Raw genomic sequence first — 144,179 nt, 5'->3', positions numbered from 1 at the left:
TCGCTGGGGCGGGAGGGAATTCTCTACTGTATTTGTCTGACGGGGAGGATTGCTTGCCGCGCCGGTCGGCGTGTCAGAGCTCGGGGAAACCTTCCGTGCGCGCAACGCGTGCGCGCGCATGGCCGGCTTCTGACTTTTACGGACTGCACAGCATGAGGGACGCCGTCCCGTCGTTGGCTGACCGATCTCATCTCGTTCTGGACGAGTGGCAAATGGCAGCCCTTCTTGTGCCGGCCAAGATCAAGATGGATCAAAATAAGCCGCAGTGAGGTGAGGATGGGGCATAGCAGTGCTGTTGCTGCTTTTGCTGAGTATCTCAAGTTGTTAATGACCCAGCTGACTTTAAGTAGCACCAAGGAAAGTAGGTAAGGTCCATTTAGAACCGAGACCAGTGGCAGGCCGGCCTGGTCAGTGCACGGGCCACAAGGCGGGCCAGGCTAATAACAAGCAAAATAGGTGTTTTTCACAGCTCAAATGTACGTTTTTTCTTGCACAAATATCTAGAATATTTTTTTTTGTTTGTTACCCTGAAAAGAAGTGGTTCACCGTACTCCATTAGATAGATCACCTACCTACCCCTCAACAAAACGGCATACCACGTTGAACCAACATCCTCCTATCCATACTCCACGCAAGCTAACAAGAGATCACCGCGGTGCTTTCTAGAGATGGCATGAGAGCATGGAGCACGGGATGTCTGGGGCAGCTGGGCCTAGCGGCAAGCGACGAGGTGCAGGGAGGATATGGTACTGCATGAGTGCGTCCCATGAAGGTCAGAGAGGGTGACACGTGGCAGCGAATGCAAGATTTGCTTCCGATACTCCACCGGTAATTCCTGATGCCTCATATGCCCATACATATCAAATTCATGTCCATGATGTGTGCCTCACAACATACAGTGGATGAATGAAATAAGGCTAACTAATTCTAAGACGGAGAAGTGAATAGAATGAGAAACAAGCTATTCCTTCCTTCTTTGCTTTGCTTAGGGAAGGAAGCCTTGCTCCTTATAAAAGGTTTGGATGGTAGGAAGTGACATAAGGCCATCGGTCCTCCGGTAGGTCAGTAGTGAGCTATCTCTTGGTAATGAGTTTAGTCCTTGGGTAGCTCAGTGGATATGGGAGCTTTTATCACTTATTTAGATAAGTGATGAGTTTTCTTGGTTTTTTAAGAGGTAGATATGTATTGCACTTTCAGTTATGTAACAAGATCAACATGATGCACCGAATCAACACATTTCATGGAAATAGTGGCAATGGTTGTCACCACGTCCTCATGGAGAAAATGGGAGCTTGTACTCCCAACCTCGCCTAGTAAGATGCATGCATGGCTGCCTGCATCCATGGTTAGCAACTCACATGGTCATTTGCATGGTTAATCAAACATCAGTAAAAACAACTAAGAAATGAGTTGCTAGGTTCGTCCAAAACCAGTCCAGTGAGTGAACTAGAAAGAGCATGTACTATAGAAAAGTTGGGCCTAACAACGTAGATGACCCCACTTATCATTGCGCAACATTATAAACCTAGGTGTATGGCCTGTTTGGCAAGCTTTAGGACCCTTTTTCAAGAAACCGTCGTGGTGTCTTTCGCAAAGTTTGGTAAGAAATTAAATGAGCTTGTGGTAGACAATGCATACTGTGGAAAAATGTGGAGCACGACTTTGCCTTTGACAAAAGGGTGTTCATCATTGAGTTCATTAGTGGAACCATCCAATGATACAAAAGCCAACTACATAAGTTTATGACAAAGAAAAAATTGATAACATTGGGTTGAAGGACGTCAACAGTATCCTTCCCAAACGTAGTAACAAAATGGCCCAGCGGTCTATAGACCCTTCTAGAAGGCAGACCATAATGCAAAGCTATAGAAAGAAAGATGACACTAGTCGGATCAATCGGAATGTAAGCAATGTTTTTTCAAGAACTCCCACATAAATCAGTTTTTCGTAAGACGATCTTGATTTGGGTGTTAACACATTACAAAACTTTTGTTATAGTTTTTCCTAAGATTTTTTTCATAAAATTTACAAAAATGTTCAAGGATTTTAATATTTTCTCAAATATAAAAATATAGGTATATTTTTGAAAAAATTGAACAATTTGAAAAAAATCTACTCGACTTTTATAAAAATGGTCACCTATTTTTGAAAAATATTCTCATTTTTTGTGTTTATTTCATAAAAATCTCATCAGTTCTAAAGAATGTTCACATATTTTTAAAAATATGTTTGTGTATTTTTAAACATGTTCTCCATTTTAAAAAATATCACGAACTTAGAAAATTGTCTCGAAATTTTACAAAAGTTCGTCTAACTCCAAAAATGTTCAATTTTTTTTTAGAAAATTGACACACAAACACAAGGCGGGATACCCAGAGGAATACCTGTTTTGTTTTGAGAAATCACAGAGGAATACGTACAAGAATCAACAGTAGCCGCCCAGGAAACTAGGTTTTTTTAAACAACCCAGGAAAGTAGGTAAGGGCCGCACACCTCGCCAGAGGAACCGGCCCGGCGGGCCACAAGGCAGGCCGGGCTAAAAACAAGCAAATGTGTGGTTTTCTCAAAGAGGAAAGTATATATAGGCACCTCATTGGTCTCGGTTTGTGGCTGGAACCGGGACTAAAGGCCCCCCTTTGGTCCTGGTTCCAGTCACGAACCGAGACCAATGAGGTGCCTATATATACCCCCTCGCCCGCGAGCAGAGCACTCCACTGCTCTGTTTTTTCTGGCCGGCGAGGGGAGAGCTTTGTGGTGCTCTAGCTCACCTCCTATGCACATGAGGTGTTCGATGAAATGCCCGAGCTACACTACTTAAGCTTTCTCCTCTCCAAGCTCGACCTCCAAGCTCCATTTTCCTCAAGATTTGTCTAGGTTTAGCGGTCCGTCACGTCCCGTCCCCGTCTTCACCGCCGTCGATCGCCCTCGCCGATCTCGTCGCCGGCACCATCGTGGTGAGCCTCTTGTTCTTATCTTCTTTCTAAAAAAAATCTTACTTGTATGATTTAGATAGATACTTGTATAAATTTCTTACTTTTATTATTGTTTGTTATTATATAGTGCAATGATTTTGGTATCCGCCCCCGTAGGCCCTCGTCCTGTCTATGATTCAGATGTGGTATATATATTATATTTTATAACTATTTGGTTCATTTATTGTTTATGACAATTATGACGACCAACGTGACATAGATTTTTTTATCTAGGAGGTATGTGAACCCGAAATTCCAACCGACCCTATTGTCGAGAGGTTAAATTTAGTTGAAGAAGAAAACAATTACTTGAAGGAAAAAATTAAAAAAAATTGAGGAGGAGAAGATGATATTGGAGTTGCATGTTGCGGATGTCGTCGATGATCACAAGATCAAGATGGATGCAATGCGCTTGAAGATTAGAAAGATTAGAAAATATGACATTCACACCGAGGCTTGGTATCATTATGCCGTTGGATCAATTTTACCTTGGTTGCGATTATGATCGCATTTGTTGTTGCATTGAAATGTTTTACATAGTTTCAATGTATGGTTTAATTAGATGCTCTCGAGAGCTATATGTTGTTCAATTAGAACTATGTATGTACTTTGGTTTTAATGTGATGATAAACTTCTATAATTATTCTACAATCAAAAGGCCCTCGACAAATCACTCGTGGCTTGCTACTGTCTGTAATTAAGTCTCTATATATATCTCAGCTCTTTCATTGCATGTATATATAATTATCCTCACTATATTATGCAGATTGAAGATCATCGAATGCAGAAAAGCACAAATCTATGACATTGGGTTCATTAACCCAAATGTCATACATGAATGGATGGTTAAAAAGAATGTCTTAGAAACCGAGGACAACTTGCTCAAATCATTGCTCAAAAATCAAAGCAAATATAAAATACTCTTTCCTTACAACTTCAAGTGAGTGTTACTGTCTTGTGCATATTCGATTTTCCTTATTACTCGAGGTTATAGTAATGTAACTGTTGAGTTATGCATGCGTGCACAGCTTTCACTTTATTCTCCTAGAGATTAAGCTTGAGCTGGGACTAGTAACCGTCTTAGACTCGAGACGAAAAGATCCCCAGGAGTATGCAGACATGACTGAAATGCTCCAGAAGTAAGTTCAATCGATCATTATCACAACATATCGGCAACTTTGTTCATTTCCTAATATCAAGTAATTATTTTCTCTGTCTGGCAGGGTTTGGAAAGAGTTCACCGCAATTTCTCCGGGACTGTCGGCCGAGCTGGAATTTAAACACGCGAAAGTAAGTACTACTACCTAGTTCCGCGCATCTCCCATTGATTTTAGCTAGTTTCATCAATACCATTTAGCATGCTTGCTTATCAGTTTGATTGACCTCTGTTTCTCGTAAAGTGGTTGTGGCAAGAACGCAGGAATGATTTCTGTGGATACTACGTTTGCTAGTTCATCTACAACGCGACGGCCAAGAATAAGCGGGGCTACTCTGAAAAACAGTATGAAGTGCGTAAGCAAAAATATTCCTAATTTTATTTTATTACCGTCCTTTGTGTTGAGTTTCATTCATACACATGTATTGACCCTCTTCTTCGATTGAGATCTGGTAGATACGGGATGAACTCCTACCACAAGATCGCATAAAAGAAATTCAAGAGGAATTGGCGGGATTCTTTCTTGACCACGTCATCAATAAAGCCGGAGAATACCATGTGGAACTTGACTTCAGATATTAGGGATTGTAAGAGATCTTATATTGTATGTATGTAGCTAGTAGCGTCGGATAGATATACGAAAACTTGTTGTTCGACCAATCACTGGGAGAAGGAGGAGGTCGATCACTTCTCTCTGTATATGTTCATGACGATCTTCTGTACTTAATGGTTTCCTTCGTTTGCTTACTAGCTAGCGTGTCACGAGTTCTCTCTATACGTATAGTACGTAGCGTCGACCAAGCACGAAGATAAGAGAGGTCACTTCTCTCTAGCTATTAGCTAGCTAACACAATATATGAAACCCCCAAATTAACCCTCCAAAACCCCCAACCCCCCACCTTTCAAAAACAAACCCAGCTCCTGAGCTGCTGACGCGTGGATGCTCTTTGGTCCCGATTGGTGTTACCAACCGGGACTAAAGGCCCTCCTGCCTGGGCTCGCCGCAGCGGCCACGTGGAGCCCCATCTGTCCCGGTTCGTAAGCGAATCGAAACTAAAGGTATTGGGCTTTAGTCCCGACCCTTTAGTCCCGGTTCCAGAACCAGGACAAATGTGCCTCTGGAACCGGGACAAATGGGCCTTTTACTACTAGTGCTAGTGACCTGCCCTTGACGAGCAGCTGCAAGTGCTCCTTGCAGGTGACGACCGGAGGAGGGGAGGAGGCACCCGCCGAAAGATCTCAGCCGCTGTGTCGAATGCCACCATCTTACCAGTGAGACCGGTCTTCATGTGCTCCAGCAAGTACATGTGTCGTGAGGAGCGGCCGGCATGATCAGGTTTTAGAATCTGGCCTTTATAGATCACTCATGTCACAACTTTGCAAGAGAAATAAAACTACATCAAAGTACACGAATTAAACCAAAGGACTTCACTCGAATCGATCGCATGTTGTCGCCACCCCCAATGAAACTCTGCTTCAACATCTTTATCCTTCATGAAAAGGATCTGAGCATCTGGAAGGCAAAGTTGCCATTCGGCCAGAGAGCTCATCAATGATCTGGAAGTCCATCTCTGGGTTGTTCTGGAACCAGATAAGGGTCGCCGAAAGTGGAGGCGGTGCGGCTGAAAGAAGAAGGTTTTGAACATAAGACGTTAGAATTCAGAAGCATGGGCGTGACGTGACTGGTCTCAAGGTCGGATGCTTACTTTGGAGCATTGGAAGGTTGTCGCTATTGTGGCTGGCGTGGATGAGCATAGCGGCGGGCTCAGCCTCCTGAGGTTCTCTAGCTGCTCGAACACCTCCACGTATAGTTGATGCACGTACGTCCTCTCCGCCCTGGTCAGCTGTTGCGGCGCGCACTGACATCGGCGAACTCGATCTTGACTAGCTGGCAGAACGCAGTGGCGCCATGTTGCCTGGCGTACACGTACACCTTGTCGTACATGGAGGAAGGAGGGCGCAGAGAGGGGAGCCGACACGGCGGTACTGCGCGGGGAGGTTGTGGGGATTTTTGATACGGTTTAGCTACACATCAGTCAGCTACTTTCGAATTTGGGGCCAGTCAATTTTTTAATGAAGGAAGGAGAAGGAAGGGGCTCGCCGTCATCACCCCAGTATCTATCTTAGGGTTTAGGGTGAGGGCGGTGGTGGACAACGGTGGTGTGGGGCTTCGCCGGAGAAAAAACTCCGCGCGAGGGGGGAGTGCTAGAGGGATGGCCGGGGGTGGTGGAAGACCGACGGTGGAGGAGGGGGGTTCCGGGGAGGGCGGGGCAATGACGGCTGACAGCTAGGCCAATGGTGGTTGGCGGCTCAAGGAAGGAAATGCGCCATAGGTTGAAGAAAGACCATGGGCCGTTGATTTTGCATCCAATGGTTGACTTGACTAACCCTATTTTTTTCAACTGACTGATATCTAGCACGCCCTTTTTGATAAGTCCGCAAGTGTGCAAACCACCCTAAATCCTCTGCAAAACCACATGGGGCCATATTTACCCGGTTTTGCAGAGTTTTTTGGGGGTAGGGGGTGGTAATCTGGTTTTAGAGTTTAGGGGACGTTGATCCATGAGGAAGGATTTGAGGGGGAGAGGGGGGGGGGGGAGCTGTACTTTCCTCTTTCTCAGAACCAAAAAAGGGAAATGACTGTCACCAAAAAGGAGCTAAATTTATGAGCTTTTTTCACTCACTGCATCTACCTATCCCTCGTCTCAGCCCACCATAACACCATAGCATATTTCAAGTCGAATCAATCTCCTTCGATCCCAGCTAGCCAAATATAATCACATAAGGGATGCGGTGACAAAAGAGCAAGTTGTTGCTGTGGTGCTTGGGAGGAACGTTGAAGACGGTAGCATGCACCAGGGAATGCATGTTGCAATTCCGGTGATTAGTCGTTACTTCCCAATGACTCGTATGCCTATATGTACCAAATCCATATCCATGGTGTGTAGAGACACAACAAACAACACATGAAATGAGACTACGTGGTTCTAAGATGGAGAAGTGGGTAGAATGAGAAACAAACAATTTCTCCTTTGCTTAGGGAAGCCTTATTCCTTATATAAGGTCTGAAGGGTATGGAGTGACATAAAGCCATCGGTCCTCAAAAAAAAATAGAGCCATCGGTCCTCCGGTAGGCCAGTAGAGAAATATCTGCTGGTAATGGGTTTACTCCTCGGGTACGTCGGTGGATATAGGAGCTTTATCAATTATTTAATAAATGTTGAATTTGCTGGGTTTTTAAGAGGAAGATTTGTATTGCACTTTCAGTTATGTATCAAGATCAACACGACGCACCTTAGGCACCTAACCAACACATTTCATGGCAATATAGCCGAATGATTGTAACTCCATCCTCATGGACAAAATGGGACCTTTTAATATAAGTCTTTCTAGAGATTCTACTATAAACTACATACGAAGCAAAAATAAGTGAACATATACTCTAAAAGATGTCTATATACATCCGAATGTAATCTTTATAGTGAAATCTCTAAAAAGACCTATATTTAAGAACCGAGGGAGTAACATGCATGCATGGCTGCGCTTCCATGGTTAGCTCGCATGGTTGATCTGCACGGCAAATTAAACATCATTAAAAATAACTAAGAAATGAGTTGCTAGCTTTGTCCAAAACCAGTCCATTGAGTGGACTAGGAAGAGTGTACTGTACAAAAGTAGAGCCCAACCGATCAACATTAGACAACTCAACTTATCACATGATTTGAAAAATTGACCTAGGCGTATGGCATGTTTGGCAAGCTTTAGCGCCCTTCTTTCAAGAAACCATTCCGCGGTGTCGTTGGCATATTTTGATAAGAAAATAAGCTTGTGGTAGACAATACATGGCTTTGGAAAATTTGAAGTACAACTTTCTCTTTGATAAAAATGTTAACAAACATATGAAAAATGATAAATGTGTTTACCAAAAATCTTCACCACGTGTTCAAAACATGTTAATATGGCATTTGGAAAATGTTAATCAAGCATTTTAATTTTTTAACGTGCATAAAAAAATATTGACCACGTATTAGAAAATGTTAATCTTGTATTTGGAAATATTAATCAAGCATTTGAATAAGATTAAAAGTGTGTATAGAAAAAATGTTTATCAAGTATTAGAAAAATGTAAGTCTTGTATTTGAAAAATGTTAATGAAGCATTTAAAATGTTTCTAAAAAAATGTTGACCATGTATTAGAAAATTGTTAAATTTGTATTGGAAAATTGTTAAACTTGTATTAGGAAAATGTTGTTGACATATTCAAAAAAATTTAGAATGAAAACCAAAAGAACAAAGAAAGCCAAAAAAGTTAAACCGAAGTAGAAAAAATAAACCAAATGAAAATGAAAATGAAAAATAAAACCAAAGAAATAAATGCAAAAGAATGAAAAAAACAGAGAAGAAAAAAGAAAAGGAACTAAATAAATAAATAAAACCAATGAGACAAGAAAGAAAATGAAAAGAAAGAAAGAAAGAAAGAAAAAACGAAAGAAGAAAGAAAATATAAAACCAAATGAAAACGGAGAAAACCCGTTGAGAAACAAGATAAAAAATACCAGGAAAAAACAATGGAACACCCGGTTAGTTTGGACTTATGTAATCCCACCCTACTAATTGTTGTGAACCACAGGCAAGCTGAGTGGCTAGCCCCGGTTGGCCTCAACAAGGAGACCAGGGCTCGAATCCTTTGCACGCTCCCATGAGAACCTTCTGTTTTTCCTTTATTATAAACTAGCGCGAATCGGCCTGCCCAATTAATGAGAACCTTCGCTCTTGCTTAACACGAGATATAGCTCTCGCGGTGTTAAAGAGCAGATTTCCTATTTGACGTATTCTGCATAAAATTGGCGAAGCGAGCGACACGAAGAGCTCAGTGGGTCGGGCGGTTTTCTCCAAGTTTTAGGAACCGTCTAGAATGTTCCCCAAACTGTTTTTCTTTTTTTCCTATTGTTTTCTGTGGCTGGTTTTCTTTTAGGTTTTTTATTTTTCGGTTTTCCTTTCTGATTCTTTTATTTATTTTGTTTTCTCTTTTATCGTTTCTGTTTCTTTCATCTTTTCTCTTTTATTTCCTTTCTTTGTTTCTTTACTCAGAATTCAAAATTTAAAAAATGTTCAGAATTCAAAGTTGTTCGCAAATTTGAAAGTATGTTCGGGGTTTTTGAAAATAATGTTCGTGTTTTCAAAACAATCTTTAGAAATTTCACAAAATGTTCGAGTTTTCAAAAAATGTTTCCGAATTTTAAAATTATTTGCGTTTTCAGAATGTTCATAAAGTTGAAAAATGTCACATGTTTGAAAAAGGTTCGTATTTCAAAAAAAATGCTCGTAAAATTTCCAAAAATGTTCATGTTTTTCAAGATAATGTTCGCAATTTTAAAAAAATGTTCATTTTGCTAATAAATGTTCTTGCTTTCAAAATAATGTTTGCAATTTTGAAAAATGTTTGAAAATACGAAAAAATATTTGTGTATTTAGAAAAACATTCGGGTTTCGAAAGATTTCATATTTTTTTAAGTGCTCATGCTATCAAAAACCATTTCAACATTTAAAAATGTTCGTTTTAAAATATGCATTAGCTACAGTAGGTTGTTTTACTCAGCTACATCATGTCCGTATGAGCAGATAGTTCTTAAGATTGTGCGCTGCTTATATGTCACCAAAGGTTGTTTGGTCTGTTCGCTATCAGTGCACACACAACGGCGGGAGGTCCAGGGTTTGATTCCGAGCCAGCCCTCCCATTTTCCTTTTTTGTATTTTCGATTCCGCAATACAGTTAACTACGGGGCCTGCCCAGTTCAGACTCCCCTTGTGCGTTTGCTCGACAATTTGCCGCAGAACACGACACATAGGAGGTCCCGTCAAAGAGTAGCCTATTCGCACAGGGGGCAAACAAGCAGACCAATTTTGGCCGGGCTATTTAACGATAAACTGTGCCAGCCCATCTAACTCTAGGAAGATTGGACATTGGACCCGGTTTTGGGAAGGCTCCGGTCCTTTTTTTAATCATTTTTTGAAACATTCTAAAAGGTTATCGATTTGTTTTCCATTTTTATTTTGTTTACAATTTTAAAAAATATTCACGATCAAAAGTATTCATAACTTCAAAAAAATTTCAGGTTTTTAAATTTATTCGCATTTGCAAAAATGTATGCCTTTTCAAAAATTATCCAATTTTCCAATTTTCAGAATTACAAAGTTCACGTTTGTAAAAAAAGTGTGTATAAATTTCGAAAACAATTTGTAATTTGCAAAAAATGTTTTCCTTTTATAACTTTTTTAGTGTTTAAGAAAATGTTTGAAGTTACAAAAACAACTAAATCTGGTGTCACTACAGGGAAGCGTCTATAGCTCGCTTATAACGAGATGCGGTCACAATCGTGTGAAGAGAACTGTAGTGTGCCTACCCAGTTGGATGTTCTCTGCATTCACTAATGTCGCTTGTTATTCTTTTTGTATTAGTTTCTTTTATAACTTCTATTTGTACTCACTTTTTTATATAAAAACTTCATATTTATTTCAAAATTTTAAAAATGAGAATTTGAAAAATGCCAACGTAGTGTAAAGTTTTTGTTAGCATAACTTAAGAAAATGTTCATAGCTTTTAAAAAAAAGTTTTGACATTTAAAAATGTACAGGCTTTTCAAAAACGTGTATGTGGAATTTTTAGAAAAATATTTATACAGTGTAAAAAAGTGTTTGTGTTATTAAATAAATGGTTACACTTGCATAAAAATATATTAAAGATGTATAACAAAAGTTTACGATGCGTATGAAAAAAGGAGACTTCAAAAATATTTATTTGCAAAAAAATCATGTATACAAAAGTAAACCCATATAATTTTTTTAGATGTGTACAAAAAATGTACAATGTGTATGAAAACAATAGACATCAAAACAAATATTAAGAATATTTTAACAATTTATCTGAAAAATTGTTAAAGATGTATAATTTTTTTCCCGTCTGTGTAGCAAAAATGTACAATGTATGCAAAAACAATAGACATGAAAACATTTATTTGACAATTTTTTAATGATGTATTAAAATATATTCCTGGCGTACACTAGAAATGTAGATAGTTCTCCATGGTGAGAGAGCCACAGAGAGAGCCATGGTGTGGAGGCACCTATCGGCTTCCTGTAGGTTAAAAAATAAATAAATAATCACAGTAATATTTCTGCAAATTAATAAAAAGATGTATTATTTTTAAAAAATTAGCCGAGTTCGTATCGTGATGGTGTTTGGAGGTTCACATGTGTATATATATGCATCAACCAGGATCACTTTTCTGTTATCAGATCGTGGGAGGAATCGCAACACGGCAGAAGTGAAGGATCGATGTGTTGCCGTCGCAGCCGCTGCCTTTGTTCTGGACAGAGAGGACGGCTACCTCCGCTGGAAGAATTCAATGCTGCTCCGCCCCCACATCCTCAGCGTTGGCGCACGTGCCGACCGACGCGCGCCGCCGACATGACTGTTGCCATCAACCAGCATCTCCTCGTGTGTGCGTAGCCGGCCAAATCCATTCCAATTTATACGTTCTAGCCAGAGGACAAATCAATCAAGGCGCTAACCTTAGCCTTGTACGTGTATCTCTTCAAAAAGAATCGTTCAAGCGTGGCGTTTGTACTCGGCTTCTCACCAGAAAGCAATCGTCGAGCCGCATATTTGAGCTAGCATTCTACAAGAGCGTCTTGCAGCTTCTCTGGCTCAACTCCTCCGTCTGCGACCTCGCCGACGCTAACGACAAGGACCATCCCTGCCGAGTCCTCTTATGCATGTGATGTAGTTAAAACGAACTCGCCACGTCTCAATCGCGGTCACAAAAGGACTCGTGCCCAGCTTTGAGGTCGCAGGGGACGTAGATTTCGTCTTTCAATCACGTTCTGTTGCGCGATACAATACCAGCAGTAGTAGAGCAGCAAAATTCATCAGATAAGAAAGCGGCGGAGGCTGAGGGACGAGTGCTTAGTGCTGTCGATGTAGCTTTACAGCCAAGCATGCATCCAAATCACCGGTGTTGTGACGTTGACATGGGATTGCTCTAAGCTAATTGCACCAACAGGCCAATACCACTACTCCCTACATTTCTAAATATAAGCCTTCGTAGAGATTTCACTATAGACTACATACGGAGCAAAATGCATGAATCTACACTCTAAAATGATTTATATACATACATATGTGATCCATAGTGATCTTCAAAAAGACTTACATTTACGAACGGAGGGAGTACCAAGCTTCAATCACATGAACGGGTACCCTTATCTTTTTTCATTGTCATATTTATGTAGAATTACCAAGTGCAGTAATACTCTCGAAGTCTTGACCATCGCAGCCATGGGGGCGTCTTGCCAGCTCCACGGCAGCTGCCAACCGCAAAGCGGACGCGGAGGAAGGATCCCTTGAGAGGGCCCGACGGAGGCCGGAACATCGGCTTGAGAGGACCCGACGGAGGCTGGAACATCGGCAACATGCATTACATCGTTGTAAGTCGAATCATTTTTTTGTTTTAACAGAAAACCCCCTGACTTTTTGATTAATCAATTCATAGTTTATCTAAAACAAAATTATACATATCTTTTAAACCGTAACCCTGATTTTAACATATTATATATGAAAGTTGATTAAAAAATGTGTAGGATCTAAATATATTGTTATTTTTAGCTGTTAAATATTTCTAAAATATTATTTGGTGCAAACTTAATCTATAGTGCACGGTTCGTTTTTCTTTCGTACCGGCGGCGATCCGAATTGCAAATAAACACCCGTTAAGCCAGATTAAGAGGAAAGAAAACATTGATAACCACACATGCACACCTCTGAAAAATCTCACGGGAAAACAACATATTTCCCATCTTATTCCGAGCGAGTGTGCTCGCGAGAGAGACACCTTAGGACCGAGGTTGTGTGAGCACCGAGGCCACCGTCGGCAGCACAAATGCGATGCCATGTGAAAATAAAGGAAGTTGACCTATTGCGGTCTTGAGTCATTGTTTTTGGGTTAAGAGCGTGTGTTATTTTCTCTCCCATTGCAACGCACGGGGTTTTTTGCTTGTAACAGAAAAAATGAACTAGACCCCTGGGCTAACATTTTTTTTAGAAAAGGAGGATGACCCCCGGCCTCTGCATTTGGGAAATGCATACGGCCATTTTATTGATTATTTTCGAGGACCTTACAAAGTAGTACAACAATATGCCTGGATCCACCATCTTGGCAACATCTGCCGCTACTCCAATCCGTATGATGAAGGGGTGCAAGCTGGGCCAAATACCCAGACCTCTCACCTAAGCCTAACATCTAAAGCCGGAGGCCCCGACCGAGCCACATACCGGGTCCGGGGCACAAAACGGTGTGACGCACTCACATGTGTCGTCGCCGTCATCTTCCACTAGTCCATCTTCAGAGCAGATTGAGGTGCCAACCTTGGTATGTGCCTCCGCCATCGACGCCACCATGACGCCAAACGACGACCTCCACCTACGCGTGAGTCCATCTCCAAGCAACGGACGCAGATCCATGCTAGGATAGGGCCGCACCACCGCCATCGCCCACCACCCACAAGCGCCACCCAGCTCCAAGGTTCCCAAAGCCGCGCCTTCAAGAAGGGAACGGCGCCGTGAGCGCCGTCGCCGCCCAACAAAGTTAGGGCTTTCGCCCGGGAGACCTAGGGGAAGGGGAAGTGAGGGTGTCAGTCCATGCCGACGCCTCAAAGGAGGGGAACGACGCCCTCAGGCGTCGCCGTCGACGCGGCCGGCCATGGCCGACCAGGGATTTCTCCCGAACTAGATCCCCGACACCAGCAGCGCCTCCTGTACAGAACCGGCGACCCAAGGAAGCGCGGCCCGACAAGGTTGGCCCGCACGCCAAACAGGGAAGGAGGGGAGGCGCCAGATCGCGCGCACCGGCCACCGCAGAAACCACCGCCGGCCGCCAACGACCATCGGACCCCGCTACCCGCGCGGCCGGGACGCCAGATCCACCGCCCGCACGACTGCTAGCCGGCCGTGCCTTGCCAATGAAGCCGCTGCTCCAGATCCGAGGTTTCCCACGCAGAGGCATGGCAACCGAGGCCCCGCCGCCACCATCCTTGGCGCCCCGGGCTTGCCCGGCGGCTGCCTCAGGCGGCGGCGAGGCAGGGAAGAGGAGGAGGGGCGGCTAGGGAGGAGGAGATAACGTCCTGGGCTAACATGGCACAAGTAAATCCTAACAGTCTGCCCCGACATGAACGTCGTCTGGGTCTGCGTGCTCCACGAATCCAGCGACCTCTCGTGCAGGCAGTGCATCCCGTTCAGCTCCCCATACCCGTCATTGTCGACGCCTCCGTTCGGCTGGCGCCTAACCTCCTTGTGCAGTGCGGCTTGGCACTGGGGAGACAGAAGAACCAGATGAGGGCGGAGGACGTCGTGTCTTTCTCGGCCAGCATGAAGCTCACCACGACAACAGGTGCTGCTCTTGCTCACCGTCCTCGGCTGAGCTCCGATGACAGTTGGCCGCTCTGTGGCGACCGAGCTCGGCCCGCCGCTGCCTTGTGCTCACCGCCTAGCTCCGGTACAGGCACCGCGAGGACAAGTTCTGATGAGTAAATAGACAGTTTTTTGATTAAATTAATCCATGAATAAATCATGAGCATGACATGGACAGCATTGATGACACACTGATTACGATCTAGCAGAGCATGTACTATGCACATAGTAGAAACATCTACGCATATTGCTAGTACTGCTACAACAGAAAGAAACACGAGAGGGATAAACGATGTATACCCTCCAATCGGCCACGCGGCACGGTCGGCGTCGGTCGACATGGTGATGACGAAGTAGATGAACAGAAGCGAGCAGTCGCGTAGTCGCTACCCAAAAACCTAATAGCTCGGCTCGGCTCAATCCCGCGGATTGGCGAGCGGAGGAGGAGGAGTGCGCGAGGGCTTCTTTTCTTCTCAAGCTCCAATAGCATGAGGGAGAGAATCCCTTATAAACCACTCCAACTCTCCTTCCATTTCCGGGGTGGGACTAAACTTCCCACCACCTTGTCATGCCACCTACATGGGCCCTTAGAGATTAAATCTGAAATTGTAATATGGGCTCTAGGCCCATCTCATATTTCAACAAGTTTGACCCCAATGCGGCTGCCACTCGATCCATGCCACCCGACAATCTCGCTCCTCAGTACACCACGACAACCTTTGTCACTGACTTCTACACATCATGCGCTTGCTCAACTACCCGCTCGCCGCCGCCACAAGCTCTGAATAGCTCGACCTCAGGATGGAGGTAGGAGTGGTAGACATCGCACGCCATGTGCTTGACAAAACGCCCAAGACGAAAGGACGAAGTGATGGACGAAGACCCGGTCAAAACCGCGCCGCGTCAATTGAAAACCACTTCAAGCTAGCAAAGGGACTAAACTAATCCGGTTTAATAAGTTAAGGGACTGAGTTTTGCTAGTTTTGAAGTTGAGGGACCTTTTCTATACTCTAGACAGAATTCAGGGATGAAAAATATACTTCTCCCTTCAAGAAAAGAAAGTCCACATTTTTGCAGTGCAATTTTTGCAAGTACACATGTTGTAGTACTCTCTCTCCCTTGTAGTTGTACTAAAGCAGCCACAATTAACATAGATAGGAGGGAGTACCATATTTTGTGTCTAGGATCTTTTGCAACTTTTTCGATGCACATATAACTTTATGTGCAAGATTTCTGAGAAGTTTGTGGCCAAAATTATATAGTCCTCAATGTAGTATCTGGTACCATCTCAAATAATAAACAATAAATTTAGCGTATGGTATGCAACCCGCCCGTTCCAACAGGGAGAAAGCAACTGAACATTCGGCATCACGAAATAAAATTAGCACCACACATCCAAGCGTGATCAATGTTCACCAGTTCATGCCCAAAAGCAGCCCTCAAAAAAAAGTTCATGCCCAAAAGCAGCTAGTCAATCAAATCATGCCCGTTTTTGCAGATGCAGGTGACCAAAGATATCTGCTGGCTGTCTTGGTTGCGTCATTCAGAAAAACAAATATCACATTTTTGCAGAGCAACTTTTGTAAGTACACGTGTTGTATCATACGATTATTATATTTGTAAAAAGGGACCCTGATATCTGCCGCACGTCAGGTACGAAGCAACCTCGACAGAAATTTTTGTTCGGTATGAGGGAGCAGTCCTCCCGAATGAAAATGTTCGGAAGAACCGACTGCCACGACCGGACGGATCGCGGGCATGGGCTTGTTGAGTGGCCCCTGCACGCTTTTTCTCATGGGCATATTTAGCAACACTTGTTGGCCCTCAAAAACAAAAAAGAACTACAGGATATTGGCATGATAAACTAGAGAAAAAAGGGAGAGAAATTCCAAATGCCCAATGTTGCATTGAAAAGCCCCAAACCCAAAAAACTCTAAAAAACAACAGGATAACCCAACAAAAACAAAACAAATGATTTGTCGAACATGTATAAAATGAATTTTCCAGGCCACACCGGACCTTCCACATGGCAAAAATCCAGAATTTCCATGTCAACAAATTATGTTTGGAAAATTACATGATGAAAATTACAAGAAAAAAAAGAAGGAACATAAATACAAAAAATTGCCACGCCAGATTGAAATCAAGAAATGCCATAGTATTTCTAGTTAAAATTTCAAATTTTGTATGCGAAGTTTGCCGTGTGTGAAACAAAACACATAAAGTTTCCATGGTGTTCTTAATTAAACTACCATATTTTGTATGCGAAGTTTGCGATGTGTGAAAAAGGCAAAAAGTTGAAAATTAAAGTATGAACAAGAAATTTTCCATGGAGAAATTTTATTATACTACTTTTTGCCATGGCAATAAAACAATTTGCCTTGGTCCATAGGAAAAATTTCCCATGAGCTATGGAATGTAAATTTAAGATGGATGCAAAGTACATTTGTCATGGCAATAAAAAGATGAATTTGCTATGGGAAAAGAATTTGCTATGTAAAAGTAAACTTTCCAAGGTAAAATGGAGTGAAATTTGCCATGGCAAATTGAGTAAAAATTGGCCATGTCACTAAATGTAAAATTGCCATGGCAATTGAGTAATATTTTCCATGGCAATTAAGTAATATTTGCCATGGCAAAAAAATACTAAATAATTGCCATGGAAATTGAAGTAAATTTGCAATGGCAATTAAAGTAAAATTATCATGCTATAGCAGATGGATTTGCCATGAGAAAATTAAAAATAAAATTTGTATGTGAATGTAAATTTGCCGAGAAAAAATGAAGTGAATTTTGCCATGGCAAATTCAGTAAAAGTTTGCCATATCATTAAAAGTAAAATTGCCATGGATATTGAGTAATATTTGCCATGGCAAAAAAGACTAAATAATTGCCATGCAAAAGAAAATACTAAAGGACTACTATGGAAGTTGAAGTAAAATTTCCATGACAATTAATGTAAAATTATCATGCTACAGCAGATGAATTTGCCAAGGGAAAATAGAAAACAAAATTTGTATGTGAAAGTAAATTTCCTGAGGGAAAATGGAGTGAAATTTGCCATGTGAGTAAAAGTAAATTGCCATGGCAATTGAGTAGTATTTTCCATGGCAAAAATACTAAATAATTGCCACGGAAATTGAAGTAAATTTTCCATGACAATTAAAGTAGAGTTATCATGCTACAACAGATGAATTTGCCATGGGAAAATAAAAACTAAAATTTGTACTTGGAAGTAAATTTGCCGAGGGAATATGGAGTGAAATTTGCCATGGCAAATTGAGTAAATGTTTTGCCATTTCATTTAAAGTAAAATTGCCATGGCGACTGATACGAGCTACTCTATCGCTCGTGATGCTGGGGCGGTGTGTGGTGCGCTAATGGCCTGCAAGTGCACAGGGCGATGTAACATTTTCATGATAATTGGTTTATGGATCCCATAGGGAGTGAAAACGAAGGCACTGACAATGTTCTAACCAAGGGGAGTCTCACCATGTCAACTCCCGGTCTGATGGGCTCGGCTGAGGACCCCTTGTCGGTTCTGTCCTAGGCCACGTCAGGCAACCCTTGATGTATACGAGGAAGATCCAGAAGACTTGATGTACATGCCAAGATGTTGCATTCATGGAGTAATCTACCTCCTCGTACGTGGCTGACTAGGATCTTCTGAAGGAAATATGCCCTAGAGGCAATAATAAAGTTGTTATTTATATTTCCTTATGATCATGATAAATGTTTATTATTCATGCTAGAATTTTATTAACCAGAAACTTGATACATGTGTGAATACATAGACAAAACAGAGTGTCCCTAGTATGCCTCTACTTGACTAGCTCGTTAATCAAAGACGGTTAACTTTCCTAACCATAGACATGTGTTGTCATTTGATGAACGGGATCACATCATTAGGAGAATGATGTGATGGACAAGACCCATCTGTTAGCTTAGCATTATGATCGTTTAGTTTTATTGCTATTGCTTTCTTCATGACTTATACATATTCCTCTGACTATGAGATTATGCAACTCTCCAATACCGGAGGAACACCTTGTGTGCTATCAAACGTCACAACGTAACTGGGTGATTATAAAGATACTCTACAGGTGTCTCCGAAGGTGTTTTTTGGGTTGGCATAGATCGAGATTAGGATTTGTCACTCCGAGTATCGGAGAGGTATCTCTGGGCCCTCTCGGTAATGCACATCATAATAAGCCTTGCAAGCAATGTGACGAATGAGTTAGTTACGGGATGATGCATTACGGAACAAGTAAAGAGACTTGCCAGTAACGAGATTGAACTAGGTATGAGGATACCAACGATCGAATCTCGGGCAAGTAACATACCGATGACAAAGGGAATAACGTATGTAGTCATTACGGTTTGGCCGATAAAGATCTTCGTAGAATATGTAGGAACCAATATGAGCATCCAGGTTCCGCTGTTGGTTACTGATCGGAAATGTGTCTTGGTCATGTCTACATAGTTCTCGAACCCGTAGGGTCCGCACGCTTAACGTTCGATGACGATTTGTTTTATGAGTTATGTGTTTTGGTGACCGAAGATTGTTCAGAGTCCCGGATGAGATCACGGACATGAAGAGGAGTCTCGAAGTGGTCGAGAGGTAAAGATTGATATATTGGACGATGGTATTCATACACCGGAATGGTTTCAGAGTGGTTCGGGTATTTTTGGAGTACCGAGGGGTTACCGGAACCCCCCGAGGAAGTAATGGGCCTACATGGGCCATAGGGGAGAGAGGAGGTAGCTCACAAGGCTGGCCGCACCCCCTCCCATGGGGAGTCCGAATTGGACTAGGGGAGGGGGCGCGCCCCCTTTCCTTCTCCTCCTCCCTCTCCTTCCCCCTTTCCCCCTCCGGAAGAAGGAAGGGGGAGGCCGAATTGGACATGGATTCCAAGTCAGTTTCCTCCCCCCATGGTGCGCCCCTTGGCCGGCCTCCTCCCTCTCCTCCTTTGTATACGGGGGCAGGGGGCACCCCAAAGCACATCAATTGTTCTCTTAGCCGTGTGCGGTGCCCCCTCCATAGTTTACTCCTCCGGTCATAGCGTCGTAGTGCTTAGGCGAAGCCCTGCGTGGATCACATCACCATCACCGTCACCACGCCGTCATGCTGACAAAACTCTCCCTCGAACCTCTGCTGGATCAAGAGTTCGAGGGACGTCATCGAGCTGAACGTGTGTTGAACTCGGAGGTGCCGTACGTTCGGTACTTGATCGGTTGGATCACGAAGACGTTCGACTACATCAACCGCGTTAAACTAACGCTTCCGCTTTCGGTCTACGAGGGTACGTGGACACACTCTCCCCCTCTTGTTGTTATGCATCTCCTAGATAGATCTTGCGTGATCGTAGGAAATTTTTCTGAATTTGCATGCTACGTTCCCCAACATCTTGTACCCTAGGACCCCACGGTATCTAATATAAACCTAGGGGATAGGCTTGCTGGAATAATTAGAAATCTCCAGTAGTTTACTTGTACTATGTACTCACTCCAATGTAATAGCGCACAAGCAAAACGTAGGGTCTTATCTCCTTGGAGAGCCCAAACCTGGGTAAAATCTTGTGTACCTGTTACCATCGTTCCAAAACATCTAGCTTAGGATCCCCTACCTAGAGATCTACCGGATTTAGCTCCGACAATGGTCGCCCATGCAGACCTGCTAGGTGATTTTTTCGGTTTGATGGGAGTTCGAACCAACGCTCAGATCAGTTCCGGTGCAATCTTCTCGCATGGGCAGATATTCGTCTTCGGTGGCGTCAGCCTTATCGCCAGCTCGGCCGGGTCGAGTCCTTTGCTCCAACCCGGATTGTAAGATTCGACAACATGGAGTACACCGCGGATCTCTGCGGAGAGATGGTCTTCACGACTATGGTATCTCGCCAAACATGGGAGCAACACGAGGCGCTCACCTCGGGCCCGATGTCAGATCTGGCCCTAGAAGAGCATGAGAACCCTTTGCCAGGGTCGATGTTAGATTAGATCCTGAAAGCACTCTCATTGGACATGATGTTAGATCCGTACTTGGAGGAGTGTGAGAATACTTTGGCAGGATAGATGTCAGATCGGATCTCGAAGCCACTTCCCAAGAATCAGATGTCAGATCAGGTGTGGGAGGAACACATGAACCCCATTCCAGGATCGATGTCAGATCGGATCCCGAAGACACTTCCCCTGGTCCCGGTGTCGGATCGGGCCAAGGAGTAGCGTGAGAAGTTTCTCTTGTTCTCAGTGTTAGATCAGATTCAGGAAATTGCTAAGTTGGAATTCTCGATCTGGGCGTCAGACCAAACCAAGGAACTTCCAATGGTAGTTAATTTTTTAACCCACCCACCACCCATCTCATTGCTAATGTCAAAGATCTCATTGACGTCCTTGAAGGCAGCACAAAAAATGTTGAAGATGAGGATGAGGAGGTCAATGAGTCCACGGACATCCTACCATCAGCTACCACACACTCGGGAAAATGGAAGGCAACCTCAACCTATGACATCTACATGGTGGATATGCCTGACGCCGCTAACAATGGCGGCGATGATGATGACATCCACCATGACGATAATGGCAACCTCACCACAGTCTGTCTTGGATTCATAGAGTGGTTCTTTCTTGACTTATTACACACAAGGTTTGTCTTGCTTGCTACCATTCTAGTTTTGGAACCACGTTGACCTAACGTGCTCATCAATGTGATCATATACACAATGTTTGGATCCATGGTTTGTACATCGTATATGGGGCAACCGGTGATATGAGAAATACTAGTTGTTTGCAATGTCTCTATTGGGACTACCAACCTCACATGTTTATATATGTTATTGGTTTGTCATGCCACTACTGCAGGAATGCCTAGTGTCGGGGAAAACGACACCTATGGGACCACGAGGATCCCTTCTACGGTTGGCGGGCGCGGGGTTGTGGAAAGAGCGGGTCTGGCGAGTTAGTACGAGGAGATTTTACCCAGGTTCGGGCCACAAACGATGCGTAATACCCTCGTCCTACTTTGGTGTATATTTAGTGTTCTTGAGCTCTTGAACTAGCTACGGTGCGTGCGTAGTCCAAAAAGTCTGAATCCCCCCTCAGTATGCCTCGGGCCTCCTTTTATAGCCACAAGGGGTTGCCATAGTGGCACACAGGAGGTGGAAAGTATACACAGTGTACAAGCTTATCGCCCGACATTGCTACCTCTTGAGCACTGCGTTGGTTTTCCCTTGAAGAGGAAAGGGTGATGCAGCAAAGTAGCGTAAGTATTTCCCTCAGTTTTGAGAACCAAGGTATCAATCCAGTAGGAGGCTACGCGCGAGTCCCTCGCACCTACACAAACAAATAAATCCTCGCAACCAACGCGATAAGGGGTTGTCAATCCCTACATGGTCACTTACGAGAGTGAGATCTGATAGATATGATAGGATAATATTTTTGGTATTTTTATGATAAAGATGCAAAGTAAAAAGCAACGGAAATAACTAAGTGTTGGGAGATTAATATGATGAAGATAGACCCGGGGGCCATAGGTTTCACTAGTGGCTTCTCTCGAGAGCATAAGTATTTTACGGTGGGTGAACAAATTACTGTTGAGCAATTGACAGAATTGAGCATAGTTATGAGAATATCTAGGTATGATCATGTATATAGGCATCACGTCCGAGACAAGTAGACCGACTCCTGCCTGCATCTACTACTATTACTCCACACATCGACCGCTATCCAGCATGCATCTAGAGTATTAAGTTCATAAGAACAGAGTAACGCCTTAAGCAAGATGACATGATGTAGAGGGATAAATTCATGCAATATGATAAAAACCCCATCTTGTTATCCTCGATGGCAACAATACAATACATGCCTTGCTACCCCTACTGTCACTGGGAAAGGACACCGCAAGATTGAACCCAAAGCTAAGCACTTCTCCCATTGCAAGAAAGATTAATCTAGTAGGCCAAACCAAACTGATAATTCGAAGAGACTTGCAAAGATAACCAATCATACATAAAAGAATTCAGAAGATTCAAATATTGTTCATAGATAAACTTGATCATAAACCCACAATTCATCGGTCTCAACAAACACACCGCAAAAGAAGATTACATCGAATAGATCTCCACGAGAGAGGGGGAGAACATTGTATTGAGATCCAAAAAGAGAGAGAAAGCCATCTAGCTAATAATTATGGACCCGAAGGTCTGAGGTAAACTACTCACACTTCATTGGAGAGGCTATGGTGTTGATGTAGAAGCCCTCCGTGATCGATGCCCCTTCCGGTGGAGCTCCGGAACAGGCCCCAAGATGGGATCTCACGGGTACGGAAGGTTGCGGCGGTGGAATTAGGGTTTTGGCTGCGTATCTGATCGTTTGGGGGTACGTAGGTATATATAGGAGGAAGGAGTACATCGGTGGAGCAACGTGGGGCCCACGAGGGTGGAGGGCGCGCCTAGGGGGGTAGGTGCGCCCCCCTACCTCGTGGCTTCCTGGAAGCTTCCTTGACGTAGGGTCCAAGTCTCCTGGATCATGTTCGTTCCAAAAATCACGTTCCCGAAGGTTTCATTCCGTTTGGACTCCGTTTGATATTCTTTTTCTGCGAAACTCTGAAATAAGCAAAAAACAACAATTCTGGGCTGGGCCTCCGGTTAATAGGTTAGTCCCAAAAATAATATAAAAGTGAATAATAAAGCCCAATAATGTCCAAAACAGAAGATAATATAGCATGGAGCAATCAAAAATTATAGATACATTGGAGACGTATCAAGCATCCCCAAGTTTAATTCCTGCTCGTCCTCGAGTAGGTAAATGATAAAAACAGAATTTTTGATGTGGAATGCTACTTGGCATAATTTCAATGTAATTCTTCTTAATTGTGGTATGAATATTCATATCCGAAAGATTCAAGATAAAAGTTCATATTGACATAAAAATAATAATACTTCAAGCATAGTAACTAAGCAATTATGTCCTCTCAAAATAACATGGCCAAAGAAAGTTCATCCCTACAAAATCATATAGTTTAGTCATGCTCCATTTTCGTCACACAAGAATGCTCTCATCATGCACAACCCCGATGACAAGCCAATCAATTGTTTCATACTTTAGTAATCTCAAACTTTTTCAACCTTCAGACAATATATGAGCGCGAGCCATGGACATAGCACTATGGGTGGAATAGAATATGATGATGGGGGTTATGTGGAGAAGACAAAAAAGGAGAAAGTCTCACATCAACGAGGCTAATCAATGAGCTATGGAGATGCCCATCGATTGATGTTAATGCAAGGAGTAGGGATTGCCATGCAACGGATGCACTAGAGCTATAAATATATGAAAGCTCAACAAAATAAACAAAGTGGGTGTGCATCCAACTTGCTTGCTCACGAAGACCTAGGGCACTTGAGGAGGCCCATTGTTGGAATATACAAGCCAAGTTCTATAATGAAAAATTCCCACTAGTATATGAAAGTGAAAAAACAAGAGACTCTCTATCATGAAGATTATGGTGCTACTTTGAAGCACAAGTGTGGTAAAGGATAGTAACATTGTCCCTTCTCTCTTTTTCTCTCATTTTTTGGGCCTTCTCTTTTTTTATGCCTTTCTCTTTTTTTATTCCTCACTTGGGATAATGCTCTAGAGAATGATGATCATCACACTTCTATTTATTTACAACTCAATGATTACAACTCGATACTAGAACAAAGTATGACTCTATATGAATGCCTCCGGCGGTGTACCAGGATATGCAATGAACCAAGAGTGACATGTATGAAAGAATTATGAACGGTGGCTTTGCCACAAATACTATGTCAACTACATGATCATGCAAAGCAATATGAAAATGATGAACGTGTCATGATAAACGGAATGGTGAAAATTTGCATGGCAATATATCTCGGAATGGCTATGGAAATGCCATAATAGGTAGGTATGGTGGCTGTTTTGAGGAAGATATAAGGAGGTTTATGTGTGAAAGAGCGTATCATATCACGGGGTTTGGATGCACCGGCGAATTTTGCACCAACTCTCAATGTGAGAAAGGGCAATGCACGGTACCGAAGAGGCTAGCAATGATGGAAAGGTGAGAGTGCGTATAATCCATGGACTCAACATTAGTCATAAAGAACTCACATACTTATTGCAAAAATCTACAAGTCATCAAAAACCAAGCACTACGCACATGCTCCTAGGGGGATAGATTGGTAGGAAAAGACCATCGCTCGTCCCCGACCGCCACTCATAAGGAGGACAATCAAAGAACACCTCATGTTTCAAATTTGTTACATAACGTTTACCATACGTGTATGCTACGGGACTTGCAAACTTCAACACAAGTATTTCTCAAATTCACAACTACTCAACTAGCACAACTTTGATATCACTACCTCCATGTCTCAAAACAATCATCAAGCATCAAACTTCTCTTAGTGTTCAACACACTCATAAGAAAGTTTTTACTATTCTTGAATACCCAGCATATTAGAATTATTTAAGCAAATTACCATGCTATTTAAGACTCTCAAAATAATCTAAGTTAAGCATGAGAGATCAATTGTTTCTATAAAACAAATCCACCACCGTGCTCTAAAAGATATAAGTGAAGTACTAGAGCAAAAACTATATAACTCAAAAGATATAAGTGAAGTGCATAGAGTATTCTAATAATTTCTGAATCATGTGTGTCTCTCTCAAAAGGTGTGTAAAGAAAATATTATCGTGGTAAACTAAAAAGCAAAGACTCAAATCATACAAGACGCTCCAAGCAAAACACATATCATGTGGTGAATACAAATATAGCTCCAAGTAAAGTTACCGATGGAAGTAGACGAAAGAGGGGATGCCTTCCGGGGCATCCCCAAGCTTTGGCTTTTAGGTGTCCTTAGATTATCTTGGGGTGCCATGGGCATCCCCAAGCTTAGGCTGTTGCCACTCCTTGTTCCATAATCCATCAAATCTTTCACCCAAAACTTGAAAACTTCACAACACAAAACTCAGAAGAAAATCTCGTGAGCTCCGTTAGCGAAAGAAAACAAAAGACCACTTCAAGGTACTGTAATGAACTCATTCTTTATTTATATTGGTGTTAAACCTACTGTATTCCAACTTCTCTATGGTTTATAAACTATTTTACTAGCCATAGATTCATCAAAATAAGCAAACAACACACGAAAAACAGAATCTGTCAAAAACAGAACAGTCTGTAGTAATCTGTAACTAACGCAAACTTCTGGAACTCCAAAAACTCAGCCAAAATAGGAAGACCTAGAAAATTTGTTTATTGATCAGCAGCAGTTGGAATCAATATTTTATCACGTTCTGGTGATTTTTAACAATTGTTTTCGTGAACAGAAAGTTTCTGTAATTTTCTGCAAGATCAAATAACTATCATCCAAGAAGATCCTATAGGTTTAACTTGGCACAAACACTAATTAAAACATAAAAACACATATAACCAGAGGCTAGATCAAATATTTATTCCGAAACAGAAGCAAAAAGCAAAAAATAAAAATAAAATTGGGGTGCCTCCAACAAGCGCTATCGTTTAACGCCCCTAGCTTGGCATAAAAGCAAGGATAGATCTAGGTATTGCCATCTTTGGTAGGCAATCCATAAGTGGCTCTCATGATGGACTCATATGGTAATTTTATTTTCTTCCTAGGGAATTGTTCCATGCCATTCTTTAATGGAAATTGGAATATAATATTCCCTTCCTTCATATCAATAATTGCACCAATCGTTCTAAGGAAAGGTCTACCAAGAATAATAGGACATAAAGGATTGCAATCTATATCAAGAACGAGAAAATCTACGGGCACATAGTTCCTATTGGCAACAATAAGAACATCATTAATTCTTCCCATAGGTTTCTTAATAGTGGAATCCGCAAGGTGCAAGTTTAAAGAGCAATCATCAAAATCACGGAAACCTAGCAAATCGCACAAAGTTTTTGGAATCGTGGAAACACTAGCACCCAAATCACACAAAGCATAGCATTCATGATCTTTAATATTAATTTTAATAGTAGTTTCCCACTCATCATAAAGTTTTCTAGGGATAGAAACTTCCAACTCAATCTTTTCTTCATAACATTGCATCAAGGCATCAACGATATGTTTGGTAAAAGCTTTATTTTGACTATAAGCATGAGGAGAATTTAGCACGGATTGCAACAAGGAAATACAATCTATCAAAGAGCAATTATCATAATTAAATTCCTTGAAATCCAAAATAGTGGGTTTATTAATATCTAGGGTTTTGTTCTCTTCAATCCCACTTTTGTCAATTTTAGCATCAAGATCTAAAAACTCCGAATTTTTGGAACGCCTTCTAGGTAAAGGTGGATCATATTCAGTCCCACCATTATCAAGATTCATATTGCAAAACAAAGATTTAATAGGGGACACATCAATAACTTTTAGATCTTCATCTTTATTTTCATAGAAATTTGAAGAACACGCTTTTATAAAGCAATCTTTCTTAGCACGCATCCTAGCGGTTCTTTCTTTGCACTCATCAATGGAACTTCATAGGTTTGAGAGACTCATTGATATCATGGTTAGGAGGAATAGATCTAAGTTTTAAAGAATCAACATCAAGAGAAATTCTATCAACATTCCTAGCCAATTCATCAACTTTAAGCAATTTCTCTTCAAGCAATGCATTGAAATTCTTTTGCGAATTCATAAATTCTTTAACACTAGTCTCAAATTCAGAGGGCATCTTATTAAAATTTCCATAAGAGTTGTTGTAGGGATTACCATAATTATTAGAGGAATTGCTAGGATAAGGCCTAGGATTAAAGTTTCCTCTATACGCGCTGTTACCAAAATTATTCCTACCAACGAAATTCACATCCAAAGATTCATTATTATTCTCAATCAAAGTAGACAAGGGCATATCATTAGGATCAGAAGAAACACTTTTGCTAGCAAATAGTTTCATAAGTTCATCCATCTTTCCACTCAAAACATTAATTTCTTCTATCGCATGCACTTTTTTACTAGTAGATCTTTCAGTGTGCCATTGAGAATAATTAACCATAATGTTATCTAGGAGTTTAGTAGCTTCTCCTAAAGTGATTTCCATAAAAGTGCCTCCCGCGGCCGAATCTAAAAGATTTCTAGAAGCAAAATTCAATCTGGCATAAAAATTTTGTATAATCATCCACAAATTCAAACCATGAGTGGGGCAATTACGTATCATTAATTTAATCCTCTCCCAAGCTTGTGCAACATGTTCATGATTAAGTTGCTTAAAATTCATAATATCGTTTCTAAGAGAGATGATCTTAGCGGGAGGAAAATACTTAGAGATAAAAGCATCTTTGCACTTATTCCAAGAATCAATACTATTTTTAGGCAAAGACGAAAACCAAGCTTTAGCACGATCTCTAAGCAAAAAGGGAAATAACTTCAATTTAACAATATCATTGTCAACATCTTTCTTCTTTTGCATATCACACAAATCAACGAAGCTATTTAGATGAGTAGCGGCATCTTCACTAGGAAGGCCGGCGAATTGATCTTTCATAACAAGATTCAACAAAGCAACATTGATTTCACAAGATTCATATCTAAGAGGAGCAATCGGAGTGCTAAGGAAATCATTATTGTTGGTATTGGTAAAGTCACATAATTTCGTATTATCTTGAGCCATCGTGACAAGCAACCAATCCAACACACGAGCAAACAAGAAGCAAGCGAAAAAGAGGCGAACGAGAAAGAGAGGGCGAATAAAACGGCAAGGGTGAAATGGGGGAGAGGAAAACGAGAGGCAAATGGCAAATAATGTAATGCGGGAGATAAGGGTTTGTGATGGGTACTTGGAATGTTGACTTTTGCGTAGACCCTCCCCGGCAACGGCGCCAGAAATCCTCCTTGCTACCTCTTGAGCACTGCGTTGGTTTTCCCTTGAAGAGGAAAGGGTGATGCAGCAAAGTAGCGTAAGTATTTCCCTCAGTTTTGAGAACCAAGGTATCAATCCAGTAGGAGGCTACGCGCGAGTCCCTCGCACCTACACAAACAAATAAATCCTCGCAACCAACGCAATAAGGGGTTGTCAATCCCTACACGGTCACTTATGAGAGTGAGATCTGATAGATATGATAGGATAATATTTTTGGTATTTTTATGATAAAGATGCAAAGTAAAAAGCAACGGAAATAACTAAGTGTTGGGAGATTAATATGATGAAGATAGACCCGGGGGCCATAGGTTTCACTAGTGGCTTCTCTCGAGAGCATAAGTATTTTACGGTGGGTGAACAAATTACTGTTGAGCAATTGACAGAATTGAGCATAGTTATGAGAATATCTAGGTATGATCATGTATATAGGCATCACGTCCGAGACAAGTAGACCGACTCCTGCCTGCATCTACTACTATTACTCCACACATCGACCGCTATCCAGCATGCATCTAGAGTATTAAGTTCATAAGGACAGAGTAACGCCTTAAGCAAGATGACATGATGTAGAGGGATAAATTCATGCAATATGATAAAAATCCCATCTTGTTATCCTAGATGGCAACAATACAATACGTGCCTTGCTGCCCCTACTGTCATTGGGAAAGGACACCGCAAGATTGAACCCAAAGCTAAGCACTTCTCCCATTGCAAGAAAGATCAATCTAGTAGGCCAAACCAAACTAATAATTCGAAGAGACTTGCAAAGATAACCAATCATACATAAAAGAATTCAGAAGATTCAAATATTGTTCATAGATAAACTTGATCATAAACCCACAATTCATCGGTCTCAACAAACACACCGCAAAAGAAGATTACATCGAATAGATCTCCACAAGAGAGGGGGAGAACATTGTATTGAGATCCAAAAAGAGAGAGAAAGCCATCTAGCTAATAACTATGGACCCGAAGGTCTGAGGTAAACTACTCACACTTCATCGGAGAGGCTATGGTGTTGATGTAGAAGCCCTCCGTGATCGATGCCCCTTCCGGCAGATCTCCGGAACAGGCCCCAAGATGGGATCTCACGGGTACGGAAGGTTGCGGCGGTGGAATTAGGGTTTTGGCTGCGTATCTGATCGTTTGGGGGTACGTAGGTATATATAGGAGGAAGGAGTACGTCGGTGGAGCAACGTGCGGCCCACGAGGGTGGAGGGCGCGCCTGGGGGGTAGGTGCGCCCCCTACCTCGTGGCTTCCTGGAAGCTTCCTTGACGTAGGGTCCAAGTCTCCTGGATCATGTTCGTTCCAAAAATCACGTTCCCGAAGGTTTCATTCCGTTTGGACTCCGTTTGATATTCTTTTTCTGCGAAACTCTGAAATAAGCAAAAAACAGCAATTCTGGGCTGGGCCTCCGGTTAATAGGTTAGTCCCAAAAATAATATAAAAGTGAATAATAAAGCCCAATAATGTCCAAAACAGAAGATAATATAGCATGGAGAAATAAAAAATTATAGATACGTTGGAGACGTATCACACATCACAGGACAAAACGCATTTAATGCGCTACTTAGGTGTACTCTTGCTTTATCGGGGACGACAACGAAGCCCGTCCCGTCCGTCGCCACTTTGCCTTCCTTCGACACACGTCCAGGCCAACGAGGCATGTAGTGCCATGTAGGCTGGCTGGCTGCTGAGCTGGTGCGGTGGCAGTGTCTTCACGAAGATCTGCATGCCACCCCGCAGGTGCTTGACTAGTTGGTCTAGAAGCCACGCACTGCCACGTGGGTACTTGCTTAGTTGGTGGGTCCGCCGTTGAGCTGGGTCGGCGACGGGGCGGCAAAGCCTTGCCGTGGTCTTGCTGATATCCCCGGCAAGGGTCTTGCCGGGGACTTGCGAGTGCCCTCGGCAAAAGTCTTGCCGGGGCTTCATGGATGTCTTCGGCAGGAGCCTTGCCGGGGCCTCGTGGGCGTCCTCTGCAAAGGGGCCTTGCCAGTGTCTTGTCTTCTGGTTCTCATCTAGGCCTCGAAGGCCTTTTGTCTTCACAAAGATCTACATGCCACCAAGCAGGCGCCTCCCGAGCCTTGGTCCCAACGTTGTTGATGGTGTCGAAACTCTTAGGCTCAAGGGTGGTGGCCTTGCTTGTGTTGGGTAAGTTGCCCCGGCAAGGCTCTTGCCGGGGCTACGTAGGCCGCTCCCGCAAGGCTCTTGCCGGGGGGAAGCCCATCTTGTCACTTTGTCCTTTGCGCCCCTGGTTTGAGCGCTGCTCTGGTAGTCTTGTACTTTTGCTTCCTTTCTCTGCCCCGCTAAGCATGGCCACAGGTGCGGCTCTGACTACCCGTGCACAAGTAAAGGGGTACAAAGAGGGCCTCTACTTTTGTACACCGACATGAGCCCCGGGCCTGGGCCACACATAAGCGCGACTCGTTGTTGGGCTAGGCCCAGAACGGTGTGCGGGACGCGTGGCAGAGTTTTTACTGTGGTAATTCTTTCGCCAGTTGCGCTTCCCCACGACCCGCATTGAATGCATGATGTGGTGGTCGTGCACGAACCGGTTGCTGCTCTCTTGCGTCACGTCGTGGTAAATTGTAGAGAGGCGGCCCGCGTCTTCCCCATAAAAAAGGAAAAATTGCACGGGCACTGCTCATTTACCCTCTGCGCCTTTTCCAATCTCGGAACTATCGTTCCCCTCTTCTTCCTCAAGCGAAAAATTGAAGCTCTCGCCTCTGCTCGCCGCCACCGCGCCCCCATTGCTCTCGATCCCTTATCTCTTTCTCAGCGGCCATGGCACCCAAAACCAGCAAGGGCAAGGGAGTGGCCAAGGACGCCGGGGAGAAGGAGGCGCCGGAGAGTGAGTTGACGGTGCTGCGGACACACACCGCCATCTTCGACTCGACGGTCGACGCCGTTATCCTCAGGGACTACTTCAGACCCCTGTGGGGGAGGGAGACGTCGGGGCATCCTGCCACGTGCATCGTTGATACGTCTCCAACGTATCTATAATTTATGAAGTATTAATGCTATTATATTATCCTTCTAGGATGTTTTATATGCATTTATATGCTATTTTATATGATTTTTGGGACTAACCTATTAACATAGAGCTCAGTGCCAGTTTCTGTTTTTTCCTTGTTTTTGAGTATCGCAGAAAAGGAAAACCAAACGGAGATCAATTGACCTAAAACTTGACGGAGCTTATTTTTCGACCAGAAGAAGGCCATGGAGTAAAAGAGTTGGGCCAGAAGAGTCCCGGGCTGCCCACAAGGGTGGGAGGCGCGCCCACCACCCCTGGGGGCGCCCCCCTACCTCGTGGACAGCCCGGAGACCCCCCTGACTTGTTCTCGACGCCAAAACCTCTTATATATACGGAAACCCCCAGAACATAACCTAGATTGGGAGTTCCGCCGCCGCAAGCCTCTGTAGCCACCAAAAACCAATCGGGACCCTGTTCCGGCACCCTGCCGGAGGGGGGATCCCTCACCGGTGGCCATCTTCATCATCCCGGCGCTCTCCATGACGAGGAGGGACTAGTTCACCCTCGGGTTGATGGTATGTACTAGTAGCTATGTGTTTGATCTCTCTCTCTCTCTCTCTCTCTCGTGTTCTTGAGGTGGTACGATCTTGATGTATCGCGAGCTTTGCTATTATAGTTGGATCTTATGATGTTTCTCCCCCTCTCCTCTCTTGTAATGGGTTGAGTTTTCCCTTTGAAGTTATCTTATTGGATTGAGTCTTTAAGGATTTGAGAACACCTGATGTATGTCTTGCATGTGCTTATCTGTGGTGACAATGGGATATCACGTGATCCACTTGATGTATGTTTTGGTGATCAACTTGCGAGTTCCGTGAACTTATGCATAGGGGTTGGCACACGTTTTCGTCTTGACTCTCCGGTAGAAACTTTGGGGCACTCTTTGAAGTTCTTTGTGTTGGTTGAATAGATGAATCTGAGATTGTGTGATTCATATCGTATAATCATACCCATGGATACTTGAGGTGACATTGGAGTATCTAGGTGACATTAGGGTTTTGGTTGATATGTGTCTTAAGGTGTTATTTTAGTACGAACTCTTGAATAGATCGATCCGAAAGAATAACTTTGAGGTGGTTTCGTACCCTACAATAATCTCTTCGTTTGTTCTCCGCTATTAGTGACTTTGGAGTGACTCTTTGTTGCATGTTGAGGGATAGTTATATGATCCAATTATGTTATTATTGTTGAGAGAACTTGCACTAGTGAAAGTATGAACCCTAGGCCTTGTTTCGAAGCATTGCAATACCGTTTGTGCTCACTTTTACCATTAGTTACCTTGCTGTTTTTATATTTTCAGATTACAAAAACCTATATCTACCATCCATATTGCACTTGTATCACCATCTCTTTGCCGAACTAGTGCACCTATACAATTTACCATTGTATTGGGTGTGTTGGGGACACAAGAGACTCTATTTGGTTGCAGGGTTGCTTGAGAGAGACCATCTTCATCCTACGCCTCCCACGGATTGATAAACCTTAGGTCATCCACTTGAGGGAAATTTGCTACTGTCCTACAAACCTCTGCACTTGGAGGCCCAACAACGTCTACAAGAAGAAGGTTGTGTAGTAGACATCAAGCTCTTTTCTGGTGCCGTTGCCGGGGAGGTGAGTGCTTGAAGGTATATCTTTATATCTTGCAATCGAATCTTTTAGTTTCTTGTTTTACCACTAGTTTAGTTTATAAAAGAAAACTACAAAAAAAAAAATTGAGGGTGCCTCATATGCTTCATATTTTTAATGTCTTTCGTGAAAATAAGGATTCCGATAATTGTGCTCAAGTTCTAGAAGAAGAATGCATTAGAATGTTTGGCACTAAATATTTGCATGATGAGCATGATTGCAATGTTGTTAGTATGAATTCCTTGAATATCCATGATGCTAATGATGTGCAAAGCCACAAGCTTGGGGAAGCTATGTTTGATGAAGATGATATTTTTTGTCCCCCAAGTTTTGATGAGCAAATTTATTATGATGAAAGGATGCCTCCTATTTATGATGAGTATATTGATGAAAGCAGATTTGGAGAGGTCATGACTTTATTTAGTGATGAATCTACTATTTCGGAAGACGTTCCAATTGATTATGATAACAAAGTTGCTAATTATGATGATTATTGTGATGACATGTATGCTATTAAGAATAATGATAAACATGAAACTTGTCATCATGATTTTAATTTTCAGTTGGATTATACTTCACATGATAGTTATTTTGTTGAGATTGCTCCCACTACTATTGATGAAAATAAATTTGCTTATGTGGAGAGTAGTAAAATTTCTATGCAAGTAGATCATGAAAATAATACTTTATGTGATGGTTATATTGTTGAATTCATTCATGATGCTACTGAAAATTATTATGAGGGAGGAATATATGCTTGTAGGAATTGCAATAATATCAAGTTTCCTCTCTATGTGCTTAAAATCTTGAAGTTATGCTTGTTTTGCCTTCCTATGCTAGTTGATTTTTGTTCCCATAAGTTGTTTGCTCACAAAATCTCTATGCATAGGAAGTGGGTTAGACTTAAATGTGCTAGTCATATTCTTCATGATGCTCCCGCTATGTTTCAACTCTTATCTTTTATGTGAGCATCATTGAAATCATCATGCCTAGCTAAAAAGGCATTAAAGAAAAGCGCTTGTTGGGAGACAACCCAATGTTTACCCCTACTGTTTTTGTGTGTTCACATGATTAAGCTACTGTAGTAATCACGTTTTATAGCTTCTGTTTCAATAAAGTGCCAAGTAGAACCTTTGGGAAGACTTGCGTGGAAGTTAATGTGATCTAGCTGTAAAAAAACAGAAACTTTGCGCTCACGAGTTTAGCTGTCATTTTTTTTACAGAAGAGTGATTTTAAGTTGATTCTTTTTGCAGAAGATTACTAGACAAATTCCTCAGTTCCACAAATTTATCTCAGAATTTTTGGAGTTCAAGAAGTATACGTTTGATACAGATTACTACAGACTGTTCTGTTTTTGACAGATTCTGTTTTCTATGTGTTGTTTGCTTATTTTGATGAACCTATGAGTAGTATCGGAGGGTATGAACCATAGATAAGTTGGAATACAGTAGATATTACACCAATATGAATTTCAAATGAGTTCACAACAGTACCTAAGTGGTGATTTATTTTTTTATACTAACGAAGCTTACGAGTTTTCTGTTAAGTTTTGTGTTGTGAAGTTTTCAAGTTTTGGGTAAAGATTCGATGGACTATGGAATAAGGAGTGGCAAGAGCCTAAGTGTAAGGGAATATTTATCCCTAAGGTGTTTTGGTGATTGATGACAATGCTTTTGCGGACTAATCGTGTGCCTTGAGTATTTCAGACTTTTCATCACTAGGCACAAGATGGTTTGGTGCCCCTCGAAGACTATTGAAGACGGCATTTTTCTACGTTTCTTTTCGGTGGATTTGAGTCGTAGGAAAGCCGTACTATTAAGAGGGGGTCCGCTTTGGAAAGGTTTGGGTGGAATCATCACGTACACGTTTACTCCTTTTGCACCGCCTTTCCCTTAGCTCTATGGAGCATCCTCCGTTTCTTCATGTATATGCAAAAAGATGGATTCCTAGTGTTGCTGTTCTAGGGCATGCGGTAGTACTGCTCTTCGGAGCGGTAGTACCGCAGGTCCTTCCGGTAGTACCGCAGGTGCTCATGGTAGTACCGCTCCTTAGGAGCCGTAGTACCGTGGCCTCTGGCCAGGCTCAGCTGCTCGTGCGGCTGTAGGGGTGGATGTAATTTTTTACATCCGTGCCCTACGCGGTAGTACCGCCCCATGCGCACGGTAGTATCATGAGTCCTGGCCTGGCACATCAACATGAGCGGAAGTAGGGGCGGATGTAATTTTTTACATCTGCTCCCTGCACGGTAGTACCGTGTGCCAAGTGCGGTAGTACCGTGTCGGATTTTTGCATTGTTTGAAATTCAGCAGAAGTTGCTACGGATGTATTTCTATTTATCCGCGCCCTTCCCAGGCCAGTCCAATCCTGCCTTGCGGTAGTACCGCAAGGGGGAGCGGTAGTACCGCGCCAGCGGCAGCACCGCCCTCAGCTCCTATGGTACAAGCCTGGACCAACTCCTGCCGTGGCAGCGGTAGTACCGCGGTTCGCCGCGGTAGTACCGTGAGCCCTTGCGGTAGTACCGCTTGTTTGGTGCGGTAGTACCGCAGGTCGCGGGCTGGTTAAGTGGATAACGGTTGGATTTGTCTCTCCACTATAAAAGGGGTGTCTTCTTCTCCGAGTTGACCACCTCTTCCATCCCCACGCTCCATTGTTGCTCCAAGCTCCATTTTCGCCCTATCTCTCTCCCTAGCCAATCAAACTTGTTGATTTTCTAGGGATTGGTTGAGAAGGCCCCGATCCACACTTCCACCAAGAGAAATTTGATTCCCCCCACTAATCCCTTGCGGATCTTGTTACTCTTGGGTGTTTGAGCACCCTAGACGGTTGAGGTCACCGCGGAGCCATATTCCATTGTGGTGAAGCTTCGTGGTGTCGTTGGGAGCTTCCAATTAAGTTGTGGAGATTGCCCCAACCTTGTTTGTAAAGGTCCGGTCGCCACCTCCAAGGGCACCAATAGTGGAATCATGGCATCTCGCATTGTGTGAGGGCGTGAGGAGAATACGGTGGCCCTAGTGGCTTCTTGGGGAGCATTGTGCCTCCACACCGCTCCAACGGAGACGTACTTCCCCTCAAAAGGAAGGAACTTCGGTAACACATCCTCATCTTCACCGGCTCCACTCTTGGTTATCTCGTGCCTTTACTTGTGCAAGCTTTTTGTGTTATATTCCTTGCTTGCTTGTGTGCTTGTTGTTGTTGCATCATATATGTTGCTCACCTAGTTGCATATCTAGACAACCTACTTTGATGCAAAGTTTAATTTGGTAAAGAAAAGCTAAAAATTGTCACTTGCCTATTCACCCCCCTCTAGTCAACTATATCGATCCTTTCAATTGGTATCAGAGCCTAGTCTCTTTATTAAGGACTTTGCCATCCGAAGAGTTTGGTTGACACCATAGACGGTGGGGAGGGGCACTCCGGTGTGAATCCGATCTCGTCTACGACCGATGGGGGAACTGCGGTCTCTCGTGAGGAATTCAATGTGGCTTTGGACACATTGAAAACCTCCATGACGACCGAGGTTGAAAGCATGTTTAATAAATTCCTAGAAGGGCTTAAACTATCCACCGCACCGTTGAAAGTGGGTGATCCCACTAACAAGGTGACGGATGCTAACTCCGACAAGGGGGAAGCTACTAGTGAAAAAGCTCCTTCTTCTAGTGGTAAGAATGGCACCGGCATCTTTGCCCATGTGGAACCTCCACTTGTTTATGGTGGACCGATTCCTTCTACTCATTTGAATCATGTCGGTCCTCCCCCTAAGATTGTAAAAAATGAGGACTTTGATTCTTGGGTCTACCGGTTTAAACGTCATTTAAATCATGTGAATACTAATCTTTGGAGAATCATTGAAGAAGGTTTCTATCCGCATGACCGAAGCAACTTCACTCCTAGAGAAGCCGCTGATAATCAATTCAATGAGAATGCTCTCTTCATCATCCAAGATGCAATTCCACCGGAAGATCTTCCTCACCTCCGGCCCTACGCCATGGCCAAAGATGCTTGGCACCAAGTTGTTTCCCTCTACAGGGGAAGCGCAAGCATTCAACGCTCCAACTATGAAGTGGTGCAAGATGAAGCCGATGAGTTTGCAATGAAAGAAGATGAAGAACCTCGTGAGCTTTATCGGAGAGTAACCAAACTCGCGGTCTCACTCCGAGATCATGGGAGCAAGGACACGGAAGACAACTGGATCAAGCGCAAATTTCTCAAGGCAATGTTGCCTTACCACAAGGCCATGTCCTCTGTCATTCGTCAAAGGCTGGACTTCCACACCTTGTCCTCAAGTGAAGTGTTGGATGAGTTTGTGGCTATGAGCATCTTGGACAAGACCGCCGACAATGCGGTGCTACGTTCTCAAAGAGCAAAGAAGCCCAACCTTGCATTAAAGGCCAAGGTTAGTGTGGAAGAAGAGGACGAAGAGGAAGAAGAGGAGAGCAACCCCGAAGATACAAAGTATGCCTATCATGAACACATGGCTCTTGCTTCAAGGCAATTTTGGAGCAAGAAGAACTCAAGGCCCAACTTCAACAAGAACAACTCAAGTGGCGCAAAGGTCAAGCAACGTGTGAGGACTTGCTATAATTGCGGCAATGTGAGCCATTTTGTTGCGGAGTGCCCTTATGAGAAAAGGGAAGACAATGGTGGCAAGCTCATCCGAAAGGACAAGGCCAAGTCTTTCCCTAACAAGAGCAACTTCACCAAGAAGACTCCTCCCAAGGCGTTGGTGGTACAAGAAGAGTACAATGAGGATGATGATGATGATGAAGAAGATGGTGAGTCGGTTGCCATGCCCTCCGTTGCCATTGCAACAACTCCACATGTGTCTCTCTTTGACTCACCCAATGAGAACATCACCGCCAAGTGCCTCATGGCTAAAGCCACCAACAAGGTGTTTGCTTCCGGTGGGGGATAATGGTTGCTTGATAGTGGAGCCACTAATCATATGACCGGAAGCAAGGACTTGGTGGTGGACGTCCACAAGATTCCATCTATGCCCACCAATGTCGAATGGGGTGATGCCTCGTCCTCTAAGGTGTTGGGGCTTGGCAAGGTTGTCATTTCTCATGATCTCACGATCGAGAAGGTCATGCTTGTTGAGTCCCTTGCATACAATTTAGTTTCCGTTCGTCAACTTGCACTCATGGGCTTTGCCACTTTCTTTGATATTGATACCGTGGCCCTCTTGTGGAGCAAGACTCTTAAAGTAGCCTTTGTTGGGCATGTCGAGAACGGTCTCTATGTGATTAACTTTTCGGAGCGACCCACTAAGACCGCGACATGCCTAATGGCTAAAGTTGATGTGGGATGGCTTTGGCATCGCCGTTTAGCCCATGTCAATATGAGATCTTTGCAAAGTCTTCTCAAGGGGGATCATGTCCGTGGACTAACAAATGTTAGTTTTGCTAAAGATCGTGCTTGCAGTGCTTGTATCGAAGGAAAGCTTCATGAAAAGGCTCACCCTCCCACGACTATCATCTACTCGAAGAGGCCTTTGGAGCTCCTTCACTTGGATCTCTTTGGGCCTCCATCCTTTGATAGTCTTGGGGGTAGAAAGTATTGCTTGGTGATTGTGGATGATTATTCAAGATACACTTGGGTATACTTCTTCAAGAGGAAGAGCGAGACCCAACAAACCGTCATTGACTTTGCAAATGAAGCCCAATGCCAACACAATGCAAAGATCTTGACCATAAGAAGTGACAACGGCACCGAGTTCAAGAAGTACACTTTGGATGAGTTTCTTAGTGATGAGGGGATCAAGCATCAATATTCCGCACCATACACTCCTCAACAAAACGGTGTAGCGGAGAGGAAGAACCGGACGTTGATGGATGCGGCAAGGACCATGATGGCGGAGTTCAAGTCTCCATACAACTTTTGGGCCGAAGCCATCAACACCGTGTGTCACGCATCCAATCGGCTCTACCGCTGCAAGGGCTTGAACAAGACTCCATATGAGATACTCACCGTTAACAAGCCCAACCTCAAGTACTTTCGGGTGTTCGGGTGTAAGTGTTTCATTCTCAAGAAAGGTGTTCGGTTGTCTAAATTTGAGGCTAGAGCTTATGAGGGCATATTTGTTGGTTATGCTACAAACTCTCATGCTTACCGTGTCCTCAATAAGTCCACGAGACTTATTGAGGAGACGTGTAACATGGAGTTTGATGAGAATAATGGCTCCCAAGTGGAGCAAAGTGGCACTTGTGATGTAGGTGATGAAATTCCTCCTCAAGCCATAAGAAGAATGGGAGTTGGTTTTATCCTACCCATTGAGGAACCCCTTGTGGCCGAAGGAGAAGGACAATGCTCCACTCAAGCGGAGCCATCACCAACCCAAGGCCCACACGCTTCCGAAGAACAAAGTGAAGGCCCTCAACATCATGAACAAGACCAAGGGCAAGGTCAATCTCAAGACGGTGTTGGATCACCAAGTGATGCCCAAGGTCAAGTTCTCTCCTCCGATCATGTTCAAGATCAAGAGCAAGCTCAAGATCAAGAACAAGCTCAAGACGGCGCTCAAGATGATCAAGTGACCGCTCCTCATCTCACCCCCGAGGAGGAATTGGAGCGTCGTGCCGCCAAGATTGCTTCCAAGCTCTCTACCAAGGGTCATCTCATGAAGAATGTGCTTGGAAGCATTCAAAAGGGGGTAAGCACTCGTAGACAATTGGCAAACTATTGTGAATATCACGCGTTTGTCTCTTGTGTAGAACCCCAAAAGGTCTATGAGGCGCTCGAAGATCCGGATTGGCTCAATGCCATGCATGAAGAGCTCAACAACTTCGAGTACAACAAGGTGTGGAGATTGGTGCCAAGGCCAACAGGGAACCACAATGTCATTGGAACCAAGTGGATATTCAAGAACAAGCAAGATGCTCATGGGACCATCGTTCGCAACAAGGCAAGATTGGTAGCACAAGGCTACTCCCGAGTCGAGGGTATCGACTATGGTGAAACCTTTGCTCCCGTTGCTCGCCTTGAATCCATTCGTTTGTTGATTGCTTATGCTTCCCATCATAACTTTAAGTTACAACAAATGGATGTGAACAGTGCTTTTCTTAATGGTCCTATTAATGAGTTTGTGTATGTCAAGCAACCCCCCGGGTTCGAGGATCCCTACTTCCCCGATCATGTGTATCAACTCGATAAGGCACTCTATGGCCTTAATCAAGCCCCACGTGCATGGTATGACCACCTTACCGAGTTGTTGCAAGATCGTGGATTTGAAGTTGGGCAAATCGATCCCACTCTTTTTACTAAGAAGGTCAAAGGGGAGTTGTTTGTGTGCCAACTATATGTTGATGACATTATCTTTGGTTCCCCTAACAAAGCTTTCAATGAGGAATTTGCCGCTCTCATGACCTCTAAGTTCAAGATGTCTTTGATGGGAGAGTTGAAGTTTTCCCTTGGATTCGAAGTCAAACAAAGAAGAGAAGGAACCTTCATCAACCAAGCCAAATACACTCAAGACATGCTAAAGAGATTCAAGCTAAGTGATGTCAAGCCGGCTTCCACTCCAATGCCCACCAAGTGCCAACTTGATATTGATCCCAATGGTAAAGCGGTGGATCAAAAGGTATATCGCTCCATGATTGGCTCCTGCTTTACCTTTGTGCATCTAGACCAGATATCATGTTGAGTGTGGGAATTTGTGCACGATTTCAAGCCGCACGTAAGGAAAGCCACTTTGTGGCGGTCAAGCGAATCTTTCGATATTTGGCTCATACCCTAAACTTTGGCTTATGGTACCCAAGAGGAGCAAACTTCAAGCTTGTAGGTTATTCGGACTCGGATTGGGCGGGAGACAAAGTGGATAGGAAGTCCACTTCCAGAGGGTGCCAATTCCTTGGTTGCTCTTTGGTAAGCTGGTCTTCTAAGAAGCAAAGTTGTGTGTCTCTCTCGTCCACCGAAGCGGAGTATGTGGCAGCCGGTAGTTGTTGTGCACAACTTCTATGGATGAGGCAAACTTTGAAGGATTACGGGGTCATTTGTGACAAAGTGCCTCTTTGGTGTGACAATGAAAGTGCCATCAAGATTTCTCTCAACCCGGTTCAACACTTCAAGACGAAGCATATTGAGATTCGGTATCACTTCATCCGGGATCACATTAGGCGAGGGGAGATCGAGCTCAACTATGTCAACACTCATGATAACCTTGCAGATATTTTCACGAAGCCTTTGGATGAAGCAAGATTTCGCGAGTTGAGGCATGAGCTAAATATCATTGATTCGAGCAATGTTGCTTGAGCCCTTGCACTCCCCACCATACTCAACTTGTTATCTTGTTTAGATGTAGGCATGGACATAGGGGGAGTGTTGTTCTCTCAGTGAACTCTCCCTCCCCCATTATGCATAAATTGATCAACTCTTTCACATTAGCCATTGTTGATGGTACTTGTGCTTCAAAGATGAGTTCTGGTCATGGGCCTAAGGATAATTCTTTGCGGTGCCATACCAATTGACTCAAACATAGGTGGCTCCAGCCACCGACCTCTCTTTGGAGAGGTTGTGTTGCGTGTTTAGTCTTTGTTGTCTCTTGTCTCTCTTTCTTCATGCCGAGCTTGTGTGTGTTGTTTTGTGTTTTCAGCGTTTTGGTGCGTCCGTTCGTTTGTGTGGTGCTTTGCAAAGGCCCTTTGTTTTCCCTTGTTCTTGAAACTTGCATCTTCTTGAGCACACGGTACTACCGTGGCCTGCCATGGTACTACCGCGTGAGGAGCACACGATACTTCCGCACCCAGCGCGGTAGTAATTTTTTACTGCCGCCTGGGGGAGCGGTACTGCCGCCCACGGTGCGGTACTTCCACCCGGGCGGTACTACCGCAATGACATGCGGTACTACCGCGCTGTTGGGAGCGCGTGGGGGTTATGAGCGGGCAGGGGGAGTTCCAACTCCCCCATACCCATTCACTCTTTCTCCCCACGGCGCCTCTCTCTCTCCTGCCCAAGAACGGCGCCGGAGACCCTCGCCGGATCTCCGTCTCCGGCCACTCTCCTCGAATTCCGACCGATGGGATCGTTCCCCACCACTCCCTCTTGCCATGGAACAAGGTTTCTCCCCAAATCAATCTCTTTGTGGTTCGTTCTTTCGGTTCTAGGTTTTTGGGCAGATGCATGTTGTTCTTGAGATTTTAGGCCAAATCTTTGCAAGAGTAGGATGTAGGAGAGTAGTAATGCGTAGAGATGGTACCTGCTATGTTGCCCCGTGGTGGATTTGATCGACCGTAGTACCTCGTTGTTGTCACGGTTGTGCTCAGATCTAAGTTGTGGTTTCGGATCTGCAACCATGCGGTACTACCGCATCTCCGGTGCGGTACTACCGCTCCTTAGGAGCGGTACTACCGCACGAGGCACGACACTAAAATTTTACTGCCGCTCCAAGACACGGTACTACCATGCCTCCCTGGCGCGGTACTACCGTGGCTAGGAGCAGCACTAAAATTTTAGTACCGCGCAGCACTGCGGTACTACCGTTGTCTCAAATCCCTCCTGTGGCAATTATCACGTGCTAATTCTACTTGTTTCACCTGCTTTGTTGTGGTCTTTGCATTGATCCTTCTTGCTTCTCGTTCGTGTTTTGTGCTCTGTGTCTTAGGTGGTGGCTCCGGTGCCCCTGCTCGTCGTTCCAACCGAAGCCGTGACACGAGCTTGAAGCGTTTGTGCAACCAAGATGAAGTTCCAGAGGGCTCCAATGCCCCCAAGCGCAATGTCAAGACCTCTGCTAGCAAGTACAAGGAACCCTCAAAGGGCATGGATGAGATACCTCTTGCTGGGTTTGTCAGTTGAAGGAAGATCAACCCCTATGTGAATCCTCGTGCCAACTTCAGAGGGAATGACCTGTTCTGGACCAAGCAGCAGAATCTCATTTATCTGGATGTGATCAAGGCCAAGCAGAACATCTATGTGGACGTGCACTGGATTGACATGAATCACATGAGGGAGGATAAGCACCGTGCCTACTTTGGTGAGGCTCTGGACCTGGTAGAGCAGTTCGGCATTGAGGATGTGATCTCTTTCCACCTGGACTTTGATCTCGAGATTGTGGCCCAATTCTTTGCTTCAGTTCACTTTCACACTGGTGAGGATCGGAGGATGACCTGGATGACCAATGGACAGCAGATGACTGCTACGTGGAAGGACTTCATGGATTTGCTCCACGTACCTGATGAGGGGCTCATCACGCCCGTTGGTCTTCGCCCTCATGCCAACCCCGAGTCAGTAACAAGAACAAGCTCCAGCAGTATTATGTTGAGAAGTTGCTTCCCAGTGGCAAGAAGGCGTGGGTGCTGAACTCATTCTGTACATCATGAATCGCATCTTCCGCAACTCCCTCTTTCCTCGCATTGGTGACAAGGACAAGGTGCATGCCTATCTTGTGGATATGATGCTCCTTTGTGAGGAGGCGCGCGTATCTCAGACGCAACCACTTGATGTCTCACATATCATGTGGTGTGAGCTTCGGTTCGCAGTGTTCAACCGCAAGGTACCCATCTATGGACCGTACCTGTTTCTGTTGATCTCGAAGACTTGGGAGAAGCTGTTTCCCGGTGATGAGTTTCTTACTCTGGACTGGACTCGTCATGAGCCCATCAGGCTCCGTGTCAAGCCCCAGTGGGCCAACACTACTACTCGCGCTGAGGCTGAGGCTGCTAAGATGGATGTTGATGAGGAGGAGATTGAGGAGGAGGACGCAGATGAGGACAGCTCTGCTGGGTATGCTCCTCCCTCTACTGAGCCCTCATGGGCTAAGAAGCTGAAGGCCAAGATGAAGGCCTTGTTCTGCATGCAGGCAAAGGGGCAGTACATGACTCACGTTGCCTCCAAGGAGAGTCGCCGTCGCGATAAGAAGATTATGAGGGTTTTTGGAGAGAAAGTTTCCGGGGCTCCGAGGAGCACATCACTCCAGAGGCTGAGTGGATGGCAAAATAAGGCTACAAGTGGACTGATTCTGAGGAGGAGCCCATCCCTGCTGCCAAGTCTGACGAGGAGCGTGCGAGTGATTACTCCGCTTGAGCCACCACTTGTGTTGTAGGTGTCCTCTCTGCCTTTTTGGCGTCTCGATGCCAAAGGGGGAGAGAGTGTAGGATTTGCGAGTCATTTTATCATGTTTGTTTCATTTGTGTTTGTTCCATTGAACCTCGTTTGCTTTGGTTTGGTTTGCGCTTGTGAGAATTATCTTTCATATGGTGTAAGACATATGCACTCTGTCGTACCTTATTGAGCTTATGATATTTTGTGTTATTTATATTATGCTCATGTTTACTATCTTGCTTAGTGTTAGCCTTATTGTTGCAAGATATGCCTGGTCTATAAAATATAGGGGGAGTGTTGATCCTAGTATGTGTGCCGTGCAGTCCAAAGCACTTATCTAGATTGCACACATCTAGGGGGAGCCCGTCTATGTTTTAGAGATGTGGGGTTTGCTCATGTTCTATATTTTCTCCCTTGTGCAAATCCCGTATTGTCATCAATCCACCAAAAAGGGGGAGATTGTAAGGGCATATTTATCCCTAAGGTGTTTTGGTGATTGATGACAATGCTTTTGCGGACTAATCGTGTGCCTTGAGTATTTCAGACTTTTCATCACTAGGCACAAGACGGTTTGGTGCCCCTCAAAGACTATTGAAGACGGCGTTTTTCTACATTTCTTTTTGGTGGATTTGGGTCGTAGGAAAGCCGTACTATTAAGAGGGGGTCCGCTTTGGAAAGGTTTGGGTGGAATCATCACGTACACGTTTACTCCTTTTGCACCGCCTTTCTCTTAGCTCTATGGAGCATCCTCCGTTTCTTCATGTATATGCAAAAAGAAGGATTCCTAGTGTTGCTGTTCTAGGGCATGCGGTAGTACTGCTCTTCGGAGCGGTAGTACCGCTCCTTAGGAGCTGTAGTACCGTGGCCTCTGGTCAGGCTCAGCTGCTCGTGTGGCTGTAGGGGCGGATATAATTTTTTACATCCGCGCCCTACGCGGTAGTACCGCCCCATGCGCGCGGTAGTACCGTGAGTCCTGGCCTGGCATAGCAACATGAGCGGAAGTAGGGGCAGATGTAATTTTTTACATCTGCTCCCTGCATGGTAGTACCGCGTGCCAAGTGCAGTAGTACTGTGTCGGATTTTTGCATTTTTTGAAACTCAGCGGAAGTTGCTACGGATGTATTTCTATTTATCCGCGCCCTTCCCAGGCTAGTCCAATCCTGCCTTGCGGTAGTACCGCAAGGGGGAGCGGTAGTACCGCGCCAGCGGCAGTACTGCCCTCAGCTCCTATGCTACAGGCCCGGGCTAACTCCTACCGTGGCAGCGGTAGTACCGCGGTTCGCCGCGGTAGTACTGTGAACCCTTGCGGTAGTACCGCTTGTTTGGTGCGGTAGTACCGCAGGTCGCGGGCTGGTTAAGTGGATAACGGTTGGATTTGTCTCTCCACTATAAAAGGAGTGTCTTCTTCTCCGAGTTGACCACCTCTTCCATCCCCACGCTCCATTATTGCTCGAAGCTCCATTTTCGCCTGATCTCTCTCCCTAGCCAATCAAACTTGTTGATTTTCTAGGGATTGGTTGAGAAGGCCCCGATCCACACTTCCACCAAGAGAAATTTGATTCCCCCCACTAATCCCTTGCGGATCTTGTTACTCTTGGGTGTTTGAGCACCCTAGACGGTTGAGGTCACCGCGGAGCCATATTCCATTGTGGTGAAGCTTCGTGGTGTCGTTGGGAGCCTTCAATTAAGTTGTGGAGATTGCCCCAACCTTGTTTGTAAAGGTCCGGTAGCCGCCTCCAAGGGCACCAATAGTGGAATCACGGCATCTCGCATTGTGTGAGGGCGTGAGGAGAATACGGTGGCCCTAGTGGCTTCTTGGGGAGCATTGTGCCTCCATACCGCTCCAACGGAGACGTACTTCCCCTCAAAAGGAAGGAACTTCGGTAACACATCCTCGTCTTCACTGGCTCCACTCTTGGTTATCTCGTGCCTTTACTTGTGCAAGCTTTTTGTGTTATATTCCTAGCTGGCTTGTGTGCTTGTTGTTGTTGCATCATATAGGTTGCTCACCTAGTTGACAACCTACTTTGATGCAAAGTTTAATTTGGTAAAGAAAAGCTAAAAATTGTAAGTTGCCTATTCACCCCCCCTCTAGTCAACTATATCTATCCTTTCACTAAGCTTGGGGATGCCCAAGGCACCCCAAGGTAATATTCAAGGACAACCAAAAGCCTAAGCTTGGGGATGCCCCAGATGGCATCCCCTCTTTCATCTTTGTTCATCGGTAACTTTACTTGGAGCTATATTTTTATTCACCACATGATATGTGTTTTGCTTGGAGCATCATTTTATTTTGTTAGTATTTGCTTGCTGTTATTTAGAATAATGTTTTTCATCACTATTTTCAATAAAAATGTCAAGGATAGCCTTTACCATGCTTATTTTGCAAGTATACATGTTGCTGTTTCAAAACAGAAAGTTTACCGCTGTTGCAAAAATTCCCTAGAAAAGTCAGAAGATGATAAAATGTTGAAACTTTTTGCATATTGAGCTATGATAAATTTTATACAGTGTGGTAGAATTTCATAATGTTTGGAGTTAGGGAAGTATGATGAATCTTGCATTCTTTACAGACTGTACTGTTTTGGCAGATTGCTGTTATGTTTGCATTGTTTGCATATGTTTGCTTGTTTAATGATTCTATTTGAGCATAGGAGTATTAAATATGCAGAGGCATTTAGTATGCAATGTTGAATAATAATTTTAGTGATTTGTTACAGTATAAAATGATAAGGTTTTTGCATTGGTTTATACTAACTTATCTCACGAGTTCTTGTTGAGTTTGGTGTGGATGAAGCTTTCGAGATTTAGGAAACCGTGATAAGAGAGGAATTAAGGAGACACAAAAGCTCAAGCTTGGGGATTCCCAAGGCACCCCAAGATAATATTTCAAGAAGTCTCAAGCATCTTAGCTTGGGGATGTCCCGGTAGGCATTCCACCCTTCTTCTTCAACAATTATCGGTTAGTATCGGTTCAGCCTAAGTTTTTGCTTCTTCACATGATGAGTGCTATCCTTGAAATGTCGTTTTATTTTGTTTTGCTTGCTGTATGAATAAAATACCAAGACCTGACATTATTAAATGAGAGAGAGTCTTCACAAAGCTACATAATTATTTAACTATTCATTGATCTTCACTTATATCTTTTTGGAGTAGTTTGTCATTTACTCGTGTGCTTCACTTATATCCTATGAGGAAATAGTTGAATGATTTGAATATCATAAATCTGAAATTATATATGTTTCATATGCTTATCCCATGGGGAGTAATGACTTCACATATAAGAAGTAGAGGTGGTAAATTTATTGAAGGTTAGCAAACATTGTATTGGTCACTTGAACAATTCATGAAAGAATATTGAAGGAAGAGAGATTTCACATATAAATATACTATCATGGAAGACTATATGATAGTTGAGTATGTGGGATTTGCTAAATCAAAGCACTTACATAGACCCTTCTTGAAAATAAGATGAATTGCAATTGTTTGATGACTGAGAACGGTTTGTTAGTTTTCAAGAAAGTTTATGATCTATACTTGAACATGTGAATAGTTTGTTACTTGATCATGAGAAGCTTTATGATATGAGCTACTGTTATGATATATAGTGATGCTAGAAAAAAGTGTTTGGAACTATCATTGATCAAACTTATGCACTTGCTAGCATTCACACTTCATAAATTATTTCTTTTATCATTTACCTACTCGAGGACGAGCAGGAATTAAGCTTGGGGATGCTGATACGTCTCCAACGTATCTATAATTTATGAAGTATTCATGCTATTATATTATCCTTCTAGGATGTTTTATATGCATTTATATGCTATTTTATATGATTTTTGGGACTAACCTATTAACCTAGACCCCAGTGCCAGTTTCTATTTTTTCATTGTTTTTGAGTATCGCAGAAAAGGAAAACCAAACGCAAACCAATTGACCTAAAACTTGATGGAGCTTATTTTTGGACTAGAAGAAGGCCATGGAGTAAAAGAGTTGGGCCAGAAGAGTCCCGGGCTGCCCACAAGGGTGGGAGGCGCGCCCACCCCCCCTGTGCGCGCCCCCTACCTCATGGACAGCCCGGAGACCCCCCTGACGTGTTATCGACGCCAAAACCTCTTATATATATACAGAAACCCCCAGAACATAACCTAGATCGGGAGTTCCGCCACCGCAAGCCTCTGTAGCGACCAAAAACCAATCGGGACCCTGTTCTGGCACCCTGCCAGAGGGGGGATCCCTCACCGGCGTCCATCTTCATCATCCCGGCGCTCTCCATGACGAGGAGGGAGTAGTTCACCCTCGGGGCTGAGGGTATGTACCAGTAGCTATGTGTTTGATCTCTCTCTCTCACTCTCTCTCTCTCTCTCTCTCTCTCTCGTGTTCTTGAGGTGGTACGATCTTGATGTATCGCGAGCTTTGCTATTATAGTTGGATCTTATGATGTTTCTCCCCCTCCCCTCTCTTGTAATTGATTGAGTTTTCCCTTTGAAGTTATCTTATCGGATTGAGTCTTGAAGGATTTGAGAACACTTGATGTATGTCTTGCATGTCCTTATCTGTGGTGACAATGGGATATCACGTGATCCACTTGATGTATGTTTTGGTGATCAACTTGCGAGTTCCGTGAACTTATGCATAGGGGTTGGCACACGTTTTCGTCTTGACTCTCCGGTAGAAACTTTGGGGCACTCTTTGAAGTTCTTTGTGTTGGTTGAATAGATGAATCTGAGATTGTGTGATTCATATCGTATAATCATACCCATGGATACTTGAGGTGACATTGGAGTATCTAGGTGACATTAGGGTTTTGGTTGATATGTGTCTTAAGGTGTTATTTTAGTACGAACTCTTGAATAGATCGATCCGAAAGAATAACTTTGAGGTGGTTTCGTACCCTACAATAATTTCTTCGTTTGTTCTCCGCTATTAGTGACTTTGGAGTGACTCTTTGTTGCATGTTGAGGGATAGTTATATGATCCAATTATGTTATTATTGTTGAGAGAACTTGCACTAGTGAAAGTATGAACCCTAGGCCTTGTTTCGAAGCATTGCAATACCGTTTGTGCTCACTTTTACCATTAGTTACCTTGCTGTTTTTATATTTTCAGATTACAAAAACCTATATCTACCATCCATATTGCACTTGTATCACCATCTCTTTGCCGAACTAGTGCACCTATACAATTTACCATTGTATTGGGTGTGTTGGGGACACAAGAGACTCTTTGTTATTTGGTTGCAGGGTTGCTTGAGAGAGACCATCTTCATCCTACGCCTCCCACGGATTGATAAACCTTAGGTCATCCACTTGAGGGAAATTTGCTACTGTCCTACAAACCTCTGCACTTGGAGGCCCAACAACGTCTACAAGAAGAAGGTTGTGTAGTAGACATCAATCGTCCCCGCTGATTTCGCCAAGGCTGGTCCAAATCGGTATCCCTTCTTCATTGACTACTTCTCTTGCGGGCTCTGCCCCTTTTCTTTGATTTCTTCAATGACGTCATGCACACCTACGGCTTCCACCTTCTGGATTTCACGCCGAACACCGTGGCGTGCATGGCTTTTTTCGCCCATCTTTGCGAGGGCTTTGCCGGAGTGCTCCCCAGCACGCCGCTCTTCCGCCACTACTTCTACCCTCGCATTCAGCCAGGGGCGCCATCTCTGGCTGCGTCACCTGGATCCCGAGGACAAAGGGCGGGGGCACGTACCCGGAGGGTGCCCAGAAGGAGAGGTGGGAAGAGTGGCAGGGCCGGTGGTGCTGGATTGGAGAAGCAGATCCACAGGAGTTCTGCCGGGTCCGTCGGGCGCTGCCGGTCCGCAGAAAAGACTGGGGCGATGTCGACACCAACGAAGAAAAGCTCACGGTCGCCACCAACAGGATTCATCGCCTCACCTCGGCCGGGCTCACAATCGAGATGATTGGGGCCGACTTCATCCATCGCCGGATTGCCCCACTGCACAACAAGGGGAGGCCGGCCTGGGACTTCAGGAATGCGGCCGACGTCATGAGGTTCCGTCCTAGCTTGAAGCACAATTTCACGGTGATGCAGCATGCCCATTTTTGTCAGAGGCTCTTCCAGCTCAAAGTGGACGAGGCCGGCAGAGTTGAGAGGACCGACAAGGCCGAGAAGGCCAGTAAGGCCGCCAAGGCCGTCAAGGCCAGCAAGGCTATCAAGGCCGACGGGTCTTTGTTTGGGTTGCCAGCAGTTGTGGTCCTGTTGAGCAACAATTCTCGCCAGACCGACATTATCGCCATGATGCCGGAATTCAACGCGCACGGCCTCGACCCAAGCTGGGCCGAGCCGGAAGTGGAGCAGGTGCAGGAGTTCTTCGACAATCTGTCGGAGAGGTACGTCCGCGACGAGCCACTGCTTATCAATGACACCACCAAGGCCGAGCTGGAGTACATCGCCGCTAGGGAGGCGGAGGCAGCACTTGCCGAGGAAGCCGGCAGCCGTGGCGCTATGGAAGACGAGGCCGACACGGCCGCCGAAGAGAGAGAGAGAGAGAGAGAGAGAGAGAGAGAGAGAGAGAGAGTTTGCTGAGTGGACGGGGGCCGCCGGGGAAGCCAGTAGTGCTGGCGCCGGGGCTCCCCTTGTTGAAGACGTGGTCGAGGAGTCGACTGAAGAGGAGACCAAGGCGGAAGATTCAACGGACTTGGGGAGGAAAAGGGTCTTGCGTCGGGCCAGCTCCGGCGGACCAGTTCGGCCCGGCAGGACCGCGCAGTGGCAACTGGCCCAGGCGCAGCCTGTGCGCCGGACAAGGGCTGTGGCAGCGAAGGAGGCAGCGGTTGCCGCCTCCTCCTCGTCCAAGCAGCGCAGGACTCCATCCCCTTCCCCTCCTCCTGTGGATGCCGGCCTGGAGGCCGATTTCGATCTTGGGTCCTTCAGCCCGAAGAGGAAGAGGAGGCCAGTGGAGGAGGAGGTGGAGGATGAGTAAGCATCTTGCCCTTCATCATTCCTGATCCTTAGCCCATGCCACCTTCCCTAACTTGTCTTCATCTTCACAGGGACATGGAGACGCTGGCCTAGAGGGCGGCAAAGAGGGCCAAGGCCTCGACGGGCGACAAGCCCCCGGCGGGCACTTCGCATACGCCGGTGTTGGTGGAGAACAGCCCAGACACCAGCCCTCGATGTAGCCCCCGTTTTAGCCCCCATCATGAGTTCATTACTCACTCCTTCATTGATGGGCATTAGGGCGTGAATCCTTGATGCTGACCTTGACGGGTTTGTAGGAGGAGAGCGGCAGCAGGAGGAGCCGCTGAGGGCCAGTCCCAACACGCCACCCCCATCAACCACGCCACCCAGAGGGGCGTCCCCGGCAAAGGCATCCACTGCCGAGCCCACCCGCATGGAGGAGGGGGAGGAGGAGGTGAGCCTGGGTGCTGGTGGCTCCGTCCCGGCAACGAATGTTGGCTGGGAGGGCGCCACTTCTTCTCAGCCCGGCACGGGTAAATTGCTTGCTTCCCGTCCCTGTTCTCTCTTTTTCTCTGAGTTTTGATCTTGGCCTCGTTCCATCCCTTCTTTCTGGTTTCCAGACCCTCCCTCGACGAACCAGGAAGATATCGACACCGTCATCGACGAGGTCGCCAAGGACGCCGAAGCCGAGGCCGCTAAGATCGCGTCTGGGGAAGCCGCCAAATCTGCCGCCGAGGAGGCCGCCAAGGGGCCTGCCGGGGAGACCGGCGAGACCACTGCCGGGGAGCCCGACAAGGCTGCCACCGAGGAGGCCGCCAAGGAGCCCGTCGAGGAGGAGGGCGGCCAATGACCAGCCTTCCTCCCCTGCAGCCCCTACCTCGGACAAGTATCTGAAGGTGGGTGACAACTTGTTCGTCCGCCTCCCAGGGATGGCGGGTAGCAGAGCGCCAGCCGAAGGGGAGGTGTTTGACGACGAGACGCTCGCCACCGCCGGGCTCCAGGTTGTTGACAAACCGAGCGTCGGTGGCGACGATTCTCAGGAGGAGTAGCTCCTTCGGGCCATGAGCGCCAACTTCCAGAAGCTCCAAGCGCTCCACAGTGCCCACCTCGACAAGGTGAAATCCAGGCTGGCGGCAGCGGACAAGACGGAGGCGGATCTTGAGGAGCGCGTCGCTCAGACGCAGGTCTGGTTCCACGAGGCCCGGGAAGAACTAAAGGCTGCTCAGGGCGAGCTGGCTGAGCGCATGCGGGAGCTCATCCTGAAGCAGGATGATATCGAGAAGGCCCAGGAGGTGATGAAGAACCAGGCCGCTGCGGACGAAGCTGCCCGGCAACAGCAGAAGGATCTGCTAGACTCCCAGGAGGAGGACCTGGCCGCTCGTGAGGAGGTGCTCGCCGCCACGCTCCGCGGCAAGGACGAGTAGGTCGAGAAGCTCATCGTGCAGCGGACCCAGGAGATGGAGCAGAGGCACAAGGGTGCACTCGATGCTCTGGCTCGGGTTCACGCCGGTGAAGTGGAGAAGCTGGAGCTGGAGCGGGATGGGCTAAAGAAGGAGGCCTTGGGGCTAACGGAGGAGAGGGACACGGCCAACCACGCCTTGGCAGATGCGCAGGCCGCAATCTCCAACAAGGCCAAGCTGCTTTCCAAGGCCAACGGCTCCATCGACGATCTGAAGCGAAAGTTGGAGGGCCTGGAGGGGAAGCTTTCGGAGGCCAGGGCCCGTGAGAAGACCGTGAACAAGGCCCTGGAGGACGAGAAGCAGCTGCGGAGCAATGACGCCGCCAACCATGAGGATTACGTGAAGAGCGTAAACCTCTGGATCAGCCGCCTCATCAACGTTGTGGAGAGGCTCACCACGCAGCTGGCCGCCATGGGCATGCCGAACTTCAGGTATTCCCCAGAGGCGAACGTGAGTCCCAACGCCAGGCTGACCCTGTTCTTTGAGGGCGTCCTTGAAGCTCTGGAACAGCTCCGTTCCAACCGAGAAACCTATCTGGCCAATGAGGCCCGGAAGCTCTGCCGGGGCGCCCTGACCAAGGTTCTCACCAAGGTGGTGTTCTGGAACCCCAGCGTCGATTTCGCCAACGCACTGGAGAGCCTGCCGGAGGGCGTGGACCTCGCGGCGCTCAAGGAGCGTATCGAGCCCATCATCAGCCGCGTCGACGGAGTCAAGAGGGCGGAGGGCCAGCGCCGGGACTAGGCACCCCGTTTCTCATCGCCGCTGCGAGTTCATGACCAAGACGAGTTTATCTTTAGTTAGAACCGCAGCAACAATTGATGTAATATAACTCTGCAGTACTTTGAAATGATGCACGCTATCTTCCTGTTCGATCTCTCTTTGTATGTACGCCCTACGCTTAGTTAGATAGGTTTGCCGGTGCGTAAACCCATGCTATGGCGCTTTGAGGACGGATCCTTAGCAGCCTGCCGAGGCGCGCTTGCCGCCGGGCAAACCACCTTGCCGCTCTCAGCACAGCCGCTTGAACTATTGAGCGGACTCGAAACAGAACAAGGGCATTGCCAATAGTGGGCGGGCCACCCTACCATTCTCAGCGTGGCCGCTCGAACTGTTGAGCGGACTCGAAACGGAACAAGGGCGTTGCCAATAGCGGAAGGGTCCCATCGCGTGCAGGTTATCCATACAAAGAGCGAGATCTTTCGAGGAAAATAACCTTATATAAAAAAAGGAATTGCTCAAAGTTTTGCGTGACTTAGCTTTTCTGTCGCCGTGCGAGCGGTTGCTGCGTCTTCAGACGATGCCGCTCGCTCGGGCCGCCTTCCTCTTTGGAGTCATGGCGATGAAGGAACTGTCATCCTAACTGCTAGACCAGATTTTCACAGCTGCGCCCCTACCTGGCGCGCCAAAGATGTCGGGGAAAACGACACCTATGGGACCACGAGGATCCCTTCTACGGTTGGCGGGCGCGGGGCTGTGGAAAGAACGGGTCTGGCGAGTTAGTACGAGGAGGTTTTACCCAGGTTCGGGCCGCAAACGATGCGTAATACCCTAGTCCTGCTTTGGTGTATATTTAGTGTTCTTGAGCTTTTGAACTAGCTACGGTGCGTGCGTAGTCCAAAAAGTCCGAATCCCCGTCAGTATGCCTCGGCTTCCTTTTATAGCCACAAGGGGTTGCCACAGTGGCACACAAGAGGTGAAAAGTATACACAGTGTACAAGCTTATCGCCCGACATCCCAGGACAAAACACATTTAATGCGCTACTTAGGTGTCCTCTTGCTTTATCGGGGACGGCAACGAAGCCCGTCCCGTCCGTCGCCGCTTCGCCTTGCTTCGACATGCATCCAGGCCAACGAGGCATGTAGTGCCATGTAGGCTGGCAGGCTACTGAGCTGGTGCGGTGGCAGTGTCTTCACGAAGATCTGCATGCCACCAGGCAGGTGCTTGACTAGTTGGTCTAGAAGCCACGCACTGGCACGTGGGTACTTGCTTAGTTGGTGGGTCGGCCGTTGAGCTGGGTCGGCGATGGGGCGGCAAAGCCTTGCCGCGGTCTTGCTGATATCCCCGGCAAGGGTCTTGCCCGGGCCTTGCGAGCGCCCTTGGCAAGAGTCTTGCCGGGGCTTCGTGGATGTCTTTGGCAGGAGCCTTGCCGGGGCCTCGTGGGCGTCCTCGGCAAAGGGGCCTTCCCAGTGTCTTGTCTTCTGGTTCTCATATAGGCCTCAAAGGCCTTTTGTCTTCACAAAGATCTGCATGCCACCAAGCAGGCGCCTCCCGAGCCTTGGTCCCAACGTTGTTGATGGTGTCGGAAGGCTCAAGGGTGGTGGCCTTGCTGGTGTTGGGTAAGTTTCCCCGGCAAGGCTCTTGCCGGGGCTACGTAGGCCGCTCCGGTAAGGCTCTTGACGGGGGAAGCCCATCTTGTCGCTTTGTCCTTTGCGCCCCTGGTTTGAGTGCTGCTCTGTTAGTCTTGTACTTTCGCTTCCTTTCTCTGCCCCACTAAGCATGGCCACAGGTGCGGCTCTGACTGCCCGTGCTCAAGTAAAGGGGTACAAAGAGGGCCCCTACTTTTGTACACCGACACCTAGAAGTGGCGGGTGAAAAAAGGCAAGCAGTGGCGGGTCAGGCTCCCAGGGCCGCCCATCACTGACCTTCCGCCACTGCTATAATGGCATCAGTGGCAGGCGCGCGCCCGCCGCTGGTAGAATCTCGGCAGTGGCGGGCAGTCCTTCTTGCCTGTCATTGGTTTATATTACTAGTTGTGGCGGGCCCGCTGTGGCACCCGCAGCAACTACTTCTTCAGCCACAACACCCAATACACATTACAACATATAAATAACCACATCACAGCATTCAACTAACGTAAATAATCATACACATTACATTTAACATAACAATAATCTAAACTTCATACAAATAGATGTACACATTAGAGTACAACAACTGACATCGCATCATTAATTAGTACATATACATACATACAAACCTCGTGATAACAACAATACCATAATGACAATGAGCTAGATAAAGACATCAAATTCTTTACTCGTCCGCTTGTCCACACGGTCTTGCATATACTTCATAGTTGATTTTCTCTTTGCAAACGTAGTTGGCATAATGATCCTCAACTACTTTGCGGATGTAGTTGGCATAATGATCCTTAGCTTCTTTTTAGTCTTATATCCTTTATAGCAGTTGTTCTTGTAACTGGCCACTTGTTCCTTGCATATCTCCTATGAATCATAAATTCCAGGATTCCCCCCGGTGTACACCACATACCAGTTCCACTTCATATATGTAAATAAATAAGCAAGCTAACAAGTCAATTTCATAGTTATCCAATCACATAGAGCAAAATCACATCATAATCTGCATAGCATCATAGACGACACAAATGACCACGTTGCACAGTTCACTAATAGTTCAGAAGCAAAAGTTTAGCTCCATCATAGCAACTTAGAAATTAAGTTCACACGCCTTGATCATATAGATCACTTGAAGGCAGTGCACTAGTAGTTCAGAAGCAAAAGTTCAACTCCATCATGAGCTATCCTCGTCTTCCATCATCTTTGTGATCTCGGCTTGGGTGGTCCTCGCAGCTTCGACAGCTGCTCGCGCACTCTCAGCGACTGCGCAACGGCTCTCTAGCGCTATCGGAATATGTCTGTGCGCTCTTGATGGCTGTTGGAGCACTGTTGACATAGGCGAGCACGATCTCCGTGTACCGAGTCACCCTCGGGGCGATGTCTACGGCAGTAGGAATTCCGTCTATGGGTGTAGGAGTCCTAACGAGGCGTCTTGGCTTCTCCATCTAAATCGCATTTAACAATTTTACATTTAGATGTCTTCGTAAGTAGCCCGACGAAATTCGAGGCAGGGACGGATGACGCAGGTGACGGGGAAGATTGGCTGCTTGACGACGTTCGAGGCGGCGGACTGCGACCTCTCCGGTTGCGATGGACGACGCCACAACGCTGGCGATGGCAAGACAGAGGAGAGAAAGGTGGGGGAATGGGATCTAACTGTTGCGGGTGGGGATGTGGTGGATAAGGGCGTGTACAACTGTGACGGGCGTAAGGCAGAGCCCGCCACCGCAATACATGCGCGGTTGGCACCAACGTGACCAAATATAGCTGTGGTAGGCGACGGCAAGGACCCGCCACCCGCGCTCTGACAAGATTTGAAATTGTTTGGTGCGTGGGTACCCAAATATAGCTGTGGCGGGCGATAATAGTTGCCCGCCACAGCTGCACGAGGAAATCGTGGCGGGCGCGCAACCTCGCCCGCCACAGCTGCTTGTCACATGTGTAGGAATTAGAAATTGCATAGCTGTGGCAGGTCCCTGGCCATGCCTGCCACTGTTACCTGTGTAGCCGTGGCGGGCCCCTTGTAGCACCTGCCACTGCTTTTTCTAAAAAATAGCTGTGGCGGGTGCCCCTCCTCGCCCGCCACTTATTTGGGTTCACCTATAAGCCCTTTCCCAGTAGTGTGTCTATGCTATTGGTTTGATGTCTCCATATATATCCACGATCCATGAAACATGGTCATCAAACAAGGCATGTACTAGTCTACACATATGTGTCCTCATATGTTTACTATATGGAGGTATGTTTACAAGAATCATTCACATACTAGCATACAGTTTGCGAAAATGAATACACATAAATAAGCGTTTCATCTTGAAAAAACAATTTGAAGAGAAATAAACTCTAGACCAGATTGGTGACAAAGTCTTCAATGTATGGACAAATCGGTGGCCAGTGCCTTGCCATAATGGTGCTCCATCTCGGATGTCCAATTACTCTGGCCAATATTAGTGTATGGCTCAATGTCTTGTATACCGTAACTTGAGTTGGAATCATCAGCATTTGTACGACTCTCCTCAAGCTCCAAACACTCTTGCAGTCGGGCCACCACTTCTGTCATTGTGTACCGTTGTGCGGGAGCTTGCTTGGTGCATTTGAGGGCAACTTTTGCAGCCTTCCACACACTGTTGACATCATAGTCACCTCGCATGCAATCATCCACAATGTTCTCAATCTTTCCTTGAACAAGGCACTCCCGCGCCCACTCAACAATACTAGTGGGCTCAGGGCTTTGTAGTATGGGCGGCTGCCCTGTGACCACCTCTAACAACACGACTCCAAAACTATACACATCGCTCTTTTCGGTTAGTTGTAGGGATGCCACGTACCTGCATGATATGGGGTGCATTTGAATTGTCATTGACTATATGAATTATACTAAATGTTTTACGAAGCAGAAAGATGGTAAAATAATATACTCAGGGGCAAGGTAGCCTTGTGTGCCAACCACCCTAGCCGTCGATGCATGAGTGTCATCATCATGATTGAAAGCCTTCAGTAAGCCAAAATCAGAAACCTTGGCCTTAAGATTTGCATTTAGTAGGATGTTTGATGTCTTCACATCTCGATGTATGAAGGGTGGACTGCACGCTTTATGCAGATACTCGAGTCCTGAATGAACATCATGTCAATGATGAAACCAAACTAGCATGATTCTTTATGAATTCTATCAATTGAATGTAGAAGCGAGAAGAGTGATTCTTCTAATTTTGCAAGTAAAGCATGTTGTAACCGAAGCCTATCTTGCTCTCTCACTCTTTGGACGAAGGTAGAAGAAGCACATCAATTTTCCTGTGATGAACGCCGCGGCGACGAATGCCTGTATCTTGGCCTTTTATTCACTGGACTCGGACACATACAGGGAGACTCTCGAGGACACATACGCTCCGGGCTACATCTCTCTCAAGCCGCACTTTTACATCAACGATTAGTACACCGTTTTATACCTGGGCACATCATAGGTGTAGGCACGTACCCCACCTTGCTCGCGCACGTACGCTGCCCAGCTTGCTCTGCCGCTCGATCCGCACGCTCCGGCAGCGCGCACGACGCGCACATACGCACGACGCGGCTGCCTCCCAACGGACTGAGCATGAGCACCCCGCTCTTCTCGCCAACAACCTAACCTACACGGTGGAGTCGAACATGAGCCTGGCTCACGCACGCCACGCTCCCGATCCGTCCCGCATGCACACACGCACGCCCGACGCGATCGCCGTGGCTTATGCCCAACACTCACCCCCCTAAGCCACAAACTACAGCAGGTGAGTCCATCGTCGTCGATGTCGCCATGGCCGCCGCACCGCACCGCTGCGGCCTCCGCCGCGCCGTCGACGTCGTTGTAGCCGCCACCGCCCTGATGTCGCTGCCAAGCCTGCCACCGTGCCGCCATGCCCTTCGCGCGCAGTCCCCACGTCCCTGCGCTCCCGGCCCGCGCTCCCGCCGCGCACGTACGCGATCTGCGCAACCAGGTCCAGCGCCTCGACGCGGTCCACTCCCGCGGTCCCGACGCGCCCGACGCGTCCGGTGCGCAGCCATAACATGCACCGGTCGCGCCCGACTCGCCGCTGCGCTTATTGCCCTGCACCACTGCGCCGTCAACCGCAGCGCAGGGCCTTCACGGTCGTCACGCCGAGCCGCCGCAGCCTCTGCGCCACCACGCAGGTCCTCCGCGGCCTCCTCGTCTCCGCGATCGCCGCTACTCGTTGCGCGCACGGCATCACCGTGCATGGCCACGCATCGCAGCCGACGCGTCCATGTCCGCCGCGCTCGCCGTGCGCACCGCGGACGCGGCCGCAACAGCCGCCCCCCGAACCTATGGCTCTGATACCAATTGTTGTAACCAAAGCCTATCTTGCTCTCTCACTCTTTGGACGAAGGTAGAAGAAGCACAACAGTTTTCCGGTGATGAACGCCGCGGCGACGAACGCCTGTATCTTGGCCTTTTATTCACCGGACTCGGACACATACAGGGAGACTCTCGAGCGCACATAGGCTCCGGGCTACATCTCTCTCAAGCCGCACTTTTACATCAACGATCAGTACACCGTTTTATACCTGGGCACAACATAGGTGTAGGCACGTACCCCACCTTGCTCGCGCACGTATGCTGCCCAGCTCGCTCTGCCGCTCGATCCGCACGCTCCGGCAGCGCGCACGACGCGCACATACGCACGACGCAGCTGCCTCCCAACGGACTGAGCATGAGCACCCCGCTACTCTCGCCAACAACCTAACCTACACGGTGGAGTCGAACATGAGCCTGGCTCACGCACGCCACGCTCCCGATCCGTCCCGCGTGCACACACGCACGCCCGACGCGATCGCCATGGCTTATGCCCAACAAACCATGCAGTGTCAAACCAGCAAGAAGAATATTGAAAGCAACATAAAGAGATCATTAAATCGAAGCCACTAGAATACCTTGTGCGGACTCAAGTGCAATACACAATCTTTGTTTCCAGGTTAAACGTCCAATGTTGGGATTGTTCCCTGTAGAAGATTATCAAACATTAAGTGTGTTGTGGAACTAGAGATTTAATAGATGAAATAGCACACCTCTTAGTTTATCTTGGAGGTTTCCTTCTGACATATGCTCATATACAAGGGCTAAATAATCACCATCCTTGCAATAACCAATCAGGGAGACAAGATTCTTATGATGAATCCTTGTTAAGTTCCGAGCCTAATAAAAAACAAAACAAATGGTATAGCTTCCAAGACTAGATGCAAATATAGGTGGTCAGTTATACTAGCTTGAGGAGACATTACCTCAGCCAGGAACTCGGTGATACCTTGATGGGAACACTGAGACCGTAGCTTGACTGCTACCTGAGTACCATCCTCCAAGAAACCAGCGTAGACAATGCCGAACCCCCCTCGGCCGAGTACTCGATGGAAGTTGTTCGTTATGAACTCCAACTCCCTATACGTGAACCGACGATTCTCGATTTGCAGCAGTCTGTGTCGACCGTCGTTGTTCGTGAAGTGCGACCCCACACCACTCAGCTCGCTTTGTACTTCTGCACTGCCTTTTTCTGTTTTTTCTTAAGGAAATAATGAGATTAGCATGAGCTGCTATTGCTTGCTGTTATGAGTGGATGTAAATAAAATATGACTATGCCTTGCTATCCTCACTTTGTCCTTTTCTGATTATGAGTAGTAGTGCCACGAGTAATCCGACAATTATAACTATAAGTATTGGAGCAACAACATAGACGGCAAGCATAGAGTTGTTCTTTTCGGTGGGATAACAAGAACTGCTATTGCTGCAAAGGCTTGGATTATCGCTGTATCTACGAAAATTAAGGAAATGGTAAGCAAATCATTTTGACCAAGAAAATGTAAAACTATTACTAGTGAAACAAATGAGGACACGGGTATGATGGTTTAACCTTAGAGTTAGGGATCCATCTTGCACTCTTTTCAGAAGTCCGGGAGGGATTGTTCCACTAAGTTGGTTATCCGTCAAATCTCTAAACAAAAAAATGGTGTTGGCATCAAAAGAAGGGTCATAAGCATAAACTACATCGGATTTTCTCTTTCTTAAGTGACGTTGGAAATAATTATTTGTAAGTAATGCAAGCTGCACATCATATTTTTGGGGGAAATTGTGCTTTTAATTAGATAAAGAAACAACATCTGGAATCATCGACTTGGAAATAAAGTTTCGAAGTAGACTTAGAAATTAGACGCTCACAAAGTCTAGAACGAGAGTTACTACTCGAAGAGTTCTTCCCGAGGATAGTCGGCTCTAGAAACTGCAAAAGCTATGCGATGCCATGCCATGACCCCTTGCCGTCCTTTACCACCACTCCCCATCGCCACGATACCAACTCTACCTCGGCTCGGTTCTCTTCCACATTTTAATACTCCCTCGGTTCCATAATGTAGTGCGTATAAATTTTTAAAAGTCAAATTTTGTATACTTTGACCGTGTTTATAGAGAAAACTATTTATATCTATAATACTAAATATATATAATATTAAAGTACATCTTATGATGAATCTAATGATATAAGTTTGGCATTCTAGATGTAAATATTTTTCTCCACAAACTTGATAAAATTTATGAGGGTTGACTTAAAAAAAATTTGTTTGCACTATATTATGGAACGGCAGGGAGTATCTTCATATGTCCTCAGTGCGTTGAGTTTTCAGCCCGAGCTAGCACTCCGTTGCTAGCACTAGATTCATACTCCCTCGAAAACACTCTTATATTATTGGACGGAGGGAGTAGACGTCATGGTCCCAAACTCCCAGTCAAAGCAACTGGTGATGTTCTAGACTTCGATGTTCCAGACTCTTTTTCTTCATATATGCCATACGCTTGCCCCAACCACCGTTGTATCACATGTCCGATACTTTTCAACTACTTGAGTAAGTTTATTTCTAAAGGAATTAATTTTTTGTTCCAAAGAGTATGAAGAATAATGAGGTTAAACACAATATTGTATTACTAAAATATCACTAGATATATGAAATTAATAGCATGGTTCAATGTGACTTACAACACTTCAAGAGAGGACAACTCCGAGAGTACATTAGGAACTAATCCCGTCAGTTTGTTATGTGACAAATTCCTGAAATTAGTATTAGTAACGTGCATATGAGTTGTATAAACTTTGGTCAAGGTGTAACTTCAAAAATTAATGGACCAAAAATTCCTACTCACAAATGTTGGATAGCTTCGAGCTGTGCAAAATAAGTTGATATATCGCCGCTCAGACTGCTGAATGACATATTTCTGTAGAAACACACATGTACTCAAACAACACAATTGACTTCCATTATTATTCATGAAATATTTGTTGATAGTACCAAATAACCAATTCAATCTTACACATTTGTGATTCTTGGATAATCTGAAACGGGATAGCTACAGTTCAACCCATCCCATGCAAGAGTCTTTGGGGCGCATGGATCACCCTCCCAATTCTTCTTCACCTGATATGTCTTCTTGATTGCCTTGATGGCATGAGCTGATTTTTTTCCAGTAATACAAGAAAATTGAACACATTTAATCATATCGTGATAATTCTACTTATAAACAAACAACTTGTGTATTACCGTGGTTTCAAGCCATCTCAAAAACAAATTGGGAGAAAGAAAAAAAAATGAGAAATTTTCATTTTCAGAAGAAACAAGAATAAAAATATCTTGTCCGATTTCCCATCTCGGACCCTCCCACGGTCGCTCCCGTGGGCGACGAGGAGGGCGCTCCCGCCACTGCCGCCAGCACCCTCATCTCCCTCCCTCCTCCCTCGCAGCGGTGTGGTGGCGGTCCTAGTGCTCTTATTGCATCACAACAATGATCTGCATGATCGGTCCTCCTAGATCAGGCAGTTGACGTGTTCCGGAACTACTGCCAGATATCTTGCCCAAGGATACCTAGATCGGATAGAATCCGGTCGTGCGCGTCCATATCAGCCTACACGACTCCATGAGGGCGCGGCGTGAAGCTCTATTGTTTGTTGACACCATGGGACATGCCGGTATCTCGATTTCCATGGCGTAGACAGCGGTGGAGAAAGTCATGCTGGCTGAGATCGGAGAATCAGTAAGGTGGAGGGGGCCTTGGAGGCGATGGAGTCGGTCAGGTGTTTGATAACTTTCAGAGGCATAAGTGACAAGTGGGTGCGGCAGCACTGGAGGATTTCATTTTTGGTGGTACTCCTCGAGGTGCCGAGTCGTGACTTTCAGGGTGAAAACTTATAGTCTGACCTTCATTGGTTGTGTCTGGCAATTGCCTTGCAGAAGGTATTGTTTTGAGAGCTCGGACTTTCTCCAGGGTGAAAACCTAAGATCCTGGATCCGGTAATGAGGGCGCTTGTGCACTGTTTCCCTCTTGAAGGCGTCGCTTTTGAAGACCTTTTATGTTTTTTGTGTGCTGTCTTTGGTGGTGGTTTGTGTGCTACTGCTGAGAGGAGTTGGTCACTGTGGTGAGGCCTTTATTTTTTTTCCGGGTAGTATGCATCCTGGATGTTTTTGAGACATCTTGTTGATGTAGAAACTGAGTTTAATTGGTATATTCGCCATATTAATATATACCCTTTTTCAATAAAATGGACCTACTAGCAATGACTAATCATATTCTGACCACGAGCTTAAAGGTCTCTCCCTTCCTGGGCATCACCATCACCTGATTCACCAGGTTTAGCATGCTTGACATAGGTTGCGGCCACTACCGTGAGTCTCAGTACAATGATAGGCTAGTGTGACATCAACCAAATGAAACAGAACACGGCATGACGTGAATAAAATAGCTACTCGCACCCATCGTTATCAGCAAGTACCATGGCAGCCCCTACCGAGCCATTTACCTTGCTGAACGATGTTAGATTTCCTAACCCGATTGTGGCCTTTGTGCACAGGTTGTGGGGTTCGAACCCATACCCACCATGCATCTATTTCCATTCTGGTGTGGCTGCTTCAGCGGTGCATTTTCCTGCCATGGCAGCCGCGGCGCTTGCCAGGCCAGCATCAGCAACCAGTATTTGACTCTGCCGGGCAGCGCTGGTTCACGGGCGCGAAGCTACAAGGGTCCTTAGAGCAACTCTACTCTAGCAGACCCCGCATCCCGCCCCGACTCGTAAAATAACCGTCAAAATGCGGGCCGGGCGAAAAAACCCGCCCGATCAGACCCCGCATCCCGCCTCGGCCCGTAAAAATTTTTAGGGGGCGCGGCAAAATCCCGAGCCCAATCCGGAAAAACGCGGGTTTCCTCCTCGCGGCTGCGGTGCCCTGCATATAAGCGGAAGCGGTTGGTGGGGAGACATTTCATCCCGCGCTTTCTCCCACCAACCACCTCTCCTCTCCTCTCTCGCGCCGCCGCCCAAGATTCCGGCGACCGCAGCCGGCAGGAGCACGCCGGAAGGCCGCCACGCGCACGAGGCCCCCCTCCCCCCTGCGTCGGCGGGCCGCCGGATTTGCAGATCTGCGACACTTCATCGCGGGCCGCCGAATTTGGCTTTTTCCGGCCGCCGGTTGCTGCCCCAAGCGATGGAGTGGTCGGGGAGCCTCTTCCGCAGCCTAGGCAAGGGCGCATCGCCGCATGCAGGTGCGAGTTTGTCCGCCCGCCCTACTCGTCCGGCCGTCCACCGGGCTCGGCGCTCGCGCGGCGTCTTTGTGGCTTGCCGATGCCGCTCATAGAGTGCGACGACTGCACACGGAAAGTGCTGCGGCTCACTTCGAGCACGCCGAAGCACCCCGGATGGGTGTTCTTCAAATGCGAAAACGACGGGGTACGTGCACTTGCGGTAGCTCATTTCACAGTTCATTCTTTAGCTAAATTGCGGTGGCTCACTTCGAGCTTGCTCATTCTTTTGTGTAGGACGAAGAATGCTCATTTTGGTTTTGGGAAGGGCAATACATTGATTTGTTGATAGAAAGAAATTTAATAGATGTTAGTGCACTCCTTAGTACAATCGAAGGCAATGATGCAGCTGCATGTGCAACTAGAGGGCCGGGAGGAGATGTTAGTGCACTCTAGCAAAGATTTGGTGATGCTTTTTGTATCCAATGTTGTCAAAGCAATGCAATATGCTAGATCAAATTGAGTTGCAAATTTAAGTTTTGCGGGCCGGGAGGAGATGCGCCAGATCAGACGCCGCAGACCCAACCCGTAAAAAAGGATATTCTCCTTTTTTACGGGTCCATTATGCGGGGTCTGCAACTGCGGTCGTCCGCGCCGACCCGCAAAGACGTTTTTCCGCGAACTGCAAAAACGTTTTGCGGGTCGGGAGGATGCGGGGTCTGCTAGAGTTGCTCTTAGAGTATCTTACATCCGGGCGTCCCAAACACTCCTCAAATGTTTGGGCAGTCTGCCTGGTCATTGACCGGTCATAAAATTTCGACCCAGACGAACGCCTTAAACGGACATTAGACGTCCGGGCTGACCGGCACCTCTCATATCCAGCTTAAATATGGGGTGGATATGGGACGACCGGGCGCGCCCGTACGCGTCCGTCACGTCGGACCCGGCCCACACTGGACCACTCGACCCCATCTATATTTGTCCTCATCCGTTCGTCGGACCAAATCCTAGCCACTTGACACTCCTCTCCCCTCCGCCACCCGAGCTCACCTTCGACGATATCCGTCCGTCTCCGGCATGGTGAGCAGCGGATCTGACTCCGACCAGTTCGGATCTGCTGACTGGAATGTCATCCCGTGCGGGTTGGAGGAGGCAATGGCAGTCCGCATTACACTGCCGCTCCCGGGAGGACAAAGCCCGGCCAACGGACGGATCTGTCCGACGTGACTACATAGCGTCAGCTCAACGGACGCTTGGGTCCTTTGGGGCTGGATCATCGCGGTCCCGACAACCGTAAAATATCTCCTTCCCCATCACTGGTCGGGCAGACTACGAGTCCCACCGGGAACGGGCATCCCGCCGTGGGAAGGAGAGGATAAGGGCCGTCGAGGCCCGTATCGCGACGAAAATGGTGGTGGAGGCGGCTGATGCGGCGGCGCAGAAGAGGTAGCCATCCGCGCCCGCATTGTGAAGAAACGGCAGCGGAGGAATACGCGCGCCCTCGCACGAGAGCAGAATCGGGCGGTCCGTGCCATGGCCAAATTGTCACCGAAGGAGGAGAAGGAGGTCAGCGACAGCGAGGACAGATCCCGCTCATTCCCTACTGCGACTTCGACTGGTACTTCCACGAGAAGGACGGCAAGGGCGCCGGGAAGGGCAAGGATAGCCGTGGATGATGTCCACCATAGCCAAACATGTCAAATTTTGATAGTCCGATGTCATGTTAGTTAGATGGATTAGCCAAACGATGTGTGTGCATCAACGTAGTTACATGAGTTTGTATGGATTTAAGATATGATAATTGATGAGTCCGAATATGGATTGCATTATTTAAAACATGACCTGTCCTTGATGTATCCGCGGACGTTTGAGAGGTTAGATTTGCCTATCACAATTATAGATGCTCGTAACACCTTCACACCGGTTACCCCTGACAAGTCGGGGTGGCATGCTGGGATCGATGTCAAGGTGCCGGGCAACTCTTCTTCGTCATCGTCAGGTTCCCAATCTGAAGCAACAAAGGTGAAACAGTACGTTGTTTTCGTGCCCTCACTGCTATGTGGATTGTTATATGTCTGTGAGCAAAAATGCTACACCTAGGTAAACCTTGGTCTTTCTTTACGTAAACTTTGCTACACCTAGGTAATTTACCTACGTTTTTTTTTGAGACATGGTAATTTACGTACGTAAACTTAGGTACTAGGTGACTTGGCCTAATTTGGTTGGACGAATAATTAGGCCCAGGGCCACACCCTGAAAATCAGGAGGGATTTTTTTTGGGGCGGGGGGGGGGGGGGGGGGGGGGGGGGGTTTGATTAGTTTTAGAAAGGAAATTACGCACGATTACGTAGGTCTAGTATTATTGTTCCTAATTACGTCCAACAAAAAAGTCATAAAGGCGAATCAATTTGTGGTTGGGATGGTTAGGAGGCGAGTGATATTCCCAACCTATCAGGGTTCAAATCCTGGGTTCGCATTTATTCTGGATTTATTTTAGTATTTTCGGCGATACGCTTTCAATGGAAGGAGATGTTTCCGTCGACTACGAGGCGCCTACGATGACTTCGTAAAATCTCAAGATGATATGCCGGTTCATTCTCTCGGAGGTGCTCATAGGAATAGGGTGTGCGTGTGTGCGTTCATACGAGTGAGTGTATGCATGTTTATATGAGTGCTTGCGTCCGTACTAGGTTAAAAAATACCACAAAGGTCATTACATTAATTACGTTAAACTATTTATTACGTAGGTGTGCATTACTGGTTTGTGACTCTCCAAACAAATGCAGACCCACACACATCGAATAATCTGGGTAGCAGTTGGGATAAGTATTCAATTTAAACAGAGGGTGGGTCTGCATTGAGCCGTCCTCTCTCTCACAGCGCGTATACTCTCAGGACGGCTCTCGCAAACGCGCTCACGACGGCAGAGCTTCAGACAGCGTCGCCCTGACCTCTCTCCTCCGGCCACCTCTGCATCAATGTAAACCGGATCCGGGATCCTCTCTGTGCCCTTTTCCGCCGCTATGCTTGTCTCGGCGAAGCTCCCTTGTGCCCTCCACCCCTAGCCCGACAATCATGTCAGCCACGACCGCAATGTGATGCCTCATCTCCGCGCTCCTAGCCTGTGTTGGCCACGACAATGGCATCTATACTCCTGTCGTGTTGTGCGCTGGCTCTTCGTCCGCGTCGATCGGAGGCAGTTGCTTTGACCGTAATTTGGGCTAGTTCTCCGTCCCAGTCGTCGGCGACTGTTATGGCCTTGCTTGCAACGTCTCTGCGTCCGAGCCAGAGAATGCTGCTTGTATGCAAGCGGGGGCTCCCCGTGCTCACCCCCCCCGGCAAGCAGTGGTTGTCCTCGCTATGTGTACGGACCCGACCAATGGTGGGCGGATGGATCGCGCTTGCGCTCGTCCCCGTCCCTGTTCCCACCACAAGGCGGTGATGGTGACGACACTAGCCGTGATGCCTGGCCCTGCCCCCTTGCATGTGTCTCGTTTGGCCAGTTGCCACCGTCGAGGTCGCCAACATCCGCGCTCCTGTTGGGTCAACATCAGACAGATCAACTGGATTTGGTCCCGGACGGAGCTTGTCTGACGCCTCCTGCTCCCGCTGTCATCGGCCCGGCCTTGATGCTCGAAGGTGTATCTGCGACCATACCCGTCTCCAGTGAGGCAGCACGCATCACCGACCACCTCTAGAGGCGCTGATTCTGGTGAAGCTCAAGGAACCGGTGATGGGTGTGTTGACGAGAAGACGAGTCTCGCCTGCTTGGTAGATCTTCAGCGTCGACATGCAACGACCTCTCTGCTGTCATTTCTGCTCTTGAAGCCGAGGCGGGTTGGGACTTGGGAGCATGTGGGTCGGGGGGCACCGGTCTGGCCGGGGCTGTCATCACGGCTGCATCCTTGGCCCGCTGATGCCTCACCTGCCGCGCCACTTCCACTGCCGCATATGCCGCCTCGCCCGCCCCATCATTAAGTCGTCGTGCCGCTCGCTTGGCCCCGCATTCACACTGATGTGGCGCCTTCCAACCTCCTCTCGTCGCAGCCCTTGTCTATAAAAAGCCGGGGCCGGCCAACCGTTGAACAGCGCCCCCCCCCCCCCCCCCCCCCCCCCCCCTCCTCCTCCTCAGTCCCCCGTCACCCCTTATCTTCTCCATGGTGAGCTCCGGATCTGACAGTGGCGATAGTCGATCTTGGTCGTCGACTCTCTCGTGGCCGCAGGCGGAGTTGAGCCACTTCAGGTTGCTCGCTTCATCCTCGGCGTGGCTGCCGAAGGACTGGCGGATCACCACCGACGGATACACGACATTGGGGCCTGGCGCAACACCGGAGCAGCTCCACTCTCACACAAAAATGAACGAATTTCGACACCGAGCGCGTTGCAACACGCCCAGCCTCTGTTTTATGGTTTTTTCACCAAGAAAACCATAGAAAATGCATAGAATGTCGGAAATGAACGAAACTTGGCATGCATGTTGGCCATTGTGTGGAAACAATTTGGGTAGATATGGTGAAGATGAAAAAAATGTGCTCCGAGACTTGTCCTACCGGCAGACCCCAATGGTCCCGATTGAACATGGTGTATTTGTTGCCATGCACGAAATGACACCAAATTTTGCCAGCATGTGGGCATGCCCATGGCAGCCCTCCATGCAAAAATTGAACGAATTCGGACACCGAACGCACGTTGCATCATGACCACCCTATCTTTTAGGAATTTTTCACCAGGAAAACCGTAGAAAATGCATAGAATGCTAGAAATGAACGAAACCTGGCATGAATGCTGGCCATTGTGTGGAAAAAAAATTGGTACGTTTGGTGGAGGCAAAAAATATGTTTCGAGAATTGCCCTACCAGCAGACCCGAACGACCTTGATTGAACAAGGTATATTTGTTGACATGCACGAAAATGACACCAAATTTTGGCAGCATGTGGGCATGCCCTTGGCAGTCCCCCACGCAAAATTTGAACGAATTCGGACACCGACTACACGTTGTGTCACGTTCACCTGTGTTTTAGGGTTTTTTCACCCGGAAAACCGTAGAAAATGCATGAATTGTCGGAAACCAATGAAACTTGGCATGCATGATTGCCATTATGTTTCTGTTGTGTGAAAAAAATTCGGGTCTGTTTGGTGGAGGTGAAAAAAAGTGCTTCGAGACTTGCCATACGGGAGATACCTAAATGGTCCAAATTGTACATGGTGTGTTTGGTGCCATGCATAAAATGACATAAAATTTTGCCAGCGAGTAGGCATGCCCATGGTAGCCCCCCACACAAAATTTGAATGAATTCGGACACCGAACGCACGTCGCGTCATGTCCGGCCTGTGTTTAAGGTTTTTTTGCTGGGAAAACCATAGAACATGCATGAAATGTCGGAAACCAATGAAGCTTGGCATGCGTGTTTTCCATGGTGTTGCCGTTGTGTGGAAAAATATAGGGTATGTTTGGTGGAGGTAAAAAAAGTGCTTCGAAACATGCCCTATCGGCAGACCCGAATGATCTTGATTGAACATGATGTATTTGTTGTCATGCACTAAATGACACCAAATTTTGCCAGCATGTGGATTGATAACAATTTGTGTTCAACATCAGTTGTTGCGAATTTGTTAACAATTTTAGAAAAAGTGTTCAAGTTTATAAAATTTTTATACACAATTTAGAATTCTAAAATTGCTGACAAATTTCAAGAAATTATTAGGATATAAGAAAATGTTCATGTCGATGGATAACGACGAAATTGCAAATAACCGAAGCATTTAAATTAGTAAAATCTACATTGAAACCACGCACAGACCAGTCGGCATCGTTTCGTTCGTTCCTTGAAATGCGACTCATTTTTTGTTTTGCATTTAATTATAATTTTTTGAGGACGGACATGGCGACTCATGCGACCAGAACCTGTACGTCATGCGTACACATAATACAGAATGAATCATCCATCCATCTTATGCATGTGGACTGAAACACGCTCACCTTTTGTATTTAATATATTTTGTTTGCGTTAACTGTATGTGTTTAATGTCACGCGCGCGACTCGTTTTGTTAATAGGAGCACGAGAACGTGTTTTACAAAGAAAAAACTAAGAATAAAATGGCCAAACAAAAAAAACGACCGAGAAGATGGACAACAAGAAGAGTAAACGGAGTAACTAGGCACAACAATTTGGCTGTCCTAGTTGGTTATAGCATGTGTGAAAGAACATGCGGTGCCCCTATGTTTGGTTTTGGTAATTGATGACAATCTCTATGGACTAATGGTTGCCTTGAGTTATATTTGAAGGATTTTTCCATAGGCATTTCTTGAAGTCCATGTGTTGGTTTCAAGGAGTTTATGTGGTGATCAAGGTGTTATTAAGGAATTATCCAAAGATTGGTCATGTGAGAGTTGAGCTTATTGCAAGCATGTCTTGAAGAAGAAGATTGTGTGATCATTCATGTTTACCTTCAAGACATCATCCAAATGAAGAGAGTTGGAAAGAGTCAAGGTTGATCAAGACTAAGTCAAGAGTGAATCAAGTTGATCAACACACAAAGCGCACAAGATGTACCGAGGGATCAAGCGATCCCATGGTATGGTAAACATTGTCAATTACGCTTTGCGTACTAACCCATGGTCTTCGTGAGAGTTCTTTGTGGGGTTAGGTTGCGGTGTGCAAGTTCAAGTGAAGCGGGCAAGTTCAAGTAAAGCATCACGAAGAGATCAAATGCTTGAAGCCATTGTGGTGACAATGGACTTGTGAAGATGTGCGGAAGGGTGGCTCACCCATAGTGGAGTATAGAGGAGCAATCAACTAGTCTTCATCGAGCCAACGCAATCAAGAAATGTGGTCCATCTTGAGGGAGTCAAGATCATCATCATCTAGCTCAAGTGGACCATGTGCAAGGCAAAGGTTTGCTCTTGATAGGTTTTCTATTTTACCGGTCTCATGATGGTAGTTGGGAGACCGAGTTATAGGATCGATTGCCGTACTATCAAGGGGGGCTCTCGATGAGTAGCTTGATCGTATCATTCATAGAGAGCTCAAACCATTGCTTCCTTGCATCATCTTTATTGGTTCTTGTTTGGTTCTTCTATTTGTGTGTTTTGGAGCTTATGGTCATCTTGATGACAAGCTCGAGTTCATCGAAAACGGAGTTCACTCGCATCTTCTATGATGTTTTCGATGTTGGAGGTTATGCCGGTTCTTCTCGGTTGGAGGTTTCACTCCTCTATTTGTTGGCATACCTCCCCTGCCTCTTCTTACTACTCGTCGTCTTGTATCCAACAAGCTTGAGTTTGCTCAATTCGGAGCTCATATGAAGAAGTTTTGGCAGTTCTGTTTTTCTCCCTACGGTAGTACCGCGGTGGTAGCGGTAGTACCGCTCTACTACCGCCTTGATTTTGGGTCTGCTCTTTTCGTGTCGGGTTCAGCGGTAGTCGCGCGGCAGTAAGGCACGGTAGTACCGCCTATAAGCGGTAGTACCGCTCCGGTCGAGAGGTAGTACCGCTACTGCACTACTGCCACCGTTCTCTGCTCTGTCCTGCCTCCTTTTGTCCCGTGTTCTGCTCCTCCAGCGGTAGTACCGCTGGGGTGAGCGGTAGTACCGCTTATCGGCGGTACTACCGCCCCAAGGTTCTTATTTTGTTGCTCCTTTTCACTGCTTCTTCCGCCGGAGCGGTAGTACCGCTTGTGTGCGGGCTGAGCACATAATGGTTGGATTTTCCCCCTCCTATAAAAGGGGGTCTTCTTCCCCAATGAACCTTCTCCTTTTAGCTCGTGTTCTTCCTCCATTGTTGACCTTCTTCGAGCTTGCTAACTCTCAATGCCTCCATGGATTCTTGCTAGTTTTTGAGGGAAAAGAGAGAGGAGATCTATATCCACATTTCCACCAATCACTTTCTCCTCTATGTGAGGGTAACCCATTGGATCTAGATCTTGGAGTTCTTGGTGTTCTCCTTCTTGTTCTTCCTCTCTTTTGCCTCCCTAGCATTAGTTGCTTCGGTGGGATTTGAGAGAGAAGGACTTGGGCACTCCGTGTGCCCTTGCCATTGCATTTGTGCATCGGTTTGAGTTCTCCACGGTGATACGTGGAAGTTACAAGTTGAGAAGATTATTACTCTTGGGTGCTTGGTACCCTTGAGCTTGTTCCTCTTGGGTGCTTGGGCGTCCTAGACGGTTGGTGGTGTTCGGAGCTCAATCATTGTGGTGTAAAGCTCCGGGCAAGCGTCGGGGTCTCCAATTAGGTTGTGGAGATCGCCTCGAGCAATTTGACGGGTTTCGGTGACCGCCCCAAGGGTTGCCAAAGTGTACGGGTTCGGTGACCGCCCCCAAGGGGTGCCATTTGTACGGGTTCGGTGACCGCCCTCAAGGGTCCCTTAGTGGAATCACGGCATCTTGCATTGTGCGAGGGCGTGAGGAGATTACGGTGGCCCTAGTGGCTTCTTGGGGAGCATTGTGCCTCCACACCGCTCCAAACGGATATTAGCATCCGCAAGGGTGTGAACTTCGGGATACATCGTCGTCTCCACGTGCCTTGGTTATCTCTTACCCGAGCCCTTTACTTATGCATTTTACTTTGTGATAGCCATATTGTTTCTTGTCATATATCTTGCTATCACCTAAGTAGTTTTTCTTGCTTAGCATAAGTTGTTGGTGCACATAGGTGAGCCTAGTTGTTGTAGGTTTTGTGCTTGACAAATTAACCGCTAGGTTTATTCCGCATTTGTTCAAGCCTCAACCGTAATTATTTTAAAGCGCCTATTCACCCCCCCCTCTAGGCGACATCCTCGATCTTTCAATGTGGAATTAAACAAAGAGGTTTGGAGTTCAAATCCTATCTAATGCACCTATGTTTTGAAGGTTAAAAAAAGAAAAAAAAAATGAGTCAGCCCAAGACGGAGGGGATGTGCGCGGATCGTTTATGTACGTATTTAGTATATATACAGCTTGTATACGAAGCTGGCTATACATTATCATCAAATGACCATACTGTCCTTATACGATTTGTGATGGGGGTCTACCAAAGCAAGGCTCTTGTGAGGAATCATCTATGGTGCTACCGATGGACCTGGGCTCATTGGAGTCCATGGCAGTGGCCATGATGCCCTCACCACCACCGCCAGAGTCCTGCCAGGCGCACGCCTTTGTGGACAGTGGAGCCTTGGTTAGTTCTGTCACTCTCTCATCTATGCCATTGGGCATGTGGTGTCTTTGAGTGGCGAGGTTGATGAGACAAGTGTGTGGGCACCTAGATTTGAGGCTTTGTTATGTGAGCAATTAGATAAGCCTGAGTCCATTCGTGCCTGTGGTACCTGTGGCTGATGATGTTGAGGCCATCGGTATGTTGGCGCTTGATCCTTTGGAGTCCAGCCAGCCACTCGCCTTTGTGGAGCGTGGAGGTTTCAATGTTGCGGTCACTCACTCGCACGTGACCGCTGGGCAGGTTACTATGCGTGACAAGGTCGATGAGATTCTCTTTCAAGATTTGGAGGCAGCTAGCCCTAGATCTGGCAAGGCAATTGTGGATGAGTCTCTCAGGAGCAAAGGAAACAAGAGGGACGCCATAATAAAGGCATCTGCGGTCTCTTAGGTTGTCCTTATGGCCTGGCTTGTCTTCCTAGTTTGATGGTGCCCGTGGTCTTCGGCCGAGTTACTCTCGATGTGGGTGTCTTTGCGATGTAGCGGTGCGGGGGTTGGTCGTAGTACGTATTGGGTATGGTTGTCGGGTTGATCGTGTGATTATGGGGTTGTATGCTATGTGAGTAGTCCACGTGTGAATGGTTTGTATTGGTTTTCGTCTGATTGTCCATTAATTAACTGGCCAATTCTTTTCTACTTAATTAACCAATGGTTTCATAAAAAGGATGTACATGCCAAGAGGTGGGGTTGTTTCCTCCGTTGTCTAGAAATAAATTGATAGCACTGAACACAGCATGCATGTGCACCTACCATGATGCAAAGATTGAGATTTATACAGAGTTCACATATATCAACAAACAACAAGAACCAAATCTGTAACAAACAACATTCTGGTGTATACAACTATTTACAATCAGTTATTGTTGTCTTTTTATGTGTATGATGATTTTTCTTTTGCAGTAAATTGCTGGCATCTTTTTAGGGATTTTCCTGGCGTGTTAGGTGAAAGTCATTAGTACTACAAAAAAATGGATTCCTTGCTTACTTTTTCCCGAAGGAGTATTTCTTTTTTTCACTATGAAGAATACTTCATTCAATAGAATATGTTAGGAATGCAAATTTGGAATCTTGAGGGTACCCCCTCACCCTCTTTAGTTCAACTAAATGAAGAGAATTTATATCATTTTAAAAACTTTAGTTCATTTGGTTGAACTAAATGAACTTTGGCTTGGATAGATTCATGTATTTGTTTTGTTGGGTTCTGTGAAATAGAGTGAATTGCACAAAACCACCACGTTAACGCATAGGTTTGCTGAAAACACTCTTTTACGAATTTAGGCCAGAAACCACTAATTTTCGGCCTAATCTTTTGCAAAAAACACTGATGAGTCTATTTGGACATTTTAACTGCGATTATGACATGTGGGGCCACCATTTACTGACGTGGCGTAACATTCATTAGACAAGGTATTTTTTTGCCAAAAACTCCTCCTTCTCTGAAAAAATCGCCCTAAGAAACTCCCTCACTACCGAGATCCAGGGTGTGCTCGTCCTCGCCGTTGTGGTCCATGGGATCCAGGGCACCGGGGTGGCAGCGTAGCACGACCCCTCGTCACCGGCGACCCCAAGCCAGCAACGCACCCGCGCGTACGACCCAGCCGCTGCATCCTCCTCTGGTGGTCGTCCTACCACAGCCCGATGAGGACACGACATCACCGGCCGACGGGCACGCGCCGCCCCCTTCACCCTCCGGGCGCGGTGGCCATGGCTGTCGAGACCTCATGAGCACGCCGACGCGTCTGCCGCAGTTCTGCGCACGGCTTGGAGCGGCCGCGACCTCCCGTCAGAGACGGCGACATCGGAGCAAGCAGCAGCGACGGGGCGCAACACAGGCACAAGCAGCAGCGCGGCCGTGCAGAGCGGCGGCGGCGCGCGTCACCGGAGCAAGAAGACTAGTGGCGGCGCGCATCATCGGAGCAAGAAGACTAGTGGCGGCGCGCATCACCGGAGCAAGAAGACTAGTGGCGGCGCGCATCACCGGAGAAAGCAGCGGCGCGCCGGCGAGCAGAACGGGTGCAAGCAGCAACCACGGCGAGCAAGCAGCAATGACGGCGAGCAAGCAGCAGCAGCGGCGCACAGCATGGGCGCATCCAAGCAGGAACCCTCGCCGGTGAACTTCACAATATAATAAAACGGATGTGTGCATTGCTTGATGCATAGACTGAGATAATCCATCTTAAAAAAATGGTTAAACTAAGTAGGGTAGTTTGTGGATGGGGTCAATCTAGAGCCAACGGGGGCCGAGACCAAGCTTTCCCCGTCCCCCGTGTCGCCCCCCGCTAGGGCGGCGCGGGCGGAACCTGATCCCCACCGCCGCCGGGCTCCCAACCCCTCCCTCCCCTCCCCTCCGCCGCCGTTGGAGGAGGTCGGGCAAAGCCCCGGGCGGCGGACGGCGGCAGCGGAGTCCCCCTTCCCTCCCGCTTTCCTTTGGGTGAGGCGGGTCACCCGGGGCGCAGGGGCCCTCCTCCCCGATCTGATCCGTCGTGGCGGCACGGCCGATCTGATCCGCCGTCGGCGTAGTGGCGGCGTGGTGATGGGAGGAGGCGGCGGAGCTGCGGACTTCGTGGAAGATCTGATGGTGCCGGCTGCTCGGTGGGCGTGCTTGGTCATGGCGGCGGAGGTCGCAGTGGCCGGCGGATTGGCCGGTCGGCGGTGGCGGAACTTGGCCGGTGACAGTGGCGAGGTTCTGTCTGGATCTCGGGGCGGCGGCCCTGGAGGGTGGCGGCTGGTGAAGCTAGGGCTTCCCGCGGCGGCATGGCGTGGTACAGTCCCTATCCAAGGCGGATCTGTGACGGCGATCTGCTATGGATTGGTTCGGATCAGAGACGGTGACGAGCGCGCGGGATCCTTCTCGGCGGCTCTCGCGGCTTGGCGAGGCGGGGTGGGAGCCCTCCTCCTAGGCTCCAGTGATGGCACACTCAGGCAGTGGCCGGTGCGCCAAGGATCCCACGGTGGCACTGTTGCTGCGGTTGGTTGCCGGATCTAGGCGGCTGGATCTGGGGCTTTGAAGGCGGTCGAGACGGTGCACATGTTGTTGGGTGGATTTCTTGGGACGGATCCGGGTGAAAACCTGGTCTTCGGTCGATGGCCGGAGCCGGTGATGACAATGCCCTTATCATCGTTTCCTTCATTAAGGCATCATCCAGGTGAAGCTCCCAACTCCACTCAATACCTCCGGGGGAAACCCTAGATTAGCTGATCGGATGTTGGCGGCAATCATGTGCCGTAACCCTCTTGGGGCGGCATTTTTGGAGGTGCACTCGGCTTCGCGGGACCAGCGGACGGCTTCTTTGGTGGAGCGGTGCTTCATCCATACATTGATGGCGACGGATCTTGACGGCATGGGGCAGTGCAGTTTCGGAGTTCGATGTGGGAGGATGGACTCGCGCAGGAGGACGACGCTGTCTAGCGTCGTGGTGGCGTCGATGGCAGAGAGACCTGGCACCTGGCACGGTAGGTGCAACAGTACAGCTCTGAAGATGGATTCATGGCAGATGGCTGTGGCGGCCTCATACCAGGCAGGCGTCCTGGTTGAGGAGTGCGCCGGACTGGTAGGTGCCCTATACCAGGCAGGCGTCCTGGTTGGGACCTCAGATCTTAGATGTTTAGGTTTGGCTGCGATGTCTGTTTGGTATTAGGCCCAGGCTATCAGAGCCCCTTCATCAATTGAATAGGTATAGCGACAGTTGTTGCTTAGACGGTGGCTTTAGTCTTGCTGTTGCATGACTTTATAAGGTCTTGTAAGAATAATTAATAAAGTGGCCGCATGTATCGCCCAGATGTAGAGGCCGGGGTCATCCTCCTTTTCTAAAAAAAGTAGGGTAGTTTGTATTCCTAGAATATGTAAATATGATCAACATTTAAAAAAGTACATGAATATGATTTCCATATTTACCGTCTCGAGTGAACGTGCCAAGGTCGGCCATGGAGATGACAGAGAAAAACTCGGCAGCGTTGATGACCGGCGGCAGTGTCGAGTTCGGCACCACGGCTTTTATGGTGAAGTTGTGCCGGGGGGAGAAAGGGAAGTGGTTGATGTTGTGAGAGGTCCTGGATATGCTGTTAGGCAGCTGGCATAAGCCGCACCAAAGCCAGTTATCAACGCTGATGCTGAACAGGCGGACGGCATTTCTCGGCAGGACCTTCAGCTCCGAGAAATACAAGACAAATACGTGCCTGCGAGGGGGTAGGTGTAACATGGTTAATTAGAGAGATCACGTGGCTCGTAACATGGCTGTGAAGTTTTGGTACAGGCGATGCTTACCGGGGCTTGGGGTAAACGTGGTCCGTCCTGACGTTATACCCGAACTCAATGTCTGTAGAGACGTTGGGCGTAGTGATGGCTGTCTGCATCACGACGGACGGCGCATGGAAAATCTCGCGCGTGCTTTCGTCCCGCTCGACCTTCTGCTCTGTTGAGATCTGCAACGAGCCCGGGTCGTTCCACGGGAACCATGGCCGGTCGTACGGGTCCTCCGGGTACCTGACCGAGAAGTTCACTTGTTAGTTTTGAACAAGTCGAAGTCGATAATGCAACTCCTCTTCTTAATCAAAGGCAGCGATCCTGCCAGTTTCTTAAAAAAACTCCTCTTTGAATTATTACTTGAATTTTCATGGGGCTTTCTCCCACCTGAATTTACATAGAAAAGGGCTCAAACCTACATGGGTGTCACGGCTGACCAGAGGGCCCCATCGGCCAGTGAAGATGAGACGGACAAGGGGCGAGAAGGCGAAGCCTTGACGGCCAAGAAAGGCGTGTAACTGCCTCACGCGGGGGACCCAGCATCTTGGAGAGGGTGTGTGTGTGGCCTGCGGCCGTGAGGAGATAAGTAGAGGCGAGCGAGCGAAAAAGGGTATCGAGATTACTGTAATCTATGAACCAGGAACGAAGCTGCTCTTCGTCCTCCTCCTAACCCGATCCCCTTTTCCCTTCCTTCCCTCGCTACCTGCAACCCTAGATCGAGGTCCATAACAAGTAGTATCAGAGGTCAGGCGATTGGAGACGGCCTACCCCCGACCGCGCTACACCACCAAGCAGGCGCAGAAGACGGCGGCGATGGAGGAGCGGAACGCCGCGCTCATCAAGTCCGTCAACGAGGGCCGCGCGGTCAACGGCGCCCGTCTGGAGGCGATCCAGGCCTCCCTCGAGCTGTGGCGACCAGCGGTGATGAACCTCCAACACCAGCTCGACGAATTGCGTACGCAAGTGGGGCGTATCGCGCTCCATCCCGCGTTGGCCGACCCGGCCAGCCAAGAAGGGGATCCAACAGCGGATCCGGTGGCGCGTTCCCCGACGGCACCCCTCGCGCCAGGCCGGACGCATCACGGGCCAGATGCCCACGGCGACATCATCGACTCCGGGGGATCGGCTCACGGGGTGGTCACCACCCTGGCGCCTCCTCAGGTCAAGGGTGCGTTACTCATGCCTTCTCTTGAGATTCCTGCAACTGCATCAATAGATCTCACTAGGGAGCATGGGTAGCACTCACCGCACTCGCCGCATCACAATTGGTCCCTTCCACGGCTCGAATTTCCGCCGTTCGACGGGGATAACCCGCAATTCTAGAAGGCCCGATGTGAAAATTACTTCGATGTGTATGGGATCCAGAAGAATATGTGGGTGTGGGTAGCTACTTTGCATTTTTCGGGCAATGCTGCACGATGGCTACAGATTTATGAAGCCCATCATGCATCCTTCACATGGGAAGAGTTGTGTTCAGCCATGGGTACAAAATTTGGTCGCGAGCAATACCAAGCCCAATTGCGCCAATTTAACTCCCTTAGGCAGTCTGGGTCTGTCGCAGAGTACATGGAACAGTTTGAGGAGCTTATGCATCATTTACTAGCACATAATTCCGCCTTCGATCCATTGTTTTTCACCACACAGTTCATGGATGGCTTCAAAATTGAAATTAAAGCTGGTGTAGCTTTACACCGTCCCCAGGATTTGGACTCTGCCTTCTCTCTTGCTTCGTTGCAGGAAGAGCTTCTGGCAAGCATGCCGAGGCGGGATCATCAACGACATGAGCAAGGGGTACCTCGCGCTCCTGCGCGCCCATTACTGGCAGCGGGCGCTCCTCCCCCACGGGCGGTATTACCGGCACCTCAAGGAGCGGCTGAAGATCGTTGTGCCCTGGACGCGGCACGAGCTCCGAATCGCCATCCGGATCAAGGCCGGGGCGAGGACAGAGTCGCGGTGCTACGCAATTACAGGCATGCCCGAGAGCTCTGCTTCAAGTGCGGAGAGTGCTAGGGGCAAGGCCACCAGGACGCGGCTACAGTTCAACTTCACGTGGTTGAAGAATTGTGGGAGCTGCTGCAAGCTGAAGAATAGGACAGACAGGGGCACCAAACAGACTCGGATGAGGAGCAGGCTATGTGCATCTCCAAAGTGGCCACCACAGGAGAAACAACGCCACGTATAGTCCGGTTGCTTGGGATGCTCGATGGGGTTGAGGTGCTCATTTTGGTGGATTCCGGGAGCTCACATAGTTTCATCGGTGAGGTAGTGGCGACGCGTATGAGGGACAAAATTCAACCCATACCATCAATAGCCGTCAAGATTGCAAATGGAGGAATCCTGCAGTGCTCGGGTATGATTCCCAGCTGCCCTTGGACGACACAAGGTCAACAATTTGCCACAGATGTGAGGGTGCTCTCTTTGGGATGTTATGATATGGCCATGGAAATCGATTGGCTAGAACAATGTGGACCAATGTTAGTGGATTGAGCAGCCAAGACACTCCAGTGTGACCACGCCGGGCGTCAAGTGGTACTACAAGGATTACAAGCAAAAACGCCTCAAGTGCAAAAAGCAGACATGGCGCAACTGTTAGCCTTGGAGAGCAACAACTCCATTGCACACATTGTGGTGTTGTATACAGCTGAGCAGGGGGAAGGAGAAGCCCCAGTACCACCGCAATTACAGCAAGTCGTAGATGCTTTCCCTGAGGTGTTTGCTGAACCCACTGAACTTTCGGAGCACAGAAGTTGGGATCACTCCATTCCGCTAATACCTGGGGCCAACCCCATCAACATACGACTGTACCGGTATACGACAGAACAGAAGGATGAGATAGAAGCCCAGGTGAAAGAAATGCTACGCTTGGGGCTGATTGTATCAAGTAACAGTGCGTTCTCGTCTCCGGTGCTGTTGGTCAAGAAAAAAGACCAAACATGGCGATTTTGCATTGACTTCAGGCACCTCAACGCTATCACTCTGAAGACTACCTACCCCATGCCGGTTATTGACGAATTATTGGATGAGATAGCAGGGTCGCGCTGGTTCTCCAAGTTGGACCTCCGGGCAGGATACCATCAAATCAGGCTGCGACCGGAAGATGAGCATAAAACGGCCTTCAAAACCCACACTGGCCACTACCAATTTCGAGTCATGCCGTATGGCTTGGCATATGCGCCAGCCACATTCCAAGGAGTGGTGCATGTGATCTTGCGTCCAGTTCACCGCAAAGGGGTCCTTGTGTTCATGGATGATATCCTGATCCATTCTGAGGACCTGGACACCCACAAAGCAGTTGCTCACTCAAGTATTAAAGTTGCTGAACCAATACGGTCTGAAAGCAAAAAGAACCAAGTGCACCTTTGGGCAACAGAAGATCAGCTATTTGGGTCACATCATCAACAAAGAAGGAGTGGCCACCGACAACAAGAAAGTGCAAGCGGTGCAACAATGGCCAGTGCCAACCAATACCAAAGAATTGAGGGGATTCTTGGGCCTCGCTGGCTATTACAGAAAGTTTGTCCGTTTCTTTGGAGTGATCAGCAAACCACTCACCAACTTGTTGAAGAAGAATACACTATTTGTATGGACACCTACAGCAGACGCCGCCTTCTCTATCTTGAAAAAAGCCCTGAGTGCAGCTCCGGTGCTAGCACTCCCTGACTTCCGTCGCCAGTTTGTGGTGGAGACAGACGCAAGTGCCACAGGAATTGGAGCAGTGCTGATGCAAGACAACCATCCGATGTCTTATCTAAGCAAAGCGTTGGCTCCCAGGAATCTTGGCCTTTCAGCATATGAAAAAGGAATGTCTGGCACTACTGCTAGCCATCAATCACTAGCATCCCTACTTGCAACATGCTGAGTTCATCGTCCGCACTGATCAGAAAAGCCTTCTCAATTTGACAGACCAAAGACTCAACACACCCATCCAGCAGTGAGCTTTTACAAAGTTGATGGGGCTGCAGTACACTATCCAGTACAAGGCTGGCTTGACTAACCGCGCCGCGGACGCACTCTCACGGCGAGCGCACCCTGATCAGGAGGAGCTTGCTGCTATTTCCGTGTGCAAGCCGGTTTGGCTTGAGGCGGTCAAGAACAGTTACCAACAGGATACAGCGGCACGACAACATCTAACCAAGCTGGCCTTGGATCCTAAGAGCGAGCCAGACTTCACCATGCAGGAAGGGATCCTCCGACACAAAGGGCGCGTGTGGATCGGTAGTGACACCGAAATTCAGCAACACCTCATCCAGACGCTACACGCAAGTGCAGCAGGAGGCCACTCTGGCTTCCACGCCACCTACAACAGGATCAAGAGGCTCTTTGCTTGGCACGGGATGAAAGAGCAAGTAAAAAACTTTGTCCGCAATTGTATGGTCTGTCAGCAGGCCAAAACGGAAAGGATCTCGCCGGACGGACTACTCCAGCCCCTGCCGATCCCGAAGAAACCTTGGGCAGTGGTGTCTCTGGACTTCATCGAAGGATTGCCCAGGTCAGGAGGCTTTGATACAGTTTTGGTGATTGTGGATAAATTCTCAAAGTATGCCCACTTCATCCCCTTGGCACATCCATTCACGGCCCTCCAAGTTGCGAAGCTGTTCATGAAGGAGATCTTTCGCTTACATGGCCTGCCGCTAGCTCTCATCTCCGACCGCGACAAAGTGTTCACAAGTAAGGTGTGGCAGGAACTGTTCAAACTATGCCGTACCGAGATCCGACTCAGTTCTGCATACCACCCACAGACGGACGGCCAGACGGAGCGCGTGAACCAATGTCTCGGGGCTTATCTCAGGTGCGCGGTGCACTCATGTCCTGCAAATTGGTCGAAGTGGCTACCGCTTGCCGAGTACTGGTACAATATGCCTTTCCATTCAGCCCTGGGGAGGACTCCATTTGAAGTAGTGTATGGCCATCTACCAAGTGAGTTTGGAGTTACCCAAGTCGACGAGTGCACAGTGCCGGACTTGGCTGCCTGGTTGCATGAACGGGAGATTATGATCGACCTGTTACAGCAACAACTGAAGCAAGCTCAGGACCGGATGAAATGACGGGCGGACAAGGGATCGCGAGTTCGCTGTGGGCGACGCGGTACTGCTCAAGCTACAACCCTTCATCCAGTCATCAGTCGCGCAAAGGCCACACCAGAAACTCGCATTTCACTACTTTGACCCCTACAGGGTGGTGGCACGGATTGGCGCGGTGGCATACAAGTTGGACCTCCCACCTACAAGCAAGATTCATCCAGTCATCCACGTATCGCAGCTCAAGAAAGCTCAAGGGGCCGTGGTGCCAGTGAGTCCTGCTTTACCACCTGATCACTCTATCTTGCAGGCGGAGCACATACCAGAAACTGCGCTGGAGAGCAAGATGGTTCGCATCGGAGGCGAGTCGGCCCTACACCGACGCATCAAGTGGAGCGGTCTGCCTCCATTCAAGGCCACCTGGGAAGAGCCACAACAACTGCAACGGCGCTTTCCTACCTCTCCGCCTTGTGGACAAGGCGAAACGCAAGAAGGGGGAGATGTCACGGCTAACCAGAGGGCCCCATCGGCCAGTGAAGACGAGACGGACAAGGGGCGAGAAGGCGAAGCCTTGACAGCCAAGGAAGGCGCGTAACTGCCTGACGCGGGGGACCCAACATCTTGGAGAGGGTGTGCGTGTGTGGCCTGCGGCCGTGAGGAGATAAGTAGAGGCGAGCGAGCGAAAAAGGGTATCGAGATTATTATAATCTGTGAACCAGGAATGAAGCTGTGAACCAGGAATGAAGCTGCTCTTCGTCCTCCTCCTAACCCGATCCCCTTTTCCCTTCCTTCCCTCACTACCTGCAACCCTAGATCGAGGTCCATAACAATGGGTCAAGGGGCGACACCGAGAGTTTACAAGGGGGGCCGAGGGGGAGGCGGTACATAGAGGGACAACGGGCTCAACCCCTTGCAAAACCGGAGTGGCCAAGGCGCGAAGTCAAGAATCGACATGACAACGGCGATCGCTATGCAACTGCTCCCGCCACAGGACCGAGTCCTCTCGATGACACCTGAGAGTGTTGGGGATGGAGCCTGTCCTGAGAACACAACAACATTCCTGAGCTTCCACAAGTGCCAACACCAGGGTAGGATGAGCTCATCAGGACCGGGGAGGCTTCGAAGAGGTGCAGGTTGCGTGCCGAGGCACTGCGAACGACCGGGGAGACTTCGAAGAGGTGCAGGTTGCGTACCGAGGCACCGCCAAGACCGGGGAGAAATCAAAGAGGTGTGGGTTGGGTACCAAGGCGTCACCGGTAACCACCACAAAGCACTGGCAGAAGGACATCCGCAGTCTCTGGGGTTGTTGGGCATAGAGGGCACCTGACTTCCTTTGTCGTGACAATTGTCCTCCGTAAGAGGATGTCCCGTGGTGTTTCAAATATATTCAGGTGAGAAAACTTTCCCCTTCAGTGACCATTCAAAAAAAGAAGGCGACCCTCACCCCAGAAAAAGGAAAGAAAGCGAAAAAAGAAGTCCATAGCCATGAACCATCGAAAAACCAAAAGTCGATAGCTATGAAGTGCCGGCCCAACTACAGTTCAAGGAGTGCCTCGGTAGAATTTTTCACTCACCTAATCATCCTGTCACCACCGAAGTTCCACCTCCTGGACAGGGCCAGTGCCTGGGTGACGTTGGCTTGCGGATAGAGCGTGTTTTTTAGGGGCCTGAGTTCCAGCCATGAGATGAACGGCGTCCCCAAGCCGGTGTCAACCAGGCAAACCTGCACCGAATCTTCGGGGAGAACGGTGATGACCTCGGAGTAAAACGCAAGGTCAGGGTCGTCCTTGGAGAAGTTCACCGTCATCCAGAAGTTGACGCCGAGGTAGAGGTCGAAGACGGGGATCATGTTGAGGCCATCATAGTTTCCGTACATGAAGGAGGCCCGCAGCAGGTACTTGGACCCCGACACGATGGGCCGGAGCGTGTAGCAGCTCCTTACCGCGCCGGGGAAGCTCCGGACGTTTTCCGCCTGAGGGTAGCGCTTGGTGTATTCGGGGTTGGTGTGCCTGATAGACACGTTGTGGTTGGAGCCGGCATCGGTGAAGCCGGCGTCCGTGGTGTACCGCAGCTTTGTGAGCTCGTCCACGTAGCTGCCGCTCTGCTCCGACCGACCGCAATCTATGCTGATGAATCCTGGAATCATGATCCATAATTAATTCCATGCACATATATGGATCTGACTGAGCAACAAATTAACAACTAAACAAGCGCGGATCATGTATAGGTTTAACGCTTGAAATGTTGAACTCTCACCCCTGCTGTCAGGCGCGCTCTGACCACGAGCTTGAAGCAAGCTGGCGGCGAGGCCAAGCAGCAGGAACAACCACGACCGGGACGCCATTGTTGTCTTGTTGATCCACGCGTTGATCGGCCGGGAAATGCCTCCAACTATGCTGCTGTAGTGCCGTGCACCCGGCAACAAAGACAAAGTACACACCGTACTAAGAGGCTAGAGCTCACGTACTAGGAGTAGGTAGTTTTAACCAACTAGCTATAGTCGAAGACTTTTTTTAACCACAATAAGAAAGAAAATTGCAATTTGACCATCCAACAGAAATTTGGTTACATGCTAATTTGGAGCCAGAGATTATGAATCCTTATTTTCCTAACAAGGGCATGTGAAAAGGATCTATGGCAAATGGCACATAATACACAAAATCTTGAGGAAAAATATGTAAAACGACCTTACTAAAACGGAAGACTCGGTACCTCAAGAGCGACAAATGGTTACTACTCCCTCCGTATGTGACTGAATTTTGTATTAACTTTGTACTAAAGTTAGTATAAAATTGAGTCACTTATTTTGAGACGGATGGAGTAGTTATGTCCATCAGCCAGCTTGCAACAGCTCCCGAAAGTTGTCGAGGTCAACGTTACCCGTTCGCCACACAATTGAGCTTGCATGTACGCAAATGGGTGATGGGCCAGTGATCGGTGCACAATATTGTTCTAAGCCAAACCAGCCAATGTGGGTGTGATCTTATCTTGCACCCGAGCGTGTCAACGGGCCATGGAAATCACATCTGACGTCTGTGAAACAGAGTTGGTGAATTTTGAGATAGGTTAGCCTAGCAGCATCGAATAAATTTCAAACCAACTTGCTGATATTCTGACTGCACTAGGATGTACTAAATGCAGTGACTTTTGCTCCCCCGTCACAATAACAGTATATGCAGTGACTTTTGCTCCGCAATGACAATGTAGTGTGCATTGCTAAGTAACCATACATCATCATTCTAGACTACTATATGTATCAAAATGCAAGTTCCTATACAATCATCCATAAATATTGGAGTGTCATAGCATGCCCTACGTACACCAACAAAAATATATCTTAAACTTGTAAATATCACAAACATGTGAGACGCGGATGCAAACCGTGTGTATGATGTGAGAGACAGGTCATGGAAACATTGCCAAGTTTGCCTAGTTGACACAAGGCTTACATTTTCAGTATACTTTGTGCCCCCATCTTTCTCTCTCCATCATCTACCGGAGCTATCCCGCGCCAGCATACTCATTGGTCACCATCCCATCACCCATATCCCTTTCCGCATATGTGCCTCTCTACAATTCCCCTTCCTCCGCGCTCCTACCTTACATGAGGAGAGAGTATCAGGTGATAGGGGAGCTTTGGTGCTCCCATGATACGAGCTCTCACGAGCCATAGGATCTAAGATCCAATGGTCGTGGGCAGAGCTCCTACAACTTTGCAAAAAAGTCCTCCACGAATCTTAAACCAGCTGACCCTTGGGTATCAGATCCGTTTAGCGAGAGCCGTATCATGGGAGCACTTAAGCTCCTATATCACATGATATTTTCCCCTTACATGAGTTTCCTTTGTCGGGTCCAAGAGGACGTACATGTAAAATAGTAGAAGCAAGATGGATGTTCCACGGGTTACTATGGACACTATAGTTTCAACCCCGGAGAAAGAACCTCCATATGTAGAAGACAAAGAGTTGGAGGCTTGGAATTTCATAAAATTTGAAACTCGGAGAGACTAAAATTTTCATAATATAAAAAATGAGAGTTTAAATTCAAAAAAGCTAATAGTTTCCCACCTTTTCTCTACTAGAACCTTCATACTAGTAAGTCGTGGGTTACAAGTTGTCCCTTCCTCAAACCACCTGACAATAGATACACTACAAAAAAATACACTTCCGTGATGATACATGTTTGTCACAGTAGGTCACGTTTTCTGTCATGCATATACATCCATGACGATTTTATGACAGAATCAAGATACTCATACCTGTGCTGTCGTAGAAGTGTTCCATGACATTACCAAAATTATTATCACAAAAGTGTCCACTTCCATGACGATAAATCGCGCGTCATAGAAGTGCTTTCGCCAAGGGTAACAGACACGTGGCATCCACCGTAACGAGTCGCCGTTAAGCTATCGGGTTCCAGTTTTGGATCCGATAACCCGTTAACAGCTCGGACCAATGGCGATTTTCCACGTGTAAATTTCTCACTCGTCGACGATCCACGTGTCGGCTCAATGTTGGGATAGATGTCAGCCGTCCATTTGACAAGAATCGCCAATGAAACGTTGACAGGTGGGACGGCCCAATAGAGGCCCATATAGGTTTAAAAGCCGGCCCAGGAACATGCCCACAAGATTTGTCAAATCTAATGGGCCGACCCGTTAACAGCCTAACATTTTCTGGACCAAATTATAGCCCACATCAGATACGGGCCGTTAAATAACTGCAATATTCTGGGCCAGTTTACGACCCATATCAGATCTGGCCCATAACAGCCTGTAATAATTTGGGCCAAATTACGGTCCATACCTGATCCGACCCGTTAACTGACTTTCATTTCTAGGACCAAATTACGGCCCATAACAGATACAGCCTTTTTAACAGCTATTGTGCCATTGGGGCCATTGGTGGCCTGATTTGCTCTTCGGCCTCTTAATGGCCCGTTTAACAGTTCGGCCCGATATTAGTTTCGGCCTGTCGGCAGCCCTGTCTACATATGGGCCTCTTTCGGCCCGGTTTCACTTTGGCCCATTTAAAGGCCCGAGTTGCACCTGGGCCTAATTATGGTCCGTAGTTATTTTCGGCCTCTTAACCGCCCGTAGTCTACGTGGATACATTCTAGCCCAAACTGCTTATCAACCCGTTAAAGGCCCTTGAGAGTGTTGGGCCTAATTTATGCCCGTTATACATCCGGCCTGCTTCCCGCCGGTCATGTAATTGGGTCAGCCAAGGCCCAAAAACATTTCACCCTGTTAATGGCCCATCACTCGAATGGGCCGATTTATATCACAGCGCGCTGTCAGCCCGTGATTTGTTCGCCACAATTAAGGCTGGATCTAGTTTTCAATCTATTAAAAGCCTATTTAATTTTTCGTCCCAATTAAGGCAAGCGGTTTACTTGGCCTTTGAATGGCCCGAAACTAATAAGTGGGCCAGATTAAAACTAGACCTAAGTAATGGCCCAAGATGATTGTAGGCCCACCGTTCGGCCGGTACTAGCGATTGGCGACCGGCCAGTTTTAGTACATAAATTATTATTTTATAAACCTAACCTATTGGCTCATTGCGCACCGATCAAAGATTACGACCTTTTCTCAGAGCGACGACAGCAGAAACAACAAATAAATTACAACATCGTGACGAAGAATAAACCTAGACTATATATACAACAAAGAAATTACAGCATATTATATCCCCTGGGCATCAAAATTCGCCGCCAGTGATAATAATAAAGGGCAACCAGACAGCAGATTCCATAAACTGGGCAGGTCGCCACCGGTGGAAGTTAACAGGTCACCACCAGTGGAAGTTAACAGGCCGACAAAATAATAGACAGAACCGACAACACTTCAACACAGTTCAAGAAAGGTTAGCCCGGCCCAAGAGCTGCAGCGCAAGCAGCTTAGCAACCTGATGAGACTGCGCTTCTTTGACGCTTATATCCACCAACTTAAGCTGCATTGCATCAATAGACGTCCTGTACTTATGGTAGTCTTGCATAGAGATTGGAGTTCCAGTCGGATTTGAGTGGAAGCATGTCTTTCTGCTTGAATTTCAGACTGAAGAAGTCGAACAGATTCAGGCGGCGACTTCGTCGAGCTTATGTCACTGAGTAAGTTCGACACTACATCAAGATATGACTTTGTGCTCTAAAAAAAAAGAAACATCCGCGACATTTTGGGCCGAATGAAAAAAATTTCTGTCATACTTATGACACTTCTATGACGATAATTGTGACAAAACCCGGTATCATCATAGATGTGGTGGGCTCCTACTTCTATGACAAAAATCATGACAGAAAACGGGCTTTTCGTCCTGGGCAGGCCGGAGACGTAGCTGCATGACATTCTTTGGGCCGTCCATGACTGAAAAAACCGTGGTAGAAGCGAGGGCGAGGAAAATATCGGGGTGTTCCCGGTTACGGTGGGTGGTCGGGGCCGAGCGATTCCCGGTTACACGCAAGCGCCTTGGTGCGAGGCATTGGGCTTTAACTGAACCCACGCGAGGCGTTGGGCTCTAACTGAACCCGGGCGATTGCACTACAGGTTACGCGTTACTGAACCCGAGCGATCGATCGATAGCTGTTAACTGAACCCGATCGAGCGATTCCTTCGCTACTGCTGCTAACTGAAGCAGATCGATGCTGCCTCTGGATGAACAGTGAGCGTTGCTGGGGGGGGGGGGGTTTGGATGAACAGTTCCCGGTGGGGGTGGATGAACAGGACCCCGTGGTGTTGCCTCTGGATGAACAGGACCCCGATCGATCGAGCCGGTTGGAGCTGGATGAACAGGACCCCGTGGAGGGCTGGATGAACAGGACCACCCCGTGGAGGGCTGGATGAACAGTAGACGATGGAGGGCTGGATGAACAGTAGCCCGTGGAGGGGTGGTTGAATAGGAGCCCGTGGATAGGGCTGGTTGAACAGTAGCCGGTGGAGTAGCGCGCGGTGGAGGCTGGATGAATAGGAGCCCGTGGATGAACAGTCGCAAGTGGAGGCTGGAGGAGGTCGACGGTGGATGAACAGTAGCCCGTGGAGGCTGGAGGGGGTCGACGGTGGAGATGAACAATATCCCGTGGAGTCCCGTTTTGCGGTACGCCACACACCTCCCGATGAACAGGACCCCCGTTTCGACCTTAGCGCTCCAACACAAGTCCGTTTCCTCCGTTTTGCGGTACGCCACACCCCTCCTGATCAACTGGACCCCCGTTTCGACCGTAGGAGGTCCGTTTCCTCCGTTTTGCGGTACGCCAGACCCCTCCCGATGAACATGATCCCGTTTCGAACGTGGCCGGTCGAACACAAGGCCGTTTCCTCCGTTCTGCGGTACGCCAGGCCTCGTTTCCATCGGCTGTTCCGTCGAAGCCGGTTGGCTCCCACGCGTTCCGTTGCCTCCCGATGAACACGACGCATTCCGTTGCCTCCCCATGAACAGGACGACGACGCAGTTTCTCCGTTCCACCCAGCCATGTACATGAGCCCTGGCCGTACGTACGCGCGAGTAGGCGTTCGAGACCCCGCCCGTATATGTACGTACGTGGCCATATTTACTTTCTTGCACCCTGGCCGCTGTACGTACGTGTACATGCTATGTGCGCGCCTCTACTACGACACGTGCGCGCCTCTACATTGACCAGTATATACGTACACGTTCGCGACCAGAATGACAACGCTACGTACGCTTCGACCAGGTGGGTCCCGACTGTCAGGCACTTCCTTGCGTGCGAAGATGTAGCTGGTGGGTCCCAGCAGTCAGGGGGCGAATCAATTTTTTTTGCCCGGATGCACTTCCTTGCGTGCGAAGATGTAGCTGGTGGGTCCCAGCAGTCAGGGGGAAACGTTTTTTTCGTGAAATACGGTGGCCCGTCCGGTGGGTCCCCGCTGTCAGGTGAAGGAATAATTATTTTGCGCATAATAAGGAGGCACTTCCTTACTGCGACCGTGGACCCAGCTGTTAGCCTCACCACGTACAGTCCACGTCCGATGGAAGCCGTTCCTTGACCACGTTGACCACGCCGTGCCGAGAGCACCAGGGCAGTGGACGACGGCGAGGCCTAGGAAGGGGACGACGCGGAGCCGGGGAAGACGCGGCCGTGGATGCCTACGCGTAGAGGAGTATGAGGGTTCACTGGTTCGCTGCAGTGTGAGGCTGCCGTCGCCGCAGAATAACAGGGGGTGTGGGTGAGTAGAGGGATGGTCTGGCCAGCGGTGGGAGTAGTAGGGGCGGTTAGGCCTCCGCCGCATCGCAGCCGGCCACGGGAGGCAGGAGCACGAGGCACGACCGGTGCTGGTTTGGGCGGCTGGAGCAAGAAGACTAGAGGTTGAAGAAGCACTACGGCCGTTGGATGGACATCGTACGGTCACTGGAGCTAGAATCGTGCATATTGACTAAGTTGACAAAGCCCTCTGTCCCCGTCAACTTAGTAGGCCCACAAGTCAGCCTGCCACTATACTGGGTCCCAGCTAGCAGGGGGAGTATTCATTTTTTTGTGCATAATAAGGAGGCACTTCCTTGTGTGCGAAGATATAGCTGGTGGGTCCGAGCTGTCAGCGGCGGTAACGTTTTTTTTCATGAAATACAGAGGCCCTTTCGGTGGGTCCCAGATGTCAGGTGGAGGAATCATTATTTTACGCATAATAAGGAGGCATTTCCTTGCGTGCGGCCATGGACCCAGCTGCCAGCCTCTCCACGTACAGTCCACTTCAGATGCATGTCAGTCGTTGACCACGCTGACCAGGCCGCGCCGAGAGCACCAGGGAGGTGGACGACGGCGAGGCCTAGGAAGGGAACGATACGGAGGCAGGGAAGACTCGGCAGTTGTTCTCCACGCGAAGGGGAGTACGACTGTACGAGGGTTTACTGGTTCGTCTGCCGTCGCCGGAGAATAACAAAAGGTGTGGGTGAGTAGAGGGATGGCTAGGCCAGCGATGGAAGTACGGTGGGGCGGTGAGGCCTGCGCGGCAGCACAGCCGGCCGCGGGGAAGAGGGAGCAGGCAGTCCCGCCGGCGCTTGTTTGACCGGCTGGAGCAGGAAGAGCAGAGATTGAAGAAGCACGATGGCCGTTGGATGGACATCCAACAGTCACTGCTTGTGTGTCAACCTTTTTTTAGGAAAGCCTCAAATCTGTGAAAAACAGCATACAACACATCTGCCATTATTTCTAATAATTTACAGTCCATTTGCTAATTCTTAAGGTTTTTTTGGAGCCCATATTCTTTTTGTTAGCATTACAGCCCATATTGTGGCCACAGTTAAAAAATTATATGAAATTTTGCATATTTCGGTGTGGTTCGAACTGTTTTTAATCCCGAAATTTCGAGTCACATTCAAACTGATTTTAAAAATAAATGTATATCAATATAAAATCCAACAAATTGTCCACGCATAAAAATTAATGCAATTCAAAATCTCGAAATGAAAAAATAAATTTGAAACTAATTGCCGGTTTGATGTGTTTTAAAAATGTACAACCCATTTCTCATTACTGATAGGCCATTTTCTCGGCCAGCCGAATGAAGCTCTCCTCGTCTTGAAAGATTTGCAGCCCAACAGGCCTGACAAAGCGACTTACTTGGCAAATCACAAAAAAACTGGGCTAGCCATTTTCAGAAAGAAAAAAACTACTGGGATGGTCTGTGGTAAACATAAAAGAGAAGGCTGTCTGGACAGGCCAGAGTGCCCGCACAGCGCAGTTGACACCCTGCTTCCGTCTCAAAAACAAATTAGATAAATGCCACTCCAATTATGGCGATTCATAAAAATGCCACTGCAATTTCCAAACATTGAAAAATGCCACTGCAATTTTTGCAAACTTTGGAAAACACCACTGCAATTTGCAAACTTTGAAAAACGGCACTCCAGACTTCAAAAAATGCAACTGGAAATGGCATTTTTCAAAGTTTGGAAATTGCAGTGGCATTTCTCAGAAACACCAGATTTGGAGTGGCATTTATCAAATTAACCCAAAACAAAAATAACTGAGCGAGCTGCTGGGTCCCTGGTGTCAGCCGCTCGTTGTGCAATTCTCTCGTTATTGACTACGTTGACAATGGCATGGGACCCAGATGTCAGAAATCCATTAGGAGGAGCCATTTTTTATTGGCTTGAAATAAGGAGACACTTGCTTGCGTACTGCCATGACCTTGGCGGGTCCCTGCTGTCATCCTCTCCACGTACAATCATCTGCTGATTGTGTATGCGTCAACTTGGTAGGCCCACAAGTCAGCCTCCAAACCCGTGGAGGACAAAGGGTTAGGGTTCCATACGTTCAAACGGAAAGTTCAACATTCAGAGCAAACTAACAGGTCTGATCCACATATAGAGTACTAAACTTCCACGTTGACAACCATCATAGCCAAGTTAACTATCTACTCCCACTAATACTCTAGTAGCGTACAAGTACTAAATTACTCTTAGCTAACTAGACGATGCCGGCCGCCATCTGCGGTACACGCTAAACGCCGGCACCGGCGTCCTCCGCCTCGCCTCGGACTTGCCAGAGGTGCGATAGGGCGCGTTGCTCGCGCACGTTGGCCCTTTCCATGCCGGTGTGGTCCACCGAAGCTTCGGCTTCTAAGCGGGAAACCCACTTGACGAGCTGGTAGTAAAAATCAGCGTCGCGAACGCGTGCGTGCCCGGCAGCCTCCAGCGCTATTTGCCGGGCGCCGGCCTCCACGTAGTCGGCCCAGTTCGGGCGCTCCGCTCGCGACTCAGAGTGTCGGTGCGCTGCTGCTCCATGTCCCGCTGGCGGCGCAAATCGGTGATACGCTGCTCCTCCGCCAAGCGGTCGCGCTCCAACAACTCCTGCTCCTCCGGCAGGCGGTCGCGCTCCAACAAGTCCTCGACCTCCACATTGCCATCTAAAGACCGATAGAATGCCTCCTCCCTCCGTCTGCCTTCTGGTGAAAAACCGAACACTAGTTCCGGTGGTGACCGCCTCCGGCCTCGCCTATCGCGGACGGGTGGGGGCATGGCGGACGTGGCGAGAGCAAGGATAAGTGGCGAGCGACGTCAGGCCGGTGGGGGCCTATGAGGATAGGGCGAGTTGGGTCACGGTGCCACCGGAGAAGGCCGGGAAACAGTACTTATAGGCGGAAGGTAGCGCGATGGTCATCGGATTTCAATGCATAATTAAGCAGGCATGGCTTAGCGCGCCAGCTTGCCGTGGAAAACTAGAGAAACTGAAATTATGACTGTGTCGTCCCGTCCTATCTGTGCTGGGTCGCACGCCGGCATGACGGTCAAACGGGTGCACTCGAATCATCTCCCTCCTTGTCAATAATGATTCCACAGATTTAAAAGGCCCGCAACAATTAAAGCGCATCTTTTGTCGCATTAGTTAGCTGCCTTAATTACGGCCGGGTGCATGCAGGCACTCAAAATCGCTCGCAGCCAGTACGCGGAGCAGCATGCAACGAGTCGCAGCCGAGGGCATTAGTTGATGAACTTTAGCTAGGAGATAAGGCATTTGCGAACGTTTTCGCTGGCAGTTTCTTCAGATTCGCATGGCATTTTCTTCAGAGCAGCTTGTCAGTTTCTTCAGAGGTAGGCATTTTATTCAAAAAACTGCCACTTTGGATCTTGCGTCGCAACTAAAACTGCCAGGAGCGCATTAGTAGGCTAGCTAGTGATCGATCAGTAACTTGTAAACACTAAGTGAACAGAAATAAGGAACTGTTAATGCATCTCAATGATTCATAGATCATATACAAATATGTAGCTCCAAAAGCAAAGATCAGCCACTTCGGATCTTGCGTCGCAACTAAAACCAACTAGTACGATTCCCATACATAAGATCAACATGTTAATGCATCTCAATGATTCACAGATCATATACAAATATGTGGCTCCAAAAGCAAAGATCTAGAAAAAACATCTGTTCTGCCTACTAACATGGATGCTTCTCTTGGCACATTCAGTACAGACTGAAAGACAAATTTGTTTGTGAAGTCTACAATTCCTCTTGCAAACGTAAGTGGTTTCACCAACAGCTGGAACCATGAGAATGAACCACACATGATGGAGGAACATCCACTACAATACGATTTGGTCTTCTCTCGATCACACAGCGAGACTATTTTCGGAATACAAACTTTAACTTAGGCAAAATGATGCCCATTGTATAATCAGAACAAAGCAATGAAGCATCTAGTGTTGGCCAATAATTAGTACAATACTACTTTTCTGCAGTCCATGAAGTGAGTATCCAATCTTTCTGTGTCTATTTTCAAATGGCACTGCATGTAGTGACTATACTATTCTCTTGTGCAGTTCAACCAAAATTGCGGTCACTTTGTGTGTTTGCCAACTAGCAACGGGAAGATATCTCTGTCTGCACAAATATCAAGCAGCTAGTAAACATATACCCCACCTTGTATTTTTGGTTTAAACATGTCTCTTCCGCTTAGCATCTGTCATGTTTTGCACTGAACAATTTGATACAGTCATGTTTTGCCCTGGACAATTTCATACTGAATTGATTTGCTGGTTCAGAGCAGAAATATAGCGCCTATTCTTCATCATACCAAGGATATCCATGTTCGCAGTGATGGAAGAGGTGAAATCGATACAACCGAAATTGTGCATCCAATCATTGAATCCTGTCCTGCACCTCCAATGTAGGTCCACCCTGCCAATAAATTCACATGCAAACCATTAGTATTACTATCTAATGACAGTACAAAAAGAGTACCAAGATAGTAGCAAACCATGTACCTTCGTAATGAATAGCTCATAGTGCGACCAATTGGATATAAAGGTTTGGAAGAAAACATGCTCCTAATGTTGAACCAGTTGGACTTTTTGTGCAGTTCCACTAAAATCGAGCATCCTGATACGTCTCCAATGTATCTATAATTTTTGATCGTCCATGCTATATTATCTTCTATTTTGGACATCATTGGGCTTTATTATTCACTTTTATATTATTTTTGGGACTAACATATTAACCGGAGGCCCAGCCCAGAATTGCTGTTTTTTTGCCTATTTCAGAGTTTCGCAGAAAAAGAATATCAAACGGAGTCCAAACGGAATGAAACCTTCGGGAACGTGATTTTCGGAATGAACATGATCCAGAGGACTTGGACCCTATGTCAAGAAATCAAACAGGAAGCCACGAGGTAGGGGAGCGCGCCTACCCCCCAGGCGTGCCCTCCACCCTCGTGGGCTCCACGTTGCTCCACCGACGTACTCCTTCTCCTATATATACCTACGTACCCCCAAACGATCAGATACGGAGCAAAAAACCTAATTCCACCGCCGCAACCTTCTGTACCTGTGAGATCCCATCTTGGGGCCTGTTTCGGAGCTCCACCGGAGGGGGCATCGATCACGGAGGGCTTCTACATCAACACCATAGCCTCTCCGATGAAGTGTGAGTAGTTTACTTCAGACCTTCGGGTCCATAGTTATTAGCTAGATGGCTTCTTCTCTCTTTTTGGATCTCAATACAATGTTCTCCCCCTCTCTTGCGGAGATCTATTCGATGTAATCTTCTTTTGCGGTGTGTTTGTTGAGACCGATGAATTGTGGGTTTATGATCAAGTTTATCTATGAACAATATTTGAATCTTCTGAATTCTTTTATGTATGATTGGTTATCTTTGCAAGTCTATTCGAATTATCAGTTTGGTTTGGCCTATAGATTGATCTTTCTTACAATGGGAGAAGTGCTTAGCTTTGGGTTCAATCTTGCGGTGTCCTTTCCCAGTGACAGTAGGGGAAGCAAGGCACATATTGTATTGTTGCCATCGAGGATAACAAGATGGTTTTTTTAATCATATTGCATGAATTTATCCCTCTACATCATGTCATCTTGCTCAAAACGTTACTCTGTTCTTATGAACTTAATACTCTAGATGCATGCTGGATAGCGGTCGATGTGTGGAGTAATAGTAGTAGATGCAGGCAGGAGTCGGTCTACTTGTTGCGGACGTGATGCCTATATACATGATCATACCTAGATATTCTTATAACTATGCTCAATTCTGTCAATTGCTCAACAGTAATTTGTTCACCCACCGTAAAATACTTATGCTCTTGAGAGAAGCCACTAGTGAAACCTATGGCCCCCGGGTCTATTTTCCATCATATTAATCTTCCATCAACAAGCTATTTCTGGCGCCGTTTTTATTACTTTCTTTACTTTGCATCTTTATCACAAAAATACCAAAAATATTATCTTATCATATCTATCAGATCTCACTCTCGTAAGTGACCGTGTAGGGATTGACAACCCCTTATCGCGTTGGTTGCGAGGATTTATTTGTTTGTGTAGGTGCGAGGGACTCGCGCGTAGCCTCCTACTGGATTTATACCTTAGTTCTCAAAAACTGAGGGAAATACTTACGCTACTTTGCTGCATCACCCTTTCCTCTTCAAGGGAAAACCAATGCAGTGCTTAAGAGGTAGCAAGAAGGATTTCTGGCGCCGTTGCCGGGGAGGTCTACACAAAAGTCAACATACCAAGTACCCATCACAAACCCCTATCTCCCGCATTACATTATTTGCCATTTGCCTCTTGTTTTCCTCTCCCCTACTTCACCTTTGCCGTTTTATTCGTCCTCTCTTTTTCGTTCGCCTCTTTTTTGCTTGCTTCTTGTTTGCTCGTGTGTTGGATTGCTTGTTTGTCATGATGGCTCAAGATAATACCAAATTATGTGACTTTACCAATACCAACAATAATGATTTCCTTAGCAATCCGATTGCTCCTCTTACCGATACTGAATCTTGTGAAATCAATGGTGCTTTGTTGAATCTTGTCATGAAAGATCAATTCGCCGGCCTTCCTAGTGAAGATGCCGCTACTCATCTAAATAGCTTCGTTGATTTGTGTGATATGCAAAAGAAGAAAGATGTTGACAATGATATTGTTAAATTGAAGCTATTTCCTTTTTCGCTTAGAGATCGTGCTAAAGCTTGGTTTTCGTCTTTGCCTAAATATAGTATTGATTCTTGGAATAAGTGCAAAGATGCTTTTATCTCTAAGTATTTTCCTCCCGCTAAGATCATCTCTCTTAGAAACGACATTATGAATTTTAAGCAACTTGATCATGAACATGTTGCACAAGCTTGGGAGAGGATGAAATTAATGATACGTAATTGCCCCACTCATGGTTTGAATTTGTGGATGATTATACAAAATTTTTATGCCGGATTGAATTTTGCTTCTAGAAATCTTTTAGATTCGGCCGCGGGAGGCACTTTTATGGAAATCACCTTAGGAGAAGCTACTAAACTCCTAGATAATATTATGGTTAATTATTCTCAATGGCACACTAAAAGATCTTCTAATAAAAAAGTGCTTGCGATAGAAGAAATTAATGTTTTGAGTGGAAAGATGGATGAACTTATGAAATTATTTGCTACTAAGAGTGTTTCTTCTGATCCTAATGATATGCCTTTGTCCACTTTTATTGAGAATAATAATGAATCTTTGGATGTGAATTTTGTTGGTAGGAATAATTTTGGTAACAACGCGTATAGAGGAAACTTTAATCCTAGGCCTTATCCTAGTAATTCCTCTAATAATTATGGTAATTCCTACAACAATTCTTATGGAAATTTTAATAAGATGCCCTCTGAATTTGAGACTAGTGTTAAAGAATTTATGAATTCGCAAAAGAATTTCAATGCTTTGCTTGAATAAAAATTGCTTAAAGTTGATGAATTGGCTAGGAACGTTGATGTTGATTCTTTAAAACTTAGATCTATTCCACCCAAGCATGATATCAATGAGTCTCTCAATGCCATGAGAATTTCCATTGATGAGTGCAAAGAAAGAACCGCTAGGATGCGTGCTAAGAAAGATTGCTTTATAAAAGCGTGTTCTTCTAATTTTTATGAAAACAAAGATGAAGATCTAAAAGTTATTGATGTGTCCCCTATTAAATCTTTGTTTTGCAATATGAATCTTGATAATAATGGGACTGAATATGATCCACCTTTACCTCAGAAGGCGTTCCAGAAATTCAGAGTTTTTAGATCTTGATGCTAAAATTGATAAAAGTGGGATTGAAGAGAACAAAACTCTAGACATTAATGAACCCACTATTTTGGATTTCAAGGAATTTAATTATGATAATTTCTGTTTGATAGATTGTATTTCCTTGTTGCAATCCGTGCTAAATTCTCCTCATGCTTATAGTCAAAATAAAGCCTTTACCAAACATATTGTTGATGCTTTGATGCAATCTTATGAAGAAACGCTTGAGTTGGAAGTTTCTATCCCTAGAAAACTTTATGATGAGTGGGAACCTACTATTAAAATTAAGATTAAAGATCATGAATGCTATGCTTTGTGTGATTTGGGTGCTAGTGTTTCCACAATTCCAAAAACTTTGTGTGATTTGCTAGGTTTCCGTGATTTTGATGATTGCTCTTTAAACTTGCACCTTGCGGATTCCACTATTAAGAAACCTATGGGAAGAATTAATGATGTTCTTATTGTTGCAAATAGGAACTATGTGCCCGTAGATTTTATCGTTCTTGACATAAATTGCAATCCTTCATGTCCTATTATTCTTGGTAGACCTTTCCTTAGAACGATTGGTGCAATTATTGATATGAAGGAAGGGAATATTAGATTCCAATTTCCATTAAATAAAGGCATGGAACACTTCCCTAGAAAGAAAGTTAAATTACCATAATGAATCTATTATGAGAGCCACATATGGATTGCCTACCAAAGATGGCAATACCTAGATCTATCCTTGCTTGTATGCCTAGCTAGGGGCATTAAACGATAGCGCTTGTTGGGAGGCAACCCAATTTTTTTTTAGTTTTTTTTTTTGCTTCTGTTTAGGAATAAATATTTGTTCTGGACTCTGGTTACATGTGTTTTTATGTTTTAATTAGTGTTTGTGCCAAGTTAAACCTATAGGATCTTCTTGGATGATAGTTATTTGATCTTGCAGAAATTTCCAGAAACTTTCTGTTCACGAAAATAATTCTTAAAAATCACCAGAACGTGATAAAATATTGATTCCAATTGCTGCTGATCAATAAACAAATTTTCTAGGTCTTCCTATTTTGTCTGATTTTTTGGAGTTCCAGAAGTTTGCGTTAGTTACAGATTACTACAGACTGTTCTGTTTTTGACAGATTCTGTTTTTCGTGTGTTGTTTGCTTATTTTGATGAATCTATGGCTAGTAAAAGAGTTTATAAACCATAGAGAAGTTGGAATACAGTAGGTTTAACACCAATATAAATAAATAATGAGTTCTTTACAGTACCTTGAAGTGGTCTTTTGTTTTCTTTCGCTAACGGAGCTCACGAGATTTTCTGGTGAGTTTTGTGTTGTGAAGTTTTCAAGTTTTGGGTGAAAGATTTGATGGATTATGGAACAAGGAGTAGCAAGAGCCTGATCTTGGGGATGCCCATGGCACCCCCAATATAATCTAAGGACACCTAAAAGCCAAAGCTTGGGGATGCCCCGGAAGGCATCCCCTCTTTCGTCTACTTGCATCGGTAAGTTTACTTGGAGCTATATTTGTATTCACCACATGATATGTGTTTTGCTTGGAGCGTCTTGTATGATTTGAGTCTTTGCTTTTTAGTTTACCACGATCATCCTTGATGTTCACACCTTTTGAGAGAGACACACATGATTCGGAAATTATTCGAATACTCTATGTGCTTCACTTTTATCTTTTGAGTTATATATCTTTTGCTCTAGTACTTCACTTATATCTTTTAGAGCACGGTGGTGGATTTGTTTTATAGAAACTATTGATCTCTCATGCTTCACTTAGATTATTTTGAGAGTCTTAAATAGCATGGTAATTTTCTTAAATAATTCTAATATGCTAGGTATTCAAGAATAGTAAAAACTTTCTTATGAGTGTGTTGAATACTAAGAGAAGTTTGATGCTTGATGATTGTTTTGAGACATGGAGGTAGTGATATTAAAGTTGTGCTAGTTGAGTAGTTGTGAATTTGAGAAATACTTGTGTTGAAGTTTGCAAGTCTCTTAGCATGCACGTATGGTAAACGTTATGTAACAAATTTGAAACATGAGGTGTTCTTTGATTGTCCTCCTTATGAGTGGCGGTCGGGGACGAGCGATGGTCTTTTCCTACCAATCTATACCCCTAGGAGCATGCGCGTAGTGCTTGGTTTTTGATGACTTGTAGATTTTTGCAATAAGTATGTGAGTTCTTTATGACTAATGTTGAGTCCATGGATTATACGCACTCTCACCTTTCCATCATTGCTAGCCTCTTCGGTACCATGCATTGCCCTTTCTCACATTGAGAGTTGGTGCAAAATTCGCCAGTGCATCCAAACCCCGTGATATGATACGCTCTTTCACACATAAACCTCCCTATATCTTCCTCAAAACAGCCACCATACCTACCTATTATGACATTTCCATAGCCATTCCGAGATATATTGCCATGCAACTTTCCACCGTTCCGTTTATCATGACACGTTCATCATTGTCATATTGCTTTGCGTGATCATGTAGTTGACATAGCATTTGTGGCAAAGCCACCGTTCATAATTCTTTCATACATGTCACGCTTGGTTCATTGCATATCCCGGTACACCGCCGAAGGCATTCATATAGAGTCATACTTTGTTCTAGTATCGAGTTGTAATCATTGAGTTGTAAATAAATAGAAGTGTGATGATCATTATTTTCTAGAGCATTGTCCCAAGTGAGGAATAAAAAAAAGGAGATCATAAAAAAAGAGAAGGCCCAAAAAGAAATGAGAGAAAAAGAGAGAAGGGACAATGTTACTATCCTTTACCACACTTGTGCTTCAAAGTAGCATTATAATCTTCATGATTGAGAGTCTCTTGTTTTGTCACTTTCATATACTAGTGGGGATTTTTCATTATAGAACTTGGCTTGTATATTCCAGCAATGGGCCTCCTCAAGTGCCCTAGGTCTTCGTGAGCAAGCAAGTTGGATGCACACCCACTTAGTTTCTTTTGTTGAGCTTTCATATATTTATAGCTCTAGTGCATCCGTTGCATGGCAATCCCTACTCCTTGCATTAACATCAACCGATGGGCATCTCCATAGCTCATTGATTAGCCTCGTTGATGTGAGATTTCTCCTTTTTTGTCTTCTCCACATAACCCCCATCATCATATTCTATTCCACCCATAGTGCTATGTCCATGGCTCGCACTCATGTATTGCGTGAGCGTTTATAAGTTTGAGATTACTAAAGTATGAAACAATTGCTTGGCTTGTCATCGGGGTTGTGCATGATGAGAGCATTTTTTTGTGACGAAGATGGAGCATGACTAAACTATATGATTTTGTAGGGATGAACTTTCTTTGGCCATGTTATTTTGAGAGGACATAATTGCTTAGTTAGTATGCTTGAAGTATTATTATTTTTATGTCAATATGAACTTTTATCTTGAATCCTTCGGATCTGAATATTCATACCACAATTAAGAAGAATTACATTGAAATTATGCCAAGTAGCACTCCGCATCAAAAATTCTGTTTTTATCATTTACCTACTCGAGGACGAGCAGGAATTAAGCTTGGGGATGCTTGATACGTCTCCAACGTATCTATAATTTTTGATTGCTCCATGCTATATTATCTTCTGTTGGACATTATTGGGCTTTATTATTCACTTGTATATTATTTTTGGGACTAACCTATTAACCGGAGGCCTAGCCCAGAATGGATGTTTTTTGCCTATTTCAGAGCTTCGCAAAAAAAGAATATCAAACGGAGTCCAAACGGAATGAAACCTTTGGGAACGTGATTTTCGGAACGAACATGATCCAGAGGACGTGGACCCTACGTCAAGAAATCAAACAGGAAGCCACGAGGTAGGGGGCGCGCCTACCCCCCAGGCGCGCCCTCCACCCTCGTGGGCCCCACGCTGCTCCACCGACGTACTCCTTCCTCCTATATATATACCTATGTACCCCCCAACGATCAGATACGGAGCCAAAAACCTAATTCCACCGCCGCAACCTCCCGGGGGCCTGTTTCGGAGCTCCGCCGGAGGGGGCATCGATCACGCAGGGCTTCTACATCAACACCATAGCCTCTCCGATGAAGTGTGAGTACTTTACTTCAGACCTTCGGGTCCATAGTTATTAGCTAGATGGCTTCTTCTCTCTTTTTGGATCTCAATACAATGTTCTCCCCCTCTCTTGTGGAGATCTATTCGATGTAATCTTCTTTTGCGGTGTGTTTGTTGAGACCGATGAATTGTGGGTTTATGATCAAGTTTATCTATGAACAATATTTGAATCTTCTGAATTCTTTTATGTATGATTGGTTATCTTTGCAAGTCTCTTCGAGTTATCAGTTTGGTTTGGCCTACTAGATTGATCTTTCTTGCAATGTGAGAAGTGCTTAGCTTTGGGTTCAATCTTGCAGTGTCCTTTCCCAGTGACAGTAGGGGCAGCAAGGCACGTATTGTATTGTTGCCATCGAGGATAACAAGATGGGGCTTTTATCATATTGCATGAATTTATCCCTATACATCATGTCATCTTGCTCAAAGCGTTACTCTGTTCTTATGAACTTAATACTCTAGATGCATGCTGGATAGCGGTCGATGTGTGGAGTAATAGTAGTAGATGCAGGCAGGAGTCGGTCTACTTGTTTCGGACGTGATGCCTATATACATGATCATACCTAGATATTCTCATAACTATGCTCAATTCTGTCAATTGCTCAACAGTAATTTGTTCACCCACCGTAAAATACTTATGCTCTTGAGAGAAGCCACTAGTGAAACCTATGGCCCCCGGGTCTATTTTCCATCATATTAATCTTCCATCAACAAGCTATTTCTAGTGCCGTTTTTATTACTTTCTTTACTTTGCATCTTTATCACAAAAATACCAAAAATATTATCTTATCATATCTATCAGATATCACTCTCGTAAGGGACCGTGTAGGGATTGACAACCCCTTATCGCGTTGGTTGCGAGGATTTATTTGTTTGTGTAGGTGCGAGGGACTCACGCGTAGCCTCCTACTGGATTGATACCTTGGTTCTCAAAAACTGAGGGAAATACTTACACTACTTTGCTGCATCACCCTTTCCTCTTCAAGGGAAAACCAATGCAGTGCTCACGAGGTAGCACATCCCTGTTTGCATAGATATTTAAAGTGTGATTACTATAAAAGTGGCACTAGTTGAAGCATAGACTCACAAATATAAGAATTCCAATTTCTTAATGGGAAAAGGTAGCAAGACTGTTTCTAACCACCTATTTGAAGGAATAAATAAGGCAACAACGACTGATGTCAGAAAGGCATATATAGTTCTTTCTGAAAGAATGATTGATTCCTGACCTTCCCTCTTCTTTTAAGCATATTTTGTGCAGTTCAACTAAAATAAAATGCCATCACCGCCTTGACAATTCGGTGACACTGTACAAAAGGAAATGACTTAACATTACATCATGATGTCAGGTATGTAGTCGACAGGCATTAGAGACAAACTTACAGACCTCCTCCGATAACATAATGAACATTAATTTTAACAAAGGTGTGACTAGCTTTACCGGGATAATTTGAGTGAATTCTACACCCTCTGTTCCTTAATATAAGACGTTTTCGTGGTTCAATTTAACGTACCCAAACGTCTAGTATTTAGAAAAACAGGTAGTAGTTTTCTTGAGCACATATCTGGGAAAGCTTGCCACACTTTATTTATGTCCATACGCTAATGCATCACCATTCGAAATTTCGAATACTACAAATATACACTAATCCAGTGGCTAGTGCAATAGTAGAGTAGTTATTTTATTACAGGGTACAGTACAATGATTTTACTGAAAAAATTTCAATAAACTCTAGCACTGGAAGATTTCTATAAGAATTAACAATACAAAATGTAAAGGTAACACGTTTCAGCATTGGTATACTAGCTGTGCATGAGCATTAAACCAAATACAAAAGTCTGAGGGTAACTAGCATTATTAACTAATGACAGTAAAAAAAATTGCAAACCATGTACCTCCAAGGTAAATATCATTTCGAACTCGGGGGAACCTTAAAAATTGCTATCCCAATCTTCATAATCGATCAAACATAAAAACTTGATCGAGCGAATCAAGAGAACAGCCGGAGGAGGAGGTGCCCACTCTTGACCTTTCCTCTTGTCTTCATAAATTTTTGTGCAGTTTAACCAAAATAAAATGACATCAGCGCCTTGGCATTTTGGTGACACTTTACAAAAAAAGTAAGTTATCTCATGAAAGTGAGGTATGTAATCTATAAGCATTAACAGTGCAAAAATCTGAAGGTAGTAACTAATTTCATCGTTGGTATACTGGCTGTGCAACAGGATTAGAATGCCTTAGCTGAAAAATCTTCAATACATCCACAATCAATAGCTAACCCTAAAATAATCCAGTAACATTAAATGGCATTGCTTAAATTTATCGGTGGCATTAGACTGAGTGCGGCATTAGTTAAATGTGGCATCACATTAGTAGTAACATTGCTTGACTTGACTGCTGGCGTTATACTAACAGCAAAAAAGTGACAATAAGAGCATGGGAGGCCCATTCGGACGGATGAGGATCCCCTGACGTGAACAATCCTACCATTCTATCACTGACATGTGGGACCCCCAAGTGTGGGTCCCACCAGTCAGCGAAGGAAAGGCAGGGTAAGGCAGTGATAGCCACGTCAGAGGATCCATGTCCCGGACGGATAGTGGGCGCACTAGTACGATGTACCTCCATGGATGCATAGAGTGGTGAGGGAGGTATGGTTGCCCAGAGAAACAAATATCCAGGCAGCATATGTGGATTACGTCCCATTTTTGTTCTGTTTAGCCACCTTTTTCCTATGTGAGGAGAACAAACCGATCGACCTAGTCATTCTCTATTGCTTTGTCATGCCTTTCTACCCTTCTTCAACCAAGAGACACGAGACTCGTTCCATAGCTACTGATTTTCCCCTTTTCAACCTAGATGCGGGTTCGATGCCTACTCTCTTGGACAGTACATCTCCCTTCCTTTCCTTATTCAACCCAGACATGGATTAGTCTGCATGAAGTAGGGTTTCCTTTAATAGTGCAAATTAAGGTTTTCGTCTGCGTGACCAACAGAGCAGAGAATAGCAAATTGGGTAGATGGTGGAGTGGAAAAAGATCCACATGCAGCGACGTGGCAGATGGGGCAATAGAACAAGGGTATGGTTCGAAAAGAGGTAGCATACCTGAGGGTCGGCGGGAAGTGGCTTCGCTCGTGGTCGTCGTCGTCCGCACGCACTATGGTAGCGAGCTTGGGGACGAAGGCCATCCCGCGCGGGCGCTAGGTCTGAGAGGACGGCCTTGTCGTTAGTGTGTGACCTCGCTCGCCAACGACGAGTGCGTCAACGCTGCACGTCCTTTTCTTCCCCGGCGGATCTGTGACCACCAGTGAGGAGGGAGAGAGAGAGAGGCCGTCTTTTTTAGATCTGGAGAGAGGGTGATAGTGTGAGAAGCAAGTGGGCAGCCCTTAGCAAGAAAGCTCTGAAGCTCCAGCATATATATCTTTTTTATAGTACTAGTACTAGAGGTGGAGTAGTGGTAGAGTAGTTTATATTTTCTCTACAAACAGTACCAGTTAGTCGTGCTTCAAAACTGAACGGCACGCCATTAAAAAAATAAAGGTCGATAACTAATGCGGCACCTCGGGCCAACACGGCCAAATCCCATTCTGCATAAGAAATTACACACCATGTTTCGTTGACATGTGGTCCCGTTCCAACATGTCAGTTAGACGACGGCGAGTCCTTTTGTAGAATTTCCGAAAGGACGTGTAGGTCGGGGCGCCTCTTCGTGTACCGTGGCAAACTGGCAACCGTCCACCGACTCTTCACCTTTCCCTCTCGATTTGGAACTGTTGTCGCACGCTCTTCCTCCCTCCTCCATTTGCCTTCACCCTTCCTTCTACTATTGTTCGATCGTCTTCTCCATGGAGGGAACAATCCGGAAACGACCCCGTTATTCTTGCCCCGATCTGAAAGATGACGTGGTTGGGGAACTCATTGATCGGTGGGACGTCATCACCTCGGCTAGCATGGCAGGTTCATTTAAGACCATTCTCGACTCAACAAATAACATCATTACAAGGAACCCAAGGGTCCAGGAGCGGTTTGATCTCCCTTATCTTCTTCGCTATAAGCCTGTTCGCATGGGCGCGGACGACGGAGGCCTCGCCTTGTGCAAGTTGATGTCGCCTGATAACGATACGTGTGATGTCAAGATGCCATCGCTTCAAGGTAAGGCCTGGGCTGGCGCAAATGGAGACTGGGTTGTTTATATTGGGTACAATTGCGAGTGGGAACTTGTGAATGTGTACACTCGTCAGCGGATTCCACTTCCAAAAATCTCCGAGTGCCCTGAGGTTGAGTACACAGATGATCTACGTACGTTCGAATACGATCACGGTGACTGTCGTCTATGGAAGATAGCAATTTCTCGAGTTCCCAACCGCTCTTGGAATTACAAGAACTATGAAGTTGTTGCTATCTTCGACAAGCTTGTTGCCGTCGTTACTGATTCCACGGTTCGTCCATGGATATTGCTCAAAAATAAGTTTCTGTACACGGATGAGTACTGTGATGCAATTGAATACGAGGATCTTGTGTTTGCTGCCACCACTCGTGGCACTGTTTTTGCATGGGATCCTCGTAGTTTCGGTACGTTTGTCTTCGACCGTAATTATAATTGTTTCAGCCACATGCAGGCGGGTTAGCAAGTTTCCCTTTACTAATTAACCTTCTTCTTTTGTTTCCAAGGTCCTGTGAACATTCCACCACCTATACTTGAAAATTTTTATAACCAAGGGGGAGATGACAATAGTGATGATCACGAGCATGAGGACGAGCAGAACTTATATAGTCAGTGGCGCCTGGCAACTAATTCCGATGGATCACCTCTTCTTGTCTGTATACAGTGCACTGTGATTGTTACTACGGAGGTAGCTGGTGTTGTCTCCCATGGTCGCCCTCCCCGGACCTATTCTAACACCCGTTGCAGGGTATTCTGGATGGATACTAGTGTGCTAGCGCCAACACCTTCTCCCTGGTATAGTATTGGTAGTCTTGGAGCAAACTCGCTCTTCCTTGGACCAAACTATCCAATGATGGTTAAAGGCGATCCAGCTACTGTTGACACAACATTACTACCATTTAAGAGAAGCAACTGTATCTATACCTCAGACATTGCGGTGGTTCCCTACCATGCTCCTGATATATGCCGCTTCAGCCTGGATGATCAGTGATACGTCTCCATCGTATCTACTTTTCCAAACACTTTTGCCCTTGTTTTGGACTCTAACTTGCATGATTTGAATGGAACTAACCCGGACTGACGCTGTTTTCAGCAGAATTGCCATGGTGTTATTTATGTGCAGAAACGAAAGTTCTCGGAATGACCTGAAACTCCACGGAACTTATTTTTGGAAAATATTAAAAATACTGGAAGAAGAATCCACGTCAGGGGGCCCTCCACCTGTCCACGAGGGTGGGGGGCGCACCTGCCCCCTTGGGCGCGCCCCCTGCCTCGTGGGCCCCCTGTTGTTCCACCGACCTCAACTCCAACTCCATATATTCGTGTTCGGGGAGAAAAAATTAGGGAGAAGGATTCATCGCGTTTTACGATACGGAGCCGCCGCCAAGCCCTAAAACCTCTCGGGAGGGCTGATCTGGAGTCCGTTCGGGGCTTCGGAGAGGGGAATCCGTCGCCGTCGTCATCATCAACTATCCTCCATCACCAATTTCATGATGCTCACCGCCGTGCGTGAGTAATTCCATCGTAGGCTTGCTGGACGGTGATGGGTTGGATGAGATTTATCATGTAATCGAGTTAGTTTTGTTAGGGTTTGATCCCTAGTATCCACTATGTTCTGAGATTGATGTTGCTATGACTTTGCTATGCTTAATGCTTGTCACTAGGGCCCGAGTGCCATGATTTCAGATCTGAACCTATTATGTTTTCATGAATATATGTGAGTTCTTGATCCTATCTTGCAAGTCTATAGTCACCTACTATGTGTTATGATCCGGCAACCCCGAAGTGACAATAATCGGGACCACTCCCGGTGATGACCATAGTTTGAGGAGTTCATGTATTCACTATGTGTTAATGCTTTGGTCCGGTACTCTATTAAAAGGAGGCCTTAATATCCCTTAGTTTCCGCTAGGACCCCGCTGCCACGGGAGGGTAGGACAAAAGATGTCATGCAAGTTCTTTTCCATAAGCACGTATGACTATATTCGGAATACATGCCTACATTACATTGACGAATTGGAGCTAGTTCTGTGTCACCCTATGTTATGATTGTTACATGATGAATCGCATCCGGCATAATTCTCCATCACCGATCCAATGCCTACGAGATTTTCACATATTGTTCTCCGCTTATTTACTTTTCCATTGCTACTGTTACAATCACTACAAAACCCAAAAATATTACTTTTGCTACCGTTACCGTTACTTCCATACTACTTCGCTACTAAATACTTTGCTGCAGATATTAAGTTATCCAGGTGAGGTTGAATTGACAACTCAACTGCTAATACTTGAGAATATTCTTTGGCTCCCCTTGTGTCGAATCAATAAATTTGGGTTGAATACTCTACCCTCGAAAACTGTTGCGATCCCCTATACTTGTGGGTTATCAAGACTATTTTCTGGCGCCGTTGCCGGAGAGCATAGCTCTATTCTTTGAGTCACTTGGGATTTATATCTGCTGGTCACTATGAAGAACTTGAAAGATGCAAAAACAACAATTTATCCCTCAACTACGAGGGGAGGTAAGGAACTGCCATATAGCTCTGCACTTGATTCACCTTCTGTTTTGAGTAAGCTTGCGACACCTAAACCTGCTTCTGCTATTAATTCTGATATGTCGCATATTATTGATGATGCCACTTCTGCTATGCATGATACTTATGATGAAACTACTTCTATGCTTGATACTACTGTGCCACTTGGTGAATTTCTTGATGAACAACTTGCTAGGGCTAGAGAGAATGAAATTATTGAAACTGATAATATTGATGATAGTGATGATGAAGACTCCCCCCCCCTAATAAATATGAATTACCTGTTGTTCCTGAGGGTTATGTTATGGATGAAGAAGCTGCTAGAGCTATTTTAGCTTGCAATGATAGATATGATCTTAAGAAGTTATTAGCTAAATGGAAGCAGCAATCTCTTAATGCTAGAATGAAACCTGACCCTGTTTTTGCTACTTCACCTATCTGTGTTACTGATAAGGATTATGAATTCTCTGTTGATCTTGATATAATTACTTTGGTTGAATCTGATCCTTTTTATGGCTATGAATCTGAAACTGTTGTGGCACATCTTACTAAATTAAATGATATAGCCACCCTGTTCACTAATGATGAGAGAACTCGTTACTTTTATATCCTTAAAATATTTCCGTTCTCAATAAAGGGTGATGCTAAGATATGGTTTAATTCTCTTGATTCTGGTTGTGTGCGTAGTCCCCAGGATATGATTTATTACTTCTCTGCTAAATATTTCCCTGCTCATAAGAAACAAGCTGCTTCAAGGGATATATATAATTTTGTGCAAATTGAAGAGGAGAGTCTCCCACAAGCTTGGGGGAGGCTTCTCCAATTACTTAATGCTTTGCTTGGTCATCCTCTTAAGAAAAATGAAATACTTGATATCTTTTATAATGGACTAACCGGTGCTTCCAGAGATTACCTGGATAGTTGTGCTGGTTCTGTTTTTAGGGAAAGAACACCAGATGAAGCTGAAATTCTATTGAATAATATGCTAACCAATGAAAATAATTGGACACTCCCTGAGCCAACTCCTGACCCTATTCCTAAGCCAACTCCGAAGAAGAGGGGTGTTCTATTTCTCAGTCATGAAGATATGCAAGAGGCAAAGAAATCTATGAAAGAAAAGGGTATTAAACTGAAGATGTTAAGAATTTACCACCTATTGAAGAAATATATGATCTTAATCCATTACCTATTGAAGAAACACATGGTCTTGATAACCCGACACAGGTAGTAAAGGTAAATTCTCTCTATAGATTTGATGAAGGTGACATTCCTCGTTATAAGTCCGCTAGACAATGCTTAGATGAGTTTGACAATTTTATTGTTAAACAAGAGAACTTCAATGCTTATATTGGTAGACAATTGAAATACAATTCTGATACGCTTGAACACTTGGGTGATTATATGCCTAGAGTTAAAGGTGAACTTAAACTCATTATTAAACATGCTTCTATGGTTACCACTCAAGTAGAACAAGTACTTAAAGCTCAAAATGATTTTCTCAATGAATTAAATAGTAAGAATAATGATTATGCTGTTAGAGTGGCTACTAGAACCGGTAAAATGACTCAGGAACCTTTGTATCCTGAAGGCCATCCTAAGAGAATTGAGCAAGTTTCTCAGAGAAATAACATTGATACACCTAGTTCTTCTAAAAAGAAGAAAAAGAAAAATGATAGGACTTTGCATGCTTCTAGTGAACCTATTGCTGAACCACCTGAGAATCCAAATGATATTTCTATTTCTGATGCTGAAACACAATCTGGTAATGAACATGAACCTAGTGATAATGTTAATGATAATGTTCATGTTGATGCTCAACCTAGCAATGATAATGATGTAGAAATTGAACCTGTTGTTGATCTTGATAACCCACAATCAAAGAATGAACGTTATGATAAGGGAGACTTTGTTGCTAGGAAGCACGGTAAAGCAAGAGAGCCTTAGGTTCAGAAACCCATACCTTTTCCTCCCAAACCATCCAAGAAAAAGGATGATGAGGATTTTGAGCGCTTTGCTGAAATGATTAGACCTATCTTTTTGCGTATGCGATTAACTGATATGCTCAAAATGAATCCTTATGCTAAGTACATGAAAGAAATTGTTACTAATAAAAGAAAGATACTGGAAGCTGAAATTTCCACCATGCTTGCTAATTATACTTTTAAGGGTGGAATACCAAAGAAACTAGGAGATCTAGGAGTACCAACTATACCATGCTCCATTAAAAGAAACTATGTTAGAACTGCTTTATGTGATCTCAGAGCCAGTGTTAGTGTTATGCCTCTCTCTTTATATCATAGACTTGATTTGAATAAGTTGACACCTACTGAAATATCTTTGCAAATGGCTGATAAATCAACTGCTATACCTGTCGGTATTTGTGACGATGTGCCTGTTGTGGTTGCAAACGTTACTATTTTAACGGACTTTGTTATTCTTGATATTCCCGAGGACGATTGTATGTCTATTATTCTTGGAAGACCCTTTTTGAATACTGCAGGGGCTGTTATTGATTGCAACAAAGACAATGTCACTTTTCATGTTAATGGTAATGAGCATACGGTACACTTTCCGAGGAAACAACCTCAAGTCCATAGTATCAATTCTATTGGAAAAATTCCATCGATTATTATTGGAGGTTTTGAATTTCCTCTTCCTACTGTCAAAAAGAGATATGATATTCTTATTATTGGGGATGTGCATATCCCCGTTGAGGTAACTTAGTGCTATTCGAGAATTCTCCGGTTTCATGCGATTCGGAATGAGTTTGTTAACAAGACCTGATCGACCTTGTTAGTGGATTCCTTTTTGATGAGCATGAGTTGGATGAAGTTAGAAAGCACAACTCTCTGTACCCTCCTTTTACTTTCTGTTATTTAGGTTAAATAAAGAAAAAATAGTATTTTCTGTCTGTTTTCTGAATTATCCTTGCAATAAGAAATGCTTAGCTAGGGGCGTTAAACGTTAGCGCTTGTTGGGAGGCAACCCAACTTTATTTTTGTTTCTTGCTTTTTGGTTCTGTTTATTAATAAATTTTTGATCTAGCCTCTGGTTAGATGTGGTTTTATGTTTTAATTAGCTTTTGTGCCAAGTAAAACCTATATGATCTTCTTGGATGATAGTTATTTGATCTTGCTGAAAAAGTCAGAAACTTTCTGCTCACGAAAACAATTGTTAAGAATCACCAGAACGTGATAAAATACTGATTCCAATTGCAGTAGATCAAGAAACAAATTATCTAGGTCGTCCTATTTTGGTATATTTTTCTGAGTTACAGAAGTATTCGAATGATACAGATTACTACAGACTGTTCTGTTTTTGACAGATTCTGTTTTCTATGTGTTATTTGCTTATTTTGATGAATCTATGAGTAGTATCGGAGGGTATGAACCATAGAGAAGTTGGAATACAGTAGATATTACACCAATATGAATTTAGAATGAGTTCACAACAGTACCAAAAGTGGTGATTTATTTTCTTATACTAACGGAGCTCATAAGATTTTCTGTTAAAGTTTTGTGTTGTGAAGTTTTCAAGTCCTTGGGTAAAGATTTGATGGATTTTGGAATAAGGAGTGGCAAGATCCTAAGCTTGGGGATGCCCAAGGCACCGAAAGGAAGAATTCAAGGACAACCAAAAGCCTAAGCTTGGGGGAGTACTTATTTCCCACCGAGATTACATTTATGTTCACACACTCATGCTAGTTGTCAGTGCTCATACTTTTTCACTGTACTATCCATGCTAGTTTATTTTCTTGCATTCTTCTTGTGTGTTTGTTAAATATTAAGAAAAACAAAAAAATTAGTGTAGCTTTTAGCTAGTTTACCTTTCTTGCTGTAGTAGTAATAATTAAAAGAAAACCCAAAAAGATTTCCCGATCTTCTTTTGCTTGTTGGGAGCTTTCCCGTGTAAATAGTTTTATTTCTTTTGTTTTCTTTGGGGGTCGATAGTAGAAGACCATAATGAAACTGTTGAAGTGGCTCTTATATGCATTATTGTTTATTTAACCATGAGCCCATATTGCCTTGTCTTCTCCTATTTATTGAATGCTTGCAGATTCTAGCTTAGTCCAACACACGTGCACTCTTATTATTTTCGCATCGTTCGGTCATGCAAGTGAAAGGCAATTATGACGATATATGATGAACTGATTGAGATGAGAGAAGCTGGTATGAACTCGACCTCTCTTGTTTTTGTAAATATGATTAGTTCATCGTGCCTGATTCAGCCTATTATGAATAAACATGTTTGCAATGACAATTAGAGATCATAGTTGCTCGTGCCATGCTTAATTAGCTAGGAGTTTATAATGGTTTACCTTGCATGCCAACATGCTATTAAAATGGTTGTGATGTGGTATAGTGGGGTGGTATCCTCCTTTGAATGATTTAAGTGACTCGACTTGGCACATGTTCACGCATGTAGTTGAAACAAATCAACATAGCCTTCACGATATTTATGTTCATGGTGGATTATATCCTACTCATGCTTGCACTCAATGTTTATTAATTTTAATGCATGTTCATGAATGTTGTCGCTCTCTAGTTGGTCGCTTCCCAGTCTTTTGCTAGCCTTCACTTGTACTAAGCGGGAATACTGCTTGTGCATCCAATCCCTTAAACCCCAAAGTTATTCCATATGAGTCCACTATACCTTCCTATATGCGGTATCTACCTACCGCTCCAAGTAAATTTGTATGTGCCAAACTCCAAACCTTCAAATGAAATTCTGTTTTGTATGCTCGAATAGCTCATGTATCAACTAGGGCTGTCCTTATCTTCCATGTTAGGCGGGTTATTCTCAAGAGGAGTGGATTCCGCTCCTCACTCATGAGAAAATGGCTGGTCACCGGGATGCCCAGTCCCATGCTTTATGCAAATCAAATCAAAGTAATTGCAAACAAAACTCCCCCTGGGACTGTTGTTAGTTAGAGGCACTCGTTGTTTTGAGCAAGCCATGGATTGATGCTTGTGGTGGAGGGGGAGTATAAACTTTACCATTCTGTTTGGGAACCGCCTATAATGTGTGTAGCATGGAAGATATCGCCATCTCTTGGTTGTTATGTTGACAATGAAAGTATGCCGCTCAAAATATTATTTATCTCTGCTTTAAAATCGAGCTCTGGCACCTCTACAAATCCCTGCTTCCCTCTGCGAAGGGCCTATCTATTTACTTTCATGTTGAGTCATCACCCTCTTATTAAAAAGCACTAGCCGAAGAGCACTGCTGTCATTTGCATCCATTACAATTAACTTATATTGGGTATGACTGGATCTCTTTTGCCATGAATTACAATGTCTAGTCAGTCCTTGATCTTTAAAGGTGCTCTGCATTTATGTTTTGTGGTCTCAGAAAGGGCTAGCGAGATACCATCTTGTTATATCATATCATGATTATTTTGAGAAAGTGTTGTCATCCGAGATTTATTATTATTGCTCGCTACACTACAGGAAACAGCTATTTTGCCGTCTGCCACGGCGGACGGCAAAGGCTCGAACGGCGGACGGCAAAGACCTTTGCCGTCAGCCGCGGACGGCAAAAGGCTCCGGCAAAGTAGGCTACGGTAAACAGGTCCTTTGCCGTCTGCTTTTTATGGTGGACGGCAAAGCGTCCTTTGCCTACAGCGGCGGTCAGCAAAGAGGGCGGACGGCAATAATTGCGCTGTCAGTCCGTTAAGTGGCTAACGGCAGACCTTTGCCGTCCGCCACTGACGGCAAAATTTCTCTGGTCTTTGCCGTCCGCCGTATGATGTCATCTACACGTCAGTAGATGGCAGGTTCTTTGCCGTCTGCCGCTGATGGCAAAGTGCAGGTTCTTTGCCGTCTGCCACTGATGGCAAAGTCTTTGCCGTCTGCCACTGTAGGCAAACTGACCAAATGGGTCAGCTCCCAGGAAGCATAGTTGGCTGCCACGTGGCTTCTTTGCCGTCCGCGGCAAACGGCAAAGAGCCCGTTGCCGTCGGTGGCAGACGGCAAAGAGCCTGCATATTGGCTCTTTTTTCTGTTTTTATTAAATCCAACAATTTTCACAGCAAATATATATGACATATAGATATATTTCACAGGCATTCATAAGCAAGTCCATAAGCAAGTTCATGTATTTCACAGGCATTCATAAGCAAGTTCCATCCGTACATATTACATAAGCAAGTTCCATCCATAAATTCATACATAAACAAGTTCCATCCATACATAAACAAGCACTCCATAGCTAAGGTGACTAGAATGAGAAGACAAGAACAAGAAGAGTAGAACAAGCACTCCATCCAGCACATAATGAAATCTGCAAAATGGCAAAATAAGAAAGTTAGAAATAGGTGACTAGAATAAGAAGACTAGAACAAGAAAAGTAGAACAAGAAGAAGACTAGAACAAGAAGAGTAGAACAAGAAGAAGACTAGAACAAGAAGAGTATGTCATTTATGAGCTAACTTACGTGAAATGGATCATATATGAGCTAACTAAGTTGAAATGGGTCGTTTATGAGCTAGCTAAGGTGAAATGGATCGTTTTTGAGGTAACTAAGGTGAAATGGATCGTTTTTTAGCTCACTTAGGTCAAATGGATCGTTTTTGAGCTAACTTAGTTGAAATGGATCGTTTTTGAGCTAACTTTGTTGAAATGGATCATTTTTGAGCTAATTTAGTTGAAATGGATCGTTTTTGAGCTAACTTAGGTGAAATGGATCATTTATGAGCTAATTTAGTTGAAATGGATCTTTTTGAGCTAACTTAGGTGAAATGGATCATTTAAGAGCTAATTTAGGTGAAATGGATCGTTTTTTAGCTCACTTAGGTCAAATGGATCGTTTATGAGCTAAATTAGTTGAAATGGATCGTTTATGAGATAACCTTGGTAAGATGGGTCATTTTGGAGTTAACCTAGGTGAAATGGGCCATTTTTAAGCTAACGTAGGTAAAATGGATCATTTAGGAGCTAATCTAGGTAAAATGGGTCATTTTTGAGCTAACTTGGATGAACTGCATCATTTATAAGCTAACCTAGGTAAAATGGGTCATTTTGGAGGAAAAGAAGCTAACTCTAGGTCATTATGGTAAGCATATTGGAGGAAATAAAGCTAAGTCTAGGTCTTTATGCATTTGTTAAGCAAAACACTAGAGAAACTTACCGTGATCAGGGAGGTGTAGGAGCGGGGTGGCTAGTGCCGCTACCTGGAGAAGGATCGTGCGATGCGTTTCTGGAGTTAAGCTGCACCAAAGATCATTTCCAATGTCTCGTTAGCATTACGACACTCAAATGTTAAGACTAGCAAGTAATGTCCATTCAAATTAAACTCACCGTGCTCCCAGGAGCAATCACTGGCATCGGCGGAGCGGGCTGACCGGACTTCTCGCACACAGACTGCACATTTGGTTTTCAGAACATAGTCATACTAGTTAGTAATGAGACTCAAATGTTAAGACTAGCAAGTAATCTGCAGAAGAAACTTACCACAAGGAGCTCGTACATGGCCCTTGCCTGCATGTCATTCCGCGCCCTCTCCTCCTCCATCATCTTTCTCGTCCTCTCCTCCATCTCGCGCTGCCTCTCCGCCGCCTCCGCCAGAAGTTTCTCCGTTCTATCTCTCTCAGTCTGTATAGCAGCCTGCAACACCACTCACATGACCATTTGTAATCATTGATGGAAGCGCACACAATGTAATGGAGAAAGATAACTGAGTACGTATCACTAACCTTGATGGCGAGTTGCACTGGTCGTTCACGAGGCCTTATCTCAGGAGCGGAGCTCGACTGGCGCGCCTTGATCTCCGGGAGAGTGCTAGGACAACGGATAAGTCCATCTCCAATGGCTATGGAGCCATGGGACCTCCCGCCACCAGATATCATCACCAGCTCTGGATCAATGGGACCCTGGCTCGGGTTAAAGTCCTCCCCTTTCCTTGCCTTCCCCTCATCTCTATATCTCACGAGCTTGTTGTGGGAGGAGATGTTGGTGAAGTTGTTTGCATCATCGAGGTCAGACTGAGAGAAAGCCTTGACTTTCTTGAAAGAGCCAGTGTGGGCCATGGCATACAGGTCGTACACCTCTGGCACCTTATCCGCCTTATTGTAGCGTGCCTGAAAGAGAGAAACAATGAAAATTAGTAATTAAAGGGCTCAAGCTAGCATGATGAATGAATTGCATGAATCATGAAGCAAACCACATACCCAGTTGCGCCCGAACTGATATAAGTTGGAGCTGCCTTGATGGTGTGGCACACCTTCCATTTGGGCACGTTTGTCCTTGGCCTGGTTGTGGAGGGCTAGCCATTCTTTTGAGCACCACTCATCGACCAACACCTCCCAACAATCCATCCGATCCGCACACCATCTCGGAGGCGCCTAAGTTAGCAAATAGAAACTTGAGCGCTACGGCTAAGAATTACTAAATGAAGGAACTTAAGTAGAAGGCCTTAAGAATTACCTTCATGTACTGCTCCTTACTCAGGAACTTATCGCGGCACGCCGGCTTGGTCTTCTTGATACCATGCAAGGCGTAGTAGTCTCGAACAGCCTGCACCCGAGCCTCGTGCCGTAAGTTCTGGAGTAGGCGCTTGCAGACGTTCTGGATAACATTTGCCGCGTTCTCCTCGTATCCCTCCTCACACCTGTAGAATGTCTGCAATCAAATGAGACAATATTGATTAGTACAATTAATAACTAGCTAGTTGAAGATTTTGAAATGTGTAAAGGAGAAATTACCCAGAACGTCCTGATCACCATGTCTACCCTCGTGTCGCACACGACACCGTCGATAATGACATCCGTCGGGGCCGGGGCAGCCACGTAGTGCTCCCAGCTCAACCCAAGCTCTGGAAGCCGACCCTCACTAGGCAACGTGACAAACCCCGGGAAGTTTTGTCGGGTCGGGGTCGGGGTGCCGTGTCGGTGTCGGGGTCGGGGTGTCGGGTCAGGCTCGGGGTCGGGGTCTCGGGGTCGGGGTCGGGGTCGGGGTCTCGGGGTCGGGGTGCCGGGTCGGGGTCGGGGTCCCGTGTCGGTGTCGGGGTCGGGGTGTCGGGTCAGGCTCGGGGTCGGGGTCTCGGGGTCGGGGTGTCGGGTCGGGGTGCCGGGTCGGGGTCGGGGTGCCGTGTCGGTGTCGGGGTAAGGGTGGGTGTGGTGTCAGGGTGTCGGTGTCGGGGTGTCGTGTCGGGGTCGAGGTGTCGTGTCGGGGTCGGGGTGTCGTGTCGTGTCGGGGTGTCGTGTCGTGTCCTGTCGGGGTGTCGTGCCGGGGTGTCGTGTCGGGGTGGGGGTGTCGCGTCGGGGTGGGGGTGTCGGTCGTCGAGGTCGGGGTGTCGGTGGTCGGGGTGTCAGGTGTCGGGGTGTCGGTGGTCGGGGTCGGGGTGTCGGTGGTCGGGGTCGGGGTGGCGGTGGTCTTCTTCTTCTCCTCCTCTCCTCTAGCTTTCGCCTCCTCATCCTCCTCCTCTCCTCTTTCTTCTTCTTCTTCTTCTTCTTCTTCTTCTTCTTCTTCTTCTTCTTCTTCTTCTTCTTCTTCTTCTTCTTCTTCTTCTTCTTCTTCTTCTTCTTCTTCTTCTTCTTCTTCTTCTTCTTCTTTCTTCTCCTCCTCCTCCTCTCCTCTTTCTTCTTCTTCTTCTTCTTCTTCTTCTTCTTCTTCTTCTTCTTCTTCTTCTTCTTCTTCTTCTTCTTCTTCTTCTTCTTCTTCTTCTTCTTCTTCTTCTTCTTCTTCTTCTTCTTCTTCTTCTTCTTCTTCTTCTTCTCCTCCTCCTCCTCCTCCTCCTCCTCTTCTTCTTCTTCTTCTTCTTCTTCTTCTTCTTCTTCTTCTCCTTTTTCCTCTTCTTAAACCTACCACTAAGTAACCTACAACAAAACTAAAACTAAACTAAAAGTAATCTAAACTAAAAAACAGAAAAAAATCTAAAACTAAAAAACTAAACTAAACTAAATCTAAAACTAAACTAAAAGTAATCTAAAACTAAAAATCTGAAATTAAAAACTAAACTAAACTAAAAAATAGAAAAAACAGAAAAAAAAGGAGAAGAGGGGTGGGGTTCACCTGCGGCAGGGGTGGGGCGCTCGCCGACGGAGGGGCGGCAGGGGCGCCGCCGACGGAGGGGCGGCTGGGTGGCGCTGGCCGGGCGGAGGGGTGGGGGGGGGGGCAACGGGGCGGAGGGGGCGACGGGGCGGAGGGGGCGACGGGGCGGAGGGGTGGGGGGGGCGACGGGGCGGAGGGGTGGGGGACGATGGGGCGGAGGGGGTGACGGGGCGGCGCCGGGCGGCGGGTGGGGGGGCGACGGGGCGGAGGGGGCGACGGGGCGGAGGGGTGGGGGGGCGGAGGGGTGGGGGGCGGCGGGTGGCGGGGCGACGGGGCGGCGGCGGGCGGCGAGGTCCGGGGGCGGCGGCGGCGGGCGGGCGGGATGTGCACGGTGGCGGGGCGCGTCGGGGAGGAGAGAGAGGAGAGAACAGAGAGTAACGGGCGGGGGGGGGGGGTACTGGCCGTTAGGTAATCGGCTCTTTGCCGTCCGCCAATCTTTGCCGTCCGCTGGCGGACGGCAAAGAGGTGGGGCGTTAAGTTTTTTTCAAACGGGCGGGGGGTGGGGGCCACCTCCCTCTTTGCCGTCCGCCAGCGGACGGCAAAGATTCTTTGCCGTCTGCTAGCAGACGACAAAGAGCCGGCAGATGGCAAAGAGCTTCTTTGCCGTCCGCTTTTTGGTAGCTGATGGCAAAGAGCTTCTTTGCCGTCAGCTAGCAGACTGCAAAGAGCTGGCAGATGGCAAATTAGCTGATTCCAGTAGTGCTAGTTGATTATGCCATTGACATGAGTAAACATGAGACCTAAGTGTTATTGTGAATATGGTTAGTTATAATCTTTGCTAAAAACATGAATGCTGGCTTTACATATTTACAACAACAAGAGCAAACAGAGTTTGTAAAAGTTTTTCTTTATCACTTTCAGTTTATCAACTGAATTGCTTGAGGACAAGCAAAGGTTTAAGCTTGGGGGAGTTGATACGTCTCCGTCGTATCTACTTTTCCAAACACTTTTGCCCTTGTTTTGGACTCTAACTTGCATGATTTGAATGGAGCTAACCCCGACTGACGCTGTTTTCAGCAGAATTACCATGGTGTTATTTATGTGCGGAAACAATAGTTCTCGGAATGACCAGAAACTCCACGGAACTTATTTTTTGAAAATATTAAAAATACTGGAAGAAGAATCCACGTCAGGGGGCCTCCACCTGTCCACGAGGGTGGGGGGCGCGCCCCCTGCCTCGTGGGCCCCCTGTTGCTCCACCGACCTCAACTCCAACTCCATATATTCGTGTTCGGGGAGAGAAAAATTAGGGAGCAGGATTCATCGCGTTTTATGATACGGAGCCACCGCCAAGCCCTAAAACCTCTCGGGAGGGCTGATCTGGAGTCCGTTCGGGGCTCCGGAGAGGGGAATCCATCGCCGTCGTCATCATCAACTATCCTCCATCACCAATTTCATGATGCTCACCGCCGTGCGTGAGTAATTCCATCGTAGGCTTGCTGGACGGTGATGGGTTGGATGAAATTTATCATGTAATCGAGTTAGTTTTGTTAGGGTTTGATCCCTAGTATCCACTATGTTCTGAGATTGATGTTGCTATGACTTTGCTATGCTTAATGCTTGTCACTAGGGCCCGAGTGCCATGATTTCAGATCTGAACCTATTATGTTTTCATGAATATATGTGAGTTCTTGATCCTATCTTGCAAGTCTATAGTCACCTACTATGTGTTATGATCCGGCAACCCCGAAGTGACAATAATCGGGACCACTCCCGGTGATGACTATAGTTTGAGGAGTTCATGTATTCACTATGTGTTAATGCTTTGGTCCGGTACTCTATTAAAAGGAGGCCTTAATATCCTAGTTTCTGCTAGGACCCCGCTGCCACGGGAGGGTAGGACAAAAGATGTCATGCAAGTTCTTTTCCATAAGCACGTATGACTATATTCGGAATACATGCCTACATTACATTGATGAATTGGAGCTAGTTCTGTGTCACCCTATGTTATGATTGTTACATGATGAACCGCATCCGGCATAATTCTCCATCACCGATCCAATGCCTACGAGCTTTTCACATATTGTTCTCCGCTTATTTACTTTTCCGTTGCTACTGTTACAATCACTACAAAACCCAAAAATATTACTTTTGCTACCGTTACCGTTACTTCCATACTACTTTGCTACTAAATACTTTGCTGCAGATATTAAGTTATCCAAGTGTGGTTGAATTGACAACTCAACTGCTAATACTTGAGAATATTCTCTGGCTCCCCTTGTGTCGAATCAATAAATTTGGGGTTAATACTCTTCCCTCGAAAACTGTTGCGATCCCCCATACTTGTGGGTTATCAATCAGTCCTGCATTGCTCTCGATATTGACAATAGCTGGCCCTTCCCATAGCACCTATGGTTCAAAGCAATCGTTTCCAACGCTAAGGATTGGTTGAGTTGAAGTTCATTTCATTGATTGTTATTTGTTTTGTGATGAAAACTTCAGTATTTACTAGAATGTTTTGTTGGAAATTATCTATAATCCAACATGTATCTTCGTTGTCGTTGTGTGTTGATGACTTGTTGTATGTAATGAATGGTACATTTGCAAATGCGTGTCATAGACTCAATTTATGAATGGTTTTCGAGTCACTTCTTGGAGTGTGAGTACCGTAGTAGTATAGCCAGCATCCGGTTAGTATATGAAGTTGCCACATCACATAGAGCCAACCTAAAATTGGAGTACCAGATCTGAGATGCCACGTGTACCAGTTGAATGACTCCAAGTTCGACCACCATGATGCTAGGTGCGAGCCGAGGAACACTATTGGAGAGACCCCCCTCATAATTTTCCTACATTAGTCGTTTGATTCATAGGATAGAATGCGATAGGATTTTTTCCCTATGTAATCATGTTTTAATTGGCAATCTAGCATCCACTCCAATTTTTTTCACTTCCTTTGATCCTAAGAAGAGAGTACTTGCTCTAAATGATGTGCCGCTGCAAGAGCCGCCTATATTAATTAACCATGCTCTAAAAAGGTGGACCAGCTTTGGCTGTAGTAGTACTGTACTAGGTTAGTAGGTGACCTTGCGCTTGGCTCTTCTCCTCTTCCGGAAGTCGAACAATAATGATGGTACTGTACTACTTCTGGCAATCTGACACCAAATGAACTGCTGCACGTCCACCGCTTCTAAGCAAAAGTTTCTCATCGTGCTGCAAGCCACCGCGCACGCGTTGGCGAGGTTGAAGGCGTAGTAAGCAAGCTTCTCGTCGTTCTGCGAGTTGACGGGACACATCAAAGTTACGTATTTATTAGTACTCTCTTCAAAAAGGGCCGGCCATGTCCATGGCTACCATCCCGTGCTCTGTCATTGAGTACGTGCACTATTCACGTGCCATTGAGGAGAAAAAATATTGCGTAGTACTAGGTGCCATCGAAGTGCACGACTCACTTACGCACTGCATATCTCCATTTTCTTGCATGACACGCCACCTTGATGCTAGATGTCCCGCGTGTCATGGAGGCATATAGTATGATTTTGTAAAATGGAGGCATATAGATGTCCCGCGTGTCGGCAACATGATGAACAAAGCTCATGTCTTAAACGAAAGAGTGGAAGAACATAGATTCCCGACGACCGAGAAGGAGCTACAAACCTCGGGGTGGAGCGTCTGCACTCATAGTATTTTATATTATTCAGCGATATAAAATCAACCAAATCTCTCCACGTTCCTATACCATTCTATAGTATGAGAATAACTTTGAACGTAAGCCATGATTCACTCTATCCAATGGTCATAGTTGGAAAATCCAAACAAAACCAAACATTGGATCAACTCTTTTTTCAAGATCAACTCTTTTAGCACTTAGATTGTTGCCGCCTGCCCACCTAGCCCACCTATATATCCACTCACGTGTGATGACCATAGGGGCTATCCACTCAGATTGTATGTTAAAAAATAAAGGTCGATAACTAATGCGGCACCTCGGGCCAACGCGGCCAGATCGCATTTTGCACGAGAAATTACACACCATGTTCCGTTGACATGTGGTCCCGTTCCAACATGTCAGTGAGACGACGGCGAGTCCTTTTGTACAATTTCCGAAAGGATGTGTAGGCCGGGGCGCCTCTTCGTGTACAGTGGCAAACTGGCAACCGTCCACTGACTCTTCGCCTTTCCCTGTCGATTTGGAACTGCTGTCGCACGCTCTTCCTCCCTCCTCCATTTTCCTTCACCCTTCCTTCTGCCATTGTTCGATTGTCTTCCCCATGGAGGGAACAAGCTGGAAACGAACCCGTTATTCTTGCCCCGATCTGGAAGATGACGTGGTGGGGGAACTCATTGATCGGTGTGACATCATCACCTCGGCTAGCATGGCAGGTTCGTTCAAGACCATTCTCGACTCAACAAATAACATCATTACAAGGAACCCAAGGGTCCAGGAGCGGTTTGATCTCCCTTATCTTCTTCGCTATAAGCCTGTTCGCATGGGCGCGGACGATGGAGGCCTCGCCTTGTGCAAGTTGATGCCGCTTGATAACGATTTGTGTGATGTCAAGATGCCATCGCTTCAGGGTAAGGCCTGGGCTGGCGCAAATGGAGATTGGGTTGTTTATATTGGGTACAATTGCGAGTGGGAACTTGTGAATGTGTACACTCGTCAGCGGATTCCACTTCCAAAAATCTCCGAGTGCCCTGAGGTTGAGCACACAGATGATCTACGTACATTCAAATATGACCATGGTGACTGTCGTCTACGGAAGATAGCAATTTCTCGAGTTCTGAACCGCTCTTGGAATTACAAGAACTATCAAGTTGTTGCTACCTTTGACAAGCTTGTTGCCGTCCTTCGTGGTTCGACTAGATGGATATTGCTCAAAAATCAGTTTCTATACACGGATGTGTACTGTGATGCAATTGAATACGAGGGTCTTGTGTTTGCTGCCACCACTCGTGGCACTGCTTTTGCATGGGATCCTCGTAGTTTCGGTACGTTTGTCTTCCACTGTAATTATAATTGTTTCATCCACATGCATGCGAGTTAGCAAGTTTCCCTTCTCTACTAATTAACCTTCTTCTTGTGTTTCCAAGGTCCTGTGAACATTTCACCACCTATACTTGAAAAATTTTATGACCAAGGGGGAGATGACGATGGTGATGATCACAAGCATGAGGATGAGCAGGGCCCATATGCTCACTAGCGGCTGGCAACTAATTCCAATGGATCACCACTTCTTGTCTGTATACAGCCCACTGCTGATGTTACTACTGAGGGAGCAGGTGTTGTCTCCCATGGTCGCACTCTTCGGACCTATTCCAACACCCGTTGCATAGTATTTAGGATGGATACTAGTGTGCTAGCACCAACACCTTCTCCCTGGTACAGTATTGATAGTCTTGGAGCAAACTCGCTCTTCCTTGGACAAAACTATCCAATGATGGTGAAAGGCGATCCAACTGCTGTTGACACAATGTTACTACCATTTATGAGAAGCAACTGTATCTATACGTCGAACAATGCGGTGGTTCCCTATCCTGGTCGTAATATAGTAGGCCGCTTCAGCCTGGATGATCAGTCCTGTGTTAGTCTCGAGATTGACAGTAGCTGGCTCTTCCCAGAGAATCGCTTGTGGTTCAAAGCAAGCGTTTCCAACGCTGAGGATTGGTTGAGTTGAAGTTCATTTCATTGCTTGTTATTTGTTGTGTGATGAAAAATTTAGTATTTATAATGTATCCTCGTTGTCGTTGTGGGTTGATGACCTGTTGTATGTAATAAAATGATATGGATGTGATAAACTTACTAAATTTATGAATGGCTTTCGAGTCGCTTCTCTAAGTGGGTGCTGCGATGAGGAAAAAATATATTTTCCGAATACATAATTGTACGTGCATTGCAACAGGTTATCGGATGAGGCCAATCAACAACAGTACACTATTTGTACTAGCTTCACATGCTGCACTATCTCTACGTCTACGTACGTAATACAACAAGTTTTAAACTTGAGACCAGCCACCCATCCTCACAAAGAACACTTTTAAACCTAGCACAGACTCCAGGAAATTTGGCCACAGTGTGAGGTGGGCCATATGTTAATGTGTTCGTTGTACGTAAACAACACCTCGAATCCTCGATACTACTACTATAAGTAGTAGGAGTAGTAGGGTGGCATGGGCCAGAACAAGCATTCACGTCCAGGAGTACGGCACACGCCACCAGCACGACTTCCATCTGACACTATATTTCTTGGAGTCCATGCTACAACAATCTCTTCAACCTCGTCGTTTCTCTAACTCAGCCATCGCGCGGCGGGCGAGGTGGGGGTTTGCCTATAGTCGGTTTCCTCAACTGCGGTCCCACTTGTAAGGCCAACTCCAACGCACGACCCCAAACGGACCTTCGTTTTGCCCGGATTCTGTCCGTTTGGATAGGGCAATGGGGTCGTGTCCTGGCCATTTCTCGGATGCGGTGACCGTGCGTCGAACGCGCGGACGCATCCCGGCCGCGTACATTTTCTTTGCAAACACATATCTTTTTTTCATCATTGATTTTTTGGTACATGGAAATACATCACCAAAATTTTGACTAGAAAAGCAAGACCAAAGAAAACAAGAACCACAAGAATACATTTTAGAAGATATCCAACTTCCATAACTGCTCCTGTAAGTTGGATTAGTGCCTTCTTGATGTATTCATTGTTGATCTGCGGAGGCTCGATCTTGCGTGCTTCTTTCTTCTTCGAGTGTAAAGAAGTAGACGTGTCTAGCCTCTATTCTATCAACAAGTGCACTAGTCTTATCTCTAGCCTCTATGCTAGCTAAAAGTGCTAGAACATCTACTAAATTGCGCTCTATCAATATATCGTTTCACTCTTCTTCCCAATACCAAAACTTGCATCCATTCTACACAATAAAATTTTAAGTTAGCACAACTAGTCTAATCCGAGAGCACAACCGAAGATTTGGTCGAGTTCTTCCTCCTTTTGCCGACACGTGGGACATCCAGCATCCAGGTCGTGTCATGCAAGAAAATAGAGTGGTAGTTGAAGCCACGTGATGTGCATCTTGGGTTAAACTGTAAATAGAATCTCACTACTCTTGAGTAAGTCCAAAAGCGGCCACCAAAGATCTTTATTGGATTTGTTTTTCATCACCAGCACGTCGAGGTGAAAGATGTGCAGGTTCAGTGGGCCCTCTTGCGTTTTCACTGACATGTGGGACCGCATATGAGCAAACAGACGATGGGCTCCGCGCGTGTGCTGGCAGGCTGAGAAGAGAGATAGAGGAGGGCTGAGCACGGACTCCAGGAAATTTGTTCTATGTAACCAACACCTTGATATAGTGGGGTGGCATGAGCCATAACTAGCATTCATGTCTAGCAGTACGGCACACGCCACCCACACGAGTCCCATCCGACACCAATTTTCTTGGAGTCCGTGCTACAACCATCTCTTCTCCCTCCTGTTTTCTCAGCCATCGCGCGGTGGGCGGGGTGGGGGTTTGCCGATAGTCGGTTTTGCTCAACTGCGGTCCCACTTGTAAGTGAAAATGCAACACATCACGCATTCCCACTTGAGCGGCGTGCCGGACCAACCACGTGGGGGTGCGACGCGAACACAACAGGCTTTTCCTTTTGAACTTATAACTTGTAAAATTTCGTTCTGCTCCATGGCGCGACCGATATATAGAAATAACGATTTTCCCTAGAGTAATGAGAAGTTTGGTTCTGGCGCGGTTCATGCATGGAGTACATATGAAAATTATGAAGTTGATGCGAAAGGTAAGATAATTACTAGTAGTACCATATACTACTACATGGATTTGATGGAAAGATAAAGATACATATGGATCCATCAACGACATCCTCACGCCCTAGTGCACCGGGTCACCAACCGACATGTGAGGAGCAGCGGCGTTGGCGGCAACCTCAACGTGCTTCTGAACAATGCCGTCCAAGGTTGCCCTGCGGTCCAAGAAGGCCAGCGTCCTATCGTCCTCCTCTTGCATGTAGTAGTCTTTCTGGATGATTTGCGCATAGATGTGGGTGACTATGTCCATGGTGTCTTGCTGCGCCAGGCGCTGTGCGGCGAGCGCGACCTCGAGGTGGACATTCTCCGGCGCGACGGCGGGCAGTCGCTGGGCCATCAGTGCGTCGAAGAGGTTGTCACCATAGAGGCCATTGAGGGTGGTAGGCATCGCAGAGCTTGGGCGCGTGGGCTGGAGGCGTACGTCAAGGTCGTCCACGAGCTTCTTGACGACCGTGAACTTGTCAAGGAAGCCGACGAGGACCTCGTCGAACAAGGAGACGAAGCTGTCGTCCAAGCGGCCCCTCACCCTAGCGGCCTCAAGCACTACCTGGAGACGTTCCTCGGTGCCGGGCCGTAGGCCAGCATCGTGGACCATCTGGCACAGCCGGCTGATGCTCGCGCTCATCGCCTCCATGGGTGTAGCTTCTATTCAACTGATCTTGCGATTGGAGTGATCACTCTTGCCCTTGGGTGCGTAGGTGCGTAGGATTTTGTAGATTGGACTGGCGGGAGCCTTTATATGAGAAGTGTAGGCTACGTTGAATTCATGTGCGTGTTGGCCATCTACTCCTCCCCCTCTACTGCACCTACCTTTGGCTGTATGACAGGTTGGCCAGCCACCCGTTGGGCCCACGTGTCATACACCCAAAGGCAGGTGCAGTAAGTCAATGAAGCTGCGTCCTCCTCCGTGCCCGTGCATGCTTTCAATGACTTGAGACTACCAAACATCACATGTAGTGGTTAGTTCATTGCATGTAATCCTATTAAGTAGCAAAAAGACATTAAGTTATCTCGCCGATAGGAATAAAACAATACACCATGTATTTATTTACAGAGGGAGTAGTACATTTTTTGTGACATGCATTACTAGATATTGCTAGTCAAATACTAAATCCAGATGGACGTGGTAGTACTACTAAATCCAGACGGGGTGCTAGTACTAGTAGTCGTAGTACTACCAATGTAGTAGCACTGTACTACCCGTTGGTCAAATTATTATGTGCTGCTCCTCACAGTGAAGTGAGAAGACCCTACGCCGGAGATGACACCTGAGTATAGGCGCCGTGTTCGGCATACCATAGTCAGCCTCACCGTCTGCAGTCACTATCATCATGGCTGTAGACCTAGCCTGCTTACAACTAGCCGTGTTCGACATAATTTCCCGTGCGTAGATGCCCGTGCATTGCACGGAACACCAAGATTGGGGGGTGGACGGCGCCGGCAGCGGCCATCGTGCCAGATTTTTCCATGGCCTTCTAGATGTGGTGGGGAGGAGACAAGGCTGATTGTGAGAGACAAGGAGTTGTTTGTAAATAGGGAACAAGTGCGGGCATCTTTTTTCAAAACTGGAGAAGTTTGGTTTGTATGCGTCAGATCTAGATCCGACTGCTATTGGTGAAAGATGGCAGGCACAACATCATCACCAACTCAGGACCTGTTTGATTCGCAGGATTTTGAAAATGCAGGAATAGGACACAGCAATGTTACAAGTTTCAAACTGATATTACAAATGTTAGGAGTAATGCTGCACCTATGAAGAGGGAATTACTAGGAAGTTTACGTAAGAACTTTCGTTACTTTAGGTGGATGCAGCATTATCGTACGATCTAAAATCCACCTCCCTGACAAGTCACTAATGGGCAAATAAGTTTTCGAGTCTCTGGCCACTTGATGTTTCAAAAAAAAAATTCAGCTTCTGCGGAGACTTTGTCATTTAGGCTTAGACGCTTGCGGTGATCAGCACGCCATTCATTGTTGCGCCAGAGAACGCCAAACCTCATTACCTTGAGCACACTTGCCTCTAGAACAAAGAACCTGGCCAATTTAATCTCAGATGTGCTGCCTCGGTAGTCGATCAAATCAATTTCTGTAAGATGGAGATCAAGGCATTCGATGAGATTGTTATAGTGGAGCACATTTTTCACTTTCAGATCTTTTTTTATCTGCAAAAGAAGAGAACATATTAGAGCAGCTAGCTGTATAAGATTGCCGTGTCATCAAGAGGTACCAATATCATTCGCTCATACGATAGGGTTGGCTGGCTAGTGATATTTTTTCACTCTCTCTCTCTCTTTCTCTTTCCTCTCATTTACCTAGGAGTACGTGAAGAGCTTGGGCATTTGTTGCCTTCCACTATGTGACCGATGCCATATTTCGCAAAAGTATGCCACATAATACGCATCGATGTCAAATCAAAAGATTTTGGCACCGCTCTCGCGATGTGAGAGAGTTGGCACCGCTGTGCACACAGACCCACATGTATAAACAAAGCAATCAAACGAACTACACCAGCCTCTCACTCTCCCAAACAAGTGTTTTTTATTGCCTCAGTCCTCTCTCTCCCACGCAAGTGTTTTTTCATTGCGTGAGTTAATTTGGCACCGGAGCAAAGTAGGTGATCCAGATTGGGGCACCAGGTGAGCAATGGAGGGGCATCAATGCCAAATGCATCACAAGTGAATTTGGAACGTGTTTTGGCCTACATAGTGGAGGGCCGTTATAGCCCACTTTTGTACTACCTCTTATTTAGTATAAAATTTTGAACATATATTTATGTAAGAAAATGCCAATGCATGTCACTAAAAATTACACCATTTGAAATTATTTTCAAATACGAATCCAACGATATAGTTCTTAGTGACATGCATTAACATTTTGTCAGTTAAATATATGGTCAAATTTTGATACTACAAAATAGGAAGAGCAAACCAGGACGGAGGTAGTACTTGCTCTTAGGGTAACCATAGAGTTACTGGAGTAGTCTAAGTTACTTTCCACTATGACTAGCCTAGGCTACTATAGTAGTACAACAAAAAAGATGCAGGTGATCACGTGAGAAAAAATACTAAAAACATTTCTTGCGGTGCAGTGCGTAGATGCAGTTTTGAACACTACACTTTTTCATCGTAATTTGGGAAAATTACGAAAAAAATTGAGCTACGTTGTGATTACCGTTTACTAATAGGAAAGAAGTTTCACCTTGATGAGTAGCTTCTCCGTGCATGGAAAGCATGTAAAGAATCCAACAACTTGATCCAGATTGGGGCCGATAGATTTTATTGCCAAGATCTTCACTATGCGCATAGACTGGGTCAAGCTTGTGGGAATCATTTTCTGGAAGACGGTCGTAAATACATCAAGAAGAAATTTAAAAATGTGAATTTCAAGAAGATGGAGAAGAAGATGAGTGCTGTACCTGAACGATTACGGATCCACTAAAGAGTTCGGAGAATTTGGCAGACGAGTGCACCAACACTGTCAATTTCGGCGCGTCAATGACCCTGATTTTTGTTGGACCTTCTAGATCCGATACAAGCAATCTATCAAGGAAAGGCGCATTCTCAATGACCATAACGTGGAACAGCTGGAGTGATCTCTTCCCAATTGATGTCTTGTTGCGGGACCAGCAAGGCACATAAATCCATCGGAGATTCGTCGAGGCGATGTGGAGGCTAATGAACCCGTGGATCTGCTCAAGAGGAAGGTACTCGAGCGCAGTACAGCTGCGGAGCAGGTGCTCCATAGCCTTCTTCGAGATGACAACGTCGAACAGGTCGAGCTGCTTGAGTTGAGGGAGAAGAAGGGCAGGCGCGGAATTAATCTGGGGAAGATAGCAGGAGCTGAAGGTGGCGCGACGCAGCGTGGGCGCGAGGCGGAGCGCGGACGGCAGCAGAGAGCGACATCGTCGAGCTTCAAAGCTGAGCTCCTCGAGCTGATCTAGGGCGGGGGATAAGAACCACTCGTCGAACTTGGGTTGGACCTTGCAGTTGGTACTAAACATGCGGATGTCAAGGCGTCTGGCTGGCCCAGGGTGCGATGAAAGGATCTTGGAGACTGCGGCCATGCGTTTGCAATCCTCGTCACAGAGGCAGCTGTCGACAGTGAGGTTGAGGGGGACGCAGCGCCAGAGGGGGTGCCACCACCGGGAGAGCAGGGCAGTCCGCACGGCAGATTTGGTGGGGAGGAGGCCGAGGATGACGAGCAACATGTCGTCAGGGAGGCTGCTGATGAAGTCCAGGCTCGCCGGATGCGGTTTTGGCTCGAGCCGCCTCCGCTTGTTGGCTGCCTCACCGTCCATCTCAACCGGCGGCGACACTGGTGTACATGTGTGCTGGTGTGTGTTGTGTGGTGGGTGTGCACGAGTGCGTCCTTCTGTGAATGCCGTCGCGCAGTGGTGAATTGTGCGCGAGTGCATCCTCCACGCGGAAGAAGTGTGTCCTCAATGCGCCCTCAATTTACTAGCGTGCGGGGTGCTACCCCGAGTGGTTTCAACTTTGTTTACTTTACCGCGTGTCAGATGGGCCTCTAGTTTACTTATTTTCACCCACTTCCACATGGGCCAGCACACGAAGATACAGAACACGAGCTGACAAGGCAGCATGTGGACTGGTTGACCGGTCAACTAAACAATATACGGATCTATACGCTGACACAGTGAGCGTATAATCCGTCGGTATAGAGTGTTCGTGTGAGAGGGGAGGCCCGTGAGAGATAGCAGAGAGAGAGAGAGAAAGAGCTACTCCCTCCGTTCGATAATGTAGTTCCAACATTTTTTAAAAGTCAAACTTTTGAAACTTTGACCAAGTTTATAAGAAATTACTTATATCTACAATACCAAAGATAAATGATAGTATGAAGTAAGTACATGTTGCGATGAATCTAATGATCGTTCCAGATGTAAATGTTTTTCTCCACATATACCTGGTCAAACTTTTCTGAGGTTTGACTTTTCAAAACATCCATATGCTTATGGACGTGAGAGAGTCCCTAACTAGAGAGAGAGAGAGAGAGTGACATAGAAAGAGTGAGTGAAAAAAGTGTGTGTGCGTGTGTGAAAGAGACATGGACAACACTCGATAAAAGTTGAGAAAAAACGTGTGTGTCTTATGCAAACATATGACACATGCATCTTCGACAATGGAAGCAAGGTGAGGAGATAGTGTGTGGTTGTTTGCAACCGAGAGAGCAAGACCCCTAGCATGTGGCCAAGATGGGTCTGACAAACAAGGGAGAGAGGTCGAGAGAGACGTACGGAGAAAATGCAGACATGGGGAGGAGAGAGAGTATGTTTGTCATAGAGAGATCCCCTGGAGATCGTGATGGGACTACATGGGTGGGAGATCGAGTGACAAGGTGTGTGCGCGATAGAAGATACCCCGAGAGATATCGAGATAGACGTATGGATGGAAGGAGACAATACGTGTGTTCCTGATGTCTAGTGAGAGATAATCATACTTGGGGGCGGGGGGGGGGGGGGGAGTGCTTGCGCCTATGATGGAGTGAGGGATTATGGTACTTATTAGGGGGGTGCGTGTCACATAGAGAGAGAACAAGGGCGGAGAGTGTCGGATGGGTCTATATGTATAGCGCGAGCGAGACATGTGTATGTGTGAACCAGGGAGATATAAAGTTTGAGAGAGATTGAGGAGCCCCGATAAGGCTGAGTGGTGCGTCAGATAGCTGAGAGGGGGAAAGAGATATTCCATCCGCTCGATAATGCAGTGCATGTAATTTTTTTAGAAGTCAAACTTTGGGAACTTTGATCAGGTTTACACAAATGTTATTTATATCTTCAATACCAAAGATACATCATACGAAACTACATCTCATGGTGAATCTAATGGTATATGTTTGCCGTTCTAGATGTAATTGTTTTTCTTCACGTACATGGTCAAACTTTGTGATGTTTGACTTTTCAATAAATCAATATGCTATGGACCTAGGAGAGTGCCTAAGTCGAGAGAGATCAAGTGCGTGTGATGGAGAAAGAGTAAGTGTGCAAAAAGAGTATTTGTGTGAAAGAGAAAGTGACAACAAACGATAAATTAGAGAGAGTGTGTGTTTTTTTGTTTCTTAGGCGAACATATCACGCATGCATCTCCGAGATAGAAAAGTGAGGCGAGGAGATACACGAAGATAGCTAGTGTGTGATTGTTTGCAACGGAGAGAGAAACCCCTATAGCACATGTCCAATAGAGGTCTGGCCAATAAGGAACAAAGGTCGAGAGGGACACATGGAGAACATGGACGCATGGGGAGGGCGAGAGGGTTTGTTTGTGATAGAGAGACCCCCTCGAGATCGTGAGGGGACTATATGGGTGGGAGATCGAGGGAGGTGCGTGCGCGATAGAAAGATGCCCCATGAGAAATCGAGATAAACCATGCACATGTTTGTGATGGAGATTAAGATTAGCTAGTCATATACATATAGGGGGGACTGCGTGTGCCTACAATGGAGTGAGAGACCGTCATACTTGGCTAGCTAGGCATGAGATAGTGTGTGTGTGCGTGTGAGATGGAGAGAGAACGAGGGAGAGATATAGAGTTTTAGATGGGCCTATCGAGTGCGAGTGAGATATGCATGTGTATGTGTGACCCAGGTAGATGGAGAGTTTGAGAGAGAGGAGGAAGAGCTCTGAGACGACAGAGTTGTGCATGAGAGAGTTACGGGCAACGAGCCAAGGAATTTGTGTGCGTACGATGAGTGCACCCAAGATATCTAGCTTGGACAAGAGAATCATACATAGTGTGCGAGAGAGACCTATAGATGGAGTATATATGCATGCGAACTAGAAAGACCCCCCCACACACACAAAGAGAGAGATATGGAGAGAAAGCGAGAGGGACCAACAAGGTTTGTGTGTTGGATGCGTGCGACAGGATTGAAGATTGTCGGCGAGAGAGAGAGAGAGAGAGAGAGAGAGAGAGAGAGAGAGAGAGAGAGAGAGAGAGAGCAGTAGTCCGGGAGAGGGGGAGGTCGCGTTTATGCATCAAAGACTAATATAAACCATGTTTCGATATAAACTTGCATTCAAATATTTAAATTGGAGAACATGTTGTCTGCAATCCACACATGAACGGATATGTGCGTATATCAAACAAGTTCATTAATTTGACTTTCAACATGTTCATGGAGTACTATAATACTGTACAACATGCTATTCGATTGAGGTGTTCAATTTTGGATTTAGTTCACTATTTTGACCTGGTGAATGAGCTATTTCATTGAATCGAGATATTTCATTTTGGATTTGATTCCCGTTTTTGAGTGGGTCAACAATTTGTCATATAGTAAATCGCTAGCAACGAGCATGTAAAAACACATTACTCCCGAGCATCATCTCTCCATCTAAAAAAGAAGTGGCAAGCTAATATTTCAAAATTTGATTCGAATCGACTTGGTAAGGTAGACGTGGATGCTCGTTCTCCCAAATTTTGAACGAACCGTTAAACATCCTCTGCTCGGTGGAATTCGCCCGAGCAAATAAATGGGAGACGCGAAATTACCGTCCTATGTGGGACACGCATTAATTGGCCGGTTGTACATCGAGGGTAGGTTCATAACTTCATCCAAGCGCGCCTTCTCCTCAGCCGAAATGACATGTGCCGAATAATTCATAAACCATGGTCGGCAAAACACGCTCTCCTCGCCCGAAATAGCTCTCCCCCACTATTTCAAAACACGCTCTCCTCGCCCGAAATCGCTCGCGCCCACTATATTTCAAAACACGCCCTCCTCGCCCGAAATCGCTGCCGCCCACTATTTGGGGAGAAGCAAAGTTACTCTACTATCCCCGACCCTCAGTACACAGACCCAAGCCGAGAAGCCTAAAGGCAGGGGTAGAACTGTAACTCCCCCTCACATTTCAGACAAATGCGTCCGTAAAACATGGTTCCACTCCCCTCCCAACTCCCCCCCTTTTCATACCTCGTGGACGCCAAATCACCTTCTCCCCGGAAACTCCCTTCTCCCGAGCTGCGAAACCTCATCCCCTCCTCCATGGCGCCCCCACCGCACCAATTTCACAGCCGCTGTCCTCCCTAATGCCGGAGATGCTATCCATTTGCCGTCGTGCACTGGGCCGTGTGCCTCTTACTCCGTGCTGCTGGAGCTGCCTCGACGACGGCCGCGTGAACCGTACCGGAGCCGACTCACCCCCGCCGTTGTTCACGGCGCCGGAGTGGCTCCAACTTTGGATCCGTCCAGAGTCCCGACGCTGCTTCCCCGTAGCCGTTAACCGTCGCGACATTACTGTTTCCCTACCGCCGGTGGCCATCGAAACCGCGCCGGCCTCACCGACTTGGCAGCTGGACCTGCCTACTTCACCATGCCGCCAGATAGGTCGCACACTCATCTCAAATCACTTTATTTAAGCGTTAGTTGTCTGAATTTTTATTCTAGGCCAATCGATTCCCAATGGGAAGCAGCACCCCTCGAGGTGGCAGAGCTCCTAGGCTGCCGGTTGGCTGGTGTCTAACGTAAGGGTGCGGGGCCGCAAGTTCGCCGCGGGAGGAGCGCTTAGATGGCTATCTTAGAGTTGCGTGGGTTGAAGGTACTGCCGCCGCCGGATCTGGATGATGGGGAGTCTTTGTGGATTGGCCCGGGGGCGGTGCAACCACGGCAGTGCGGTGGGGCGGGGAGCGGGGTTTTGGCCGGGGCCACGGACGGCGGAGGCAAGATGCTCTGCCGTTGGTCGCTGGCTCTTCGGGGAAGATTCCTAACAGTGTCAGCCGGGAGGCACAAAACGGCCATCAAGCCATCCGGCGTAGATCGAATAGTACCAAAATAAAATAAAATCATGTGACCCCAATTTAGCCTTCAGTCAACAGATGTGTGACCACTCTCGTACCTTGCTATTGATCTCTTAGTGTATTTCTTCAGATCAAAGAGATGTGTCATTCTTAACATTATGCGTTATCTGCATCTTCAGCCACACCGTCTTCTGACTCACCGCAGCTGCTCCAACAAGGGAAGCATACACCAGAAGGGAGCTATAGTCCCCGCTCAACAGTTCCCTGCATCGAATGCGCGTGCCCGACATGGACAACCACAACAACTGCAGGGCCATCGACAAGTCAGCACATGATGCTCACTCCTATGGATGGCGGCCAGATAGGTTGTACCCTCATCTTACTTGTGTGCAACATTTATGGCTTTGTTATTCATCTAAGCATGGAAAATAGATTATCACATTTCACTATATATTCATGCTGATCTCTTACGGGTCTTGTTCAGGAGTTAACGCTGTTCCATAGTTCAACTATGATACTTGTTCTTTAGGTAAGGTTGTTCCATAGTTATCATCCATCAGCCAATGCTATCCCACAGGCTAGTGATTATAGTATTATACCACTTCTAGTATTACCTATGTTGTTCTTTAATACTTTTGTGTGCCATCTAGTTAATCTCGAGTACAAACGATACATATTTTGTAACTTTCATCTGTGTTCTCCCTTTAGTTTTTGAGACCTGTTGCTGCTAGTTAACCCCAGTCCTACTATTTATGTCGTCTCCTACAGGCACTCATTACATAAATATAACTACTAGTTGTCTTCCATGCATGTCAGGTATAATTGCACACATTGGTATATACACAAGAACCTCACGGAGCAATGTAAAGGCCAATAAACTTGATGTCAATGATACCCAATATGATGGAACATGTAAAGGCAGTTCTTCAGAAGACTTGCAGAAAGATGTTGAATCCTCTTCACCCCACAAGGTCCTTGCTCTAACTTGGCCCGTGATATGGGTACAACATGCATATAATGTCCTCGAGTGTATCTACTCTGTTGCAATGCCATGTGCTTAGCATGCTGATCATGCATGTAAATATGTTATCCTTCCTGTTTTTCAGTACCTATTCCATTCATGATAACATGTTTTCAAATTCAAGTAATGTCATTCTACTCTATCGCAATGCCATCTGCTTAATTTGGACATCATGCTTCTGAATATCTTATGCATTGTTATTCATCAGTATGTACTTCATCTGTCTACCATACCAAGTTTTTTTTACATTAAAGTGCTGTTCTAGTGCTCTGTCGCAATGCCATCTTAGTTTCCCAATCATACACGTGTATGTTGCCTTAGTTTTTTCTATCAGTATTCCGCTAGCATACAGTTTTACATTCAACTAGTGTTTTTTTACTGTGTTGCCCTGTCGTATCCCTAGCTCTTACACCATAGTCCCTCCGTCCGGATTACATGTTGCCGAAATGGCTAAAAAAGGATGTATCTAGAGCTGAAATACGCCTAGACCCATCCATTTTTTCCGGATGGAGGGAATACATGTCAATATGTCATGCCTTTCTATTCTTCAGTACCTATTCCATCTCTCTGCTGTAGCATGTTTTATAATTGAAGCAGCATTCTTCTATACAAGGCATGCAAGCGGAAGACGACTATGTTAGAATCTGAAGGGTTACAAACCATGTCTTTGCAAAAGATCCAAACGCCAGGAGATAATAAACCAACTCCAGTTTTTATAGATACTGCTCCAGCACAGAGAAACCCAACTCCTACTGATAATAAGCAGATTCCAGTGGCCAAAGAACTAGTCCGCTCCAGTCCAGCAAAAATATGTCAACTCCATTCTAAGAAGCGTGTGCGTATCCTTGCATCATGAAATTTTATAGCATGCTGGTCATATTTTCTACATGTTTCTTACCCATCTCTCTTTTAGAAAATAAGCTTAACAGATAGAAGAATTTTTGCACTGGTATCGTCTGTGAGGAAAGATTCTTGCAGGAATTCTCTGTGCTCCAATGCAGATGTAAGTACCTGTTGTATATCACTATATTTTTACATCAGCATGTATTTTGTTAATCGGCATGAATCCAACCTTTATCTGATCTAAATTTAGTTGTAGCAAAATGTATGATTAAAGGCCACAATGTTGATTTTTGTAAGGAAAACTGCCTGGTAGTTTTGCATCCTGAGCTGCATGAGTGTACTATCTCATATCACTGGGTTTGATTACTTTGGTTCTGCAGTGGGTTTTCAGTGTTTTTTTACTGTGTTGTCCTGTCGTATCCCTTACTCTTACATCATACTCCCTCTGTCCGGATTACAAGTCACAGAAATGGATAAAACTGGATGTATCTAGAACTGAAATACGCCTAGACCCATCCATTTATTTCCGGATGGAGGGAATACATGTCAATATGTCATGCCTTCCTATTCTTCAGTAGCTATTCCATCTCTGCTGTAGCATGTTTTATAATTGAAGCACCATTCTTCTATATAAGGCATGCAAAGGGAAGACGGCTATGTTAGAATCTGAAGGGTTACAAACCAGGTCTTTGGAAAAGATCCAAACGCCAGGAGATAATAAACCAACTCCATTTTTCATAGATACTACTCCAGCACAGAGAAACGCAACTCCCACTGATAATAAGCAGATTCCAGTGGCCAAAGGACTAGTGCGCTCCAGTCCAGCAAAAGAATGTCAACTCCATTCTAATAAGCGTGTGCGTATCCTCGCATCATGATATTTTATAGCATTCTGATCATATTTTCTACATGTTTCTTACCCATCTCTCTTTTAGAAAATAAGGTTAAATGATAGAAGACTTCCTTCATTGGGATTGTATTCGAGGAAAATATCTTGTGGGAATTCTCTATGCTCCAATGCTGATGTAAGTACCTGTTGTATATCACTATATTTTTACATCAGCATGTATTTTGTTAATCGGCATGAATCCAACCTTTATCTGATCTAAAATTAGTTGTAGCAAAATGTTAAAGGCGCCAATGTTGATTTTTGTAAAGAAAACTTCCTGGTAGTTTTGCATACCGAGCTGCATGAGTGTACTATCTCATATCATGAACATTACTGAATTGTAGTGCTGTTCTGGTTGCCCATTCATTCATTCATTGTGTGAATGTTACTTTCGTATTACCTTACCTGGCTGATGATAGCTGTGCCATATTGTGTTAATTTGGTGTTGGCTAGTTGCCCAAACGTTCGTTGTGCCAATGTTGCTTTCCTATTATCTGACTTGGCCAATGATAGCAATGCTAGTGTCTTAATTTGGTGCAGGCTGCTGAAGATAAGAAGACAAACTCTAAAAACCTGCCAACACCATTGTTTCTTTCCAATAAATCTAGGCCAGGTAATATGCCAATAACTCATGATTAATCTGTTTGGTTCCCCTCCTAATTTATGTTATGATGAAGTGGTCGAGACACTCTCCACTATTAATAATACAAGCCTGCCAAAATCGCCATCTGAATCTGTTCAGTATCCTTTGTCTCGAATGCAACGGAAAAAATGTATGTTTGCGAACCAATTAATGGCTGAAGGAATCATGGAAATGGTGGAGGAATCAGAGGTGCAGAGTCGTGCAACACAACAACTGATCAATGTTTTCAGAGAGAGTGTAGCAAAGCAGCAAGAACTTGCCCACATGCTTATGGGTGTCATCCGTGCTGAGGTTGCAGATTGTGACATTGTAGATCGTTAGGTTCTATTCATTTATTTGCACTGGCATCAATCTTTGATTGCCCAGTGGATGTAATTTCCTGTAATATATGCTGGATGTGCAACGTTTTTCCCTGTATGCCGTACCTTTGCTTGATCGGTTTTGGTCCTGTGCATAATTGCTCATCGTAATGGGCTCAAATTATCTAATTTGGCCTAAAGACATGTATGAACTTTAGTGGGCCCATTAAGTTAATGGGCCATTACTAGGCCGAAAGTTAATGGCCGGCCCTCTTAACTCCCGGGTCGTTAACAGGCCGACATCAAAGCAGGCAACAAGTGGGCCCAATTGATTTCACGGGTCGTTAACAGGCCGTTACTAAGTTTGGGCTACATATGGCCCAACTATACTGTGGGCCTTTAGCAAGCCGAAAGAGACAGCGGGCTTGTACTGGACCATGAAGAGCATGGGCCGCTAAGAGGCCGAAAGTCAGGTCGTATTGTAAATGGCCCAACTATATTGTGGGCCTTTAGCAGGCCGAAAGAGAAACCAGGCTGGTATTGGACCATGAAGGGCATGGGCCGTTAAAAGGCCAAAACTCAGGTCTGACTACAAATGGCCCAAATCATTTATGGTCCGTTAACAGGCTGAAAGGCACACAAGGCCGGGAATTGGCCCAACACTTAAATGGGTCGCTAAAAGGCCAAAACTCAGGTCTGACTACAAATGGCGCAACAGATATAGGGCTGTTGTCGTGGAATTGTCACGGCAGATGTCCTCGTGCAAGGACTTAGTCATGGAGCCATCGCAGCTAGGAAGCTTAAAGGGGTTAAACGGGACAAGGAACACGAGGGTTATACTGGTTCGGCCCCTTACGGTGAAGGTAAAAGCCTACGTCCAGTTGAGGTTGTATTGATTGGGTTTCGATGACCGGGAGCTAAACCGTCCTGCGTGGTTATCGATCTTGTCTTTCTTGTCCTTGAACCGCCGCCGGGTTATCCCTTTATATAGAGAGGTTGACGCCCAGCGGCTCTCAGAGTCCCGACCGGCACATAACAGTGTCCGGCTCGGACTCTTAACTATTCTTGCCTTACACTACAAGTTTCACCCTAACGGCGGTTAACACTACGGGCCTTGAGCCACCTCCGGGTCTTAAGCCCATGATTGACCCGCCGTCTTCAAGTTTGATGCTGGGCTTCTCATGAGGACCATTATGAGTTACCCGCCCCCCCCCCCTGGGCGGGTGATTCCAATGGTTATATTCTCAACATTAGGCCCCAGATTGATTTGAACCGGTTCATGTCAATCTTCAATTCCTTTGAGAGAAAAAAATCTTCCGGCTTATGCGAAGGTTATAACCCGCCGTGACGTCATCTTCTGGATTCCTGATAACCCGCCATGACGTCATATTCCATTGAGTTCATTTTTTATTCCACCATATCCCAACGGATCTTATCTTTAATGGCTATCCCGAAAATCGAGGCATTTTCGTGGCACGATAATCACGTCATGGCCTCCTCGTTTCTCGCGCCCACTTACTGGCCGCACCTTATAAATAAGCCCGGCCCATGAGTCTTCCGTCAGTCGTTGCCTCCATCTTCTTCCTCCTCTCGCTACTGTGCTGCCGCTCGAGCTCCGCCGCCGCCGCCGCGGGTCTCCTCGTCTTCACCAACTCAGGCCGCTGCATCACCCTGACTTGTCCAGAGAAACGGCGGCGACCTCCGCAACTCCTCCGCACCGGTAAGTCCCTGCACCTCTCCACCGTAGATCCGCATTTAGGGTTCCACTGTTCTTCTTCTGTTCTTCGCTGCTCTTCTCGAGTTCCTTGTAGTTCTTCCACTACAGTCATGTTTGATCCAAAAGTAGTACGGAGCTCCTGCGGTAGTTGTTGCGCATCCATTTTTATGCTAGTAGATCCCCTTTGTCTGCAATAAGATCTCGTTCTGAATCCATGAACTTCTTCTGTGTCAGTTCTAGGTCTAGAAATTTTTCTTTTTAGCCGACCGTTTGATCCAAAATAATTACTGCGATCTGTGAAACTTGTTTGCGCCACACTTAGTCAAAAATTGCATCTGTTTAGCTATGGCGGCTCACGTTTCCGGCTTAAAAGAGGCCACGCGCTGTAAAAAACTTCGGCTCATTTATGATCAAACTATAGACAACTTGAATTACTCACAACGCCCATAACAGCTTAGATAACCCAATGCTATTAGCCATATGTCATTAGGCCTCTACATAAGCCGCCATTTTGAGTGTTGAACTGTAAATTTCCTCCGGCTTATAATTGAACCGGACATCTCCTTTTGTCATAGGCTTTCGTTTGTCACAATGCCACCTAAGGCTCCCAAGGCACCCATCATGTGCAACTGGATGAGATCCAATGTTACTGATGACACTTTAGCCGATTTCGTGAAGACGGGTTACCTGCCCAAGAAGGAGATCATGTCTTATCATGCTCCTGACCCGTCAGAGGAAAGACCTCAACCTAGAGATGGCGAGGTGGTGATATTTGCTGATCACATGAGCTGGGGCTTCGCGCCGCCCGGCTCAAAATTCTTTAGAGAGGTTCTGAACTTCTTTGATCTGCGGCCGCAAGACATAGGACCCAATTCCGTGTTGAATATTTGCAACTTCCAAGTATTCTGCGAAGTCTATCTTGGAGAAGAGCCCAATCTACTGCTTTTTAGGGAGTTGTTCTATCTGAATCGCCAGAATGAGTGCGCCAACGGGCCTAGCTTGGAACTTGGCGGAATCTCCATTCAACGATGGAGAGATTGCCTTTTTCCTTATGCTGAACCGCCAAGCCATCCAAAGGACTGGAACCAGACGTGGTTCTACTGCCAGGACACTTCTCCGGCTGACGAGAGCCCTCTGCCCAGCTTTCGTGCCCTGCGTTTGGAGCCAAATCACCCTCTGCCAGACAAACTATCTCAAGTTGAGCGTCAACCTCTGATCCCCACCATCAATAAGATCAAGGCTCTCTTGGGAAATGGCCTCAACGACATTGATCTGTTCCGGGTCTGGATCTCTTGGCGGGTGATCCCCTTGAGCCGCCGACCCGGCTTAATGTGTGACTACACGGGCCGAAAGGATGACCCTCTGAGGCACAGCCCCAACGATCTTCCTGAGGACGTCGTGGACGACATGACCAAGTCTCCGACTGTGGGAGGACCGGCTTAAACCCCTTCTGCCAAGCTAACCCGGCTCCGGCGGTAAGCCACTGACCTGAACACCTTGATTTTCCTTTCAATAGTTTGATCTGAACTTTAAGAAACCTTTGCTGTATTTTTCAGGCTAATGACAAGTTCTGGAAGGTCAAATATGACCATGAGGCGGCTAAAAAAGCCAGGAAGGCTAAGAAAGCCGCCAGGAGAGCCGCTCCTCGCAAGAAGGGAAGCAGGCCTACTGCCTCAGAGCTGCTTCAGCTAAGTGACAGCTCCGAGTCAGAGGTAACCCTTGAATCTTTAGGTTCTTCTTTTGTTTCTTATTTATTCCTATCGGCCTTATCGATACTGATTATCAGCAGGAGAACACCGGAGCGAGTATCCCGGTGACTGAAGAGGTAACTACACTTTCCTCCGACTCGGAGCCCTTGCCAAGGCTGAAAGTCCGAAGAGTAACCCGGAAAGTAAGATTTTCACATCCTTTAGCTTATCAAGATCCTCAATTTCTTTTGAAGCGACAGATTCATGAGAGCCGGCGGCACACCCGGACCAACAAGGACGCAGACCTCTCCTTCGGCTTACCTGAAGCATCAAGGAAGCGCCGGACCAAGGTTATCTCCAACTTATATCCTTTTCATCCTTTGGCGGGCGTTACTCGTCAACCGCTCAATTCTTCTGATTTAAATTATCAGGACACTTCACCTTCCTCTGGTGATTCTATGCAATCGAACCTGCCGGCTTTCAAGACCGCACCCGGGTAATGATGATCATCTTATGTTGTGCTTATCTTTACTCATGCTTTTGTACTAACCTTTTGTCCTTTCAGTGCTCAAGCAAAGCTCAGCAAGAGGGCGAAGAAGAATAAACCGGTCGAAGACCCGGTCCTGACTGAACCGGAAGCTTCAGCCCAAGAACCGCCATCTGCCTCAGCTCCTGAAGCCACCGCTCCAACTGGCGAGCCAGTCATAGACACTTCAACTAACCCGGAGATCTCCATCCCAGCTCAGCCGGCCGATGACACGGACGTTGTAATCACCCGGACGGAATTTGTCGAGCCGGGGAGGCCCACTGCGCTGGAAAAATGCTCTGCCAAGGAAGAGCTGCTAGAGCCGCAGGGCCAGGCTGGAGATCA

General features: G+C 46.3%; 1 protein-coding gene across 1 annotated transcript; it reads right to left on the bottom strand.

Annotated features, from left to right (window-relative positions):
• Nucleotides 1-57,286: 57,286 nt before the first annotated feature.
• Nucleotides 57,287-85,249, bottom strand: LOC109750785 (putative leucine-rich repeat receptor-like serine/threonine-protein kinase At2g19230). The gene is made up of 14 exons (XM_073506387.1): nucleotides 85,158-85,249; nucleotides 84,476-85,037; nucleotides 77,905-78,123; nucleotides 77,536-77,816; nucleotides 62,261-62,399; nucleotides 62,093-62,164; nucleotides 61,929-62,000; nucleotides 60,813-60,893; nucleotides 60,547-60,713; nucleotides 60,190-60,449; nucleotides 59,977-60,103; nucleotides 59,842-59,910; nucleotides 57,837-58,029; nucleotides 57,287-57,746 (listed from the first exon to the last, which is right to left on the bottom strand). Exons 1-14 carry the CDS (start codon nucleotides 85,243-85,245, stop codon nucleotides 57,287-57,289), a joined length of 2,790 nt encoding a protein of 929 aa, XP_073362488.1. The 5' UTR covers nucleotides 85,246-85,249.
• Between the last annotated feature and the right edge of the window lie 58,930 nt (nucleotides 85,250-144,179).

Source organism: Aegilops tauschii, chromosome 1 (assembly GCF_002575655.3).
Source record: "Aegilops tauschii subsp. strangulata cultivar AL8/78 chromosome 1, Aet v6.0, whole genome shotgun sequence".
Lineage (NCBI taxonomy): Eukaryota > Viridiplantae > Streptophyta > Magnoliopsida > Poales > Poaceae > Aegilops > Aegilops tauschii.
This window is presented reverse-complemented; position numbering and strand designations above follow the sequence as displayed.

What these genes read in the sequence shown, in the direction of transcription:
- LOC109750785 (XM_073506387.1), bottom strand. Translation starts at nt 85,245, where the DNA reads ATGGCGTCCCGGTCGTGGTTGTTCCTGCTGCTTGGCCTCGCCGCCAGC. An exon ending in TGGCACGTTCACTCGAGACG is followed by an intron (nt 62,400 to 77,535) that starts GTAAATATGGAA and finishes GAAAAAAATCAG; the next exon opens with CTCATGCCATCAAGGCAATC. An exon ending in TTGTCCTCTCTTGAAGTGTT is followed by an intron (nt 60,894 to 61,928) that starts GTAAGTCACATT and finishes TTTTTTGTTTAG; the next exon opens with AGATTTGACGGATAACCAAC.